At 42.1% G+C, this 144,179-nt stretch overlaps 2 protein-coding genes across 2 annotated transcripts; one reads left to right on the plus strand and one right to left on the minus strand.

The window, feature by feature from the left end:
* The first annotated feature begins 6,242 nt into the window (after positions 1–6,242).
* NSMAF (neutral sphingomyelinase activation associated factor) lies at positions 6,243–76,132 on the plus strand. Its single transcript, XM_063450414.1, has 31 exons — positions 6,243–6,423; positions 31,925–32,014; positions 32,557–32,635; positions 33,562–33,629; positions 33,746–33,782; positions 34,678–34,728; positions 37,837–37,908; positions 40,727–40,774; positions 40,951–41,003; positions 41,343–41,472; positions 45,369–45,440; positions 52,911–53,019; positions 54,708–54,884; positions 55,844–55,923; positions 56,366–56,456; positions 57,495–57,558; positions 57,661–57,712; positions 57,813–57,933; positions 58,176–58,307; positions 60,282–60,324; positions 63,145–63,308; positions 63,720–63,828; positions 67,403–67,461; positions 67,647–67,714; positions 68,989–69,056; positions 69,904–70,027; positions 70,226–70,309; positions 70,835–70,985; positions 71,349–71,451; positions 74,090–74,199; positions 75,880–76,132. Exons 1-31 carry the CDS (start codon positions 6,374–6,376, stop codon positions 75,972–75,974), a joined length of 2,754 nt encoding a protein of 917 aa, XP_063306484.1. The 5' UTR covers positions 6,243–6,373; the 3' UTR covers positions 75,975–76,132.
* A 19,520-nt stretch (positions 76,133–95,652) lies between these two features.
* On the minus strand, positions 95,653–121,780 carry SDCBP (syndecan binding protein). The gene is made up of 9 exons (XM_063451371.1): positions 121,636–121,780; positions 111,492–111,555; positions 104,244–104,322; positions 103,109–103,209; positions 102,349–102,510; positions 100,654–100,829; positions 99,186–99,357; positions 97,798–97,889; positions 95,653–96,879 (listed from the first exon to the last, which is right to left on the minus strand). Exons 2-9 carry the CDS (start codon positions 111,540–111,542, stop codon positions 96,825–96,827), a joined length of 888 nt encoding a protein of 295 aa, XP_063307441.1. The 5' UTR covers positions 111,543–111,555; positions 121,636–121,780; the 3' UTR covers positions 95,653–96,824.
* Positions 121,781–144,179: the final 22,399 nt, after the last annotated feature.

Below are 144,179 nucleotides of genomic sequence, written 5' to 3' on the forward strand. Positions count from 1 at the left end.
CTTAGTAAGTGGCCAAAAATCGTCAGGAGAATAACTCTGTGATTTAGTACTAGCCGGTCCCCTCAATGACTGAGTGTAACAGAAAAACAATAAAATATACTCTTAGAGTCAACCCAATTAGGAAAGACCAAGGGGTATAGGTACAGGATGTTGGTAGTCTCACCAAAAAAGCTCATAAGGTGAGACTTGGCATACAAGAATCGTCGCTCCCTAGTGAGTTTACTTCCTCAAATCTGAGCTTAAGTGCTAGGTAAGCTAAGGTAGCGAAAAGTGATACTATATATTAGCCAAATTCCTAAGTCCCAAAACCCCCAATCAGAGTTAGAGCAATTCTTTCTTGCTAAGAGCTAAAGCAAACAGGATACCTAGACTGCCTGAACTTAAATGTAGACCATGTGGTCGCGGTAAAAGCTCAACGCGCGTTTCGTCGCTGCTGATGCGCCTTTCTCAAGAGCTTATCGGCCTGGTATCGCGCCACAATTTTAAACCCCATAGGCTCCGCCTCCTGATCTCTGACGTCACCGAAATACGTGATTTACGTCAGTCTGGTGGGCGGGGAATAGGTAGATGAGTGGCAGGGACATCCTCACTGCTGGGGAATGGGTATGGTTAACCCTATGAGTCCCTGTTTGTGCAGGAGGATGTTAGTTAGAGTAAATCCTAAGATAGGATATATTGGTAAAGTATATAAAAAATATATATTTCGAATGGAATGAGCTGGTTGTATTATGTACATACAACAAAATGTTTGGAATAGGTAATTCCGAATAAACGATGCAAAAAAATGCAGAGAGTGGATAAAGTAAATCAATAAATAAATGAGCAAAAAACACTTGAATGTTATTGAGGATGTCCCTGCCACTCATCTACCTATTCCCCGCCCACCAGACTGACGTAAATCACGTATTTCGGTGACGTCAGAGATCAGGAGGCGGAGTCTATGGGGTTTAAAATTGTGGCGCGATACCAGTTTCCTTATCACTTTTTCTGTGTCCCTTGACCTCGGCTATTCCTGACTATTCTTTGGTACGTTAGTCCGGCCATTCTAAGGTCCAGGATACGTTACCTATCAGTCCTCTGTGTTACACAATTCTACATGCTGGATCATACTGTAATCCTGACAACTGCCCAGTCTGTGCCGTTTTTAATTTTCTTTTGTCCCTTTTTTCCTCCGCAAGTTCAAATCGGTCAATTAATGTGGTGAGTAGAGACTTACTGGATACTGCACTCACCAAGTAACCCAGGTGCTCTGAAACCAGAGCTGGCCAGACCTCCCTTCCAAGATATGCAGAATAAATAACAGTACAGGCACTCCGTGATAACAAAAAATAGCAGCTTTATTGGGGCAAAAACAGCAACGTTATTGACCCTACTGGGTCTTTTTCAATTAATGTGATGAGGTCAGCCAAGTCCCAATTATGGGCAAACCTACTTATTTGTCTCCTTTTGCGGGGCATTCATATGCAACGTCCTCCGGGGCTTATGTATTCTTAATTGTGGGATGTTGGTATTATTTTGCCTTTTTTTGCTGGATTAGCTTGATAATGAGTAATCTACAAAGTTTACCCTTCTTCTTTGTCTAGCCTCTTTTCGACAGATTTTTGATGTCTTCACTTGTTGACTTTGGATGTCTGTTTATTTTTCTTATGTTTCCTGTTATCGCTTATAGAAAGAGGAGGTGCTTAATATGTACACCAACTATATACATTTTGGTTGTTTCTGATTGGTTGTTTGTTCCTGTGTTTTTCTTTGCTACTATTTGGAGTTGGTACAGGAAGATAAGCAACATACTTGCCTCCTGTCATTACGAAAATTAAGGTTAGATGTACACTAAATCAAGCAGACACTTCAATTAACTGATGCAGGGTGTTTCAAAGTCTTATTGAGGTTCTGCAGCATCCAGGCTTCAGTAGTGTGACGTAGCACCTGCACTGCTGTTCAAAACCGCCAGTGTAGAAATTAAAAGGGGAGGCTTCTGTGGCATTAAGACAGCTGCTCCTATTATCCTTAATTAAAGTTGGTCTATAGCTGTCCAAAGAGTAACCGCAACTGTGTTTTGCCACAGATATTTAATAATCCATGAGCAGATGGCATCGGCCCTAGCAAAACGTCCATAGACATGTACCCGAAAATCTTATCAAGGTCAGAGCATTTGCACACTAGCCTCCTTAAATAGAAAAGAAAGGATTAGTGTTGTTTTACCTATTAAGAATTGGGCAATATCTCATGTTATGTTTCCAGAACTGCTATTATAGCAGGTAAAAAGGAGGTTGTTTGAATAAAACAAATATAAAATCCAAGCATACAGTGCCAAACTGCATTAGACAGAGGCTCAGCTGGTTTTTCAAGCTTGAACTGAACAGCAAAATTAGTAATCTCGACATAGGAGGAGCAAGGGCACACAAGACACTACATCTTGGAATTCCACACAAGGCACTAGAAGTTTTCACTACAGAAAGTGGTTCAAACTGAGGTGCTACAAAGACTGCTTTAAACTGGACACACATGGTGCTTTATTTCAGAGGGCCGCTTCTCCTACTGGACCTTGGGGGACGTTCTTCATGTGGTACCCAGGAAAATCCATGAAGTTTTCACCATTATTGCAGAGACATTGCAAGCAAAATGCACTGCATGAAGAAAATAGATATTTTTCTTCCATGAGTTTTAGAAATCTGAAATGCAAACTCAAATACTGAGAAATATCCATTATAATACAAAATTTGCAATTTGGTGTTTGTTAAATAAATCTCTCTCTGTTGTCTGACTGGGAAATATCTGAGTTATTCAAGAAACGTAATTTTTTAGGATTAAATCTGAATGTCAACACTGAAGATAAAGTAGTGAACCGATGCAGAGCCGGCCTTAGACCTTTAGGCGCCCTGTGTGAAAATTCTTCACAGCCCCTCCCCCCCCCCCCCCAGTCATCCATGTATAGTGTGTGTGTGTGTGTATTAACTGTGTGTGATATGCGTGTATTGGTTGTATGTGATATTTGTGCTAGGTTTATTGTCTGTGTGTGATGGGTATTTAATTCAGATAAAAATATGCATTTAGGCCTATGTGTGAATGCAGGTGTATATTTTTGCAGAGTTATGTGCATACAGTCCCACAGTCAGATGCACACAGTTATACATATACACTGTCAAATCCACTACATGCACACAGACGCAGGCAGATAGTCACATATGCAGGATCAGGCAGAAACACACAGGTACAGGCAGTCACACACATACACAGTTACAGGCAGATAAACACATTCACACACAATTACAGGCAGACAGTCACACACACAGGTACAGACAGTAACATACATACAGCCACACATACAGTCTTACACACACACACTTACATGCAGACAGTCACACACACACACACAGACAGACAGCCACATACAGGCAGACAGTTATACACACAGAGGCAGGCAGCCATACACACAGAGGCAGGCAGTTACACACAAAGATGCAGACAACCACACACACACAGGCAGTCACACACACACAGGCAGACAGTCACACACACACACAGGCAGACAGTCACACACACATACAGGCAGACAGCCACACATACACACACACAGTCACACACGTACGGACAGTCATAAACAATGACACATATACAGTCACACACACAGGCAGACAGTTAAACACACAGACAAACAGCTACACACACCCACAGGCAGACGGCTACATACACACAGACAGCCACACACAGGCAGACAGCCACACACACACAAACACACACGGAGGCAGCCAGTCATACACACACATGAAGACATCCACACACACAGAGGCAGACAGACACACACATACACAAAGGCAGTCACACACAGGCACACAGTCACACACACACACACACACACAGGCAGACAGTCACACACACAGGCAAACAGTCACAGGCAGACAGTCACACACACACAGACACACGCAGGGAGACAGCCAAACACACAGGCAGACAGCCACACACACACACAATGGCAGACAGCCACACACACAGGCAGACAGCTGCACACACACACACAGGCGCAGTCACACACAGGCAGTCATGCATACACACACACACACACACATGCAGACAGTCTCACAAACACACACACACACAGGCAGACAGCCGCACACACACACACACACACACACACACAGGCAGACAGTCACACACACACACACAAAGGCAGGCAGACACACACAGTCACACACACACAGGCAGACAGTCATACACACAGACACACACACACAGTCACACACACAGGCAGACAGTCACACAGACACACACAGACAGACACTCAAACACACAGACAGACAGACACACACACGCAGACAGATAGACAGCCACACACACATAGGCAGACAATCACACATAGTTACCTTTGTTCATTATGGAAGAGTGAAGGCAGTGCAGCTCCTGGAGACTGGTTGTTGGGGAATCAGGGACTCCTTCGTGCTTCCCCTGCTGCTGTTCCCCGACACTTTTAGCTCCGCCTCTGTTGTACAATAAGCTCCGCCCCGCAGCACGGTAAGCTCCTCCCCACCGCAATATTGGGCCGCACAGCACGCACCCCTAAGGCCGGCCCTGAACCTATGCCTATAGTAGCCAAACAGAAAGCATAGTCAAAGGGACGCTATAGGCATCAAAATAACTTTAGTTTAATGAAGCAATTTTGGTGTATAGATCATGCCTCTACAGTCCTATTGCTTAAATATCTGCCATTTAGAAGTTAAATCAGTCTTGTTTCTGTTTATGTAGCACTAGCAACACTTTCCATGCCTGTAACTGTCTTAGCCTGAATGAAAAAAAACTAATTTAATTTTCAATCAGATATTAACCTTCTTTAGAAGTTTTTAGCTTTGGCTATGTAAATCGACCTTTAATTACACACAGGAAGCTCCTGTAGGGCCTAGAAGGCTAGTAACAGAGCAGGAAATAAGAAATTATTAATTAAACAGACTGCAATAAAGGACGTTTAAACATTACATCTCTATTCACAGGAAGTGTTTAAGAAGGCTGTGCAAGTCATATGCAGGGAGATGTGTTTATAAGCAAAGTGAATTAAGTCCTAAATGGCAGTGAATTGAGCAGTGAGACGGCATTGGCATAATATATATATATACCAAAATAGATTCACTAAGCTAAAATTGCTTTGGTGCCTATAGTGCGCCTTTAACTTCGAGGAGTTCCAGTTCATCTTTTTTGACGTTAAAGAAACACTGTAGCATTAGGAAAACAAATGTGCATTTCTAATGCTATAATGCCCTAGTGGCCATTCAGTTATCACATATAGGAAGTAAAAAAGGTATTTCACATACCTTTTCTCCCTCCCAGCGTCAGTCTCTGTGCTACCATCCCACCTCTTTGGTGAAAATATTGATATTGATAATAGCCAATCATGTGCTTTCCCACAATAAAGCATTGTGAGGCTAGTGCGCATGCATGGCAAAACGCAACGTTACACCAATCAGATGGTCTCTCAGACGGTTTTATTCTGCTATTTCCTCAGAAGCGCCTCTAGTGGCTGCCTGAGTAACAGCCATTAGACGCATTTGAACCCTGCGGTGAAAACATTGCTGTTCAGCGGAAAGAAAATGTTTTCACTTGCAGAGTTAAAAGAAAGGGGAGCTAGGCGTGGCACCCAGACCACTTCATTGAGAAGTGGTCTCCCTAAAATCTGACCTGTAGTGAATCCCAAAATTGAGGCTACAATAGCCAAGTTATAAACAAATTGAATAAGCTTTACCATTCTTCAGATTTAAAGCATTACAATTCCTTGTTCTGTGAACAAGTCTGGCATGATTTTAATTTTGAGAAGTATTTAATATTGATCAGGGGTGGGCCAGGTAGCCCCCCTCAAGCTATTCCTGAACTACAACTCACATAATGCTTAGCCAGCCTTACAGCTAGCAAACGTTCATGGGATTTGTTGTTTACTGGGGTCTATCAGTAACATTGCCACCAGAATTAATACTATTCTGAGTGACTGAGTGAGCATCTCACTACTGTGAGGGTTTATAAAATGGAGCCAGTAAAACTATGGCAGATGATAACTGCGCACAAACACAGCAGTGCCAAGAGGCAGCTTTTTAGGCAGCTCTCCCAACAACCAATCGTAGGCCAGCTTTCACATCGGGAAGTCAGAAACAGCCAATCACAAGCTTCCTGTCGTGAAATCGTCCAATCCAATTGCCACCGGGTTACACAGCTGCACCTGGTAACTTGGAGCCAATCGCAGGAGTCCTTTCGTTATAGTGCGTCTCAAGCAGCTGCAGCCAGCTATAGGACAGCTGGGAGCCCTGTCTTCAGTGGAGGCTGCTGTGTGCTGAAAGCTCAGAGTTGCTGGCTCTTCTCTCATCCTCCCTGGGTCTGTCACTGCCTGGGGCTATTCATGGCTTTCTGGAAGAAGGCTCAGTCATTGCAGCAGTCCTCCAAGGCTAGGTGAGTGCCTCTCCCTGTATCTCCCTATCTCCCTTATCACACAGTCATGGGTTTGATGACAGCAGAGTGCAACACTCATAGAATGTGCTCATTGTAACCCTATAAGGGCTGAATCCAAATAGAACACTTCCACTTCCTGCAAGGGCTTTAGAATACATTGTATCACTGTTTGCTCTTCAAGGGTTTAGGAAAACAGGTGCAGTTTATAGGGCTGTGGGTTCCAGGTGTTCTAATAAACCTGCTTATAATATGGGTGGATTTATGGTTTGGTAGAGTTTAGAATTCGGACTAAATTCTGCCTAATCGGTGGAAATACAGTTTGATGCTGAGTAACATAGGGGGTGGTAATCTACAACAACTGGAGTCCTAGAGCTTTGCTATAACTATTAACCAGTTGCTCCTTTTTTTTTTTTTTTTTTTTATTTATTGGTTTAATATTTTGGGTTAACTATGTGTAACTATGGCCTTTTAGAAATGACACGCTGTGCAAAACCATAGATCTAAGTTTATAATGTGCTTGTATTAAACATTCATGAATGTTGCAAATCCTGGGGTATTTGTTTCAAAAGTAAAACATTTGTGAGGGGGGGAGGAAAAACGTTGTTGTTGGCATTTGTACTAGCTTCCAATCTATAGATGAGTTTACAACATCCAGGTATTAAACTAAATTTACATTAGACCGTAGTACACGTGTATTGCTCCTGCTAGTTTTAGAACCAAAGGCGGTTTGTTATTGCATTTTTTTTATATTTTTTTTGACACTCATTAATTTTGTAATGACTGACTGTCAGGAAATAATTTTGGACCTTTTTTTTTTTTATAATGGTTTTGTTATCGAACAATTACAGGAATGTTTCAGTTTTAAAAGATGCAGAGAAAAATTTAAAAAACGTCTTGAGCTGCATTCCTGGATACTTTTTGTTTATAAGCTTGGCTTTTGTTTTGAGTGGGACACTCCAGTCTGGTATTTTGATTTTAGTTATTTTCACCCCTTAAAGGCTAGTTGCACTCTCAGCACACATGAGCTGCCTAATGTTAATTCTGTGCATAGTTTGTCTGCTTCAGGCAGAGCACAAGGGGAAGCTAGCCTTTTCTCCCTCCATTGCAGTTGTTGTTATTATTATTTTTCATGTTTTTTAATAAAAAGTAAACCTGTGCAAAATTTGTCATGGTGACATTACAATTTTAATAGTCGTCACAAAATCCAAAATTTCTACTGAAAGTAGAGCCCTTAGGATATTTAATTTATATATATTTTTTTTACACGTTTCATTTAACCCTTTTGCCACCACATCATATCTGCTATGTTGTGTGTGTGTGTGTGTGTGTTTTACACACACACTTTTTTATTTTTTATTTTCATGGGTAATCCACCTGTCCCTCAAGACAAGTTGGTTCTCCTGACACACAAAATAATTTTAATTAGAAATACTGGTGCCTCTACTTAGCGGGTCTCTCCCTACGTCCTCCTCCCTCATAGTGTGTCTGTGCGTATGCACTCGCTGTGTGTAATATGTGGCGTGCTTGTTGCGGGTATTTTGTGTCAGATTGCTTGTGTATTGCTCACCCACCCCCAATCATATGGGGAAGCACTGTGATTGGATCAGGTCACCACTTCTGATGATGTCAGCAGACTGCTTGTTTTTTTCCTGAGACAAACCACATGCAGATCTACAGCTTCATGCTTGAATACAGTAAGATTTGGCTATATTTATGGAGGCATGAGGGACCCAAGGGGGCTAGATGGTGGTTTTAACACTATAGTGTCAGGAATACATGTTTGTGTTCCTGACCCTATAGTGATCCTTTAAGATTATGATATGAGGGCTTTGTTTTTTTTTTGTAAGTTATGTGATTATTTTTATTTATCTATATTATATATAATATAAACTTTTTATTTATTTTTTCCAAGGGGGGCAGTGAGCACTAGAACTGAGGGAGCCTGATGCCACCCCTGAGATAATGGAAGGACGGCCTTGGCAGCCTTGTGTGGGTGCAAAGCACTGTAATCTCTCCCTCACAGTACGCTGCTCATTAGTGAGTGCAGGACTGTAAGGAAGCGATAACTGTGCTTTGATGGAGCTACAGTAACCCACTTGTATACCTTTTTACCAGGAGTTTGATCGACTGTAGGGTTAAATAATAGACATGCCTTTTACAAATGTCTTTGATTGCTTACTCGGAATGTGAATTTGATGGACTGCACATCGGCAATAGAAATAATATCCGCATCAGTGCTACCAATAATCACTCAATACGTACAAAAATTACGGGAAAATTACTTTACTTCAGGTGGTGCAGACTTTAATACTAAAAGTTAGGACAACGTTTTGATACCGGAGAAACTGACGGAAGCCAAGCACAGAGAGATGGACACAGGTTTCTTCAGGAAGGAAGAGATTCTTTATTGGATCACCGATCGGGACTCAGAGGGACTAGCGTCACCAAAATACAGCAAAGTCTGAGTACTGAATACATAGAGTACATTCCTTATATAGCACTGTAGCTCCTCCCACAATTAACTACACCCACACATACCCTTAACCTATTTAATAAATAGAGTCTAAACTCATCCATCCGGTCTAACCACGTGGCTCATCTGATACAAAGGAGAGGGACGCGTAATTCCAGTTCTTACATTCCTGCACCTGGTCAGTACAGTGATAACAGTATCTTAGCTACGTGTAATTAACTAACTGATACTACAAACACATATACATACATATGCCTTGTGGCAATCTTAGCCTGCTAAACTTGTATTTTACTGGAATTACATCACATTCCCCCCTTTGATGCCTCTGATATTTCACAATTACTTGAGGCATCACTTAACCTTGGTTTGCATATACCTCAGGTTACCATGAACCAGACCAGACTTATCTTATGATGTGAATCTTTTAACACTCATCTTCCTGCATTGGTTCTCCTTGATCTAGAGCCTTATACTTATATATCGCCATTATCTGTGCAGCAGCCTTCCTCTCTGCTATACTTCCTATCAGGCTTTGCACAGACCTAACTACTAAGGGTATAAGACACGGTAGGAGTAGACACAACAGTAAAATCAGTAGGACTCCACCTACCACTGCCTTAAGCCCTCCAAACCACTCATACCAGCTACCAAACCAACTACTTGGATTGTACCCTTTCCATACCTGAGTAGGCACATGCACTAGTTTAACCATATGGCTAGTAAGCTCAGCTATTGCTTGCCCTTCGTCATCTATTTGAAGACAGCAATTGCTCAGGTTAAACTTCCCACATACACCTCCCTCTACTGCCAAAAGGTAATCCAAGGCTAATCTATTTTGGTACACTGCTGTCCTCATCCTGGTATTATGCTTCGCTAGAAGATTGAGTGCTTGTGAGGTCTCATTAGTAATAATCTCAACCACCGCCTGTAATCTTATAATACGGTTGAGCATATAAATTGGGGTTCTATAACCAAAGGTACCATCTTCTGCCCACGTGGCTGGCCCATAATAATCTATGATACGCTGGGGAGGCCATTCATTATCTTCCCAGGTGCCTATCTCTAAGGGTCCCCTTTTCTTCCTATGATTCACATCATACACTTTAACACCTAAAGTCTCACCTGTTTCAATCGGTAACAAGAAGAAGGATGGTTTGAGCATACCCAACACACATGCCCCTTCCCAGTCCTGTGGCAACTCCGAATAGGCTTTCTTACCACAGATCCAGTACAAATTTGCTGGGGCTCTCCAGGTAGATGTGATGGATAAATCAAACCACACATCCTTTAAACTGGCATATCTAGCAAACGGGTTAGATGGTTCTGAGACATTTGAAGCCGACCACCAAGTTGTATTTTTAGTATCATCATCATAAGCTTTTTGCCCTAGACAAGTTAATTCTCCTACAGAAGTATTATACATTATTCCTTTCCTTGCTATGCAAACATAACCTATGATGGAGGTCTTTAATCTCCACTCAGATTTACCTCTAACACTCAAATGATAATCGGCTTGTGTAGATATTAGTTGGTCAACTGCCTCAGAACCGGACATTACCTCCTTTGCTTCCCAAGGCCATTGGTCTCCCATGTTAGTACCTCCACACACATAGCAGTTGGTAACATTAAGACTACCGGCAATACTTTCAGCTAGGTCAATGAACAGGTTTTTAGCGTTATGGGGGATCTTATTATCTATACTCATCTCTTCATAAAAGGAATGGTATACTTGATGAGTCTGGGATAAACAATAATGTCCCAGGATCTAAACCCGTCCCGTATATCTGAAACCCAAATAAATTTCCATACTTATCTAGGAACTTGTCGGGGTTATTAATAAGTATATGGACTGGGTTGCATTCCATAGACTTACAATAAGGGCTAGTCGGCAACTTAGTCACTATCATGTCTTTATCTACTGTCTGTCCCCAAGTCGCCCACCCCACACAAGACCAATATGGACAAAAGTTATAGTCTTTATTTGGGCATCTAGGACTCACATATTTATTTTTACTACTGGGACAAATATATTTATCATTAGACCCATACGTCCTCTCCCATCTAAGATCCCCACATACATTCCACGGTTTTCTACCACTTGATATCGCCTTACATGCATCAAATAGCAGAACACCCGAAGAATGTACGGATTCTAACACCGTCTTATTAATTAGGGTCCCCTGAGGATCTCCATTCCTGAGAGTCAACCAAATTGTACGAGGTTGATACTCTGGACTGAAGCACTTAGGTTCTCCTACTCCTAAATGGCACACACTATAGTCTATATTTAGGTATCTACATCTTGATACCTCTCCTTTACATTCGTATTGTGAATGCCAAATTAGGGTTTGGGAAATATGGTTACCTGTTCTCGTAGTCTTAATGCATACCTCACAGCTAGGAGTGTCGGTACCTCTACCTTCCTGAATATAAAAACACATATAAATAAACACAATCAAAAGCACATCTTTCGCCGTCATCCTCAGTCTTCGTCCGTGCGATGGAACCTCAGCTTCCAGGATGTGAGGGCTGCAGGGAATGGAGTTCTGCTCGTCTTCACAGGTGTCCCTTCGAGACTTTCCTGGCTTATACACTATGTGTTGGTAAGCGGACAGGCTTTATTATGGCCTTCTCACTCACACCTGTAACAATAAAATTTGTAATCCACAATAATTCCTCGTTACTCCGACTGAGTAGTGCGTTTCAACCGGATCTTGCAGGGATTCTCTGGATCTGCTGTAATTTGCCAAGAATCGACTGCTGCTGGTTTAACCCTGGAGTGATGTATCCACGGAGTTACTTCGGCTACTTTTATCGCTGTAGGGGTAGACAAAAGAACAACATAAGGACCTCTCCACTTGGGCCCTAACGGTACATTATTCCACTCTTTAATCCACACTTGGTCTCCTGGATGATAACTATGAACAGGGGGATAAATATTCACAGGTAATCTATCTTGTACCCATTTCTGTACCTCCTCCATAGTCTTACCCAACTCTACAACCTGCTGCCGGGTAATTCCTTCTCCCAACTGACTCAAGTCCCCCCTTAAGTTACCAAGTACGGGAGGTGGTCGCCCATACATGATTTCAAAAGGAGAGAGGCCCATCCTTCTGGTAGGGGTACTGCGGATTCGCAATAAAGCTATGGGTAAGAGAACGTTCCACTTAAGTTGGGTTTCCTGACACATTTTAGCCAACTGGTTCTTTATAGTTCTATTCATTCTCTCTACCTTACCAGAACTCTGGGGTCTATATGCAGTATGAAGCCTCCACTTTATACCAAGCATATGAGTCAGTTGTTGTAGGCACTGATGAACAAAAGCTGGACCATTGTCCGATCCTATAGAACAGGGTAGTCCATATCGGGGTATTATTTCTCGTAGCAGGAATCTTACAACTTCTCCTGCTTTCTCTGTACGAGTAGGACATGCTTCTACCCAGCCTGAATAGGTGCACACAATTACCAACAGGTAACGATGTCCACCCGATTTAGGCATTACTGTAAAGTCTATTTGTAGATCGGACATGGGGAGTCCCCCCATAAACTGGACTCCTGGTGGCTTTACTGGTCCTTGTCTTGCATTATTCTTAGCACACGTTACACATCTGCGTACAATGGCCTGAGTCAAGTTGGACAATCTTGGTATGTAGAAATGTTTCCTGAGAGATTCTTCAGTACTGTCTCTCCCAGAATGTGTCCCGTTGTGATAATTTTGGACAATTTCTACCGCTAGTGATGCTGGTATGACTATTCTTCCATCTTCTAGCTGATACCACTTGTTCTCCAAATACTTTCCCGGTTCAGTCTTTAACCACTCCTCTTCTTGAGCTGTATAAACTGGAGTCCATTGGGACAGTGGAGTTGGTATAAGAGCAGCTATATGCCCCACATACTCCTGTCTTCCTGATTCAGCAGCACGCTTAGCTGCACTATCTGCCATCCGATTTCCCTTGGTTACATCACCATCTCCTCTCAGATGCGCTCGACAATGTATGATACCGACTTCTTTCGGCTCCCACACTGCTTCCAATAGTTGTAGGATTTCAGCTGCGTACTTGATTTCTTTGCCTTCTGAATTCAGTAGTCCTCTTTCTTTATACAAAGCTCCGTGGGCATGAGTGGTTAAAAACGCATACTTAGAGTCCGTATAGATATTTACTCTTAAACCTTCAGCCAATTGTAACGCTCGTGTTAGTGCTATTAATTCTGCCTTTTGTGCTGATGTTCCTTTCGCCAGTGGCCGAGCTTCTATCACCTTGTCTATTGTTGTCACTGCATATCCTGCATAGCGGATCCCTTCTTTCACATAACTACTGCCGTCGGTGTAATATTGAACATCGGGGTTCTGGATGGGAAAATCACGAAGATCTGGTCTACTTGAAAATACTTCATCCATTACTTCCAAACAATCATGTTGACTTTCAGTAGGTTGCGGCAAAAGGGTAGCTGGATTTAAGGTGTTTACAGTCTCTAAATGCACTCTTGGGTTTTCACACAACATTGCTTGATACTTGGTCATACGGCTGTTACTAAACCAATGATTTCCTTTGTAATCCAACAACGTCTGTACTGCATGTGGGACTCGTACATAAAGTTCTTGACCCAGAGTGAGTTTATCGGCTTCAGCTACTAGCAGGGCGGCTGCAGCTACGGCTCTTAGACAAGGTGGAAGTCCGCTGGCCACTGCATCCAGTTGCTTAGACATGTAGGCAACAGGTCTTTGCCATGATCCCAAGTACTGTGTCAATACTCCCACAGCCATTCTTCTTTGCTCGTGTACATATAAGTAGAATGGTCGTGTGTGATCAGGTAGACCTAATGCTGGGGCACTCATCAAAGCCTTCTTCACATCTTCAAATGCCGTTTGCTGTTCTTGGGTCCATAAGAAGGGGTCGTGCTCTGTACCTTTGATGGCTGCGTACAGAGGTTTTGCCAGTATCGCATAGCTGGGAATCCATATCCTACAGAAGCCTGCTGCCCCCAAGAATTCTCGCACTTGTCTTCTATTCTTGGGTATTGGTATTTGGCAGACAGCTTCTTTTCTCTCTGGCCCCATAATCCTTTGACCTTCAGAGATATGGAATCCCAGATACTTGACAGTTGGCAAACACAACTGAGCCTTCTTCCTGGACACCTTGTATCCTGCCTTCCAGAGAATATGTAGTAGATCGTGCGTTGCTTGCTGACATTTTTCTTTTGTAACTGCTGCTATCAACAAGTCATCTACATATTGTAACAATACACATTCTCCTGGGATAGACTCGAAATCCAGTAGATCTTGACTTAGAGCTGAACCAAATAGGGTAGGTGAATTTTTAAACCCTTGGGGCAGTCTTGTCCAAGTCATTTGGCGTTTTGAGCCCGTTACAGCGTTCTCCCATTGGAAAGCGAAAATACATTGGCTTTCTGCGGCAATTCGGAGGCAAAAGAAGGCATCTTTGAGATCTAAGACTGTGAAGTAAGTAGCCCCGCCCGGAATTAAAGCAAGCAGGTTATATGGATTGGGTACAACTGGATGTATGCTAACAACCGCATCATTGACTGCTCTTAAGTCCTGTACAGGTCGATACTCATCTGTACCGGGCTTTTGAACAGGCAGCAATGGGGTGTTCCAGGGGGAAGTACAGAATTTTAGGATACCATACCGTATGAACTTATCCAGATAGGATTGGATGTTCTTCTTAGCCTTCTGCGGAATGTGATATTGTCTTAGGCTCACTGGATAAACCCCATGTTTCAGTTCAATTTTTATTGGTGGAATATTGCGGGCCAGTCCTGGTGGGTTGTTCTCTGCCCAAACTCCTGGTATGTTAAACAATGTCTCATCACTCCTAGGGTTTTGGCTAGTCAACACTGTATAAAGTCGCCACTCTTCTTCCTTTGGTACGGATAAAGTCATAATACCTGAAGGTCCATTAAACTTTAAGGATGTTGTTCCATTTGGTAGGAACGTAATCTGCGCTTGTAATTTTGATAGCATATCACGTCCCAGCAATTGGACTGGACATTCAGGCATATAAAGGAATTGGTGTTTTACTACGTGGCCTCCCAATGTACAGAGTCGACTTTTAAGAACCGGTTTTTCAGCACTTCTTCCAGTTGCTCCTATCACAGTAATAGTCCTTCCAGATGGAGGAGCAACTAGATTAGTCACCACTGAATGTTCAGCACCAGTGTCGATCATGAACGCACTCCTTTTCCCCCCTATTGATACATCGACCATAGGCTCCGCTCGACCAAGGGGGATGGAGCCCGGTCGGTATCAATAGTCCTCCATGACAGTGTCAGCCAATCCTACAAAGTCCCTACCTTCTCTATCGCGGGACCTTTGCGCTGCTGGAATATACCTGTCTTCCCTAACACTTCCTCTGTTCCCATTACTCCCTCTATAACCATTACTCCCTCCGGGGCCTCCTCTACCTCTCGCTCTACCTCTAAAGTTTCCGTAGCCTGCCCTGGGTTGGTCTCTCTCGTACTGCTCTCTTTGCGGACATTCGTTCCTCCAATGCCCTTCTTCCTTGCAATACGCGCATTGATCCCTACTCAAAGGCTCCCTACTCCATCTATTATTGCCTCTATCTGGGCCCCGTTTATCTACGCCTGCGATCGCTACCGCTAGCATATCAGCCTTTTTACGCATCTTGCGCTCTTCCTCTTTCTTACTTTCTGTATCCCTGTTCATATAGACCTTATTTGCTACCTCCATTAGTTGGGTGATGGACATACCTGCAAACCCTTCTAACTTTTGTAGCTTGCGCTTAATATCTCCGTATGCTTGGCTGACAAAGGCGGAGTTAACCATTCGGGAATTGTCTGCGTCTTCCGGATTAAAGGGGGTATACAAGCGGTATGCCTCCAATAATCGGTCATAAAAGACACTGGGCGCTTCATCGCTTTTCTGGATCACCTCAACTGTCTTCGACATGTTAATGGCTTTCTTTCCTCCGGCTTTCATGCCAGCAATTATAGCGTCTCTATAGGCTCTGAGTTGAACCATATCAGCACCATTTACGTTCCAATCGGGATCGGTGTTGGGATAGTGTGTCGCGGCCCATGCTGCTGGATTGGCTTGGTTCAAAGCACGGGCTCTATCCTCTAATGCTTTAATGGCTGCTTGATTTATTCTTGTCCTTTCCTCATTGTTAAATAAAGTCATTAGTAACTGCTGGCAATCAGCCCATGTCGGATTATGCGTCTGTACTATTGAGGTGAACAGATCAGTCATAGCTTGTGGTTTCTCAGTATACGAGGAATTATGGGTCTTCCAGTTTAAAAGATCGGTTGTGGTAAATGGGACATATACGAAGACTGGGTCAGCGTGTGCCATTTGACCTGCGGCATCGATATAAGCTGACCCGGGATTCAGACGAAGAGGCATCTGATAGTGCTTTAATTGTTGGGCACCAGTCAACTGTCGGGTTTGGATGGGGCTACGTAGAGAGGCGTCAGTCATGGGTTCCGGTCGGGGAGAGATAGGGTATGGGGATGTGGGAGGTCGGTTTTGGGAAAAGGTCGTAAATAAAACACTTCGAGCCGAGCTAGATGAAGCTTGACCGGAAGTCTGAAGTGGCGCCAAATCAGGATATTCGTTTCTAATGGGGGTGGATTCTGGTTCCGGAAGGGGAGATTTAGTACGAGGGGGGGTGGATCCTGTACTGGAGGAGGAAGCGGAAGTGGATGAGGGTAATGAGGGGAGGGGTGCAGGACTTCCTGCGTTTGCGTCACTTCTTCTTAACGGAAAGTAAGGGGGCGGCAAAGGGATCTCGGACTCAGGGGGCGTGTCCAAAATGGGCCTAACACCAGTCCTAGTGGACGAGCAAGTCCTAGCTACCATGAGGCGACACTGCTCCTCGTGGCATGTCTGGAGCCATTTTGGCGAGTCATTTACGGCCTGTCTCCAACAGTCAATATAAGGAAACTGGCCGTAAAGTTCAGGCCTACCCGATACAGCCACGTGTAAGCGCTGTACCAGAGTTGGATCCAAACTGCCACGTGGCGGCCATGCCGCAACCAAAGTAGGCCACTCCCTAGTACACAAAGTGACCAAACGTACAGGAGACATCTTTACCCCAAAATCACAAACTTTGAATCCCTTTTTAAAATTCTTAACCATACATCCTAAGGGATCCGGAATCGTTGACTGCGACGCACCCATACTTAACAATGGAACGTCGTCGACAACGAATACTATACACGCGTACTATTCAACAGTCACACCCGTTTCCTCTGGCAACAGCACCACGTGGTACGGTTACCAAGTGAAACGTACACAATAACAATAAACACTCAGGGAATTCCCGTACACACACAGCTGTTACACCAGTCACTATATAATCAATATTATGCCCTTTGGCGTAACTATACAGTCACCCACGCTATAATTCTCTATATACGAATTACCCGTCTATAACACACCCCAGTAACATCGTCTTTTACAAATAGCGGTTACAGTACGGTTAGCATAGGTCAAAGCACAAGTTAAGGTCACAATACAATTATTAGTGGTTATGGTGTTAAACATGCAATGGACGACAATGATTAGTACTTATTATATAATGTCAGTAAATATACAGGGTTATGGTACCGTGCACTATAATACAGCAACACACTATTAACACTCTCGCTAGACGGCTGAGCTCGCGCTATCTAACAAGATATACACTTTACTAAAACAATCGTTAACACATTTACAATTCCCAACTAAACTATTGGCCAGTACCTTGAATGGACTACCTAAAACTATATACACCCGTTTTGGTTAGCCACACTGCCCAATCACCACATATATAGCGAGCTAGAGAACCGAATTTACACAGGCGCCTCTTAGTCGCACTATCAAAAGTCTAGTGGGTTCCAAATTTACACGCCTTCCCACTTAGCCCAGATAGGATGAGAACTAGCGAACCGAATTTACACAGGCGCCGCTTAGTCTCCCGGTCCCTCCGACCTAGCGAACGTAATATACACCCTAGAACGCTAGTCTAGACAAGACACCGGTGTCCGGCTAGGGCTATTTACACCAGGACCCCGCCTGACTAACCAAATCAAACGGTCTGACTAAAGAGCGTTCGATCGAGCGGTGCGCCTTCGCTCCTTCCCTCCGACAGAGGGGGCAGATACACAGATTCAAAACCCCTTTGGGCCTACCGCACAATCGGTATACCCCTAGTGGGTCCTGCCGTCTAAAACAGCAGTTGTCTTACCTCCTCGTTCCTGAACCTGAGTTCACACTCATCGACGGGGACACCCCAGCACTTCTCACGTAGAGGCCGATGATCTCCTGGACAACAGACCAGTGGCGCCGAGACGAAGGGAGGTCCACGCAGAAGTTCAGGGGTGCAGCCGTAGAGAACGTGGGCAAAGATAGACCGTCTCACGCCTCTGCCTCTCAGCTACCGTTGAACGATGAGCTTCCCGGCCAATGCACCAAATGATACCGGAGAAACTGACGGAAGCCAAGCACAGAGAGATGGACACAGGTTTCTTCAGGAAGGAAGAGATTCTTTATTGGATCACCGATCGGGACTCAGAGGGACTAGCGTCACCAAAATACAGCAAAGTCTGAGTACTGAATACATAGAGTACATTCCTTATATAGCACTGTAGCTCCTCCCACAATTAACTACACCCACACATACCCTTAACCTATTTAATAAATAGAGTCTAAACTCATCCATCCGGTCTAACCACGTGGCTCATCTGATACAAAGGAGAGGGACGCGTAATTCCAGTTCTTACATTCCTGCACCTGGTCAGTACAGTGATAACAGTATCTTAGCTACGTGTAATTAACTAACTGATACTACAAACACATATACATACATATGCCTTGTGGCAATCTTAGCCTGCTAAACTTGTATTTTACTGGAATTACATCACAGTTTCAGCTGCGCCGTCAACCTTTGTAAAGTCATACGTTGGATAAAGGTCACACAGTGAAGCCAAAACGTTGTTCTTGTAAATTGGTTATCTTGGTAAAGTGTGCACTACCTGAAGTAATTGTGTGTCTGGATTCTTTGTATATATTGAGTGATTTAGCTGTGTCACCGTACTGGCGTCTCAACCCTGATATCAGCACAGGGATTTCCCAGTTTATACATTAGAGTGCTCTGTAATGTATGAGTGCAGCATGAGATTAGGATCTTCCCTCCTGCTCAGCTCCAGCATGATGTCCCTGCTGTTCACATTGTAATTGATGCTGGGCAAGAGGCACAGCTCAGCCCCCCATCACTGTCTATATGCAGGGAGAGCCAACCAGGGCCTTTTCAGAACCTGGGAGTCTGTCTCTTGCAAGCTTTAAAACCTCTAGTATTTCAAGCCAATTACCCTGCCTGAATGCGATCTCTCAGCCATGGTAATTTAAAGGGCTATGTGCAGTGCTCGCAAGCATAGAACGTGCAGTCCAGAAGGAGTTAAGCATTGCAGAGCCAATTCAATTAAAGTATATTCAATGAAATGGTATTTCTTACATTGGTTATAAATATCCAGAGTTTGCAGGTCTGCAGTGGCCATACAGGTAACCAGGAAGTGCTTCATCCAATTCAAAAGCTTACATTATTTTTCTGTCATATGGTGGCAGTCACTTATGGGTTTTGCTCCTCCCTGTGGACAAGACTTCTAACAAGCATATTTATTAAAAAGGATCCTCCCCCTTAACCTATAAATGGCCGAGACCGCAAAACCTACCCCAGTCTTCTTTCTTGTCCCGATAGGGAAGGACAAGACTTTTTTGTCTGGTGAGGCACACGGGTTGTTCGTCTGGGGGATCCGGTTTGAGAGCTGCCCGGGTGGTAAGCTGAGTGACCCATGCTCCTGTATTTTCGTTACGGAGCAAGCAGAGGATTGTGTCTTTATGCCGAGAATGGTTCCGGCAAAATGCTTCCGGGAGGCGGAGCTCGCTCTGAGCAAGCGCACAGCGGTGGAACGCACGCCCAGGTGGTGTTTGCGTTCCACCTAAGCTTCCGGGTGCTCAAAGACGCATGTGCAAATCAAAAGCTTAAAGGGATATACAAAACCGCGAAAATTTGAATTTTAAATAGAAAAAGGCTGTGCTGGTACCCACTGACTGCATGGATGCAGGTCAGAAGAGGTACGCCGTGTCACCTGCCCCCCCCACTGGGCTCAGAGGTATTTTGAGGTAAGATTAATAAAATCTTTACTTTAAAATACTTTCTGAGAGGGCGGAGCCAACAGCCGACTGAAGCAGACGTGCATCGACAGAGCTCCGCAACTAAAAGCTTGAATATCGCTATTTAATAGACCGAACTAATTAATCTGGGAGACGAATTGGGTCACCTGAAGATGGGCAAGAAGTCTAAGCACCAGGGGGCTGCAAAACCGGCGAGGGCTCACGATATCGGAGCCTTTCTCCTCCGCCCTGCGAAGGCCGCAATGGTTCCCGCGCCAATTCAAGATGGCGACACAGCCTCGGCCTCATCCGGAGACCAGATCCTAGATGAGCTGGACGAATTCCCCGGCACAGGGGGGTTACACAGCACATCCTCGGACGAGGATAATGAATTGCCCTCCACCAAGGGGGACATAAAAGCCCTCCTCTGCAACATCCGCTCCCTCTTCGCGGCGGACATAGCGACACTGCGGGAAGAGATTCACACGGTGGAAGGGCGAGTAAAAAAGACAGAGGCAGACTCGAAAGACCTCAATGCACGGTGCCTACAACTGGAGGCCCAAAACACAGAGCTGCACCGCAATCAGATCCAGCTTACCACCCGCATGGATGCGGAAGAGGACCGACACAGAAGCCGAAACATAAAGATAAGGGGGGTCCCAGAGAGAATAACCCAGGCTGACTTACCTGGATACATCGGGCGACTCCTCTCCTTTATACTCACACCGCAAAAGGCTAAAACGGTCCCGACAGAAGGGGTCTACCGAATCCCGAGAGCCGCCAAAGCCCCAGCGGAGGCACCGAGAGATGTCATCCTCCAATTCCTGACACGATCAGGCCAAGCAACCTTCATGGCAGCGGTGAGGGGGAGGGCATCCCACCTCTTTGAGACAGCCGACCTAACATTTTTTCAGGACCTTTCTAGGCCCACGCTAATATGGAGAAACACCCTGAAACCTTTAACCACCGTTCTACGCCAGAATTCGATCCCATATCGCTGGGCATTCCCCAGAAGCCTGATCCTCACACACAAGGGCGCAACAACACGTGTAACCGACCCCTCGGAAATGGAATCAGTGCTGACAGCGTTAGGCCTGCAACCGCAACGGGAACAAGCCACCTCCGACCAGATGCCGAAACCTTATCACAACTGGGATGTTACAAACATAAGAACATTTCAACCAGCAAACACCACAACTTCGTCTTCCACTGCTTACAAAGCACAACGGGTAAACCGGCAACCGGCGGACACCTGAGAGCCACGGCAAGACACAACACTCCCCTTGTTGAGACTATATTGTTTATTGTTCGGAACACTCGCCTATTAACCTCCGTCCTCAACCGGTTCTGCCCTTTCACCTTGGCTGGCATTGGCACTACTCCGGCCTTACTCAGGAGACGTGCAGACAAGATGCAGAAGCGGCGCAGGAAGTAACCAGACCCGGAGGGAATCATTGACAGTGAGCCTCAGTAGACGATGTGCTTCCAGTTCATTTTCATTTATACTTTTATTTTTTCATTTTCATCCTCAGTTTAATTTTGTACTACCTGAACTTATTGTTTCTATGTCTATATTCCCTCACCCTGCTATTGCCGCCAGGCCCCCCCAATTCACCAGACAAACGAGACCAGCGTGCAACCTTGCCGGCTAAATGTGTTTCCCGGCTTCCGTAGCCACGTTCACACATCCAGTTGCCCAGCAGTTTAAAGAGAGCAGTATAGCACAACTCTCTGGGCTAATGATAGGAGTCGGGGTTCACGTATTAATCCCTCCCTGACATCACTCTTTTAACCCTCCCATAATAACCCCCCCCCCTCACCCATCTATGAACCTACCTATATAGCTCTCTTTAGCCAGATGTAACCTACTTAGCTTAAAGGTCACCGCCCGCTCATATACAAAAGCCCGACCCAGGCAAAACGTCGGGGGGACCCCCTCTGACAAACCTACAGACGAGTCCTTGTACCTTCCAAAGCCCAACACGCTGTCACAGGAGGGTCCCTCAGGTTGACAACCTAACGCCACTTATATCTACTTATTACCATACACACTTGACAAACTGTCACGTTAGCAACCTATAGGAATTCATGCACTCACCCCCGTGCCTTAAAAAGCGACATACGGCTTGTACGTTACGCCTGTAAACGTAAAGCTAACCTGCATTTTTTTTTTGTCCTCTCACAAAAAGAGACACACGTCGGATATCCTTGCTCAGGCAGTTTTGGGATATGCTACGCTGCAGCCTACTCATTATAGCCCAGTGGTACGACTATTTTATTATTCTCATCTTGCTACTCTAGCTATGTACACAATCGTTTACTGCACATTATTAATTTAGTTTATTTTTATTTAAAATGTGAAGTTTTCCCTTACCACTCCTCAAGTTCATATGCCAGATTGACGATGTTAATGACTGTCTACCTAGTAAGCCTTGATAACACCTGTTACCTTCGCATAGCCAGACATAACTTATATTAGCCTATACTAACGCAAACATCTTTACAAAGTTCTGTTAGCGTACTCTAAGTTTCCCGTAAAACTGTGCAGATGCAAAATTGAATAACAGCCTGACCTCCCTGAGACAGACAACCGATGTTGATGTAAGGATATGTTTTTACCTAGCAAACTAGCTTGCACATTACTCGCATGCCATATACCTTAATGTTGACCTAGGTCGTCCTCCCAATGCGACCTTAAATGTTCAAATACAATGATAGTACCTCTACTCACTGACACTCTAGCAGACACCACTCATACAGACGCAACCCACTTCTGATATATACTCTTATGCCTCAAGGTCATGCTTAATCGATACCTTTTCACATGTACACTTCACGAATAAATATTGTTATCCCAAGTGAGTAGAGAATGACAGAGAATTAATCATATTTTAATGTCAGCTAATGTAGCCTATTGAAGTTAATACTGCATGCTGTTAATTACAACCGTTCATACTGTCTCCCAGAGTTGTACGCTAGCGCAGTTAACTAAGCGTAGGTAAACGCTGCTCACTTAACTTACCAAGACAACACATTTTTTAGAGATACCAGACATATGTGAACTACATGTTTTCACCATGATCAATCTCTCTATAAGTAGCTTAACAATGAGCACAATTGGGTTAGCATAACTAATACAACCAGCCTAGTAGCATGTTATTATATCCTTGGTTCTGACGATTATAAACATTATAATATTCGTATACCTACTAACGTTGACGTAAACCTGATAACACACCAATATTTAAGCATGTAACCATCTATTATTATTTTTAATTTCGTTCAACTTGTTGAAGACACGATGTTAAGAAAGCTCATAACAAAAAATGTGTGCAGTTTCCTTGCAGCCCACGTACTTGTTCCTTTTTATTTGAAAAGTGCGCTTGTGAGAGCTGTTGTGGCTGTACAAGCAATGTTGTAAACCTTTATGCACACCAAAAATAAAGAATTACAAAAAAAAAAGATTAATCAGAAGAAAAAAAAAAAAAAATACTTTCTGAAGAAATAATCATTCTGAAAAGAAGCCTCCGTTTTATATTTTTTACAGATATGTCTAGTCCAGCCTATCCTGACATGGAAAAGGAGAAACTGACTACCCCCACGCCTAGCAAGGCTATGGTAAAATCCAAACATATAGTTTGCAGCAAATGTGCAACTCCTCTTCCAGACGGATCTAGGAAGAAAATATGCTGTCAGTGTACTGCAAACTCCTTGGAAAGAGATACGCAAAAGTATATGCAATCTTTCCTAACCTGGTTCCAAGAGAATTTGGCCCAGACCTTGGACACTATTAAAGAATCTAAAAGGGTAGAAGCCCCCATTCAACAGAAGATCAATAAAAGAAGAAGAACTTCTACATCTGAATCATCTTCGGGAGAATGTTCTTCCTCTATGGAATCAGAGGAATCAGGATCCTCATCAAGTGAACCAGTGGGGTTTCCTTCGGAGGCAATCCGAAAATTTATTAAAGAAGTTAATCTTACAATCCTACCTCAGGGATTAGAAAACCCCAAAAGAGGTTTTTCTGTGCAACAAAGCCTGGTTGATATAATGTTTAGGGAATGGAAAAACCCGGAGAAGCGTGCCTTTATTTCCAGACACTTCAAGGATATCTTCAGGCTGGCTAGCGAAGTTATGTGGGAAGATCTCCCAAAAGTTGATGTTCAGGTGGCACAGATTGCTAAAAGAACCACTATCCCTATAGGAGGAGACTGCAGCCTTAAATAATCCTATGGATAAAAGAGCCGAAACCTCGTGTAGGCGGGCTTATCAGACGGCCGGTTTCCAATGCAAAGCTTTACTGGCAGGAGCAGCAGTAGCCAGAGCAAATGGCGTTTGGCTAAATTCAGTCCAGGACAACTTATCTTCTGGCCAGGTTAATGATCTTAGTCACATGTTTCAGAACATGCATTTGGCAAATGAATTCCTTTTGGATATGTCAGTAGAAGTTCTTAAATTGGCATCCAGACAAGATGTACCTTATGGTTAAGGTCTTGGTCGGCAGATACAACATCTAAATCAGTCCTTTGTGAACTACCACTGGAAAAATCTAAATTATTCGGCGCTCCTTTAGAGGAAATCATAAGACAAATGTCAGAAACCAAAAAGGCACTTCCTCAACATAAGAAGTTCTCCTCCTGGAGACCAGGGTACAGAAATTACCAATTTAAAAGTAGATCTTTTCAAGAGAGACCACAATTTTTTTCAAAGGAAGGATAAAAGCCGGAAATTTGAACAAAGAAATTAGGTCAAAAGAACCTTCAGAGACAAAGGGAGACGTTTTTGACGCCAGAAGTGTGGAAGGAAGGCTCCAATATTTTTTTCCGGTATGGGAACAGACCACAAAAGATCCTTGGGTTCTAAGGATTATCCAAAGGGGACACAAGATTATTTTTTTGAAGAAACCAAGAGCAAGGTTTCTACTATCCACATACCAGTCCGCAAAAAGATTTCGGGCTCTATATTATCAGACCATGCTGCTTCTACACAAAAGGGTTATAGAAAAAGTTCCACAAAAACAAGAATTTCGGGGAGTCTATTCAAGACTGTTTCTGGTTCCAAAACCGGACCGCTCATTTCGTCCCATTCTGGATTTAAAGAAGATAAATCCGTTTATCCCCTAATCGCATCGATTTTTTTTTCCCTCTACTACAAAGAGGCGACGTTATGGTAAAAATAGACTTAACCCCTTAAGGACGGTTCAGGACCGTCCAATGTACTTACCCAATCGCCGTCGTTCCCCCGGCGGCGATCGGCGGTGCTCCCGTTGTGGGGAGACTGCCTGCAGCCCAGACAGTCTCCCCATGGCAGATTAGGACCCCTGTGGCCATGTGTCTGCCTGCAGGGGGACTGTCTGTGCTGACAGGCTGTCTCCCTGCCAGTGTAAAATCAGAAAAAAAATTAAAGTGAAAGTTTTGTATGTATGTATGTATGTATATGTGTATATATATGTATATGTGTGTATATATATATATATAATATACTTAATACAATGTTAAACAACAATCTGAACACCAGTCAAGCCATAAGACTTGCTTTTCCCACAGAAATCCCAAAACTGCAGCGATGTTGCAACCGCAAAGGATTCTGGGTGGGCATATGCAAATTAGTTCAACAAAGAATCACATTTTTGCCTCATTCCATTTTAAACATGGATTCCTTTTAATCTGTGTTTGCAGTATACAACTGCTTGGAACACAATTTAGGAAAAGATGCAAAACCAGTGAACCACTCATGGACAGCTGTTTCGTTGTTAATGCAACTCATCAGCATGAGGTTGGTTACTGGTTTGCTTATTGAGGCTTGGTAGTGCTTGGGAAGCAAAATCCAATTAGGTTATGGTGGGGAAAAATTGTGATTGAAAACCCCTATATATAATATACCCCTATATAATATATGTCTATATATCACATATATAATGTCATGCTAAGTGTATTTTTATATTAATATGTACATATATTAATATAAAAATACACTTATAATTAAATTACACACGTGTATATATATAATAACTATATATATTGTGTATATATATATTATTATAAAATACAAATAATAAGTAAATTAAATTACATTTTTTTTAAATAATACAAATTTAAAAAAAATTACATATCTATATGCAATTTTATTCTAACTGTATTTTGATATTAATATATATATATATATATATATATATATATATATTTATATCAAAATACACTTAGAATGAAATTGTATATATATCTATCTATGTATATATAAATAAATAAAAAGAATACGAACTATTCATATGTCCATATACAAAATTACATAAATAATTATATAAATATACACGTAGACTTCAAATATATGAATATCCATATATATTTAAATTCTACGTGCGTATTTATGTAATATTTTTACATAATTAAGTTATATTATTGATTGCAATTTAAGGGACCTGCCTGCCAACCCAGGCCGAAAGTCCAGAGAATTTAATTTGCTATCACTGTATTTTACCCTGTAACGTTCTACGACACCCTAAAACCTGTACATGGGGGTACTGTTTTACTCAGGAGACTTCGCTGAACACAAATATTAGTGATTCAAAACAGTAAAACATATCACAGCGATGATATTGTCAGTGAAAGTGGCTTTTTTTGCATTTTTCACACACAAACAGCACTTTTACTGATGATATAATTGTTGTGATACATTTTCCAGTTTTGAAAAACTAATATTTGTGTTCAGCAAAGTCTCCTGAGTATAAAAGTACCCCCCATTTACAGGTTTTATAGCGTTTATGAAAGTTACAGGGTCAAATATATGGGTCAAATATTTTTACATTGAAAATGGCCAGGTTGGTTACGTTGCCTTTGAGAGCGTATGGTAGCCCAGGAATGAGAATTACCCCCATGATGGCATACCATTTGCAAAAGAAGACAACCCAAGGTATTGCAAATGGGGTATGTCCAGTCTTTTTTAGTAACCACTTAGTCACAAACACTGGCCAAAATTAGCGTTCAATTTAGTTTTTTACTTTTTTCACACACAAACAAATATGAACGCTAACTTTGGCCAGTGTTTGCGACTAAGTGGCTACTAAAAAAGTCTGGACATACCCCATATTGAATACCCTGGGTTGTCTACTTAAAAAAAAAAAATGTACATGTGGGGTGTTATTTAGCGATTTATGACAGATAATAGTGCTACAATGTCACTATTGATACATTTTAAAAATGTATGTTTTGAAACCGCAATATCCTACTTGTACTTATAGCCCTATAACATGCAAAAAAAATAGCAAAAGGCCTGTAAACACTGGGTATTTTTGAACTCAGGACAACATTTTGAATCTATTTAGCAGTTTTTTTCAGTCGCTTTTGTAGATGAGTAAAAGATTTTTCACATAAAAGTCAAACGTGTATTTTTTTCAATTTTATCAAATTTTTTCATTTTTTTAAAATTAAATTACATGAGATTATATAAATAATGGTATGTAAAGAAAGCCCCTTTTGTCCTGAAAAAAAAAATATATAATTTGTATGGGAACAGTAAATGAGAGAGCGGAAAATTACAGCTAAACACAAACACCACAAAAGTATAAAAAGATGCCTGGTCGATAGCCACCACTTCAAGGAAATATTTAAGATTTGCAATAAGAAGAGGAAGTTCCACCATTCATTTCCAGTTCAGGGCTCTGCCGTTCGGTCTGTCATCCGCTCCAAGGATATTTACAGAGATCCTGTCTCCTCTAACAGCTCATTTGAGCGAAAAGGGTATTTCAATTATCCCATATTTAGACGACTGGCTTCTAATGGCACATACAGAAAGACAACTGCACGAGGATCTGCAGGTCACTATAAGGTTTCTTCAGGACCATGGCTGGATCTTGAATCTAAAAAAATCAGTTTGCATTCCAACAAGAGTAATAGAGTTTCTCAGTTTCGAGATCGATTCAGTCTCCATGTCAATATTTCTTCCCAAACGGAAAAGGAGAAAGATCCGGAAAACGATTTCCAACCTCCAAAGGATGAGAAGTTGTTCCTTCAGAGAGGCCATGAGCGTTTTGGGACTTCTTACAGCCACCTTCCCGGCAGTCAAATGGGCAAGATCGGAGGTCAGACCATTACAGTGGAACATCCTGACTTCCTGGTCAAAAAAAAGAGGAAGATCTAGACTAAAGATTCTTGTTATCCCCTCAGGTGAAAACTCAACTAGATTGGTGGAAAACCTCAGAGTGCCTTTCAGGAGGTTTATCTTTTCAGCCAAAGGTCTGGCTGATGGTCACCACAGACGCTTCAAACTCAGGTTGGGGAGCCCACTTAGGCTCCACCATGTTCCAAGGAAAATGGTCATCCAGGGAAGCAGAGGAATCTACAAATTTCAGAGAATTATTGGCAGTTCTGTATGCTCTTCATCACCTCAGACTTTGGTTACTTCAAAGAGCGGTCAAGATCCAGTCAGACAATCGCACAGTAGTCTCTTATATCAATCGGCAGGGAGGAACCAAAGCAAGAAAACTTTACAGTCTTTGTGCAGAAATTATGGAATGGGCACAAAGAAATCTGGAAGACATCGCGGCAGTTTACATAAGAGGCAGCGACAATGTAATAGCCGACGATTTGAACAGGGGGAAGTGGGACCAAAAGGAATGTTCTTTAAACCCAGACATATTCAGGATTTTGACAGAAAAATTCTGAGTACCAGAAGTAGATTTGATGGCAAGAAAATCAAACGAAGGTTTACCACTTCGCCTCTCTATTCAGAACAGATCAACCCAGTTGGATAGACGCTCTATCAATAAAGTGGGATTTTCAACTGGCTTACATCTTTCCACCTCTGCCATTAATCCCAAAGGTCTTCCTCAAGATACGAACAGACAAGGCGAGGATATTGGTGATAATCCCTTATTGGCCAAACAGTCTGGTTTGCGGCACTAAAGAAGATGACTCAACTATTGGGAGATTCCCAGATCAAACCGTCTCATTGTGAACAGGAACCTGCCCTTGAAAGTACTAGAAATTTTCAGGTTGACGGCTTGGCTACTGCAAGGCTGATCCTTCGAAACAAAGGTTTGCAAGATGATAGAATAACAGTCTTACTCCACGCTACTAGAAGATCAACTTCTAGGATATACTTTAGGATTTGGTCCAAGTTTCTTCACTGGTGTAAGGATCACCAGTTCCCGATATTACACCCATCCATAGATAACATTCTCCAGTTTTTGCAAGACTGCTTTGAAGCTGGCCTGGGAGTCTCAACTCTCAAAGTTTAAATATCAGCTTTGAATTTTTTTTCTTCTTAAGGATTTGACAGCCAATGTTTTCATCAGAAGATTTTTTAGGTCCATCAGCCTCAAGAGACCTCCAAAACGATCGGTGTTTCCAACATGGGACTTAGCCCTAGTCCTTCAGGCTCTTAGTACTCACCCGTTTGAACCTTTGGAGGAAGTTCCTTTAAAAAATTTTATCTCAAAGTTTTGTTTTTGGTAGCCATCACGTCAGCCAAAAGAGTGGGAGAACTTCACGCCCTATCCTCCTCAGATGAATTCACCATTTTTCACAAAGACAAGGTGGTTCTTTATCCAAGACCATCTTTTCTACCTAAAGTTTTATCTTCAAAAAATGTGAATCAGCCAATTATATTACCTTCCTTTTTTAGTGAACCGTCATCCCTTCAAGAACGCAGATGGCAAAAGTTGGACGTCAGAAGAGCGGTATGTGTATATTTAAACAGAACAAAGGAATTCAGAGTTTCGGATCATCTGTTTGTAAATTTTCAGGGTCACCTAAAGGGCAAGGTAGCTTCCCGCGGTACCTTATCTCGTTGGCTCATTCAAGCTATCGATTTAGCGTATTCTTCCACAGTCTCCTGCTACAGTCAAGGCCCATTCTACTCGAGCCATGGCTACCTCATGGGCAGAAAGAGCACTTGCATCTCCAGAAGTCATTTGCAAGGCGGCATGCTGGTCGTCTTTCAACACCTTTATCAAGCACTATTGGCTAGACATATTCTCTGCCTCTGAAGCTGGGCGTAAGGTGTTACAAGCCGTTGTGGCATAGGTCCCGCCCAGATGGATTCTTGCTATATCCCATAAGTGACTGCCACCATATGACAGAAAAAACTGAAATTTTTACTCACCGTAAATTCTTTTTTTCTTAATCTGGTGGCAGTATTATTTCCCTCCCTCTTTATTAAAGAATTTTTGCATTGGATGTTTCTTGGTCTGGTTTCTTTACTTGTTACGTACTGGGGTAGGTTTTGCGGTCTCGGCCATTTATAGGTAAAGGGGGAGGATCCTTTTTAATAAATATGCTTGTTAAAAGTCTTGTCCACAGGGAGGAGCAAAACCCATAAGTGACTGCCACCATATTAAGAAAAAAAGAATTTACGGTGAGTAAAAATTTCTGTTTTTTAATTGAGGTTGGGGTTAATGGGATATGTAGTTTGCTACATGGCATTAATGCCTTCTGTCATTCAAGCTATGCAGCTGCTTTCAGTTCATGGACGGTTTTGTGGGAGGAGTTAGAGGATGCTGTTGCAATGAACAACAAAAGTGTTCTGGCACCTTTACAGTGGGCTGTAAAGAATCCTGAAAGGGATGTGAGAAATTGTATAGCTTGCCCAAGCAGAAGAGGAACCATAGTTCCTTCCTGTGATGTCTGTCACTGAGTGGGTGGGTGTATGAGTAATTTGTTTTTGCATCTTGCTGCAGTTGTGTGTTGGAAGCCTAGTACCTCCTTGCTCCTGAAGTTATGCAAGTTGTGATGGTGATTATAATCTGTGTGTGAAGAATTCTATGCATATACTATTCCTGTTACTGTAGTGAATTGTAAAAGCAAAGATTTTCATGGCTATTCTCCAAATTGAAAATTGAGTTGGTGCTATTAAATTCAGTTGAAAATAGAAGTTTTTGAAACTTTATTTTTTTCCCCTCCACTTTAAACAAAACTCCTGGAATAGGCAGTAGCGAACGGGATAACACCGTTTCTCATGAATCGCTGTGTAAACTGATACCATCTGTTTGCACATGCAAGTCAGTGAACAGGAAACTTTTTACTTTTACATTTTATTTCTGTGCAGACAAAAAAAAAAAAAAAAACAGAAATGCAATAGGTAGATTTCATGCCAGCTTTGTTTCCTGGCTGCAAAATAGATTTATCTAGGACTTAAAGGGACATTTTAAGCAAGCAAACCACTGCAGCCTCCAGTGCCATTCCCTTGTTGCCTTGCCTTGGTTTAATATAAAACCATTCTGAAATGCCACCTCTTGGCCACATTACTAATGTGAAATGAACACCTCTGCATTACTAATGTCAATTTCACCCAATCTGCTTGGGGTAGGTTAACCCAGTACTCTGCCAGTGTTGTGCGGGTTGGACAAAATTTAAAAAGTGGGAGGCACGTATACAAACTGTTGTAATTCCTACACCGTTCACCTGATTTGGATGTAAATACCCTCAAATTAAAGCTGAAAGTCTGCAGTTAAAGCACATCTTGTTTGTTTCATTTCATTGTTGGTGTATAGAGCCAAAAAGATTAGAATTGTGTTGATGTCCCAATATTTATGGACCTGACTAGTCCTGTTTAAGTTGGAAAACTGATGATGCTTTAAGATTACTATTTAGGAACACACACGACTGCAGGATCCTCCATATTGTGCATGTGCAAATAGATCGAGCGAGGGTTTAGGGTGTGAGCACCTGGAAGATCCTGTTTGTGTCAAACTTGCACCAATAACCTGCTACCACAACATTGGACTATAATTATGATGCTTGACTGTCCCATTACCAGATTGCAGATAAAAGTTCATTTAATACCCAAAAAGCATTTTAAATATTTTCTCCATGTATTTTAAATTCATGTAATATTCAATATCTACTTTTTAAATTTTTTTTTTATTTACATTTTTTTTATTTTGTTTTGTATTTCCATAGATTTTCTTTGTTGTTTCTGGACCAAGAAGAATATTTTTTTGAGCAGCACTTAGCCTGTCATATATCCAAAGAAAATGATCATTCTGAAAGGTAAAACTTCACAACATTCTTATAAAATAATTTTTTTTTTTTTTATGTATGTGAAAGGGTGAACTATTTACAGAATATTGTAATGGTAAGTGAAGTGTCATTACCAATCAAAACTCATAATTGTGAGAATGGTTACTGTAACAAGCCAGCCCTCAAACACCCAAAAATGCAAGTCAATCAGTTGTGCCTGAAAGGGAGATTTCATTTTTTTATTTTTTTTTTTAACCTCTTCACCACTAAGCACTTTGATTTTAAAAAGTGTTAGTGTAACATTTATTTGAAAATTAATTCATATATACTATAAATGTCTGCTGTATAAAAGTTAATAATGGGATCTGTTCACACATACCAGAATGATATACTTCTTATTGGTGTAGCCTGTACCTGGTGAAGCTGCTTTAGAACAAGGCAAGAAAACTTTATATTGGTAATGCAATAATGTTGTTGGTGCATTAACAATAGAATAATGTGTTTAAAATACTTTGGGGAAATTCTGTGTGGGTTTTATTTTCACATTTTTTTATTTTTTTTTAATGTTTTAGGAAAATCCGCGGCTCACTTAAAGTATGTTCAAAATCCCTTATTTTTGAACCTGATGATATAAATAAACCTATATACAAGGTACGTTATTGCATTACAAAAAACTGTTTGGTCCATCGCTTATCAATCAGAAATTCCCAACCCTGGCTTCCAGTTGTACAAGCCTACACCTGGAGAATTCAAAGTCACATGTCCCTTTTTACAAAATGGCTTTTTGGTTACACAATCTAACTTTTCATGCAGTAATATACTGTGGTACAGGGAAAATGTACACCCCTAATCAAAAAAAGCACCTTGAAAGACCTCCCCCTGTACTCCAGCTGAGTACATCTGAGTCCCAAACGCAGTAGTGATTATAAGTGGGAATATAGCTCCCAATTCCCCAAACATGAGCCTAGAGTTCATGAAGGGGTAAGATGATCTGTTTAATCCAGGCTCAATGGCATGCTTTTATGCAGTACAAGGACACAGAAAACACGCCCATGACACTCCCACACAAAACAGGGTAATGCCTCCCCTGTGCCTGTGAGATAATTGAGTCAGGAATTGTACAAACTCAATTGCCTCCAGGCACAAAAAAAAACACATACAATTTACAAACACCCCAAAAGTACCTTCAAAACACATGAAAACCACACAAACGTTACATCCCTTAATAGCCCCGATCTTGGTGACCAACATATCCAAAAATCACCCATATCGGTTCAGGGGTTCGAGATTTCCATGGAGGTCAATTATTTGACAGACCGCGCACATGGTCCTATGCCCAAAACCGTTCCATGAAAACCGGGCATAGGTAACATAAAAACAAAGTTTAACCCCTTTAGGACCAAACTTCTGGAATAAAAGGGCATCATGACATGTCACACAACATGACATGTCCTTAAGGGGTTAAATGGATTCCCAAACTGAGGTAGAGAATGGTTCCTGAGAAGGTAAAATAGGGGATTTGTCACAATGTTGTTGGATGTTAGAAAAATATATCTTTAGGTTTCGTAATGTTACAGATTGCCCTGCGGGACTGCACAAGAATTGATGAAGTGGAAGATGGAAACACAGAATTATTATTCTCAAGGTATGACTCATTATACTTTTTATAACATTTTACCATGTTTATTCTTAGATCCTACACTTCTTTAGTTGACATGTAACTTTTTTTATTTTTATTTTTTTCTCCCCCTTTTTTCTTAGCCACTCACACAGGCGATTCTCTGTGCTATTTACTCAGGTAGGATCCTCCAGTTTCTCTGCACATTTAAACGTAACAAATGACACATATTTTAATGTTATGTTGCCAAGAAGGAATATCGACAACAGTCTCTGGAACACATTGTCTGAACATAGGTTTTTCTTAACAGTAATGTGTTTTCAGTGGCTATTTGAAGGTTTTGGGTTTTTTATTTGTTCTGTTTTTGTACAATACTTATTGGGTTATAGTGTTCTGAACAACACAATTTACAGGACTAGTGTCTAAGATGAACTTGAAACATAGTAGCATTTTGCTTAGTCCATTGCATGTTTTCTCTGTTTTATTATTGATGGACTATTAATTACCTGCTAGACCTTATAACAGTCTTGTGTGTGTGTGTTAAAGTTAAATGAACCCAGCAGGAGATAAGAACTTCTAACATAAACACACTGTGCTGTCAAACTAGAACAGATTATGTATTATCTCACACTTCTAAGGATGCTTGATTGTTGCTTCGAATTATGTAGAAATTTGATTATCCAGTATGAACTCTGCTACCCCATAAAAAAATATTACCTGTAGTCCACTCCAATTCTCTGTTTGCACTGAACTGAGACTTTAATGAGCATCGTTTTGTGAATTAAATCGAGACTGCGCTGAAACTGTGTACTGTGAATTTACAGTAGTACACTGTCCTATGGGGTGTGAAGTGAATTTTACTGCAGTATTGTGTAACATGAGAACTTCCAAGACAGCTTGCATCCCAGTAAAGTTTTGCTGATCCTCTGCTTGCTTCAACACTGTGCAAGAGATAGCTTTACATGTGAAAATAAGTTAACCTTTTCTGACACGTGAATTACATTTTAGGAGCTAGATCTATTGGTTTTACCTGTAACATGTTTGTGATGTATAAATTTTATTTATTATTGATCAGGTTTACCTCATTAAAGAGCAGAACACAGTAGCACCTTACCGAATTGAACGTGTAAGTAATGGTTTGCAATATTAATGATCTTCGTCTTTTTGCCCCTATCTCTCCCGCTCCAGTTAAGATTAGACCTTGTTCATGCAGCAATAAATTTTGCCAAAGTCAATTTATAGAATTGGTTATAGTGCCTGGAGTTCTCCGGTGCTGTCTCACCATTTAGTGTTAAACTGTTTTCAAGCCGTTTAACACTAAGGATCCCTGACTACCCATAGCCCAGCCCCTCTGGATGTTTGGCTAAGGTAAAGATTACATATTTCCTTCTAGCAATACTAATTGATACCAGCAATGGGTGCTGTAATAGGCTGAAAGTGGTCAGCTGATACACAGCCCATCATCTCCACCCATTGCTGTTCAGGCTAATGCTTCCTTATTAGCCCAAGAAGCACAGAAGAGATGGGCTGCTGGGGATTTAAAGCCTTAACTAGTTGGCCTTAAATTTGAAATGCAATTTGGGAAAACAAGTGGATTTCCCAAATATTGGATTCTGCTGGCTGGTGCTTTTGAGAGTTAGTGCTTGCTCATCTCCTGTTGTGTCTGTGTGGGCTAGGAGGAGGAAGTGACAGCCTCTAACTTCCTCCCAGCACTCCATGCAAATAAGGTTAAAGTTCCGTAGTGCATGACCAGGACCCTGAAGGGACATGTCCATCCCATGGGCCTTCTCACCCTGCGGTTCCCAACCTGGGAGTTGTGCCTGCACCGGCATTACTGATTTTCATTTAGAAAAAAAAAAAAAAATACACTTGGGGTAAGCTTGGGAACTGCTGATCTAGCATATCTTTAACGGGTTACTCCAACCCTTTTTCACTATTTTATTTAATAGTTTAGTTTTGAACATTTTGTGTATTGCTCCCCTTACCCTTATTTTTTAATTTGGAGCATTTCTACACCCTGCCAATCCTTGTGCTGCAACTTTCCTTTCAATAGTCCAGTTAAAGCTTCTCTATAGAAAATATTTGATTGGGCCGTGCTCGTAAGCGCACTCTGAGGGGAGGGAGGAAATGGGAAGTGGACAAAGGGAGGGCATAAACATAAATAAAACTGCTGCATGTTAGAGACCTGTAGGGTTGCTGGGTGGGAACAAATGGGGTTTGGGTGGAGGGTGAGGACATATAAGCTTTCCCTTGAAGGCTTGTTCCCAGCACTGCCTGCAAGGCTAGAAGCTGATTACATATGTTGCTATGATGCAGCACGTACTAACAACCGGTGTAATTTTTGTACAAAATTAACGTAACTAGTCCCCATACTGGAGATATCTCTGCATGTGCAGCATATCAAGCTGAAACACTGCACATGGAGATTCCTTCCATTATGACCACTTTCAGAAGCATAAGCGGTCATGGAGGTTGGAGTAGACCTTTAATCTCTCCAAAGAGATCCCATAGAATAGCAAAGCATGTGAAATTCACCTTTCTGTAGCGCTTATTCATTATGTACCGCATTGAAATCCAAATGGAAAAATTTAAGCTAACATAGCCGATCTTGATAAATTCTCCAACTCTGCTTTAGACACAGCCTAACTAGTTCAGCCTGGATTTTTAATGGGCTTCAATTCAGTACAGTTTTGAGTAATAAAGGGTTTAGTTCTAACCTACCGATTGATATAGAAGTTTACTTTAAATCTTTTGCAAATCCAAGAAGCAAAATTAATTTTTATTTTGTGATTTATAAATAAATTATAAAGTTTAACAGCTTTACTGCAATTACTCATTTCAAATGTAACTTGATTAAGAAAGCAATTATTATTTTTTTTACATTTTATTTTTTCCCTCTACACCTGATTTGTATCTCCTGATGTATATTTGTAACTAGCATGATGGAAATATATGTACTTATAACTTCCCTTTTTTTTTTTTTTCTTAAACCACAAATTTTAAGATTTAGAAAAAAAAGTCTGGCTTGTGAAGCACAAGATTTCAACATCAGAATTTCCTATGACAAAATGAAACTGTTAAAAAGCGTCTCCATTTTCTATCTAGCCCCGTGACTTCCATATATTGTGCTTCCTGGGGACATCTATTTAACCCCTTAAGGACCAAACTTCTGGAATAAAAGGGAATCATGACGTGTCAGACATGTCATGTGTCCTTAAGGGGTTAAACTAAAAACAAAAAGGCATGGTTGATACCAATATAAGAAGCTGAAGTATTTTGAAAATGTAGTTGACTGCTTACCTTAAGAGCTCTTATTTTAAAAATCTATTAATTTAGTTTAGTTATTGCGTCAGAAATACAAATGTGTTTTTCCCAATGCCATATTGCCCTAGGAGTTGTGTAGGTGACCGGCCCTCCACCTATCATTTATTTTTTTTTTTTTCTCCCGGTCAGCGCAGGTCTCCGTGGCTGGTCCTACCTCCTTGGCTGAGATTATCGAAACTGATAGCCAGAGCCAAATCAAGGCATTGTAATAGTAGAGCATTGGGAAAATGCCATGCTATGCCAATCAGTCTCTCTGATACCATCTGGTACAAATGGCAGGAATATGTGCTCTTATTTGCTGGAAGCGGAATAATTATGCTTCCAGTTTGGATTGATTTTATTTATTTTTATTTTTTTTAAACCTGAAATTAGAAATTTACTGTAAATTTCTAACATCTCCCTTTAGTAAATAACCATGTAATACTTTCAAAACGTGATCTTCTTAAAGAGGAAGGGATCAACCTTGCTTTCCATTCAATGGCAATATTTTTTGCTAGAGAAAAGACACATCTATGCACTAAATTATTCTTATGTTGTTTGGCTCTATGTACACTCAACACACACAATGTTGTCTTAAATTAATGTAACTGCAGCTAGAAAGCTAGAATAACACATCGGGGTTTTCACGAGGCTCCAAATTTTGTTGAATTAAATTTTTTTTATTGTAAAATTTTAAGCTAAAATAGCCAACCTGCGACTATAGCGAAGTTGGAGAATTTTTCTTGAGTAATTTTTTCAAAAGAGATTTTAATTTACAACTTGAATCTGTTATGTCCCTGCTTTAAATAAATCTATTGCTAGGCACTTCTTTGCATTGATCGACGAGTGTACTGCTATAACTGACAACTGGAATTTACAGTACAACTGTCTTAATATTTTATTTTCATTTTTCTCCTCAACCACTTTTTAGGGTGAAAACCGTTTTATCTTTCAGCTGGAGGAATCTAGGAAGCTTGATGATGTTGTTCAAACTTTGCATCAGGTATAACATTGTAAAATAATGTGGGTTGTGAGACACGCCAGACTAATGTTAAGATATTATGCATAAGTCTTTAAACAGGGATGGGGAATTCCTATCGCCCACTGCCCAGGCAATGCAGTTCTGGTCAGGAAGATTGTTGTGCCTTTAGCTCTGCCGTGGACAGTTGGCAGGGCTGCAATGGGGCAGGGTTGTCTCTGGGCAGGGAACGTTTGGTCTGACATTCTGGAGGATGCACACCACAGTAGTCATTCCAGCACTCACTAATGAGAGCACAGCTGCCGGGATTTCTAGTATGTGTTGACTTAGTGAGTGATGCTGGGAATGTGGGGAGCAATTACTGTGGTCTGCATCGATTGTACCACATAGGATCACGGCACCCCTCGTTGCAGAAAACTGTGCAGGCTAATCAAAATGTGCACACACAGCCAGCACACTCTCTAACACCAAAAAGGTTACTCACTCCAGGAGCCAAACTGGAAGCAATACTGAATTAGAGAATTTTCAGTTTGGCTATTATTGAGCTCAGTTTGAAATTCACATTGAATATATGTTGAATTCCCACTTCTGAGAATAATCCTGTATATGTGGAGCGAGGGGTGTCAGTGTGAGGCATTTGGGCTCCATTTGTGAGTAGCCTTGTTGAAGAGAAACCTTGACATTGTCCAAGTGGAAGGTACTTGGGACTGTACATGACTGATGCAAATACTTCAGTTAAAGGATCACTCTACACCCCAAAAGAACTTCAGCTTACTGAAGTTCTTTATGGGTGAGTAGTATCCCAGTTTAACCCCAGTGTTTAAAGATGTGCAGATTTCTATGAGATTCTATGAATTAATTAGGAACACCCCATAGCTGTTAAACAGTCAGGGAGGTTTGATGCCATTAGCTCCCTTGAGCTAACAAAAGTGGCAGGCACACTATACTTGAGTTATTATTTATTTCCGTAGCTTATTACAATATGGGGGATTTAACCATAAATGGGACAATTACAAGAAAACTAAAAGGAATAGTAGGTTAACGAGGACCCTGCTCAAATGAGCTTAGTCTATAGGAGGTGAGGTGTAAAACACAATAGGACAGGAAATAGCAATCAAATAAGATGAGTGAAGCAGAGCTGGTGGAGAGAGTAGAGTGCTGCCTTTTAAGAGAAAGCATGGGACAGGTATGTGAGGTAGAGGTTACTCTCGGAGGCCATAAGCTTTCCTAAAGCTTTCCTAAAGAGATGGGGTTTAAGGCACTTCTTAAATGATTGAAGAGAGGGTTACAGTAATCCATGCGGGAAATTACTAGAGCACGGACAAGCTCCTTAGCAGCATCTTGTGTAAGAAAGGGGCGAATGCGGGCTATGTTTGTAAGCTAGAATCTACTGGATGTGAGGCTCAGAGGTGAAGCCAGAATAAAGTATGACACCAAGACAGTGCGCTTGCAAGGATGGACTGATGTTGATACCACTAACTTGAAGGGAGAGCGAAAGAGGAGGATCAGTATTAGGAGAAGGAAAGACGAGGAATGGCAAGCAGAGACACGTTAGATCACGGCAGGGGAGAGGTATATCTGGGTGTCATAGGCACACAGGTGGTAGTGGAATGCAAATGAGCCTTGGGGGACTACAACTGAGACAGGACAAAGGGAGGAGGTATCATTCGAAAAGGAGACCATGAATGAGCGTTGGAATAGATAAGCGGAAAACCACGAGAGGACAGTCAGAGACAGTGATTTAAGGATTCGTATTTTTATGGTGGACAGACCCAGTTAAATGCAACCCATACAAGACTACCCTCTTAACTTTGGAGACTAAATGTGTAATTTTTGTTCTGAAGTGGAAGTATTCCTACCAATTCTGGTTGGGAGCACTGTTACCAGAATCTCTTGTTGTGTGCTTCACAGGTGACTTCTAAAATCCCAGAATATTATGATGTACATGCATCTCACTGTGTATTTAGATTTGGGGCTACATTTTACTTTAAAAGCCTATCTGCCATTCTGGACATCAGTGAGGTTGCATAGAGCTGCACCTTACAGGCTTCCAAAGGTGGTCTTTAAGCTTTCATACTGGCTGTATTTAAGTGTTTATCAACTTAGAGTAAACTTTTGAATTTTTAAGTGGTTTACTTTTGCATTTTCTTTAAAGGCTAGATGCTGTCTAGATTTGTGCAATGACTATATTTCTGATTCTTTTAATTATTACCCCCTGCAAAATATTATGCTGATATGTTCCAGTGTCGTTCCCCCCACCCCTCCCCCATTTGTATGATCAATGTGTATTGTTCTCACCTACTTTAACCCTGTTTCAAAAGGGGCTTTCAGTGTAGTGGTTATGGTGTAAAGAGCCTATGGGCACTGTCACTTATAGGTTGACCAGCCCCCACTTCTAGAACCATAATTGGGGAAGATATGACTTATCTTAACCCTTAGTGACACTAAAAATCTTAATACAATGGAGAATCTGTAGTTGGACATGCAACTTGTTCTTTTTTTAATTCCCAATTGCAGTGTATTGAAAAAAGAATTGCAGAGTTTAGACTCTTAAATATTAATCAATTTACTGAAGGTAAAACTGTAAAATGTAACACCAGGATTTCAGTAAAGCATAAATACATAACTTGGTTTGTACTCAATACATTGGGAATGTGGTCTCCTTTTCCTGATCATCTGTGTTTGGCCTAAGATACCCTGGTCAGTGTTTGACTAATCCACTGGTTGAATAACTCTGAAAATAAGGAGGAAAAATGATTTTAAGAAGTGGTATTGTAAATTTGTATTCAACATGAGTTGCTTCTACCTTGGTACTAATATATAAACTTGATATCATTTCCAGCTTCAAAGAGCGTCTTACCTAGACAAGCTTGGAGATCAGACTGCTATGGTAAGCTATAAATGTCATTGATGCCTAAAGCATTGGGTGCTAAGCTGTAAAATCGCCTGATTCATTTCTGCTCTCTTGCATATCCTCTCGAAGTGTAATATGTATATTTAGGCTGTATTAGAAGCAGTAAAGTTGTGTATAAAAAAAAAGATAAAAATGTTTGTTTTTCATATTAGATAACTGCAATTCTCCAGTCACGTTTAGCCAGAACATCATTTGATAAGAATAGGTAAGTACATGTGACCACTTATTGGCCATTATGTGAATGGAAAATGGTGGGAGTAAAATTGAAAAAGTGAACTTAAAAATTGGTTAATTGCTCAAAAAAAGCCCTTTTTTTATTGCTCCATTGGCACAGCTCCTGTTGTCTACTTTTGTGTGTTTGCTTTTTTTTTTTTTTTGGTTTTGTTTTACTTTCCTTATTTCGTTTTTATTTTTTATTTTTTTCCTCCCATTTTCTCTCGCTTGGCTGATTTGACATGCATGGTAAATGTTTACACGTTTATAAAACTGGGATGGAACATTGGCTGGGGTGTTGAAAGCAACATTGTATAACCATGTCTTGCAGCTTTCAAAGTGTGTCTGAAACTTCAAACATGGAATGTGAAGCAGAAATGGTGACACCGCTTGTCAGTAATCCTGGGCATGTGTGCATTACTGATAAATGCCTATACTTCCAGCCATTAAATGGTTACCCGGTAAGTAAGCAATATTTATGAGGGTGGTGTCTTTTGTTTAGTTTGTGATCTTTGTGTGTAGATTTTAGGTGTGAAAGTCACTTCAGTGCGGTGTTAGTGATTGCCTCCTTTTTCACATTTCCCTCTTCAGGTATAAATAAATAAAAATGCTTGGCAAAGCACTATAACAATGTGGCATATTATTCATATTATTCGGCTGTTTTCTGCAAGCAAGACTAGTTTTTCTTGTAAAACAGAATAGCAGAATTGCTTGCAAATGTAATAGATTTTTCAGTAAATGATAAAATAATCAATGGTATAGACAGCATGCATCAATGCTGCAAGCAGTGTGACGGGAGAACCCAATGCCACTTTCTTACTGGTTACTGGCATAGTAACTATAGCACATCAGTTGTATTCACTTCAATATTTTCCTCTGGCAACACATCTGATCGCTACATTCAGGTGGGAATGCTTTGTCAATGAAGTCTGTGTCTCAATGTCATGAGGTAAGTGTGCTTTGCATTAGGATCCCCAGATGGGTCTGTCTGGTAGTTGTTGGGACATAATGTCAGGTAGACATTTGTATTCTTTTCAGTTGGCACTGGAGAAGTGTTAAACTGACACTATAGTCACCAAAACAACTTTAGCTCAATGAAGTAGTTTTGGTATATAGATCATGCCTCTGCAGTCTCACTGCTCAATTCTCTGCTATTTAGGAGTTAAATCACTGTTTATGCAGCCCTAGCCACACCTCCCTGCATGTGACTCACACAGCCTTCCTAAACACTTCCTGTAAAGAATCTTCTAATGCTTATACTTCCTTTATTGCAAATTCTGTTTCACTTATATTTTCGTATACCCTGCTTTAATAGCTTGCCTCCTGCATGTACTTAAAGGGACACTCCAGGCACCCAGACCACTTCTGCCCATTGGAGTGGTCTGGGTGCCAACTCCCACTACTCCTAACCCTGCAAGTGTAATTATTGCAGTTTTTATAAACTGCAATAATTACCTTGCAGGGTTAACTCCACCTCTAGTGGCTGTCTATTAGACAGCCACTAGAGGTCACTTCCTGGGTTCTAGCACAGGAAACCTGTGCTAGAGCGTCGCTGGACGTCCTCACGCTGTGTGAGGACCTCCAGCGTCGCTCAAATCCCCATAGGAAAGCATTGAAATTCGTTTTCAATGCTTTCCTATGGGGAGACGTAATGCGCATGCAGTCTCTCCCACCGGCTGACTGAAAAACAGGGAGGAGCGTCGCGGAGGAGGAGACAGCGGTGAGGGACATCGCCGCTGCCTCAGGTAAGTGACTGAAGGGGTTTTCACCCCTTCAGTAACCAGGGATTGGGGGGTGGGAGGGAGAGGGACCCTCCAGTGCCAGGAAAACGGATAGTTTTCCTGGCACTGGAGTTTCCCTTTAAAGTAAAATTTACAGAGCAGGAGAAACAAACTTTTAAAGTACCGTATATACTCGAGTATAAGCCGACCCGAATATAAGCCGAGGCCCCTAATTTTATCCCAAAAAACTGGGAAAACTTATTGACTCGAGTATAAGACTAGGGTGGGAAATGCAGCAGCTACTGGTAAATTTCTAAATAAAATTAGATCCTAAAAAAAATATATTAATTGAATATTTATTTACAGTGTGTGTATGAGTGCAGCGTGTGTGTATGAGTGCAGCGTGTGTGTATGAGTGCAGCGTGTGTGTATGAGTGCAGCGTGTGTGTATGAGTGCAGCGTGTGTGTATGAGTGCAGCGTGTGTGTATGAGTGCAGCGTGTGTGTATGAGTGCAGCGTGTGTGCATGAGTGCAGCGTGTGTGTGTGCATGAATGCAGCGTGTGTGTGTGCATGAATGCAGTGTGTGTGTGTGTGAATGCAGTGTGTGCAGGGCCGGTGCAAGGATATTTGCCGCCGTAGGCAAAAAAAATGTTGACGCCCCCTCCCCCCCCCATATGTCCTGACTTCCCCTCCTCCTCCCTCAGTGGTCCTTACCTCCCCACCCCCGTGTTCCTTCACCCCCCCCCCCCCAGTGGTCCTGACTCACCCCTCCCCTAGTGGTCCTTACCCTCCCCTCCCCTAGTGGTCCTTACCCTCCCCTCCCCTAGTGGTCCTTACCCTCCCCTCCCCTAGTGGTCCTTACCCTCCCCTCCCCTAGTGGTCCTTACCCTCCCCTCCCCTAGTGGTCCTTACCCTCCCCTCCCCTAGTGGTCCTTACTTCCCCCTCCCCTCCCATAGTGGTCCTTATCCCACCCCCTCCCTCTCATAGTGGTCCTTATCCCACCCCCTCCCTCTCATAGTGGTCCTTATCCCCCCCCATCCCTCCCATAGTGGTCCATATACCCCCCCCCCTCCCTCCCATAGTGGTCCTTATCCCACCCCTCCCATAGTGGTCCTTATACCCCCCCTCCCTCCCATAGTGGTCCTTATACCCCCCTCCCTCCAATAGTGGTCCTTATCCCCCCCCCCTCCCTCCCATAGTGGTCCTTATCCCCCCCTCCCTCCCTCCCATAGTGGTCCTTATACCCCCCTCCCTCCAATAGTGGTCCTTATCCCCCCCTCCCTCCCATAGTGGTCCTTATCCCCCCCTCCCTCCCATAGTGGTCCTTATCCCCCCCTCCCTCCCATAGTGGTCCTTATCCCCCCCTCCCTCCCATAGTGGTCCTTATCCCCCCCCTCCCTCCCATAGCGGTCCTTATCCCCCCCTCCCTCCCATAGTGGTCCTTATACCCCCCCTCCCTCCCATAGCGGTCCTTATCCCCCCCTCCCTCCCATAGTGGTCCTTATCCCCCCCCCCCTCCCTCCCATAGCGGTCCTTATACCCCCCCTCCCTCCCATAGCGGTCCTTATACCCCCCCTCCCTCCCATAGCGGTCCTTATACCCCCCTTCCCTCCCATAGTGGTCCTTATACCCCCCCTCCCTCCCATAGTGGTCCTTATACCCCTTTTTTTTTTGTTATTATTATTATTATTATTTTTATTATTTCTTATTTTATTTATATATATATTTTTTTCGTCCCCCCTCCCTGCTTGATATATGGCAGGGAGGGGGGCTCTCCTTCCCTGGTGGTCCAGTGGTAGTTCAGTGGGGGGGAGAGGGGGGCTGGCAGAGCTGTAACTTACCTGTTCTGCAGCTCCTGTCAGCTCTCTCCTCCTCTGCGCCGTCCGTGCAGCTCCTTCTATCAGCTCACACTGTAAGTCTCGCGAGAGCCGCGGCTCTCGCGAGACTTACACTGGGAGCTGACCGAGGTGCTGAACGGACGGCGCGGAGGAGGAGAGAGCTGACAGGAGCTGCAGGAAAGGTAAGTACAGCTCTGCCAGCACCCCTCTCCCCCAGTCTGTATTATGGCAATGCAAATTGCCATAATACAGACTATGACTCGAGTATAAGCCGAGTTGGGGTTTTTCAGCCCAAAAAATGGGCTGAAAAACTCTGCTTATACTCGAGTATATACGGTAAGTTACATCTGTTGGGAAAATTAATCAATCTTGTTTTCATGCAGGCTGTGTCCGTTACAGACAAGAGAGGTGTGACTAGGGCTGCATAAACCGAAACACAAATGGTTATAACTCCTAAACAGTAGTAAATTGAGCAGTGAAACTACAGAGGCATGATCTATACACAGAAACTGCTTCATTAAGCTTAAGTTGTTTTCGTGACTATAGTATCACTTTAATAGTTTTAATTGATTTTGGAGATGTTAAATGCTTAGCACTATTCAAAGTGGTAATAAAAGAATGTATGTGTGTTATTATATATTTGTGTGTACATAGATGCATATTAAATAATCTGCATTTACTTGGCAATTTGGGGAGTGTTATTATGAAGATAAAAGCATTTCCACTTAAACTAAATAATTTCTCTCAAACTGCTTAACATGCATTTATGGAATGTTTGAATTCTGTATTTTTGTAGAAACCTGTGGTTTACATTAGTCTTCCAGATATCCGTCGAATATATAAGAGAAGACATATGTTGATGCCTGTGGTAAGACCTTATTTTAATGTCTTATAGTATTTAAAATTGTGTGTGATTCTGAAAGAGTATTATTTTATAGCAATAGTTTTTCCAAATATTTGAGACTTCAGTTTTGTACAGAGACCCTACAATTCTGAATTTGTCTTCCCATTGCATGAACTTTGTCCTGTATTAGAACCCCAGCTGTTATAAAATTTACCCATGATGCCTTACCAGCGTTAAGGAATTGTAGTTCTGCCGCAGCAATTTTGTTTTTGTATTTATTGTATTCACAATATGGTCGATTACAAGCATTCAAATTACAAGCATTGTAATTGCTTGTCGATTACAAGCATTCAAAGTATAGACGCTGCATGTCATTTTCATTTGAGACCTTTAGTTTGTAGATTGTGTGGATTGCTTTTCTTCTTTTTTTTTTTTTTTGAATTTGAAGTTTATTGGTTTTCAAGATATCATAAAATGGGGGGGGGAGTAGGGTAGGTACAGAAGAAAAAAGGGGAAGGGGTGGGGGGGGGGGTAAGCAGTCACAATACAAATTTACATTTCATTTCCATTTCGGCTATACAATCCAATTCCATCAAAGTTATAGTGTTACATAGAAGTCATTGCTAACCCTGCTTATCAATTACGACTTAACAGGCTAATGGGTGGAATACAGTTAGTACACATTGCTATTGCTTTGAACCCTCTCGTTGGCTATCAATTTTTGGTGGCTATCAGTTCTTGGTGCTTCTCCCGTGGGCAAGCTCGACCCTTCATATATTCCTGTCATCCCCTCTTTTTCTTTCTCCCACCATTGCTATTTATCCAAACCACGTCTGTTACTCATCTTGTATATAAAGACATGTCTGATTTCGTAACGTACACTCGTCCTATGTATGTTATGAGGGAGATGTTATTGTGCTGTCCCCGGAGCTTGCGGTACCGGGGAGTCTGCGCTTTTTCGTCTCCAGGAGCTCCACAGCTCCCATGTTTCCTCATAACATCGTGTATGAGAGAGTATTGTCTTGTATTGTGTTTCATAGATTTGTTGTTTATCTATGTCTTGTAGGAGATGTTGGATGCTAGGGACAGTGGAGGACTTCCAAGACTTTGCTATTACTCTTTGAGCCGTCAGTAGGATGTGGTATATTAGCTTTTTTGGTGCGGCAGGTAAGTCAGGTGGGGTGTCTAGTAGGAGAAATGCCAGGGGGTCTAGATCGAGGGCAACGTCTGTGGTTTCAGCTATGATCTGTCGTACAGTCTTCCAATACCTCTCCAGTTTGGGGCATCTCCACCAGATATGCATCACTGAGCCAAGGTCTTGTGCGCATCTCCAGCAGGTCGGGGGTGTGAGTAGGTACAATTTGTGCAGTCGGGTTGGTACCATGTACCACCTATACACAGTTTTGTAATATTGTTCTATAAGCGGGGCAGATTTGACTGTTTTCCGCACCGAGGATGTTGTATGCTTCCATGTGTCCTCTGATATACTAGTGTGCAGGTCAGAGCTCCAGTGTTGTGCTTGTGTGGAGTCGTGAAACGACTGGTATGGTTGGATAAGTTTGTAGTTTTCAGATAGTGGTTTGAATGTAAGCGGGGGTATACCAGAGATCCCTATTTTTTCCCACATCGAGAGTTTCTCTGTCTGTCTAAGGTTGCGTGTTTGTTCTTTCCTACGTCCATGTAGGAAGGATTGGAGCTGTATGTAGGAGTATTGAGATGTTTGTGGTATATCGTAAAGTTTGCACAGTTTCGGGAAGGGCAGTAGCTTGCCTGCCGCGTGTAGATGCGAGAGGTGCGTAGCTCCCCTTACTTGCCATGGTGTTGCATGGAATGTTGGGATACAATAGGTGATGGCTTCTACAGGGGTTGCCATAGACAGGGGGTGGTTCGATTCGAAACAATTCCTATGTGTTTCCCAGGTGTGTAGTGCTAAGCCAAGTTGTGTAGGCAGGGTCGGGATGCCTGGTCTAGTGGACTTATGCAGCCACAGTAGGTTAGCAATCTGGAACGGAGCTATAGCTTGGTTTTCCATTTGTATCCACTGGGGTTGATTCTTACTAGTGAGATGCGTGAGCAAGGAAGTCAATATCGCTGCTTGGTAATATGATTTAACATGGGGGAACGCCATCCCCCCCTTCCTCACAGGGGCCATCAGCACTTTTTGCGAGATTCTCGCTTTACCCATACCCCAAGTGAAGTGCAACAACGTTTTTTGTACGTCTTTGAAGTAGGAGTTTGGTGCTCGCCAAGGAAGGTTCCTGAATAAGTACTGAAGTTTTGGCAATATGGTCATTTTTATTGCTATTATGCGCTCTGTCCATGATAGGAAGAGGCGACCCCAGCCTCTGAGGATCTCTGCACACTCCCTCCAGACTCTATTGTAGTTGGAGGGAAACATTTCATTCGGGTTTTTGGTGAATACCAGGCCTAGATATTTTATGTTCCCAGTTCTCCATTCAAATGGGTATTTCTCCTGGAGGCCAGCTAGTGTTTGTGGGTCTAGGCGGAGGCTCATAGCTTGTGTTTTGGTGGTGTTGAGGGAGTAATAGGACAGCTCTCCGTATTCGGTAATGAGCTGCATAATGTTGTGTAAGGATTTGTCAGGGTTGGTTATATATAGCAAAATATCATCAGCGAAAGCGCTAATTTTTATGTGTTTCCCATGCCAGTCTACTCCTTCGATCCCCTTATGCGTTCGAATAGCTGTAAGGAGTGGTTCCAAGGCCAGCACATAGAGCAGGGGGGACAGAGGGCACCCCTGTCTCGTGCCGTTCGAGATCTTAAAGGGTTGGGACAAGAACCCAGCTTGTAACACCTGGGCCGTGGGGTTTGAGTACAGGGCAAACATCTGGGTAATAAATTGTTGTGGGAATCCGAACCTCTCCAACACTTGCCTGAGGAAGGGCCAACCCAGGCGGTCAAAGGCTTTTTCCGCATCCAAAGCCAGCAGCAGACCCCCTGGGCCCGACCCCCTCATCTTTTCCAGTACGAGGGACAGTTTCCTAGAGTTATCTGTTCCCTGTCTCCCCAGGACAAACCCCGTTTGGTCGTCGTGTATTAGAGTCGGGAGGATTTTGCTCAATCTGGTGGCCAGGATTTTAGCATAGATCTTAGCATCTGTGTTTAATAAGGAAATGGGTCGAAAGTTTTTACATTGGTCTGGGGGTTTCCCTGGTTTGGGCAAGGTAACAATCGTAGCCAGCAGCATCTCGGGAGGGAGCTGCCCTGTGTCCGCCGCTGCGCGAAAGGTCCGCACCAGCCACGGGCCAATTAACTCTGCGAATGATTTGTAATATGCGTTGGGTAACCCATCTGCCCCCGGAGATTTCCCCGCAGGCAGATGCTTGATAGTGTCCAGGACTTCCTCTAACGTAATGGGTTCGAGAAGGGCTGTGAGGTGTGCGTCGTCAAGTTGTGGGAGGGGGAGCTTCTGTAAGTACGAGCGAATCGAGGATTCGTTCAGTGGGGGGATGTTAGGTTGGTCTTTTAGGTTATATAAATTCGAATAATAATTCGCAAATGTTTGCGAGATGTCTAGGGGGTTTTGTACCTTTTTGCCGTCAGTGGTGTGCAGGTCAGATATTTTAGACGCTGCCAGTCTTGCCCTCAACCTATTTGCAAGGTATTTAGTGGCTTTACCACTGTGGTGGTAAGAGGTTGCTTGCATTTTTTGCAGAAAGTAGGCAGTTTTTGTGGCGTTTAGTTCAGTCAGTCGGTCCGTCAGGGTCTGTACCTGATTAGCCAGTGCACTGGAAGGGTTAGTTTTGTTTTTGGCAGTCGCTATAGCCAACAGTTTCTGGCATTCTACCTGTGATTCCTGTCTACGTTTTTTTAGGTGTGATGCGCGTCCGATAAAGAGTCCTCTCACCACAGCCTTGTGTGCTAACCACACAGTTGAGTCTGACACCTCTCCCCCGGAATTTGTTCGGAAATAATCCTCTAATTCCTTTTTTACTTGGGACAGGAATGTGTGATCTTGTAACAATGTTTCATTTAACCGCCAAGTCCCTTTCCCTTTAAACTGGAAGGAGTCAGAGAGCTCTAGGTATACCGGGCTGTGGTCCGACCACGTTATCTCACCAATGTGACATTTCGAAACCTGTGCTAATGTCGCTTGGTCTACATAGAATGTATCTATGCGAGTGTAGGTATTGTGTACCTTGGAATGGAAGGTATAATCTCTTTCCCCAGGGTGGAGGACCCTCCAGCTGTCGTATAAGTTGTGCAGTGTAAGGTGGGCAGTTAACGATTTACCCAAGGCTACCAAGTGTCCCCTTCTCACACTTCGGTGTATCGCTGACGTGTCTTCCTCAGGAGAGGTAATAAAATTGAAGTCACCACAGAGGACTAACCCTCCTATTTTTATTTTTTCAATTTGGTGCAGGAGGCGCCGGAGAAATGCCTCTGTTCCCGTGTTAGGGAAGTATGCTGAGACAAGCGTGTATGGGGCGTTATTGAAAAGGCCTATCAGGATAATAAATCTGCCTTGCGGATCAACCAATTTCCCCTGTTCAACAAACGCCACATCTTTGTGGATTAGGATAGACGTCCCTTTGGACTTATTCTCTGAGACTGCATGGTATTGAACCGGGAAAAGTTTGGTATATATTTCAGGGGTTTTGGTATTTTTGAAATGAGTCTCCTGGATACAGGCAACATCAATCCCCTTTGTCCTAAGCTCTTGTAGCAAAAGTCGTCGTTTGCCTGGGGTGTTCAACCCTTTTACGTTATAGGTCAATAATTTCATATTGGTTTAATAATACTATGTAGTACCAAATGCTAGGGTGGACTCTATCGAACTGGAGTGGTGCCCTGTGCGTGGTGGTTATTGTCAAGTTCTGGTATTGTTTGTGGAAATAAATTTCTTGGGTAGGTAACATGTGATCTGCATACCTATGGATGGGGTGGGAGGGGTAGGAGGGGTAAGGGGGGGGTAGGACAATTCGTGGGTGGTGTACCCAGTATGACTCCCAAGTGCAGAGTCGCGTTCCGCCGCCTAGCCAGTAGGTGCGGTTGGTGGGGGGGATGTCGGTGAACCCGTCTAACATGTCGGATATTCACCTAGGAACCTCAGAGCAATTGTAACATCAACATCAATCAGTTCTTAAATATCTAAACAACTAATAACAGCGCTAATACAGTTATGGTTCCCTTTCCTTAAACATCATGTGAGCTATTTCAGGCAACATGCCGGTCTGTCTCAGCCACTGCTGCTCAATCTGAACCCCGTTTGGTTAACCATGCGTAAGGGGCAGAGTCATAGTCTAACCAGCAGTGTATGGTACCTAGTTATAGGGCTATACGTGATACAACCAGTAGTAAAACAAAGTTCATGTGTCACCATAAGGCGAAGTGTCTTTGGCAATGTCTAGTTGTTCAGCTCGACATGCAACTGCGGAGTTTAAAGTGAGTGTGTGGCATAGTTACGTGTATCTTGGGTGCTTCATTGGGTCGACCACTCCGGCGACATTCTCGGGACTTTCGCTGCTTTAGGTGGGCCAGTGGATGGAAGTGGGAGCCCCCAGTCGCGTAGCTTGTGGATTCCTTGGGTCGCATCTGTAATCAGGTGGATCGCCTCTTGGTGGGATATTAGGAGTTTAGCCGGGTAACCCCAGCGGTACTTCACATTTTGGTCCCTCAGGATCGTGGTGATGGGCGCCAGCGACTTCCGAAACTGTAAGGTAGCGGCTGAGAGGTCTGCAAAGATTTTAATAGACTTGTAGTCTTCTGGCATGTCAGCGGTTCTGCTTGCTCTCACGATCTTCTCCTTAGCATGGAAGAAATGTATCCGCGCTATGACATCTCTCTCCGCCGTCGGCGGCAGGTGCTTTGGCCTTCTCAGTCTATGAGCTCTATCTATGATCAATTGGTCAGGGTGGATTTCTGGGACGAGTGCCTGAAACAGGTCGGCCAAATAGTTGTGTAAGTCCGCATTTTGTATCGATTCCGGTATACCCCGGAATCTGAGGTTATTCCTCCGTGCTCTGTCTTCTATGTCTGCCAATTTTATTCTGTGCTCTTCCAGGATATTATCCATCTCCTGGATTTTATCAGCCAGGCTGTTGTGGGCTACAGCATACTCGTCCATTTTGGTTTCTATCTGTGCTGTGCGGGACCCAATTTCTTGAACTTCTTTGCGGAGTTCTAGTGTGAGCTCCTGGAGCTGTTTTTTCATATTTTTCTGTATGTTTGCAGTGAATTCCGCCATCATTTCGCGGATTCCTCCCATCGTCAGTGGTTGTTCCTCTGATGTGCGCGAGGGTGAGGGGGAAGATTCCCGCGTTTCCTGATCGCCGCCATCTTGGGTAGGCTCCTGATCCTCTCTCCGCTTGGAGGCCGCGGTTTTTGTGAGGAAGAATGCCGCCCGATCGGTCTTTCCAGTTTTGGATTTTTGTCTCTGGGACATGGCTGACCTGTTCACTGAGCAGTAGGTAAGGCTTTAACTCGTGTTTTCGCTCGGTATACCGATTATTTATTGCTCTTTTGGTTCCTTGTGGTCGGAGCTCTCTCTACATGCGTCTGTTCAGCTCCGGTAGCAGGCCACGCCCCCCGCTTTTCTTCTTTAATACATGTGCTTTTGATTTGTGGCATAAATTTAGATGCGTTACAAATTAAAATAAACCAGAAATCTAAAATAAATTAAATAATTGGCCTTATAAGCACTTCCTCATTTTGGAAAGCAAAGCGAATTATACTTTTTAAGGTTAGATTAGCAATGTCTAAACTGCTGCTCTGTAGCTGTTCTTCAAAACCATTAGCTGTCGTGGACCTTAGGATAGTGGGAGTAGTTGTGTGATAGTTGTTCAGAATTGGTTTGTTGGCCCCTGCATTAATGATTAGATGGTGTTTAGTGAGATGATCAGATACCGATTGTCTAAGCTAGTTCTTAAATGGTTTCAAGGAGGACTATTAAGAATATTAAACCATTCACTACCACAATTGCATGTGCTAATTTTTTACTTTTAATGCAAAATTAACTTTAGCCCTTTAAGTGCTATTCCTTTTTTTTTTTTTTTTTCCAACAATTGAAGATCACCATAGCCAAGATATAAATGGATAATTCTTTCACTATACATGGATTATACATTGTCCCTATACATGGCAGGCCTCTCTTCCCTCTTGCACCGTGTTAGCAAGTTTTGTATTAGAAACTCCCCCACCCCCCATCTTCTTCGTCATGCATTATAGTAATCGGGGCATGCTTGTTCATCTTACAGAACATTAATTATTTGCAGGTTTGTATTTTCTCTTCCATGCTACTTTTTATATAGGTATTTTGCCCATATACATTTTTGCTTCTATTTTTATTATGAGATTTGTTTCTACAAAGCAGACCTTTTTTTTTTTTTTTTTTTTTTTAATGTATAGAATGCCTATATGTTCCTATTTTTACATTTGTTGTAGTGCTACGATGGTACTCCCTTGCTTAATTACACTTCCATGATTTTCAGGGTTCAAACGTATGCTTTTATTTAAAAATTTCATTATTTTTAGGGACTGGAGGTGTTTTGCACAGAAAACGACTTGTGCTCAGATATTTACCTTAAATTTTACAATCCGAAAGATCGTGATGGACTCTACTACTACATTGCAGCTTATCTAGGTTTGAGAATCTTTATAATCTTTCTTGCATAATGTCCTTGAACCTTAATGTGTACCGATCTACACCTAATGTTTGTTTTCAATAAAACTGTTACTTCATCTACAGAGCTGTGTTTTATAATATATTTTTCAAGAAAATGTATATAATTGTTCAATTGACAATGCTCTGTTGGTAAACTTACTTGCAAACCATTTAAATCCATGAGTTGTGGCATTTTTCCTGTGCTGTCAAGTAATTCATTAGTAGATAGAAAAAAAAAAAAAAGAGAGCACACTCTATAAAAGATGAATCTTTATATATATTTTAGTGTGAATTTTATAATCTATACATACATAATAGATATAAGGGATCTACAGAAACAAATACAGTGCGATTAGTGAAAAGACTGGAATAAAAGTCATTTAAGCTAAAGCCTAACCACCCCTATGTAATGTCAAATAACATTTAAGGAAAAAAAAAAAAAAGCTATGAAACAGAACAAGTTGAGAGGGTGGACACAAAACACATTTCAGCTATAAAGGGACACTATAGTCACCAGAACAACTACAGCTTATTGCATTTGTTCAGGTAAGTAGAATCATTCCCTTCAGGCGTTTTGCTGTAAACCCTGTCTTTTCAAAGAAAATGCTGTTTACATTACAGCCTAGTGATAACTCCACTGACCACTCCTCAGATGGCGACTAGAGCCGATTCCTTGGGCAGTGCTGCAGAATGAGTAGCACTGCCATTCTGTGTACCACCCTCTGCATGCAGACACTGAACTTTCCTCATAGAGATGCATTGATTCAATTCATCTCTTAGGAAATGATGATTGGCCAGGGCTGTGTTTGGCTGGCTCTGCACTTGATCTCCTCCTTGACAGTCTCAGCCACTCCTATGAGAAGAATTGTGATTGGCTCATACCACAATTTCTGATGTCAGCAGACCGGGGTAGAGCCAGCATCTTCAGACTGGAATACAAGTAAGATTTTACTATATTTAGGGAGGCAAAGGGGGGCCCTATAGTGTTCCTTTAAGTCTCTTAAGGAAGAACCGAAAGTAAATGAACCAACACCACATTATATACCCTTTTAATAGGTAGCCAAAAGTTGCCCTGCTGTAATCCACTATTTCTATTAATTAGTAGTCCTCTACATTGGCGGTCACATGACCATAAATGAGAATATCTTCTAGCCAAAATTAAAATGGAAAAACTAAATAAGCACTCCTAAGTGATTAGCTTAAGGGGAACTGCGGCTCTATGACATATAATTTAGTTTAGGTTGTTTGATTTTACATAGGGGAGGGTTAGGCTTTGGCTTTAATTACTTATATTCCAGTCTTTTCACTAATTGTATTTATATCTGTGTATCCCTTATACCTATTGTGTGTGTGTGTATGTGTATATATATATATATATATGTATATATGTATAATGTGTATATATATGATATATTTTAGCATGAATTTAATACAGATTTATATTTTCTAGTGTGTGGTCCTCTCTGTTTCTGTGTACTATTGAGGTATTGGGGTTATGAGAGCGCACTATTTCCTCGTTTTATTCTAATGAGCCATTTTTTGGTTTGACAGTGTATGACACCGTGTGCCCTCAATGTAATTGCTTGTATTAATTCTATAGTACAAATGTCATGGAAAGCGATTACTTTGGATTGTATAGATATTTGATTATTTCTCTCCCCCCACAGAGAATCATTTGGCCGAGCAAACAGCAGACTGTTATATGCTACAGTGGCAGATGGGACACATTTCAAATTACCAATATCTCCTGCACCTCAATAACCTGGCAGATAGAAGCTGTAATGATCTTTCTCAGTACCCTGTATTTCCATGGGTCCTATCAGATTACACTAGTTCTGAACTTGGTAAGTTGGAAACAATTGTATAAAACTAGTTTTTGGTTTTGATATTTTCTTATGTTTACAAACTGCACTATGAAAAGATTTCCAGATGATGTATAATTTTGCAAGTTTATACAATTTTCAAATATCTGGTGCAATTTATTAGTTGTATATGTTGCATTCTGTAATAATCTAGGCTAGGGGTGAACCATTGATCTACAAATGTTATATAAATAGGAATTGACTGGTCTAAAACACTTTAGTCTTGTGCCCTCTCTCCCTGTTTTGATTGAGCACAGACATAGGCTGTATCATTAAATGTTGCTTCATTGTCTTTTGCCTCAAAGCATGCACTCTACATTAAAGAAACTCTAAGGGTATGGTGGCAGGAGGACACTATCCCCCTTCTCCCACACTTCCCATCCCACACCCCATGAATAGTCAAATCATTTTAGAACAGTTAGGCCTTACATGAGGCCTGCTTGGCACCGCTCCTTGCATATTAGAGAGATTTAAGCTTTGTCTAGTTTAAGCATGGTTGAGTCTGAGAGCTCTGAGACTCTGCCAATGGGCTGACTCTTCACTGTAGGGTTTAGCTCTCATGAGGTAATGGGTGGGGCTGGGGGGAGGACAATAGTCCACCCGCCCATTATCATCATTTACTATTACTAGCCGCTACTTCTGGCTGTATAGAACAGAAGAGGAAGATGAACCCAGGTAATACGTCAAACCATACTAAACTTGGAGAGTGCCACAATGGCAGTGTGTGCCCTAAAACAGCTGCATCATGGTTAAACCGCAGACTTGTCCAAAAGAAAAAATATAAATGAATTGCACAATGTACATTTTCAGAGTTCATTACAACTTTTCAGTGCCATCATTTTAGCTTAGAGTTTTTTTATTTTTGTTTGTTGTGTGTGTGTTTTGTTTGTTTTTACATTGTTTTTTTTTTTTCTCACTCACCCTTTTCTCTTATATTTAAGATCTAAATACTGCTGATACATTCCGAGATCTTAGTAAACCAATTGGAGCACTGAACAAAGAGAGGCTGGAGCGATTAACGGTATGTATAAATTATTATTCATAAGCTAGAAACAACAAATTGTGTGAATGTTTGAAGGGACAGTCTAAGTTGTATAGACGCCCTTCCCCATTTTTCTATTGTGCATTATATTATAGATAATGCATTCACACCTTGCAGTAAAATTAAAATATGCCTTTCCACAAAGCTGCTGCTCTTGCACAAGCAATTGTCATGAGCAGATCTATCCTTCTTAGGCCAGGCAAATGACCTTCACCACTCAAAATCCTGTCATTCTGGTCAAGATTTGTCTCCTCCTTTCATAAACCTCTGTCCAGCAGTGATTTGTAGGACATGAGTCAGGAAGGAAGGATGTGCACAGCGCTTGCACATGTCATGACCTGGATCAGTTTGGAAGGAAGAAAAGTAATTTTTTTTTTTTTTTATTATTTTGTTAGTCAGAACTACATGTTTTATATTACAGATGCGTTACCATGAAATGCCAGAGCCAAAATTTATGTATGGAAGCCACTACTCTTCACCAGGCTATGTCCTGTTCTATTTGGTCAGAGTTGGTAAGATTAACTGATTAAGATTAACTTTTAATTCTTCTGGACATTATTTTATTTTTTGGTAAATAAGCTATAGTTTCAACTTTTATATACCGGTTACAATGAACCCTCTAATGTCCCTTACTGTGTTTACTGGGACTCCTACATGGGGGATGTAGTGTGTGTTTTTATAGTGTATTTGAGGCAGGCAGCGAGGGAGAACTCTCCCCTGCTCAGTTCACTTGCGCGCACCGCAGTGATGCCGGAGCCGGAATATGATGTCACTCTGGCCCCGGCATCACAAGAGGCACGCAAGGCAGCTGAGCAGGAAGATCACTGCCCCCTCGCTGCTCAGCCCAGCAGCCCCACTGGACCCCAGGGTCTGCAAGGCAGCCACTCAGTCCAGCAGCCACACTGGACAACAGGGACTACATGGCAGCCACTCAGTCCAGCAGCCCCACTGGACCCTAGGGAAATAGACTCCATGCCAGCACTCCCAAAGGTAGGGAGGCTGCGTGGAGTGAAATTTAAAACCATAAATGTCTGTTAAGGAGTTTGTATGTGTTTGTCAGGTAGTGTGTGTCTGTGTATGTCAAGGTGTGTATGCCTGTGTGTTAATTTGTTTGCTGTACATATACCACATACATACATACACAATCATATGTGCATACACCCCAACACAACATGCAAACACACTCCTGCAAACACAAACATTAAATACAAAACCCCCTGGATTAAAATTTAAAATTTATATACAAACACTAATACTACACACAATGTACATCCGCATTTAAAAGCTAGCATTACATACAAGCACACCCCTGCACGCAAATGCAAACATTACATGCAAACACACCCTTGTATCAAAACGCTAACATTATATACAAACACCTGCTCCTGAGTACTACTATCTGCGCTACGGTGCCAACATTTAAGGGTGCCACGTTGTTGGCGCGTTATGTCTAAGGGATCTATGGTAAAAATGTATTGGGAACCAATGGTTTAAGCAATATTAAGTGTGAATTGTTTCTAAACTTCCACCCCATACATTTCTTCTTTCAGCTCCAGAACACATGCTTTGCATACAGAATGGGAAGTTTGATCATGCTGATAGGATGTTTAACAGGTTGGTATAAACAAAAAAATTGACAATATATAAAGTTAATCTGCTTCAGTTGATTAAAGAAAACTGCTGTTTATATTTTTTATACTTCTTTTCCACATTTAGTATTGCAGAAACATGGAAAAACTGCCTGGAAGGAGTTACAGATTTTAAGGAGGTAATGCATTTTTATGGATGTACACCGATGTCTGTCTGCCTGTCTACCTGTCTCTATATGTATGTAGTTTGTGCATTTACCTGAAATCTCAATGTTCTAGTTAATTCCAGAGTTTTATGGGAATGATTGGAGCTTCTTGCTTAACAGTTTGAACCTTGAGTTAGGAAAACGTCAAGGAGGGAAACTGGTGAATGATGTGGAGCTTCCGCCATGGGCATACGGTAAGAGATTTAACAGTAGAAAATATCATTAATGTGAGAGTGCACCAATCTATATGGTTTGCCAAGCGGTCTTTACCTAGAACTGCTGTTCCTAGCATCTTTGCTCCATAACTACTTTTACTAAGCTATAGTGGTCCTGGGGCTTGGTGGCAAGTGTCCTTAGTGTAGGTATAATCAAATAGTTTATCTCCTATTTTCTTCTAATGTTGCCAACCGTTTTTTTTTTTTTGTTGTTTTTTTAGATCCTGAAGATTTTTTAAGGAAAAACAGAGATGCATTAGAAAGCTCATATGTTTCTGACCATCTCCATGAATGGATTGACTTGATATTTGGTTATAAACAGAGGGGTAGCGATGCTGTGGATTCTCATAATGGTAAGACCGATGTTGTTGTCCATATATAAGTAGAAGACAAATGAGCAGATACATAGATTGATATAAATTCATTTTTTTTTTTTTTTTTTTTTTTAAATGTTGTCCTTTAATTTTTGACGAGCATGTGAGCATTTTTGTTACTATCCCCGTATTTTTTTTTTTTTCTTTTTTTCTTTGCACAATAAAAGTGGAATGAAAATTACTGGTGCAAATAATCTCCTTTAAAAAGAACCCTGAAAAAACTCAGTGCAAGGTATAAGACTTTGTCACTCTGTGCATCAACAGAACTGTGCATTTGATAGATTTATGACTCATTAATATGCATATTTTCTTTTTGCGTACAGCTGCAGTAGTTGAGGGATATTCAAGTTGATGGGATGAATAGGCTCCTAAATAATATTGAAAACGCTTGCAATCCCTGCTGCCTCCTTGTTCTTGAAGCTGTAGTGGGGCAGGCACGGGCTGTTTCTGGGGGTTAGCCAGTTGTGACCATACCGCCTGTGAGATGGATGTTTACTGCAGCTTGCAGAGGAATTTCAGTGCTCTATGCACTCCTAATTTTTTATTTAATTTTTTTTGAGGATACGTGGTCCATTAACTTAAAGAGCCCTCAGGTACTGCCGCTGATAGTAAGGAAAAAAGTATTTTGCATGCTGAAATCTTTTTATAGTTATTGCACAAAAAAATTAGCCACACCCCCTCATGCCAGAAAGACATCCTTATGTGTGTGCGCACACAGTCTATGCTCCAACAGCACTGCGTGAGCCGATTTTAATTCACAGCCTGGCTGCAGACAGTCAGAGAAACTAGAAACCTGTAGTGATATCCTTACTATATGCCTTCCTGAGTGTCCCTCCTTCTAATCCTGGTTGCTTTGTAGTGGCATTCTTTCATGTGGGCTTTATACTCTATAAGTTGTGTTGGGTTGTTTAGATTTTAATTTTTTTCTTACTAGAGATTGATTCTGATTGTGTAGTAAACAAGCATACATTTTGGTGCATTCTCATCTTTACAATACAGAAAGATATGTATTAATAAACAAAGAGCAACATGTATGCTTATTGGTATTATTATTTTTATTTTTTATATAGCGCCATCAGATTCTGTAGCGCTGTACAATGGGTGGACTGACAGACATGTAATTGTAACCAGACAACTGGACGACAGAAACAGAGGGGTGGAGGGCCCTGTTCAATGAGCTTACATTCTAGAGGGAGTGGGGTGTAGTGACACAAAGGGTAAAAGTAGGGGTACGAAGCAGGTTGATAGAAAAGTATTCACTGAGGGCTTAGTAGGTAATTTTTGACAGTTGCACGTGAAACGTTCTAAGTACAATAGGTGCTAATTAGCCATATTCTCACACAGCTCATATATTCTCAATTGACCAGTGTAGCCTTCCTTTAAAGATTGATATTCTCAGTGTAGGGAAATCATCTTCACAGATGGCGTTTATTTGGCCAGGTCAGCTCAGACAAGGTTGTAGCTTGCAGATAAACCTGCTACAGATCACTTTTTCTCTGCAATAGTGCTTTCTCTGATTACTAATTAGAAATACTAATATTATTGTCTGTCACCACAATCTTTTGCCGGTATGTACATGATAAAAAAAATTGGGGGGGTTTGTGGGGTTTTTTTTTTTGTCTGTGTTTTGTTTTTTTGTTTTTTGGGGGTGGACACTACAAAGTGGCTTCTACTCAACATTTGTGTTATATGCAAACCTATATTAAGCAAAATTGTAGACTGATTCTCTCAGAACATCCACTTCAACCAGACGCTGGTTTGTTTACTCATCCAATCTGAAATGATGGGTAGAGCAGTAAAATATTGTTCATGTATAGGTTTTTTTAAAGTACATTAAGAGGATGACCAATTTTAATTCATTTATTCTATATATACAGACATGAGCATTTTCCTTTTTGTCTTGCTTTGTTTTTCATATGTTGGTGATAATCCTTGTTTGTTTTTTCTTCTTAGTGTTTCATCCAGTAACGTATGAAGGTGAAATTGACTTTAACAGGTATGCAATCTTAACTTTTTTAGTTTTATTTAAACTTCTTTATTTGTTTTTCCATACAAAAGACACATCCGGGGCACTGAACACCATAAATACAAAAAAGACGACAAAAAAAAAAACACTCTACGACAGTCAAATTTACAGCATTTATATGCAACCTTCTCATTCAAAGGTCTGCAGTTGCGCATTTACCTTATACTCGAGTATAAGCAGAGTTTTTCAGCACATTTTTTGTGCTGAAAAAACGGAACTCTGCTTATACTCGAGTCAATAGTCTGTATTATGGCAATTTGCATTGCCATAATACAGACTGGGGGCTGTGAGAGAGCGTTACTTACCTGTCCTGCAGCTCCTGTCAGCTCCCTCCTCCTCCGCGCCGTCCGTTCAGCACCTCGGTCAGCTCCCAGTGTAAGTCTCGCGAGAGCCACGGCTCTCGCGAGACTTACAGTGTGAGCTGACAGAAGAGCTGACCGGACGGCACAGAGGAGGAGGAAGCTGACAGGAGCTGCAGGACAGGTAAGTTACAGCTCTGCCAGCCCCCTCTCCCACCCACTAAACTACCAATGCTGGACCACCAGGGAGTAATAGCCCCCTCCCTGGCCATCTAGCAAGCAGGGAGGGGGGACGAAAATAATAATACAAATATTAATAATAATAATGAAAAATTATTAAAAAAAAATAATACAAAATAATAATAATTAAAAAAAAGTTAATATAACAAAAAAATTAGTATTAAAATAATAAAATAAATTATAAAAATGCCCACCCCCACCAAGCCTCTGCAAACACTGCACTCATACACACACTGCACTCATACACACACTGCACTCATACACACACTGCACTCATACGCACACACACTGCACTCATACGCACACACACTGCACTCATACGCACACACACACTGCACTCATACGCACACACACACTGCACTCATACGCACACACACACTGCACTCATACGCACACACACACTGCACTCATACGCACGCACACACTGCACTCATACGCACGCACACACTGCACTCATACGCACGCACACACTGCACTCATACGCACGCACACACTGCACTCATACGCACGCACACACTGCACTCATACGCACGCACACACTGCACTCATACGCACGCACACACTGCACTCATACGCACGCACACACTGCACTCATACGCACGCACACACTGCACTCATACGCACGCACACACTGCACTCATACGCACGCACACACTGCACTCATACGCACGCACACACTGCACTCATACGCACGCACACACTGCACTCATACGCACGCACACACTGCACTCATACGCACGCACACACTGCACTCATACGCACGCACACACACACACACACGCACGCACACTGCACTCATACATACACACACACACACACACACACACACACTGCACTCATACACACACACACACACACACACACACACACACACACACACACACACACACTGCACTCATACATACACACACACACACACACACACTGCACTCATACATACACACACACACACACACACACACACACTGCACTCATACATACACACACACACACACACACACACACACACACTGCACTCATACATACACACACACACACACACACACTGCACTCATACATACACACACACACACACACACACACACACACACTGCACTCATACATACACACACACACACACACACACACACACACACACTGCACTCATACATACACACACACACACACACACACACACACACACACTGCACTCATACACACACACGCACACACACACTGCACTCATACACACACACGCACACACACACTGCACTCATACACACACACGCACACACACACTGCACTCATACACACACACGCACACACACACTGCACTCATACACACACACGCACACACACACTGCACTCATACACACACACGCACACACACACTGCACTCATACACACACACGCACACACACACTGCACTCATACACACACACGCACACACACACTGCACTCATACACACACACGCACACACACACTGCACTCATACACACACACGCACACACACGCACTGCACTCATACACACACACACACGCACACACGCACTGCACTCATACACACACACACACTGCACTCATACACACACACACACGCACACACACACTGCACTCATACACACACACACACACACACACACACACACTGCACTCATACACACACACACACACACACACACACACACACACTGCACTCATACACACACACACACACACACACACACTGCACTCATACACACACACACACACTGCACTCATACACACACACACACACACTGCACTCATGTATACACACACACACACACACACACACACACACACACACACACTGCACTCATGTATACACACACACACACACACACACACACACACACTGCACTCATGTATACACACACACACACACACTGTAAATAAATATTCAATTAATATAATTTTTTTAGGATCTAATTTTATTTAGAGATTTACCAGTAGCTGCTGCATTTCCCACCCTAGTCTTATACTCGAGTCAATAAGTTTTCCCAGTTTTTTGGGGTAAAATTAGGGGCCTCGGCTTATATTCGGGTTGGCTTATACTCGAGTATATACGGTACCTTAAAAACAAAAACAAAAAAACCTTAATGTTTTACATGTCTGTAAAATAATAATGATAATAATAATCTGTTTAAACAGTACTTCTAATACCTAACCTGTAACCGTTTTTGTGTTGTGTGAATTTTAAATTGCAATGCATTATTTAAAGTAACCTTTATCAATGTATTTTGTTTTAAGAATTGAGGATCCTGATCATAAAATCGCTTTGTTAACACAAATTTTGGAGTTTGGTCAAACACCAAAGCAGCTGTTTAGTAAACCTCATCCAAAGAGAATTTTTGCCAAGTCAAGAAGTGTTTCCCGTTCATCCAGTCAGAATATCTCTTTAGTTGAATCTCCAGGTAAACATACATTGCTGACTCTGAATGATCTATACTGTGATTTTTATCTAGCTCTTAACCCATATTGCAAACGGTTATTCTTTGCTGCCATGTTTGGTCATGTCTTGTTGTAAGCAAACCGGTCTAAAATAACTGAATGATCTATGAAACTATTAACTGTCAAAATGGCCATCTTTTCCAAATGAAGATATGGAGTGGAGGTGTGGAGCAGCACCGGGCAGACTTCAGCGAAGAAGTCAAAATAGTTTTACTCCTGGCACCATAACCACTACCGTGCCAAAGTTCCTTGTAAGACCATGTCAGTCCAGTTAAAGCCTTATCTGCGATGTAATGTTGCACCGTAATTTCTTGATAGCCTTAATGTGTGTGCGCATGTATTTTCTTGAAGTGCTATACTGCTTTTCCTTGTAGCTTCTATTAATGAAGAGTGCTTTGAGGATCTCACAGAAGAAAGCAAATCCCTTGCATGGAACAACATCACAAAGTTTCAGAAAGAAAACGGGCAGAAGTTGCACAAAGAGTATGTATTTGTATTAATGTTCCTTGAACTGGCACGGTTAGTCCTATAATGTTGCATGAACACAGATCTAATTTTATCTAACCAAGTTAAAGGCACACTGTAGGCACCCAGACCACTTCGGCTAATTGAAGTGGTCTGGGTGCTGTGACCCTTTTTCACTTAATGCTGCAATGTAAAACATTGCATTTCCAGAGAACTGCAATGTTTACATTGCAGCTCTAAGTCTACCCTCTGTGGCTGTCTCACAGACAGCCACTAGAGGGCTTCCTAAATCTAAATGGACTTTTGGTCCGTTATCTGACACTGGACGTCCTCACCGACCTAAAGTGTCAGTTTTTTAACATAGGAAAGCATTGAATAATGCTTTCTTATGGGGAGGTCTAATGCGTGCACAGCCATTACTGCGCATGTTCATTAGGTTCTCCCCTGTCGGCTGAGAGACATCGGCGCTGGTTTCATGTGAGTGGCTGAAAGGGGGGGGGGGAGAGATGAGGAAGGGTGGCACTACAGGAGCCTATAGTGCCAGGAAAACGGGTTTGTTTTCCTGGCACTAGAGGATCCCTTTAGGATCATAAAAGCTGTATCTAGCCAAAATGGCTGGTTCTTAAAGTGGCACTGTCATGCCAAACTTTCCCTCTCCCAGGATCTGTTCTTTATTTCTTCCTGTCTGTAATGTGCCAGTTTTCTTTAAAACATAAGACAAAGTGTTCTCGCGATGCCTCACCTTTCCTCCGTGTTCTCGCGATGCCTCCTTTCCGTATTCCCGAATGCCGGCAAAACTACTAAATTTTTTACATTTCTACCAAACAGAATGAGAGCAGTTAGTCCATTCGTGTTAGGATGAAATTCTGGACTTTTGTTCGGTTTGATCCTTCTCTTCTTCTTACTTCATTTCTCACTCTCTCTGGTCCCTGACGAAGGAGTTGCTTACTCTGAAACGCGCGTTGGATCATCTTTTGGGGGGGATTCCCGAGTCACAGCACTTTGACACTGCACTAAGCACCGCTCACGATGCACTGAGGGAATCCTCCTTTTCCTCTTCACATTTTTGGTTATGATTTCTCACTAACTTTCGTTACTATTTCCTTGAATGATTTTCTCTGGAGTCCAACTCTATATGACAGGCTAACAGCATTTAGCTTAATGACCTAGTGCAGAACACCCATGAAGGTGTTTATTAGCAGAAGCAAGGGAAATAGAAACTGCATAGGAGATTATTTACTTTCGTCAGATTTTGACTTTGTCAGTTTTTACCCTGATCCTACTGTATCTCTCTCTGTCTATTTAGACACTTCCTATCACTGTTTATTTCCTGGCTATATTTAAGATTGGGTCTAACATCCTTCAAGACTGGACACTGAGTACATATTGAATGTTATATCTTGCAATTGACTTGTCACACAGGGACTTTTGAAGCAATTACGCTGTTTAGGGGACCTCCACCTATAACTCCCTTGGTAATAGCACTTACAACAATGGATTCGCTTTACATACCAAGGGTAGACATTATAGGTAATTAGAGGAATCGGAGAGCTTGCTTATCGATACATAGTTGCTACTGTATCTCTTTTTCTTTAACAGGTTAATAAAGTCTTTATGTTTTCAGTGGATCTAGAGATACTTTTTATGCACAGTATCGATTATATTTAGCATTGCTCTGCAATTTATCCCCTTTTATCTACTATTCTTTCCTGTCTACTGGGCTCCAGATTCTAAGATTTATTTGGCTCAACATCTATGTGTACCTACATCTGTATTTTTACCAGCTTGCTTGGTAGTTTTCCCCCTTTTTCTCTTAAGGGGATAACATCCGAGTATCTTGTGTGTTTTTCTACTCTTACAACTAAAGGGTTCATGCCCAACTGGGTGGAGCTGGTACCACCCATTCTGACCATTTTTTCCTAATCATAGATTTAACGTTTAGTTAATCTTCGACTAAGGAGAAAATATATTTCCTCTTTTTTATATTTTCTCACTCTCTCTTACCTGCCGCTCTGGTGAAAACTAGGCACATGGGCCAACGCCAAATGTCGGGTTTATGGGCATACAAGACCCGTCCCTGCCCGTTGGAGACGGAGGCCTGGGGCCTAACCAGAGAAGCAGACGTACAGACAAGTTTCCATAAACACGGGCGACCAGCCACGTTACATAGATAGAACATAAGAGTTTACGGGTAGAATGGCACCATAAAATTGTAAATACACCGCAAACACAGGGTTCATAGACAAAGCGAAACAAGGGTGTACCTAGGACAGGGACATCTGGCACAGAGGTCAACACCAAAAATTAAAACTGCATAAATATGACTGTAACATTGTGCCATGTCAACTGTATACCTCTGTATTTATCAAGTGCTTTATCCTTAAATAAAGTATTTAAAAAAAAAAAATTCTTAGTATTAGTAATCTGCCCCTACTCGCTATATTGCGAGTAGGGGTATGTCTAATAAACAGTGAGCAGCCTGTGGCTAAATAAAATTAGATGTAGTGCAGTCAAGAGGAGGGGTAAAAAAACAAAAACTGGATTCAGCCATGACCGTGCCGCTTTAATATGGTACGGTCAGTTCCCCTGGATGTTTCTAACCCACTTTGTCAAGCTATTTAGTAAATGTTTTTGTGGTATGAAATACTTAAATGTTGAAATCCACATGATTTTCATATTTATTTCTTGTTTTTTTCTGGCACTGAACATAGTCCTTGGAAAAGTAACAGAAGCAATGTATTTGTTCTTCTCACTTGTATTGTGGCGATGCCTGAACTGAACTGTAGTGTGACATCGCTTACTAAACCTTCATTATACATTTTTAAAGAAAATAGAGCATCGTATGAAAAGTGTTGGCATAAACTAGTAGGTGATTTTCAGGGTTTTATTGAAGGGTGTAATTTCCAAAGAATGTAATATAAATGTAATATTCTGTTTTAACTTGTGATGTAAATGTTTACTTTCCTTAAATCATCCCTAGATACATTGAATACATGATATGTCTGATATTCAATGTAAAATATCCAATATACACACCTCAGTTCCTTCGCCGTCTTGTCTTCCGCTTCATGGGTGTTACTGTTAGATTTCTAGTAACACTCCGGCCTGCCTTTCACTCCTCCAAGACACTTCTGTTATGTGCCATGCTTAGAGATGCTTTCCCGAGCAGAGCAAACCTGTCCCATGATACAGACACCGTGGCTTCATTGCCAGCATAACAAAGTCTTAGAGTGACGTTGGTCACTCCCTTCATATACTCCCTAGCTGGCACTGCAATGGCAGCTTCAAGTAGGACGTTATCATACCAACCACTGCACATATGCTGTGGTCGCTATGTGTGGAGGCTGGAAGGACTGCCCATGGGAGATCCTTTCTGCTCTCCCTTCAATTATCCAGTCAATTCTTTGGCATGAGTCTAGGCGTGTTTGGTTTTTTGTATTAATGTTTTTTTTCAAAATCTATACGCTTACTAGTAATGTTTAGATAACATTTTATGCCACTTCAAAAGAGCATTACATAGGACACATGAGCGGTACCATGTAACACTGTGCTGTTATCTAAATTTATGTTTTTTTTATTTATATTTAAACAGGACGATTACTAGCATTAGTGTGTCTTCAAATGGAGCTTCAGTGTTTACAACATCTCAAGGTTAGTCTGATACTCCATTATATTTAAGTTTTGTTTTTGTTTTTTTACATTTTATTGATTTTCATTGGGAAATAGTCTGATTGTCATCCTACCTTGTCCACATTACTTGCACGTGGAAATTTTGGACAGTTTGTGTGTTTTTGTTTGGCATAGATTGATCTTATTTCTATAACAATATGTTGCAGACTCCACTTTGAAAATGTTCTCTACAAGTCAAATGGCTCTTCAAAGAAGTATTTCATTCTCAAACATGGTAAGAATTATTGAAGTAAAGTAGAAAAAGTGGAGCGCTTCAATAACACAAGTGTATAATAATACCTGGCAAATAAGTGACTTGTGAAATTAGTTCAATAAAGTGCTTTATAAGTGTTTAAAAACCAAAGTGCCTACTAGAACACAACAGTTTAAAAATCAACCATTCCAATGGGTGAACTGATCACACACAAAATGTTGTTTGCTTAATTAACAAACGTGTTTGGCAATGGGAAAAGTTAATATTTTCAGGTGTTCTTGTAATTCGCAGAGAACCTCAAAAATAGAAATTGAATACATTATAGTGCAGACAATCTGTATTTAGAAATGAGATATAGTATGGAATATTGATAAATTTCCAACTTGTATCCCCTCGATAATGAAAGCCTGTAGAGCCTTTAACACCTGGGAACTCCCTCCTTTCAGAGACCTTCTTGTTTCACTTTGTTGTGGGTATAAAAACTAGGAGCGAAGCAAAAAGTGTAATACATCTTAAATATAATATAAAAAAAAAAAAAGTTAATACTCCCCTATAGGGACTCTCCAGTGCCAGGAAAACAAACCCATTTTCCTGGCACTACAGGATCCTGCAGTGCCTCCATCCCATGTCGCTGAAGGGGTTGACAGCCACTGAGGGCAGACTTAGAGCTGCAATGTAAGCAATAGGGGCACAGCACCCAGACCACTTCAATTAGTCTGGGTGCCTGGAGTGTCCCTTTAATGAAAAGCCTTTCCCATAGGCTCTATTTGTTGAGCAGACACCAATTCCCAGGGTGCTGTCACCCTTTAACAGACACACTGGAACTCTTTTATACAGAGAATTCTCTATCAATTAGACGTCAAATCACTTTGTTTAAAAACGCACGAGAAGGGAAGTTAAAAATATATGTAAACGGTGATTTAATTTGGGTAGGACCATGGAAATCAGGCACATATGAAAGTGCCTGAATATGGTTTGACTCTCTACTGTAGGACATGCTTATCTCTTTTTTTTTTTTTTTTTTTTTTTATTTATTTTTTTTGTATGACTTTTGTAGACATTATGACAAATTTAAAGTTCCCTGTTGCTGTTCCCCAGCTTAAATCTTATTTCAGCTAAAAGACATTCACAAGTGTCATTTGAGAATTTACTTATTACTTAACATGTCAGTGCTTTCTTTTTCCAGATTACAGTGATTTTTTTTTTTTTGACTATTTACTACACACTTCGTAAAGTGGAAATTTGTATGCGTTTACGTTTATAGTGTTGTAATTATACTCCCTTTTTATCACTAGGCGTTGTCATCCTGTATTATTTTGCCTGGAGATAAAACTGTTCTGTGTTCCTCCTGGGATAACAATGTGTAAGTATGAAACCCTATGGGTGGTTTAATGTAAACTTATCAGATAAACATGCCTGTATGCATTCCCTGAACTCTTCACCGTGGTTTGTAGAGACGACTACCAGAAGTCTATGCTACTTAATGCATAATGATTTCACAAACCCAAATAAAACTCTGTGCTAGCCAGAGAATTTTCAGCAAGGTCCGAGGCAGTGACTGAACATAAGGAAAGACCGTGATGGAGGCGTATTACTGGATCCTAGAGTGGCCAGGCTTAACTTGAAGTAGGAACTAGGAAAACACTGGGCTAAATTATATTTTATTTTTATTTATTTTTTTGGGGGGGGGGGCCAGAAAGGAACACAAGAAATAAACAAAACGGTGTCACCGGACAAAATACAGGCTGTTAAAGCAGCAAACTTATTAAAACAGACCAAAGTCAGGATTATGGACTGGAACAGATCGACTACCTTGTTTGCATACCGGATCTGGATTGTTCATCGAACAATTCAGATCTGATACACAAATAGAGGAGATCGAGAATTGTCAAAGGATAAGCCTGGTCACAAAAAAATAAAACCAGATCAGGACAAAAATATCATTAGGATTCTGGAACCACAAAAGGACCCAGAACAGCCAGAAGTCCTCTTTAAATTAAGAGGCCCTGTACCTGATTGACTATTGCTTGCTGGCAGCCAACAATCAAGTCAGAAAGGTAGCACTTGTGATATCCACAGCTGTCCCACCAAAAACAAGCAACCAAAAAATTAAGTGGTGAAGGAATATATCCGATAACCATCTGGAATCACCCCAGAATATTGGTATTCTTGTATGTATATCTATTATTGATTTTATTCCCTCTTTGCAGATATTTTTATTCTGTGGCATTTGGAAGAAAACAAGACACCTTAATGGGGCATGATGATGCTGTTAGTAAAATCCACTGGAGTAATAATCGACTTTGCACGGCTTCTTGGGATTCTACTGTGAAGGTGAGTGTGTGTGGACATTACAATAACTAAGAAAATGTAAGCATAACTCTCTTAGTCTCCTTTAAGTCGACTTTAAATAGAATACAAAACCGAAAAACTGTCATTTAGTTTTAACGTCTACAGCTATTTTTAGGGTTGACCATTATTTAATCCTTTTTCTACTTTCGTTATCTAACAATATTATTTTTCATTGTTTAGTTGTGGAATTGTGATCCTGAGAGTGTGTGCGGAACAAGAAAAAACAGTTTTGAATTAATGGGTGAATTTGAGCATGACGCAGGTGTAAGTTTTTTTTTCTTACTTTTTTTGTGTGATTTTGTGTGATTTTTTTTTTTTTTTTTTGTTTTGTTTTTAATAATAACAGTTCTGATTATTTTTGCCTTGCACCAGTAAGTCTTTCCATATTTTGAAATATTCTGACTTTTTTTTTTGCTCAGTCCAGTGCTAAATTCTGTGTATGTGTATATGGTATAAAATTAATTTAACCACATAGATTACAATACACTTACATGTGATTTTATTCAGCAGCCATTTTTACAACCAGAAACTTATGACAATCCAGAATTAATAAGAGTCTTATAACCGGTATTCCCAAGTGTTTACTTTTTTTTTTTTTTGCGAGTCCTCTGTTTACAAGATGAGCCAGCAGATTTTTATAGAATTTGCTTTTCCATTACTCCAATCCATGCCAATAAAGAACAGCTGAATTAAAAAAAAAAAATTACAATGGCAACCACTACATTAGCTTGCTTCCACATGAAATGGAGACTGTCTCCTGTGCTTAGATTTCCACTTTTTCTTTCTTAGGTGAACACTATTCATGTGAATTCAGAAGGTTCTCTGTTAGTGTCTGGTACTAAAGAAGGCATTATGAGTATTTGGGACTTGGCTACAGCCACTCTTTTGCATCAGCTTCCATGCCACAGAGGAACAATTTATGATGTCGCATTCAGTCCTGGTAGGTACAGTCTTCATAATTTGCATTTTTTTTTGTGTGCAGGTAGACGTACCCTGTATGTTTTATTTTGGTTGACACAATGGTAGATTGTCCACCATTTCAAACCTACAAAATTGTGTCATCTGTGAGTCCCAGATATTGCAAGACTCCTCATGAGTGTGTCTGGCAATACTCCTCCAGAGACTACTGTGTTTTCTATGCGCCATTGTTGGTATATAAGGAAAAGCCTAGTACGTGTGCAAAGACAACCTCAGTGATGAAAAAACAGAATCCCAGACACACCTCAGTCACTAAAAACACACCAAAAGAATTAATACATTTGGAATCTTTTGAAGTAGATTTTTCTTGGTTTGTTTGTTACAGATGGTAGACATGTGCTTTCCTCTGGAGAAGATGAGTGTTTAAAAGTAATCGACGTTCAGACTGGGATGCGAATATCCTCTTTACCCACTGGCGAAGTGCAAAGGTAAAATGGAAAAAACATGATGATGAATTCCTTGGACAATTGCTCTCTAAATGGGTTAAACTTGTTCATAATGCACTTTACACTGTTCACAAAACATTGGTCCCTTTTCTTTTTGGCACATTGATCTTAAAGCAAGCTGTAATGGTTATCATGCTTGGAGTGTCCCTTTAAACCATTCTGTTGAACAAAAGCTATATTAAAAATGTAAAAGTAGCAATCTTCTTAAATAGTTTTTACTTTGTCAATTTTTCTTTTATTGAGGCATTGTGGGGTTGAATACAGAATACAAAAAGGAAGAGGTGCATCAGTAGTTGGGTACACAGTATAGTTGAGGTGGTTTGACATGCACTTTTGAGTTTAGTTGCCGCTTTTTTACTTTTTGTGAAAAATAAGCGAAACCATCACATCTTGGCAGCTAACGTAACAGTACTATGATTTGTTTATTGTGGGTTAGACGTGTGTGGTTATAACCTGGCAGGGTTAAACTAGCTAGAATGAGGTGCTCTGTGGGCTACCAGGAGTAAGATCTAGCAGGTGGGCATGTGCCCGCAGCTTGTGCTATGCTTGGGACTACTGTGTCAGCAAGGATGGACCTTGCTATATGAGGGGCGATGTATGGAGAAATCATATGTTACGTTTCTGAGCGGTGGCTAAAGATTGTCGAGCCTGGTGTGGCGTTTGATCCCCAAAGTGCAATGACCCTGGTAAGGCCACGGCTATATGTAGATGTATTGGCTCTCGCTTCTCTTGGGGGGGGGGGGGGGGGTTGTGTGTGAAAGGGGTTAGCATTGGGCTAGTCCCCTAATGAGCGCCATTATCTTTTGGGCCTCAGTAGGCAGGCCCCAATTTTCCGGTGGTACACTGCAGGGTGGACCACGAGATGTGGTGGTAGAATGACTGTTCTGTGCCCTCAAACAAGTAGGGCGTCTTGGTCTGCAGGGCTGTTAGTAAAGCTTTCTTGTCTTGTGCGAGGGAGCAGCAGACTAGTACATCGCTCACTGCTGATATGGGAGCTCTAGGGGATTTTGGTAGGCGGAATACCCCATCAATCCCCCAATCAATCATCAACTTTTTGGCCTGTGTCGGTGGTAAGAGCGAGGCCACCATGCGTCTCAAGTAATGTGGCAGTTCTTCTGTTACGGTCTCAGGGACACTGCATGTTTTTAAATTCTTGCGGTGGGTGTAGTCGTCTAGAGCAGCGAGGAGCACGGTTTGCTCTTGTTGCACTTTTTGCACAGAGTTGAGGGATTCTCTCATACTCTGCCTTTGTTGTCTGGCTTTGAGGATGTCCTCCTCCGTGGCCTGGACCCTGTCAGTGACAGCCTGCAGCTTGGCTTGGATCACTGCTATGTCTGCCATCAGCGTCCGTCGAAAGTCAGCCAGGAGGGCTTTAAATGTCCTGCTTGGTGGCCAGAGCTGCTACGGTTGTGGCTGGCTGCTCAGGGGCCTTTGGTGTGGGCTGAGTTGTGGTTGGCATGGGGTGCTGAGGGTTAACTGAGGCCTCATGGCTCTCCTGGGTCACCAGTTTGTGGTAGGCCTGTCGCTGGAGTAGGGCCCCTATATTGTGGGGTGCCTGTTTGGGGCTTTTGTGAGCACCAACCCATTGTGGAGAGCTGATCCGGTGTGGAGTGGTAAGTGGACTCAGTCTCCGGTGTGCTAAAGTGCATGGCAGGTCCCAGCAGCTCCGTCCGTTCAAGGCGTCAAGAGAGATGATAGGCCCCTTCCTCTGTCGATTTGGCACATATTTCAAAATGAAAGGCATGTACTGGTGCTTGAAGACTGCCCCATGCAATCTCTTGGGTGGAGGCAGCCCGTTGGGTGCATTAGCCAGCGGCAGATTTAAACAGCGGAGCTGATTAAAATAGTGTCTGCTCTGTTCTGAGGTTACCCCCCTCCCCCCCTTTAAATTGTTGGGGGGGGGTTGGAGTGGGTTTACCAGTAATAATTTGCAAAAATTAGGAGAAACAGAAAAATGGTCGACACGTGTTTGGTTTTAATTGCTGATTTTAGATGTACATGTAAATTGTTCAAAATAGTCTTATCTGTCATGATATTTCCTGTAATATTGTGGTTCACCCACATAAATTCTATCTGGTAAAACTTACAGTAAATTATAGCAACATAAAAGCCTTCCAATCCAATTTCATGAAAAGGTTTAAAAGTCTTTCTATGTTTTGTTTTTAAATGTATTTGTGGAATCGGATATAGCAGTCTCGTGAGTAATACAATGTCCTAGTTTCCATTTTTTATATTTAGGTGCAATTAACAAAATAAAACCCATAAAGATGGCTTGCAAGCATATAATAAATTTACGCAAAATGAATAATAAAGGAAATGAAGATAAATGATTCTTGAACTTGAAATGTATCCAGACGAGAAGTGATGTGGAATGTGTTTTTAAACTGCAAATTTGTCAAAGGCAGGATGTCCCAGTAATAATCATAAGGGGTGGAACAAGGATTCTGCTTTGCCATGGACATAGGTTTTTGTGTGTGTTTTTATGATGAGAAATTGAACAGGATTTTTTACATGTTGGCAAAAGAAAATTGTATTCTAATGGTATTAATAAAAACTGATTAATTTGCATACCTCTAGAATTTCTCAAAAATGAAGCCATAAATATATTTTCATTTTGTAGATGTTTCCGCTGGAATGGGCAAACTGTTCTTTCTGGAAACGATTCAGGTGACATGTTGGTTTGGGACCTACTGGAAGGACAGATACTTGAAAGAATGCAAGGACACTCCGGTAAATAAACAAATATTTGTACTAAGTCTGTTTCATAGCAAGTCAGCATAAACCTAACTTTTTTTATAAAATGGCAACTGTTTCCGAATCTTATTGCATAATCCCTTTTCACCATGATTAAAAAAATTTACCTTGAGAATTAAATAAAATATTGAAATTGCACACAGTATGGTAAAAAGAAACAAAACCCCCCGCAAAGTTCTATCTCAAGTTGGAGTTTAAATATGGAATCTTTTCAAAGTTTTTGAATATTTACAGATCTGCCATTACTCAAAAAAAGTCGTGTATTTCTTTATTTTTCCACAATTCTTGTTTAAGTAACTTAACAAAATAGTGTGCATATGTTTGTTATGCAGTCTTGACTTCTGAAGGCCAATTGGAAGAAGTACTTTCTCACAAAATGACAATAGAAGCCTCTTTCATCCTAATGGATGGAAGCAAGGCCGCTATTGTGTGATGTTAATAGATTCCATTTTGTAGTCTCACGATAGATGGTAGTTCCTGGCAGATGAAATTGCCAAGAGCTGAAAACCTGGACAAAGAAAAAGATGGTACTGAGGAACAAGCAGTTCCTTTCCATTGGCTCTGGATTGGCCATCCTTCATTCGATGGAGCTGCCCAGCATTTCCCCAGCCATTACCAGTGATGGCTGTAGGGAAGAAGTATTTCTAGGGAGGATCTTGCAGTAGTGCCAGGAGCTGAAGAGGACCTAATACAAAGGACCGCTTCGGGTAAGTATATCCTACCTTTTCATGCCTCCCACCTTGCCACCGGACCCCCAGAGGTGTTGTTACAGTCTGCGGGTTTTGCAATTTATGATTGTAACAGAGCCTCTAGAATCTAGAACTGAATAATGGCCAAATACAACTAAACACCAAACATTAACAGAAATGTCAACAATCCGTCTGTAAATTTAGTTCAACCAAATTTACACAATTTAGTTGGTCTGATTTTTGCAGGCAGATTTTGGCCAGTTCTATCAATGCGTCATGTTCATGCCACAGTAAAGGAGGTTAAAAGGATCCTATAGTGCCAGGAAAACAAACCCATTTTCCTGGCACTTTAGGGTTAATAGGTCTCCTCCTTCATCCACTTACCTGAATCCAGCGCTTATGCCCCTCTGCGCTGGGTCAGGCTCCTCCCCCGGGAGAGACTAAATGCACATGCGTGGCAATAGCCGCATGCATTAGACCTCCCCGTAGGAAAGCATTATTCAATGCTTTCCTATGGGGAAAATCTGACGCTGGAGGTCCGTGAGGACGTCCAGCGTCAGATAACAGACCAAAAGTTTGCTTGGATTCCGGAAGCCCTCTAGTGGCTGTCTTAGACAGTCACATGTTTACATTGCAGCTCTACGTGCAAAACGGTCACTGCACCCAGACCACTTCAATTAGCTGAAGTGATCTGGGTGCCCTAGTGTCCCTTTAAAGATGCACCAGATGTGCTGTAATATTTACAAAATTTACATGTTAAACTCAGATCGTTTAAACTTTAAATATTAGAGATGGGTCCCTTTTGTGATTTTTGGCCCATTACCATAACTTCTCTATATATGTCTCGTTAGATTTTGTAAGTTCTGCAAGTTGAATGTGTTTTACAGCTTTATGTATTTGAGTTTGACCTCATTCTGATTGTTCTTTGTATAATTTTTTTTTTTCTTTTCTTTTTTTTCCTCCCTAGATGCTGTAACAAGTATGTGGATAAATGAAACTTGCAACAGTATGATTACTGGATCAGCGGACAGACAAATTTTATTTTGGAAATTACAATATTGAACTCTTTGTACTAAAACGTACATAATTGAAACTTGAAGCTGTTTTTAAACTTTTTTTTATTTTATTTATCTGATAATGTGCAGTGTTTTCTATGTATATTACTCAAAGAACAGTGCCTTCTGTATTTTTTAACCTGTGTTCATTTTTAAATACTTCTTATAAAACCGCCTGTTTCTCTCTTTATATATAAATTCATGTGTAATTAAATATTTTTTTTACAATAAATACAGTTTTATAGTAAATTCCTGCACAACACTTTAATCTAATGTTTAATGGCTAGGTAAAAGTTTGTGGGGTGGGGTTTGTTTGATAAATCACTGACTATTGTAGAAGTGTACATTAGTCAGTTAGGAAGAAGAGATCTGTCTATCCCAACTCTTAAGCATGTTTGACAGCTAAGCTGGTAGACCTCTTTTGGCAAGCACTTTTGGGCAGTGTTTAAAGGGACACTTTGGGCACTATAACCATTTCATCTAAATGAACTGGAAATAGTGCCTGGAGTACTTTTGCAGTGTCCCACCATTGAGTGTTAAACCATTTATAATTTAACACTACTGGATGTGTGGCTAAGGCAGAAATCGTACACTTCCATCGTACGCTTGGCTGGGGTCTCTTGTTGCTTCCCGCCCTGGAACAGGGTCCTGGGTACAGCTCCAAGTGATTTAAGCTGTCCTGCAGAAACGACAGACTGTGTGAAGGGTGTAAAGGAACTGGTTTATTATGGTCAAGTTGACTGCTTTTATACACAACCCCTAGCATATGGGGTCTCCATTCAATACAAGCCCCTCCCACAAATCTCTGTGCCTGGGAGATAATTGCATTAAAGACCAGTAAGCAAATACTCTCCCAGAAACAGAGAGGCAAACACAAAAATACAAAACCTAAAAATACCCCAAACATCATAAAAATATATAATAACCCCACAAATAATACATCCCCCAAATAGCCCTGATCTGAGTGCCCAAGTTCTCCAAATAGTGCTCAGATCCATGCAGTGTAGGGGAAACCCTACCGTGTTAAAGTTCTGACTGGCCGCCCACAAGGTCCCATGCGCGAAATAGTTCCAGGGCGTTTGGTGCTTTGGCCGGTCAACTTTCGGAGAACTCCTGCGTATGAGATATAGGGTGCTGTGCCTGGCTCTTAGGTAGCGTTTGTGCCCCTTGATCTCAGGCACCTTCCCTCCAAAAATCACTCTCCTGGCGGGTTGCAAAGTCGTTCAAAACCCCTGACCAAGTTGTCTGGGAATCGCACAGTCACCTCAGGCTGAAAACCGTTCCATTCGTGACGAAGTATCGATGAGGTGACCAGGGACACATGAAGTCCTCATGCCGAGTTCCATAACGATCGCGGCTAAGTACCACTGAGGACAATTTGCGAGTTTCTTCATGCGAACAGCTGCCAGGGAGCTGGTGTTTGGTTCCATTTGAATGAAGGGAAAGTGGCAAACCAGGGGCACCTAGGGAAAGCTGCTAATGGCGTCTGGGCAGGGTTAACTCCCGAACAGGTCTTTGTATATGGCCCATAGTCCTTGGCAGGAGGCTAGCTAGCAGGCTCCTCCAGGAGCTCATGGCATAGGCATGTTTGCCACAAACACCTCTTGTGATTTCCCAGATGTTTGTCCAAGTCATCCTGCACCCATTATAGGTGCAGGGTGTGTATTGTTTGTTAAATGTCTTGTGCTGTCCTGCCCAGCTGATGTTCTCTACTAACTAGGTGGATTTGGTTATGGGCTTGAAATAAGTAGAGGGTGTACGCCTTAATGAATTTATTGAGGTAGGTGTAGTCTCATATGAAGTGGGATATGTAAAAACAGCATACAGCAGACTATAGTGTAGTATATAATAAGAACATAATAAATAGAATGGCACTTAGTTTGTAGAGCAAAGGTAGCTCTGTCAGAATGCGCTTGGGCGGTACAATCCCCGCCTAGGGATATTCTGTGTCTTCTTGTACTGGGATTGTATCGCCCAAGCGCATTCAAGAAAGAGCTAGGTCTGAGAGCCACAAGTGCCCTTGTAAAGGCAGTAGTTTGAGGCAAAATAGTGCAGTCCTACACTAAGCAGGTATCGACACCTTTGCCTAAGAATTTTGCCTTTACATAGAAACCTAGAATGTGACGGCAGATAAGAACATGCCTCCCATCTAGTCTGCCCAATTTTCTAAATACTTTCATTAGTCCCTGGCATTATCGTATAGTTATGCCTATCCCAACACATGCTTAAACTCCTTTACTCTGTTAACATCTACCACTTCAGCTGGAAGGCTATTCCATGCATCCACTACCCTCTCAGTAAAGTAATTCTTCCTGATATTATTTGTAAACCTTTGCCCCTCTAATTTAAGACGATGTCCTCTTGTTGTGGTAGTTTTTCTTCTTTTAAATATAGTCTCCTCCTTTACTGTGTTTATTACCTCTATGTATTTAAATGTTTCCATCATATTCCCCCTGTCTTTCCTCCAAGCTATACATGTTAAGTTCCTTTAACCTTTCCTTGTAAATTTTATCCTGCAATCCATGAACCAGTTTAGTAGCCCTTCTCTGAACTCTCTCCAAAGTATATATCAATATCCTTCTAGAGATACGGTCTCCAGTACTGCGTATAATACTCAAAGTGAGATCTCACCAGTGTTCTGTACATACCTTTTGAATTGACTCTCCCTATACCACCAAGTATTCTGCTAGCATTTACTGCTGCTCATTGTCTGCCTACCTTTAAGTCATCAGAAATAATATCCCCTAAATCACTTTCCTCAGATGTTGAGGTTCGGACTCTATCAAATATTCTGTACTCTGCCCTTGGGTTTTTACGTCCACGATGCATTATCTTGCACTTATCCACGTGGATGTAGTGTGTGTACAGTGATGTGGTGTTTGTGTGTACTAGATGCAATGTGTTTAGTGAATGCAGTGTCTGTAGTGGATCTAGTGTGTGTATTAGACACAGTGTCTCTGTATAGTGGATGCAGAGTGTTTGAATGTGTGGTGGATGTAGTGTGTGTACTGTGAATATAGGATGTTTGTGTAGTTGATGCTGTGTGTATAGTTAATGCACAGTGTATGTTATTGTAGCGAATGCAGTGTGTCAGTGTAGTTGATGCAGAGTGTGTTAGTGCAGGGAATGTTGTGCAAATGGAGCATTTTCCCCTCCCCCCACATTAAATGTAATGTTATTCCCCCTCCCTGCTTATTACCTGGTTCAGGGAGGGGGAGATTCCATCCCTGGTGGCATTGTGGGGCCCCCTGTATTCGCAGAGGGGACCCAGCAGACTGCAGCAGTAGTTTACAGCTCTTCCCTCTCTCACTCCCGCGAGCGTGGCGTGCGTGCTGCGTGGAGCGTTGCCATGGTAACCCATGGCAATGATCTGATGGCCGCGGGTCTTGCGGGAGGTGGAGAGAGGGAAGAGCTGTAAAGTACTGCTGCAGTCTGCTGGGCCCCCTCTGCAAATACAGGAAACCGGGGGGGGCCAGCGGCTGCACATTTATATATAGAGATCATCGCTTAATATATAGGCAGAGAGTGAATGTGGGGCCCGGGACTGCTGGGCCCATTGTGATAACCCACTCATATATGAAACAAGCCATCCAGACACACAAAGGCTCTTTATTAGTTTGCAACTGCAAAGTCCCAGCACCTTTATAATAAAGAACACAATGTACTGGGCACTGGTCAGTTTCCAAACAAAGAATATATACTGTAAATGATGTAATCCATACATAAATATAAAATACAGAAATTACACCTACATTTTCTATGGTTACATCCAATTACTAAACTGAAACTTATCTCTTACATATGCTATCTAATAGTGGGCGTTCCTGACATTCCACACATGCACCCTGGTCCAAGATAGTTGCACAGTCGTTTTAACCATGTGAGTACTGAACTTTACTTAAACATCCTGTAGCTTCTACCACACCGTGACAACCATCATGGTTGTCACCCTCTGATGGCAGCCCTGTCCAGCACACTCACCTATCCATTAAAAAAGCAACTTCAATGTTAACAGATTTTATTAGTTTTTTTTTTTAAAACACATAATCTAGGCGTGGGAGTCTATTTAACTCCTTGGTTTTGCACCCCTCCCTGTCACAGGTGCCTCATCCCAGGGCCCTATTTAGCTTTCTACTGCATAGAGCCCCAGTTGGATTTTTTTCCCCCAAGCAAGTGAGTTAATCTCATAATAGCAGACATTAGGCTGTTCGAGTAGGACCTGCCAAAGATGGGGTACATTGACGTTGTGGCAGGCTTATGCAATGTATGATCATATAATGTAACTAAACCCCTATTATTTTTGCCTAGATTAGGGGTTTAAAAAAAAAAAAAAAAAAAGACACCACCAGTGTGATACCGGAGAAACTGACGGAAGCCAAGCACAGAGAGATGGACACAGGTTTCTTCAGGAAGGAAGAGATTCTTTATTGGATCACCGATCGGGACTCAGAGGGACTAATGTCACCAAAATACAGCAAGTTCTGAGCCCCGGACAATAGTGCAGGCTCCTTATATAGGCACATAACTCCTCCCATATTAAGCTCCACCCGCACATTCTCTTGACCAATCAATACAAATAAGAGTTAACTTCCTGCTTGACCGCATGGCCTGTCCAGCACAATGGAGGAGGGGAATACTACATCCTGTATTCTTGCACATGCTCCGTACACTACTGATCGTATCTTGCCTCGTGCAACCAACTGATCGATACGTCAGCATATGCACGTACACATGCCACGTGGTAATCTCGGCCTACTAAATTTATTTTTACTGAGATTCCACCACATTCCCCCCTTTGATGCCTCTTGATATTTCACAATTACTTGAGGCATCACTTAACCTTGGTTTGCATACACCGCAAGTTACCTTGAACCAGACCAGACTTATCTTATGATGTGAATCTTCAACACTCATCTTCCTGCATTGGTTCTCCCTGATCTAGAGCCTTATATTTATAAATTGCCATTATCTGTGCAGCAGCCTTCCTCTCTGCTATATTTTCTATCAGGCTTTGCACAGACCTAACTACTAAGGGTATAAGACACGGCAGGAGTAGACACAACATTAAAATCAGTAGGACTCCACCTACCACTGCCTTAAGCCCTCCAAACCACTCATACCAGCTACCAAACCAACTACTTGGATTATACCCTTTCCATACCTGAGTAGGCACATGCGCTAGTTTAACCATATGGCTAGTAAGCTCAGCTATTGCTTGCCCTTCGTCATCTATTTGAAGACAGCAATTGCTCAGGTTAAACTTCCCACATACACCTCCCTCTACTGCCAGAAGGTAATCCAAGGTTAATCTATTTTGGTACACTGCTGTCCTCATCCTGGTATTGTGCTTCGCTAGAAGATTGAGCGCTTGTGATGTCTCGTTAGTAATGATCTCAACCACTGCCTGTAATCTTATAATACGGTTGAGCATATAAATTGGGGTTCTATAACCAAAGGTACCATCCTCTGCCCACGTGGCTGGCCCATAATAATCTATAATACGCTGGGGAGGCCATTCATTATCTTCCCAGGCGCCTATCTCTATGGGTCCCCTTTTCTTCCTATGATTCACATCATACACTTTAACACCTAAAGTCTCACCTGTTTCAATAGGTAACAAGAAGAAGGATGGTTTGAGCATACCCAACACACATGCCCCTTCCCAGTCCTGTGGCAACTCCGAATAGGCTTTTTTTACCACAGATCCAGTACAAATTTGCTGGGGCTCTCCAGGTAGATGTGATGGATAGGTCAAACCACACATCCTTTAAATTGGCGTATCTAGCAAACGGGTTAGATGGTTCTGAGACATTTGAAGCCGACCACCAAGTTGTATTCTTTGTATCATCATCATAAGCTTTTTGCCCTAGACAAGTTAATTCTCCTACAGAAGTATTATACATCATTCCTTTCCTTGCTAGGCAAACATAACCTATGATGGAGGTCTTTAATCTCCACTCAGATTTACCTCTAACACTCATATGATAATCGGCTTGTGTAGATATTAATTGGTCAACTGCCTCAGAACCGGACATTACCTCCTTTGCTTCCCAAGGCCATTGGTCTCCCATGTTAGTACCTCCACACACATAGCAGTTGGTAACATTAAGACTACCGGCAATACTTTCAGCTAAATCAATAAACAGGTTTTTAGCATTATGGGGGATCTTATTATCTATGCTCATCTCTTCATAAAAGGAATGGTATACTTGATGAGTCTGGGAGGATACCGTATCAGTCTCTATCCCTATAAACAATACTGTCCCAGGATCTAAACCCGTCCCATATATTTGAAACCCAAATAAATTACCATATTTATCTAAGAACTTGTCGGGGTTATTTATAAGTATATGGACTGGATTGCATTCCATAGACTTACAATATGGACTGGTAGGCAACTTAGTCACAATCATGTCCTTGTCTACTGTCTGTCCCCAAGTTGCCCACCCCACACAAGACCAATATGGGCAAAAGTTATAATCTCTATTTGGGCATCTAGGACTCACATATTTATTTTTACTACTGGGACAAATATATTTATCGTTAGACCCATACGTCCTCTCCCATCTAAGATCCCCACATACATTCCACAGCTTTCTACCACTTGATATCGCCTTACACGCATCAAATAGCAAAACACCCGAAGAATGTACGGATTCTAATACCGTCTTATTAATTAGGGTCCCCTGAGGATCTCCATTCCTGAGAGTCAACCAAATTGTACGAGGTTGATACTCTGGACTGAAGCACTTAGGTTCTCCTACTCCTAAATGGCACACACTATATTCTATATTTAGGTATCTACATCTTGATACATCTCCTTTACACTCGTATTGTGAATGCCAAATTAGGGTTTGGGAAATATGGTTACCTGTTCTTGTAGTCTTAATGCATACCTCACAGCTAGGAGTGTCGGTACCTCTACCTTCCTGGATATAAAAATACACATATAAAAACATTAAGAATACATCTTTCGTCGTCATCCTCAGTCTTCGTCCGTGCGAAGGCACCTCAGCTTCCAGGATGTAAGGGCTGCAGGGAATGGAGTTCTGCTCGTCTTCACAGGGGTCCCTTCGGGACTTTTCCTGGCTTATATACTATACGTCGGTGAGCGGACAGGCTTTATTATGGCCTTCTCACTCACTTACCAAATCTCTGAAACAATAAAATTTGTAATCCACAAGGTTCCTCGTCACTCCGACTGAGTCGTGCGCTTTAACCGGATCTTGCAGGGATTCTCTGGATCTGCTGTAACTTGCCAAGAATCGACTGCTGCTGGTTTAACCCTGGAGTGATGTATCCACGGAGTCACTTCGGCTACTTTTATCGCTGTAGGGGTAGACAAAAGAACAACATAAGGACCTCTCCACTTGGGCCCTAACGGTACATTATTCCACTCTTTAATCCACACTTGGTCTCCTGGGTGGTAACTACGAACTGGGGGATAAATATTCACAGGTAATCTATCTTGTACCCATTTCTGTACCTCCTCCATAGTCTTACCCAACTCTACAACCTGCTGCCGGGTAATTCCTTCTCCCAACTGACTCAAATCCCCCCTTAAGTTACCAAGTACGGGAGGTGGTCGCCCATACATGATTTCAAAAGGAGAGAGGCCCATCCTTCTGGTAGGTGTACTGCGGATTCGCAATGAGCTATGGGCAAGAGAACGTTCCACTTAAGTTGGGTTTCCTGACACATTTTAGCCAACTGATTCTTAATAGTTCTATTCATTCTCTCTACCTTACCAGAACTCTGGGGTCTATATGCTGTATGAAGCCTCCACTTTATACCAAGCATATGAGTCAGTTGTTGTAGGCACTGATGAACAAAAGCTGGACCATTGTCCGATCCTATAGAGCAGGGTAGTCCATATCGGGGTATTATTTCTCGTAGCAGGAATCTCACAACTTCCCCTGCTTTCTCTGTACGAGTAGGACATGCTTCTACCCAGCCTGAATAGGTACACACAACTACCAGCAGGTAGCGATGTCCACCAGATTTAGGCATCACTGTATAGTCAATTTGTAAATCGGACATGGGGAGTCCCCCCATAAACTGGACTCCTGGTGGCTTTACTGGTCCTTGCCTTGCATTATTCTTAGCACACGTTACACATCTTCGTACAATGGCCTGAGTCAAGTTGGACAATCTTGGTATGTAGAAATGTTTTCTGAGAGATTCTTCTGTGCTGTCTCTCCCAGAATGTGTCCCGTTGTGATAGTTTTGGACAATTTCTACCGCTAGTGATGCTGGAATGACTATTCTTCCATCTTCTAACTGATACCATTTGTTCTCCAAATACTTTCCAGGTTCAGTCTTTAACCACTCCTCTTCTTGAGCTGTATAAACTGGAGTCCATTGAGACAGTGGAGTTGGTATAAGAGCAGCTATATGCCTTACATACTCCTGTCTTCCCGATTCAGCGGCACGCTTAGCTGTACTGTCTGCCATCCGATTTCCTTTGGTTACATCACCATCTCCTCTCAGATGCGCTCGACAATGTATAATACCGACTTCTTTCGGCTCCCACACTGCTTCCAATAGTTGTAGGATTTCAGCTGCGTACTTGATTTCTTTGCCTTCTGAATTCAATAGTCCTCTTTCTTTATACAAAGCTCCGTGGGCATGAGTAGTTAAAAACGCATACTTGGAGTCCGTGTAGATGTTCACTCTTAAACCTTCAGCCAATTGTAACGCTCGTGTCAGTGCTATCAATTCTGCCTTTTGTGCTGATGTTCCTTTTGCCAGTGGCCGAGCTTCTATCACCTTGTCTATCGTTGTTACTGCATATCCTGCATAACGAATCCCTTCTTTCACATAACTACTGCCGTCGGTGTAATATTGAACATCGGGGTTCTGGATGGGAAAATCACGAAGATCTACTTGAAAATACTTCATCCATTACTTCCAAACAATCATGTTGACTTTCAGTAGGTTGTGGCAAAAGGGTAGCTGGATTTAAGGTATTTACAGTCTCTAAATGCACTCTTGGGTTTTCACACAACATTGCTTGATACTTGGTCATACGGCTGTTACTAAACCAATGATTTCCTTTGTAATCCAACAACGTCTGTACTGCATGTGGGACTCGTACATAAAGTTCTTGACCCAGAGTGAGTTTATCGGCTTCAGCTACTAGCAGGGCGGCTGCAGCTACGGCTCTTAGACACGGTGGAAGTCCGCTGGCCACTGCATCCAGTTGCTTAGACATGTAGGCAACAGGTCTTTGCCATGATCCCAAGTACTGTGTCAATACTCCCACAGCCATTCTTCTTTGTTCGTGTACATACAGGTAGAATGGTCGTGTGTGATCAGGTAGACCTAATGCTGGGGCACTCATCAAAGCCTTCTTCACATCTTCAAATGCCGTTTGCTGTTCTTGAGTCCATAAGAAGGGGTCGTGCTCTGTACCCTTGATAGCTGCATACAGAGGTTTTGCCAGTATCGCGTAGCTGGGAATCCATATCCTACAGAAGCCTGCTGCCCCCAAGAATTCTCGCACTTGTCTTCTATTCTTGGGTATCGGTATTTGGCACACAGCTTCTTTTCTCTCTGGCCCCATAATTCTTTGACCTTCAGAGATATGGAATCCCAGATATTTGACAGTTGGCAAACACAACTGAGCCTTCTTTCTAGACACCTTGTATCCTGCCTTCCAGAGAATGTGTAGATCGTGCGTTGCTTGCTGACATATTTCCTTTGTAACTGCTGCTATCAACAAGTCATCTACATATTGTAACAATACACACTCTCCTGGGATGGACTCAAAATCCAATAAATCTTGACTTAGAGCTGAACCAAATAGGGTAGGTGAATTTTTAAACCCTTGGGGCAGTCTTGTCCAGGTCATTTGGCGTTTTGAGCCCGTTACAGCGTTTTCCCATTGGAAAGCGAAGATACATTGACTTTCTGCGGCAATTCGGAGGCAAAAGAAGGCATCTTTGAGGTCTAGGACTGTAAAGTAAGTAGCCCCGCCCGGAATTAAAGCAAGCAGGTTATATGGATTGGGCACAACTGGATGTATACTAACAACCGCATCATTGACTGCTCTCAAGTCCTGCACAGGTCGATACTCATCTGTACCGGGCTTTTGAACAGGCAGCAATGGGGTGTTCCAGGGGGAAGTACAGAATTTTAGGATACCATACCGTATGAACTTATCCAGATAAGATTGGATGTTCTTCTTAGCCTTCTGCGGGATGTGATATTGTCTTAGGCTTACTGGATAAACCCCAAGTTTTAGTTTGATTTTAATAGGTGGAATATTGCGGGCCAGTCCTGGTGGGTTGTTCTCTGCCCAAACTCCTGGTATGTTGAATAAGGATTCATCACTCCTAGGGTTTTGGATAGTCAACGCTGTATAAAGTCGCCACTCTTCTTCCTTTGGTACGGATAATGTCATAATACCTGAAGGTCCATTAAACTTTAAGGATGTTGTTCCATTTGGTAGGAACGTAATCTGCGCTTGTAACTTAGATAGCATATCACGTCCCAGCAATTGGACTGGACATTCAGGCATATAAAGGAATTGATGTTTTACTACGTGGCCTCCCAATGTACAGAGTCGACTTTTAAGAACCGGTTTTGCAGCACTTCTTCCAGTTGCTCCTATTACAGTAATAGTTCTTCCAGATGGAGGAGCAACTAGGTCAGTCACCACCGAATGTTCAGCACCAGTGTCGATCATGAACGCACTCCTTTTTCCCCCTATTGATACATCGACCATAGGCTCCGCTCGACCAAGGGGGATGGAGCCCGGTCGGTATCAATAGTCCTCCATGACCGTGTCAGCCAATCCTACAAAGTCCCTACCTTCTCTATCGCGGGACCTTTGCGCTGCTGGATAGTACCTATCTTCCCTTACACTTCCTCTGTTCCCATTACTCCCTCTATTACCATTGCTCCCTCCGGGGCCTCCTCTACCTCTCGCTCTGCCTCTAAAGTTTCCGTAACCTGCCCTAGGTAGGTCTCTCTCGTACTGCTCTCTTTGCGGACACTCGTTTCTCCAATGCCCCTCTTCCTTGCAATACGCGCACTGATTCCTACTCAAAGGCTCCCTATTCCATCTACTATCGCCTCTATCTGGGCCCCGTCTATCTACGCCTGCGATCGCTACCTCTAGCATATCTGCCTTCTTACGCATCTTGCGCTCTTCCTCTTTCTTAGTCTCTGTTTCCCTGTTCATGTATACTTTATTTGCTACCTCCATTAGTTGGGTGATAGACATACCTGCAAACCCTTCTAACTTCTGTAGCTTGCGCTTAATATCTCCGTAAGCTTGGTAGACAAAGGCGGAGTTTACCATTCGGGAATTATCTGCGTCTTCCGGATTAAAGGGGGTATACAAGCGGTATGCCTCCAATAATCGGTCATAAAAGACACTGGGCGCTTCATCACTTTTCTGAATCACCTCAACTGTCTTCGACATATTAATAGCTTTCTTTCCTCCGGCTTTCATGCCAGCAATTATAGCGTCTCTATAGGCTTTAAGTTGGACCATATCTGCGCCATTAACATTCCAGTCGGGATCGGTGTTAGGATAATGTGTTGCGGCCCATGCTGCCGGATTGGCTTGATTTAAAGCACGGGCTCTATCCTCTAGCGCTTTAATGGCCGCTTGGTTAATCCTTGTCCTTTCCTCATTATTAAACAAAGTCATTAATAACTGCTGGCAATCAGCCCATGTCGGATTATGTGTCTGAACTATCGAGGTGAACAGATCGGTCATAGCTTGTGGTTTCTCAGTGTACGAGGAATTGTGGGTCTTCCAATTCAAGAGATCGGTAGTAGTGAACGGGACATATACAAAGACTGGGTCAGCATGTGCCATTTGACCTGCGGCATCGAGATAGGCTGACCCGGGATTCAGACGAAGAGGCATCTGATAATGTCTAAGTTGTTGGGTACCGGTCAGTTGTCGGGTTAGTATAGGGCTACGTGGAGGGGCGTCAGTTATGGGTTCCAGTCGGGGGGAAATAGGGCATGAGGATGTGGGAGCTTGATTTTGGGAAAAGTTAGTAAATAGAATACTCCCAGCCGAGCTAGAAGAAGCTTGACCGGAAGTTTGAAGTGGCGCCAAATCAGGATATTTAGATCTAACGGGGGATGGTTCTGGTTCCGGAAGGGGAGGTTTAATACGAGGGGGGTGGATTCTGTACTGGAGGAGGAAGCGGAAGTGGATGAGGGAAATGAGGGGAGGGGTATAGAACTTCCTGCACTTGCGTCACCTCTTCCTGTAGGGAAGTAAGGGGGCGGCAAAGGGATCTCGGACTCAGGGGGCGTGTCCAAAATGGGCCTAACCACAGTCCTAGTGGACAAACAAGTCCTGGCCACCATGAGGCGACATTGCTCCTCGTGGCATATCTGAATCCATTTTGGCGAGTCGTTTACGGCCTGTCTCCAACAATCAATATATGGAAACTGTCCGTAAAGTTCAGGCCTACCTGACACAGCCACGTGTACACGCTGTATCAGGGTTGGATCCAAACTACCACGTGGCGGCCATGCCGCAACCAAAGTAGGCCACTCCCTAGTGCACAAAGTGACCAAACGTACAGGAGACATTTTAACCCCAAAATCACATGTTTTGAATCCCTTTTTAAAATTCTTTACCATACAACCTAAGGGATCCGGAATCGTTGACTCCGACGCGCCCATACTTATCAATGGAACGTCGTTGACAACGAATACTATGCACGCGTACTATTTAACAGTCACACCCGTTTCCTCTGGCAACAGCACCACGTGGTACGGTTACCAAGTGAAACGTACACAATAACACAATAAACACTCAGGGAATTCCCGTACACACACAGCTGTTACACCAGTCACTAGATAATCAATACTATGCCCTTTGGCGAAACTATACAGTCACCCACGCTATAATTCTCTATATATGAATTACCCGTCTATAACACACCCCAGTAACATCGTCTTTTACAAATAGCGGTTACAGTACGGTTAGCATAGGTCAAAGTACAATTTAAGGTCACAATACAATTATTAGTGGTTATGGTGTTAAACATGCAGTAGACGACAATGATTAGTACTTATATACAGTGTCAGTAAATATACAGGGTTATGGTACCGTGCACAATGATACAGCAACACACTATTAACACTCTCGCTAGACGGCTGAGCTCGCGCTATCTAACAAGATATACACTTTACTAACAATCTTTAACACATTTACAATCCCAACTAAACTATTGGCCAGTACCTTGAATGGACTACCTAAAACTATATACACCCGTTTTGGTTAGCCACACTGCCCAAGCACCACATATAGCGAACTAGAGGACCGAATTTACACAGACGCCTCTTAGTCGATTACTCTATCAAAAATCTAGTGGGTTCCAAATTTACATGCCTTCCCACTTAGCCAAGATAGGTTGAGAGCTAGCGAACCGAATTTACACAGGCGCCGCTTAGTCTCCCGGTCCTCCGACCTAGCGAACGTAATATACACCCTAGAACGCTAGTCTAGACAAGACACCGGTGTCCGGCTAGGGCTATTTACACAGGACCCCGCCTGACTAACCAAATCAAACGGTCTTACTAAAGAGCGTTCGATTGAGCGGTGCGCCTTCGCTCCTTCCCTCCGACAGAGGGGGCAGATTCCATACACAATTCAAACCCCTTATGGGCCTACCGCACAATCGGTATACCCCTAGTGGGTCTGCCGTCTAAAACAGCAGTTGTCTTACCTCCTCGTTCCTGAACCTGAGTTCACACTCATCGACGGGGACACCCCAGCACTTCTTACGTAGAGGCCGATGATCTCCTGGACAACAGACCAGTGGCGCCGAGACGAAGGGAGGTAGAAGTTCAGGGGTGCAGCCGTAGAGAACGTGGGCAAAGATAGACCGTCTCACGCCTCTGCCTCTCAGCTACCGTTGAACGATGAGCTTCCCGGCCAATGCACCAAATGATACCGGAGAAACTGACGGAAGCCAAGCACAGAGAGATGGACACAGGTTTCTTCAGGAAGGAAGAGATTCTTTATTGGATCACCGATCGGGACTCAGAGGGACTAATGTCACCAAAACACAGCAAGTTCTGAGCCCCGGACAATAGTGCAGGCTCCTTATATAGGCACATAACTCCTCCCATATTAAGCTCCACCCGCACATTCTCTTGACCAATCAATACAAATAAGAGTTAACTTCCTGCTTGACCGCATGGCCTGTCCAGCACAATGGAGGAGGGGAATACTACATCCTGTATTCTTGCACATGCTCCGTACACTACTGATCGTATCTTGCCTCGTGCAACCAACTGATCGATACGTCAGCATATGCACGTACACATGCCACGTGGTAATCTCGGCCTACTAAATTTATTTTTACCGAGATTCCACCACAAGTGATGTACAGGTGATACTCGAGATAGACTAACCCTCGGGGGCCTTAGGTTAGGAGGGGGTTGGTCTATCTCTTGGGGTCGCTTCTATCTTGAATTACACGTCTGTGAGGGTTATCCTCTGCAAGGTTGTCCCTGACACACTCTTGCTAGTTCCCCTAGGGGTTACTAGTTTCCTTCACCATTTGACAGGTGATTCTCGAAAACATTAGAATATTGTGCAAAAGTTAATTTATTTCAATAATGCAACGTAAAAGGGGAAACATGAGAGATGCAATACATGCAAAGCAAGATAGTTCAAGCCATGATTATGGCATGAAAACCCCAAATCCACAATCTCAGTAAATTAGAATATTACATGCAATCAATAAAACAAGGAGTATACATAGAACAATATCGGACCTCTGAAAAGTATAAGCATGCATATGGACTCAGTACTTGGTTTGCTTTGCGCCCCTTTTGCAGTAATTACTGCCTCAATGTGGCGTGGCATGGAAGCTATTAGCCTGTGGCACTGCTGAGGTGTTATGGAAGACCAGGATGCTTCAATAGCGGCTTTCAGCTCTTCTGCATTGTTCGGTCTCATGTCTCTCATCTTTTTCTTGGCAATGCCCCATAGATTCTCTATGGGGTTCAGGTCAGGCGAGTTTGCTGGCCTATCAAGCACAGTAATCCCATGGTCATTGAACCAGGCCTTGGTGCTTTTGGCAGTGTGGGCAGGTGCCAAGTCCTGCAGGAAAAGTCAGCATCCCCATAAAGCTCGTCTGCGAAAGGAAGCATGAAGTGCTCCAAAATCTCCTGGTAGACAGCTGTGTTGACCCTGGACTTAATGAAGCACAGTGGACCAACACCAGCAGATGACATGGCTCCCCAAATCAACACAGACTGTGGAAACTTCACACTGGACTTCAAGCATATTGCAGTGTGTGTCTCTCCATTCTTCCTCCAGACTCTGGGTCCTTGGTATATATATATATATATATATATATATATATATATATATATATATATATATATAGGATCTATGCTGTGTGTAGGAGGGTGAGATGTGAAAATCTATCTTAATGTCTCTCCTTCCCTTCTTCTTACCTTTTACCAAGGAGTGTGGACATAATGCTGCTGCAAGCCCTGGTGATCCTGTGGTGGCGTGTTCACTTTAGCCTGCAGCTCCTCTGGCTGCAGGCTGACTCTCCTAAGATAACACGCGGCATTGCTTCAACCAGCCTGCTAGCGGGAGGAACACAAAGTTTTGGTGTCTAGATCATGCTCCTGCTGTCTCACTGCTCAATCCTCTGCCATTGAGGAGTTAACCACTCTTCTGTTAATAGCTTGCTAGACCCTGCAGGAGCCTCCTGTATGTAATTAACGGGACACTGTAGGCACTGTGTCTGCTTCATCTCATTAAACTGGTTATAGTGTCTGGAGTCCCCTGGTACCATTATTTCTTTCAGCATTAAACAGTTTTTAATGTTTAAATGCTAAACAAGAGTCCCCGGCACTCCATCCCCTCTGTGCTGCTTTGTCTAATAAGGAAGTATTAGCCTGAGCAGCAATGGGCAGCTTTGATTGGCTGAGAGTGTCAGCTGACTGCTTTTAAGCTGTCAGAGCTCCAACTGACGGTATGAATGGGTATGAAAACAATGAAGTGTATAATCTCTGCCTTAGCTACACATAGAGAAGGGGCTGGACTGTGGGTGGCCAGGGACTCTTTTTGTGGCATACTGCACAAACATGGTGCAACACTGAATGGAGGGACAGTGTCAGGGCACTCCAGGCACTATAACCAATTCAAAGAGATGAAATGATTATAGTGACTACAGTGTCCCTTTAATGACCAATTTATATAGCAAGAGATTAAAAGTTTTAACCCCTTGGTGAACAGACTGTTTTTCAATTTTCTTACCGTTAAGGACCAGTGCTCTTTTTACATTTCTGCGGTGTTTGTGTTTAGCTGTAATTTTTCTCCTACTCATTTACTGTACCCACACATATTATATCTAGTTTTTCTCGCTATTAAATGGTCTTTCTAAAGATACTATTATTTTCTTCATATCATATAATTTACTATGCCCTCTCTCCTGCCCTCATATGCTCCCCGCCCTGTTGAGCCATCACAGAGAAAATTATAGTCCGATAAAAGTGAAAACCAATAAAAACAATGGTTAGCACGAATGAGGGTGGCGTGTGTTCAACCAGGTATAACATGTGATTTGTATAGACTCTTTGGCAGCCTGGGATGTTCTCGGCTAGTTGGGGCCTTTTATGTAGGGTCTCCCCCTCCCCTTTCTAAATTGACAGAAATACAAAACAAAAATAGTCCTGAAACCAGTGGTCGGAAGGTGGGTTTTTGGTATGTAGAGACCCTAATTAGGTTAACATGGTTTACTCTGTGTAGGGTCCTGGGTTCTGTCCTGGGCTACATCCTGTATACCGGGGGCTGGGACAGTCTGATATGCAGTTCTCAAAGGGAGCAATGTCGTACAAGGCAGCTTCAACGCTTGGAAAAGTTTCTCTGGGCCCTCCCCCGCTGACAGCACCATCTCTGAGTCTTCTTGGGGCACCACCAAAGTCCCTGACGCCCCCCACTGGTACCTTATGCCATGCTCCCTTAGGATCTTGGTGATCGTCATGAATCTTCGCTGCTCTAGCAGCACTGTAAACGGTAGGTCATCAAAGACCTTAATCTGGCAATTCTGCACAGTGACAGTGGGATGATTTCTGGAGCGTGTCAGGAGAAGTCTTGACAGAAATGGCCCGAGTTACTACTATAGTGTCCTGAGGTGCATCAGGAGGGGCAGTAGGGGCCTTTCGAATTCTGAATGCCGATAATATTAGCGTCGTTCCACTGTCACCCCGCACTCCCAGTGCTTCGGCTACTTTATGAGCGAAGTTCAGCAGGGTCTCCGGACTTACGGTTTCCGGCACACCTCGAAGCCTTATGTTTCTACGGCGGTGCTGAGCCTCAAGTGCTGCGACTGTTCGGGTAAGTCGCTGGACCTGAAGGGTGATGGCATCTGTTTGCCTTTGGGTGTCAGCCAGCAGTCCCTCTCGGGATTCCACTTCGTCAAACTGTGGGTCAGGCTGCTTATTTCCGCCTGCACCCCTGCTAGGTCTGCCTTCCAGACAGTACGAAGATCTATAAGCAGTTTCTCCTAAGTAATGTCTCCTTTAGTGGATGGGGATATATCAGCATCAAAGTCTGTCCTCTGGTGAACACTACTGGGTGCCTGCGAGGCCACAGATCCTTCCTCCCCATCTGATGTACTCGAGCCTCGTGTTCTGCCTGGGGCTATCTTGGGCAGGGCAGAGGCATGTGGTCTGTCGAAGGATCTGCGGATATCTGGCAGATAAGAACTCTCCAGTTGGGCTAGTTTTCTGTGCTTGCGCCCCATCTTTCTTTGCGGGGTCCTGGCTGTAATGTGTATTGCTTTTATATTCACTTTTTACGTGGCTTTTAGGCTATTATGCAGTCTGTGGATCTTGAGCTCTTCACAAACACGTCTGGTCAGTTGCTCAGCTTGGGTAGTCATTTTTTTAAAGTTATTTTTCGCTCACATTGTACTTTAGGCATTGATTCTCAATTCCTGTTATGTCTTACTGACAAAGAACACCCCAATATGTGTTCAGCAACATCTCCCGAGTACAACAGTGCCCCCAATGGACAGTTTTTTTGGGATTTTTTGCAAACTTACAAGGGTCAAATGTAGGGCTTTTCCATGTTTGCACATTGAAATTTGCCAGATTGGTTTGCTGGGTCTATGTTGCCATTGAGACCGTATGGCAGCCCTGGAATGAAAATTAACCCCATCATGGCACACCATTTGTAAAATTACACAACCCACGGTATTCAAAATGGGGTATGTCCAATCTTACGTAGTAGCCACAAACGCTTGCCAAAGTTAGCGTTCATATTTTTTAACGTTTTTTTTTTTTTTTTACACAAAAACTGCAGTTTTACTGGTGATTTAATTGTCGTGATAAGTTTTACAGTTTTTAACACTCATATTTGTGTTCAGTGAAGTCTCCCAAATATAAAAATACCCATGTATAGGTTTTATGGTGTTTTGGGAAGTTACAGGGTCAATATAGAGCTTGCCCAATTCAGTTTGAAGGGTCTGTGTTGCCTTTTGAGACCATATGGTTGCCCAGGAATGTGAAAAAAACGCATCATGGCATTTTCAAATGTAGATAACCAAGGGTATTTCAAATGGGGTATATCCAGTCTTTTGTAGTAGCCACTTAGTCACAAACATTGGCCAAAGTTAGTGTTTTTATTTATTTATTTTTTAATATATATATAAAAAATACACAAGATCCAGTGCACTCACCTATCCACTAAACAGCAACTTCAATGTTGACAGATTTTATTAGTTTTGCCTAGATTAGGTATTTAAAAAAAAAACAAAAAACTAATAACATCTGTCAACATTGAAGTTGCTGTTTAGTGGATAGGTGAGTGCACTGGATCTTGTGTATTGTATAAATTGGCCCCGAGCAAAACCCCATTTATTATTGGGAGTCTAGCCAACTCCTTTGTTTTGCACCATTCCCGGTCACTGGTGCCTCATGATACCGATGCTTGGGCTACCCCGCCTGGCTCTTAGGTGGCATTCGTGCCCCATGGTCTCTGGCACCTTCCCTACAAAAAGCGCTCTCCTGGCGGGTTGCAAAGTCGATCAAAACCCCGTGCCAAGTTGTCTGGGAACCACACAGCTCACCTGATGCTGAAAACAGTTCCATTCGCGACTTAAGTACCGCTGAGGTGACCGGGGATCTACAAAGTCCTCATGCCGGATTTAGTTCCATAACGATCGCGGCTAAGTACTGCTGAGGACAATTTGTGAGTTTCTTCATACGAACAGCCACCAGGGAGCTGGTGTTCGGTTTCATTTGAGTGAAGGAAAAGTGCCAAACCAGGGGCACCCAGGGAAAGCTGCTAATGGCTGCTGACCGGCCCCTGTTCAATGATACTGATGCTTGGGCTACCCGATCAGCAAATTGCCGCAAAACCCAATTTTCTTCTCACGGAACACCAATTCGGAAACGCTGCTCTAGACAAATCTTCAGAAAAGGCTAACAGTGTTTGTAATTTGATATCCTGTCAATCAGATTTTTCAAAAATTAGGAATATTTAAGGATGCCAGAATATTAGATATTGATCATCGTATGCATCTGTGCTGATAGTTTTATGCAGGCTAGGAATTTGCAATGTTGTTCAAGATCACATTTACTTACAAGAAAATAACGTGTTAGGGTAAATTTGTCACATTTTTAAGTTTCCCCTTTGTATACTTGTGTAAATAGGCACATGTAAGCAGACATACCATGTATCTGAATATAATTTTATTTTGATACGTAGGCTGTATGCCTTAAAAGATTTCAGTGATACATAAGAAAAGTGTGGTAGCACATATGTTTTGTACATAAACCAAACCACTGAATGTATTACAGTAAGGCAGACATTTTTCCTTTAATAGTATTATTTTGAAAATGTACTTTATCTAAGAGGCAAAAAAAAATACCCCACAGATTTTTGGAGTCAAAAGTCTCAAATCTGTTATGCAAAATAAATTGGAGGAATTTGCAATAATTCTTATATCTGGCTATGTGCAGCAACGTAACAGCATTCGTTTACAAAAAGATAACTAATGGACAGATTAAAAAATTAAACAGACATTATTCAAGGTAGTAATATTAACGGACTTAAATCATGGAGGGGAAGCTGTAAATAATTGTGCTTCGATCTGGAATAGACCATGCACATCACTGGAGAAACTTGGTCTACAACTAATGGTTGTTGCCAACACATGACCTTGTGTACGACATATTGTTGACATTCAGAGTTTGCTAGAATCTTCTTCATACCTACGTTCTGCTAGGACAGTGATGGCTAACCGTGCTTGTAGAGCATCATGGAAAGCCCAACATTAGCCATCAGTGTGCTGAAGAACTTAAATCGCAGCAATTAGCACATTCTAGGAGTTATTCGTTACATGCATTTTTACAGGATCAATACATATGAAAATAGCTATCTTGTACAGGTAATAGAAAATTACAGCATTTTCAGGCACACTTCTCTAACTGTAAAATTAGTAATCAACCATCTAAAGCAATAGTGCATTTATAATCTTATTATAGGAGTAAACAGATACTGGTACAAGTAACATGGCTGATAACTAAATCAGAGTTTTCAGGAGATTTTCATGTTTGTGAAACAAACACTCATTCAGCGCTTGCAAGACTAGAAATAACAGCTATTAAACATATGATCGAAATGCGGTAGTCTACCTATAGAAAAAAAGAGTAATAGTAGCACATACATATATTTAGAGCTGACTTGGAATAGGCCCTGAAGTTTTATATAATGCAACTGTTAACATGCAGTATAAAAAGAAAAAATATTGGTCTTGTAAGATATCCTAGATGGCTGCTGAATAAAATATGTCCAAGCTCAGTAGAGATTCTGCTTTCAGGCAAAATGTGACGATATCCTTTAAACCTCAGGAACACTGTGGTCCATCAAGTTCTTAATAACATTTGAAGCCATTCTAATGGAGAAGAAATGAATATTCAGTTAAGACAACTTCAATACCGGCTACATATATACTATACAACAGACCGTGAATGTGACAGCTACAACAATAAAAATGGAAAAAGAAAAACATGAGATGAATAGCTAGCACATATATTCAGTGAAAAACAAAAATAGTGTATAAAATTGTCATTTTATTTGTAGAAGATATTTAAAAATGTACAGCATCTGATTTTAGGAGGAGCAGTTTAGATTACTCTCGCTCTCTCAAAATAAATATATACTCTCTAGATCTATATCGGAGCAGAACCACACACTACCATAAAAAGCAGGATATTTGCCCATTTTAACTTACTTTTATGCATTTGTAATAAACATATTGAAGTTCTGGAAAAGGTAGCCACAAAAAACAAAAACATAAGGCAAGTATAAAATCTATATGGTAAGAAGGCGGCAAGTTAAATGTATATGCCTGGCTAAAAGAGACGAGGGGGCAAGGGAGAGAGACGAGGGGGCAAGGGAGAGAGACGAGGGGGCAAGGGAGAGAGACGAGGGGGCAAGGGAGAGAGACGAGGGGGCAAGGGAGAGAGACGAGGGGGCAAGGGAGAGAGACGAGGGGGCAAGGGAGAGAGACGAGGGGGCAAGGGAGAGAGACGAGGGGGCAAGGGAGAGAGACGAGGGGGCAAGGGAGAGAGACTAGGGGGCAAGGGAGAGAGACAAGGGGGCAAGGTAGAGAGACTAGGGGGCAAGGGAGAGAGACTAGGGGGCAAGGGAGAGAGACTAGGGGGCAAGGGAGAGAGACAGGGGGGGAAGGTATAGACGAGGACATTCCAACAGGGCAATCATTTTCCATTACAGTCCATTTCCTGTGGTGAAGACGATATGTATCTGTAAAACCCATTTAAAGTTATGTAACTAAATGTCCATTACGCACCTTTTTACCATATGCTCATAGATATAGGATGGCATTACGGTGAGCGTCACTACATTCAAAGATGTTCCAAGTATGTCAGCAATCTGGGAATCCTGTGAAACAGTTTTTATTTTTAAAAAAAGTATGCCATATTTTGGCAAATCTGCCACACACAAGAAAAAAAAAATCTTTATAGAAAACAAATTTCACCATCTGGAATAAACTTACAAAAACCTCATCACCAGGGCTCCATACTTGAAATAAACAAATATCAAAATAAACATATTGGAATAAAAATACCACTCACAGACTCTAAATTTGCATATATGAAATTATGTACTGAATGTGTTGAGAAAGACTTCCTATGTAAAATAAAGTGTTGGTAAAATGTTATTTGTTCCAAGTTGCTAAACTTGTGTGTAAAAACAGTCTAGTACTTTTTGATCCTATATTATTTAGTACACGTTCAGTAAGAAACACACTTTTTAAAACACAAGTTGCGTATTTGAAGGGAAAAAAATAATAATAAATGTTTTCTAAATGTATGTATTTAAGCAAGGAGCCATGCCTAAGACGATAATCTGATAGTCACAGAAACAGGCAAATAAAGAGTTGGTGTTTAATATCTGTGGACAATTTGACCTAATTTGCCTGGTATAACTTCTGGGGTTGAGCTGGAAATTCAATACCCAGGAAAGTGAGATTGTCGTTGCCCCACTGAAAAGCATACTCCGCTTTTAATTTAGCAAGCAATGCGGCATCCAGATGGAGGTGCATTGCTTTTGTTTTATAGTTACGTTTAATTTGTAATACGAGCAGACGCTGTACGTCTAGAATAGCGTTAAAGCGTGGCAGGGACACGGCAGAGTCTGTGAAGGTCAGCATGCTGTCATCGGCAAACATTGTAAATTTGTATTCAGTGTCTCCTAATTTAAGTCCTTGTATATGGGGATCGGCACATAGGAGATTAGCCAAGGGCTCTAAAGCTAAAATGTTCAACAGGGGGGGATAAGGGACAATTCTGCTGTGTCCCATTTGTAATGAGGAACTCAGAGGACAAGAACCGACTGTTGGCTACCTTGGCCGACGGGTTTGAATATAAAGCCGACACTAAAGCCATAAATTTCTCAAAGACAGCTGTGAGGAAGCTGTACGTAATTATTTTAATAAGAATCAACTATCTGCATATCATAGTGCATAAGAGTGCAACACATTCCATTTCATAGGAAGCTCATAAGACTACCAACGTGAGAAAGTGTTCTATAATGTAAAACAGTCTTTACTCATCATGAAATATTGCTTTTTTTCGTAATGCAAAATTCTCTTAGATTGCATGCTACACTCTCTAAATTGTAACATGTTAACGGTTTCAGAGGTTCAGTAGGAATTGGTTAAGAAAATAAAAATACCTTTAGCCCAATCACATTCTGGCCATTGATTTCACACAGGTTATGTTCTGTGAGGAGACCATTTCTTGCTGCAGAGCTATCCTTAACGATTGATGTTATTTTTCCATTCTTGAAAATGAAGCCAACATGTCCTGCACTGCCTTTGTGCATGGTTATGGTGCGTTCAAAAGGCCTTGAATAAGGTGAAAGAGGTCATCCAGAGAACAAAGTGGAAAATATACTTTTATTTTATATAAAATTAATTATTCTACTCGGATTTCTAAAGTAAACACAATAATCCATGTATATATGATAGCGAGGGCCCACAGGGATAATTTACACATTAAGAAATTCAGACAATTCAGCTTCCAGCATGTATAATTGAAACCATTTCAAACAGATAAATGCACTAATGAAACCTACATATTATGAATATTATGAATTATGCTACATCAGAGTTGTTGTAAAAGTTTATTTATAAAAGATTCCACATATCCCGCAGAAATGTACACAATGTGGCACCATTACAGGTTCAGTGATTTGAAGTAATCATAATGCCTGGAGTACATATGTGCAATGTTTCGCTAATAAACGCTAGGCAATAATGCAAACCTTGGCAAAACGGTTTGCTCCATTATTGGGAAATGGGCCCAGGGTACACCCAGCATCATAACCACTATCCAGGCTGTAGAATGTTACAATGCTTGTAGTAATCCTTTAAAAGTCTAAAGTAGTGGTCTTAAAGTCAATTTTTCTGGGAGCCCGTGCAGTTGTCATCTCTCTTGGGGGCTGCCAATCTGTACACCCGATGAACACACATACGCACAACTCTATACTCCTATTCATTCATTTCATTCAGACGCACACAAAACCTTACTCTTACACACACAGCTACACATATCCCTGCAGCATTTGTATCATGGCAGAGATCTCAATGGAGGTGGTTTACCTGCACTGCATGAGTCAGCCAACTTAATCACTAAAGCTCCAGCAACCCCAAACCAAAGAAATAAGTGTGTGATCAATGCCCTGATATGGACAAGGCCACCAACAAAGAGGACATAATGAAGTATGTCTTGGGCTTAGACATACTTCTCTATTATGGGATAGCTTGACCTGCATTAAACTATTTAGGAAGGCTGGTGCTTAGAGACTACTGGTTTAAAAGAAGTGTAGCATGTATTATACATGTTTACAAGTAGCACAACAAAGCTGGGAAAGATTTCCTTCAACATGCTAAGCCCAATTAAATGTAGAAACAGGAAACCAAGCTGTTTCCTGTACCTGGTTTCTATTATTCAATAATATATTCAGTAAAATTTGGAGTTCACCAACTCACAGATCATTTATTTGAAAAGTTTGTAATAGTTGAGTGTTTAATCAACGTTTAGCAATGTACTGTGAAACAAACACACTCCTCTTTCGTACCTAGGAAATCCTGGTTTTCATCAGTTATCGCTAAATGAAGAATATACATACAAAATAATACCTGTCTCGAACCACCATAGAAATTTTTTCTCCAGCAGCCTGCTTCAGAAATTTATGGGATTTGTCAGAACTCCAACCAGCACAGTTTTCACCATTTATTTGCAAAACCTGATCGCCAAATTTCAGGCCAACCAAGGATGATGGAGAGTTGGCTTGTACAAGTTGTACAAAAATACCCTAAATGGATTCAAAAATAATAAATAAAATAAAAAAACTGGTAATATATTAAGCATTAAAGTTAAGCCATTTAAAAATCGGAAATGTTTGTTTATTTATAGATTTGTATTCTGACACACACAAAAGAAACATACTAAAAACAAAAAACAAATAAGTGAGTAAGGCAATCAGGGGTTAACGTTAATCTTGACTGACACGTCCATGACTTTACACAACTTTAAATCGTGAACATTTGAATGTGGTACACAAGTGCCACATAATTAACATCTTAAAAAAAGAAGTGAATTCTAAATTGGTCTCAAACATTTGCGCACCATAAAATATATGATGGAATCAAGCCTTATATAAATGCCAAAAGCAAATTATTACAGTGGTTCTGGTGTCTAGAGCCTATCCCTGCAAGCTGAGCAGTTTGAACGTTCCCTTACGGAGAAACAACGTGCTTAAATTGGTACCCAAGTCCAACTCTAGTGGCTGTCACCCAGGGGGGCGGGAGGGAATAATCTAAATTATTAGTATAAGATGTGTTTGTGCTCCTAACACTTTGGTGTTAGTTTAAACAAAATGTTAACACAAGTTATAGGTGATTTTAAATGTTTTGTTTAAAGGATCACTAAAGTGTCAGGAAAACAAACTCGTTTTCCTGACACTAGGTCATCCTTGGGGGACCCTCACCCTCAGGGTCCCCCTCCCGCTGGGCTGAATGGGTTAAAACCACTTCAGCAGCTTAGCTTAATCCAGCGCCGTTTCTCTGAAATTGCTATGTTTACATGTGAAGGGTTAAAACCTGAGGGATCTGGCACCCAGACCACTTCATTGAGCTAAAGTGGTATGGGTGACTATAGTGTCCCTTTAATGGTGCAACTTCTGAAAAAAAATGACAATTCCCCTTTAGTTTTCTGCATAAAACGTTTTGACAGAACATTACATATGGGCATAAGTCTCAATATGACACTTTAAACATGCAAGACAACTTGTAATGCAGAGACGCCTTAATGAGGACACAGACATAAAATATGTTGATTACTTGTCTTACACTATGCAAATAGACTACATTATAAAATGTACTAAAAATGATCCTTATAGTGCAGAACTTTTAGAATGTCATAATGGAGAAAATTGCTAGGTATCCTAGTGTTATGCATCCATGCAGTTGTCAAACACAATGAAAGAAGACGAAAGGTACGTATAAAAAGCTACACTCTGATTGAACCCAAGTCTTAATTACCTCATTACAAACATTTTGGGCAGTTGTATATCTTAACCACAAGGTATTTTAGTGGCGGCTATGAAATAGACCTTTCCTACAATATGAATTATATCACAGTAAGTAAAGTGTAGCCTGGTGTCTGTGTTGGTAAATATTTCTGGGTATTGCAATAGAAGATCAAGACATTATGATGGTAAGTGTCCTGCATGACTAATCTCTAACCTGTAAAGATTGGAGTGCACATCCAGCAGTCAGGATTTGTGTGTGATTAAAAACGTATTGCCCAGTCTATTATTTTTGATTGCTTACATTATCGACTGACTTAAGGCGAAGCCCAATCTTCCCATCCTGGTCTTTGCACAATATTAGTTCACGAACTCCCTGTCTTATTTCTGCTCTGCGAATTCCAACATCACATCCACTCACAGGAGCCACCATGTTATTATAGGTTGAGGGTCTTGCAACTTGTTGCTAAGAGAGGAAAAAATAAATACGTACATTAAAAAAAAAACAAAAAAAAAAAAAAACCTGATTGTCAACAATATTGAAGAATGTTCTAGTGTGATACTAAACACAAAGTCCTTAATTTGCCAGGTGATCATTATAAAAAAAATATCATGAAAACAAAAACTTTTTTTTTTTTTTAAATCCAGATGCGCACACAACTCCTATCCCACAGACACACATCAGTACTCATTTTCAAACTGAACCCATGCTCTAGTACTCACACCCTGTCTAGGGCATGATGTCCTGTTACAAAGAAATTAGAGCTGACATGATATAAAAACAACTGAAATAGAACATATAAACAAGGAGGAAGCAAGCACATTAATTTTGAAAACGCCACAATTTTATCATCATTCTGACAAAGCATCAAATAGTGATCTGCATTTATGCTGTATTACTTTTTGCCCAAACAATATTTGTTAAGAAAGTAGACCAGCAAATCACATTCATAACTAGACAGATTACATTTTTCACTTTCATTTGAAAGTTTTATTTTACCTTTCTTATAGTACACAGTGAGATTAATAAAAAAAAAAAAATGAATAAAAAAAAAAAGACATACCCCAGCAGAGGGAACCAGTGCCATATTTTTGTGTATTTCATCTTCAGTCAGATTTATTCCCATGTACTGAGCAAGCTCTGGATACAATTTAGGATACAATCCTGTTCAAGGGAAAAATAATGCTCATCTTAAGAAATACATTAAAATAAAAATAGGAAATACATTTGTTAAATATTTTTAGAATGACATTTAGTTTCTCTAGCAGATTAAGAGTTACATTTTTCAAAAAAATAAAAAAAGGTGCTCAAGAAAGAGTCTTGCTCTGAGAAATGTGAGTACGTTACTTTATTTATTTTACTCCACATTTACAAATATTTATTTCACCATTGGAGTATTCTTTTTGTATCTATTCCTACAGATGTTCTATATACTGCACTCCATTTGAGCCATCTGGGACGCCTATACCAACTTATATCCTTAGACGGGAATTGTTCCATCCATGCGCTGAGCTCTGATATAGCTCAATTAAATGTGAGTGTAATCACACATCACGTACTTACTGTATTGCACTATTATTGTTTCTTCTGTTTTACTTTAAGTCCAATACTTGTATAATTTCAAAAGACCTGTGTACGTATTAAGTTTTGTACATAATCTTTGGGCACGGTTACTTTCCTTTTCTTCTTGATACTCTACTATCCACAAGGTCTGGGAATCCTTGCACTAGTTACTGCAGCCCAGTTGCACCCTCTACTATACTGTAGTTATCGCCTATTACCTTTTCTTTTTACTGTCACGTAACAGCCAATGAAAGGCAGACAAGTCCAGAAAATGAAGGAGCATATGTGGCAGTATTTGTAAGAAGCAATTCTGGACAAAGATCCAAGGTGAAGTAGTCACCAAGGAAGCCAGCTATTTTTTGTAAACAGGTTTGCTTAAAGAATCACTAAAGTCACCAAACTCTGAAAAATAGCAATGCTTAAATTGCAGGATTAAGGCCACGTTTAGTGGCGGTAATACTGTACATGACAGTGAACATTATTTTAAAAGGATGGCCTGGAAATTTTTATATGAAATATCCTTTAATCTAGACCTAAAACTAGTGCAATTTGAAAAAAATTAAATGGCATGGCCATTACTTCTGTGACGGCATGTCAAACATATCTTTTCCTGATAAAACAATGAAACAAAATACCTCCTGGTTGAGGTGCAGATGCAGAGGCTTCTGACAAAATAGCTGGATTAGCATGGTTTGATGAAAAAGCTGTCTGCGCCTGAAATAAAATGCATAAACATTAGGTCAGCAAAAAACAAGTGTTGTGCTATAGTACAAGACACAATCTTCTTAAAAGGAACACTATGGCAATACAAACATGTATTCCTAATGTTATAGTCTTCTGCTAACTATTTAGGTGTTTGGGCATTACTACTGGGTCCCCCATGGTAATTTACTGTAAATAAATAACTACACTGTAAAACTTACAAACAAAATCCAGCGCCAGATGAAACTGCTGGCAATCACCTCCTCCTGACGTCACAGAGAATAGAGAAGCCATAGAGAAGCCTGTGATTGGACCATTTCGCCTGCTTGAGCGCATGAACAGAATTAACATTAGGCAGCCCAGACTTCTGGGCTTCCAAAGTCACATGTGCCAGGGGTGCAACTAGCCCTTGTAACACAAGTGCCAAGATCTTTATTGCGGATTGTCAAGCTAAAACAGTGCACATATTGACTCCTTCCACCATAGCCACTACAAATCACTGAAGTGGTTGTAGTAATCCTTTAAGATTACTCAACACAAATTACATTCTGAAAGGGAAAACCCAAGAAGGCATGCAATGCAGTTAAACAGTAGTAAACAAGTAGTGAAAAAAAAATATTACATTTAGGAGGCATACCTTGTTTTTCTTAGTAATAAATGTACTTTTATTCAAACAAATTAAAGAAATTCAAATATCTTTTATTAAAAAAATAAAATAAAATAAATAGATGTGTATTATATTAGGTATTGCAGAGGCTTGTCGTCATCAGATCATATCCCACAAATGACTGTCCAGCAAGGACTGGGGTATTAAGTAGCCTTCCCTACAATTTAGTAAAGTGCAGATTTTAAAATAAATGATTCATGAAGCACTTTACTCAGATTTCAAATCCGCTTTGCCCTCTTCCAAATGATCACTCAAAGGGTTCACTTTGAGTTGACTGAGCTTGCCAGATAAACTGCAAGAGAAATAGATAATGGACTAAACTGATGAGAAGAAGTTAGAAAGCTAATTTTTTACTACTTTACCTACTGTCCAGATTGGAAGAATTACGAATGCTGCAAACTGTGACAGAACCTTTCACTCTTATGATTGTATTCTTTCACTAGGTGTTGATAGATTTGTATATACTGATCAGCCACAACATTAAAACCACTAACAGGTAAAGTGAAGAATATTGATTATATTGTTACAATGGAACCTGTAGGGGTGGGATATATTAGGCAGCAAGTGAACAGTCCATTTCATGTGTTCGAAGCAGGAAACATTGACAATCAGAAAAACCTGAGTGACTTTAACATGGGTTAAGTAGTGATGGCTAATTGACTGGGTCAGAGCATCTCCAAAACTGCAAGTCTTGTGGTGTGTTCCCAGCATGCAATGGCTAGGTGGTGCAAGGAAGAACAACCAGTGAACCAGCATAAGGGTCACCCCAATTGATGCAGATGGGAATCAAATGCTAGCCCCTCTGGTTTTTGATCACACGGAAGAGCTACTGTAGCTCAAATTGATGAAAAATGTAACCCTGGCCATGATATAAAGGAATCAGAGCACACAGTGGAATTTAGTTTGCTTCATCTGGGGCTGTGTACTGCAGACCGGTACCCATGAGGACCCCCGTCCCCCACCTTGTCCACCGCCAAAAGCGCCTTCAATGGCAGCAGGAGAGTCAAATCTGGGCCAAAGAGCAACGGAAGAGGATTGAATGGACTGATGAATCCGGTTTTCATTTAGCCGGGTGTGTGTGCGCTGGGGAAGAAATGGCAGCAGGATGCACTATGGGGCGAAAGCAGGTCAGCGGAGGCAGTACGATGCTCTGGGCAGTTTTTTTTGCTGGTAAACCTTGGGTTGCGACATTCATGTGGATGTTACTTTAACACGTACCACCTACCTAGAGACTGTTGCAGACCATGTAAACCCTTCATGACAATGCTGCTCCTTGATGGCAGTGGCCTCTTTCAGCAGGATAATGCACCCTGCCACACTGCAAAAAATATTCAGGAATGGTTTGAGGAACATGACAGAGTTCAAGGTGTTGCCTTGGCCTCCATATTCCCCAGATCTCAATCCAATTGAGCATCTGTGGGATGTGCTTGGACAATAAATGCAATCCATGGCCCCACCTCGCAACTTGCAGTACTTAAAAGAATCTGTTGCCAATGTCTTGGTGCCAGATACCACAGAACCCATTCAGAAGTAATGTGGAGTCCATGTCTCGAAGCACAAGAGCTGTTTTGGAAGCATGAGGGGGACCTACATTACAGTAGGCATGTGGTTTTAATGTTGTAGCTGATCAGTGTACATGTCTAACAAAAGAACATAATTACCTTAGTGAAATCAAATTCCTGTTGAACAAACATGATAAAATATTGATGGAACTGATGGCAATGAGGCTGCAAACATTTTTCTTCTGCATACCTAGCTACTGGAATCATTAAGGTTCATCAATCTATTAACCTAGCATGAACTGCATTAGCTGTATTCATTACGTCAAGATTATTTTGAAATTAATGTTTTGCTAAATCTACCAGGTTTTTAAAATTGTCGAATTGAGAAAAATGATCAATAAATAAACCTCAAATTGCTGATCAATGACAAATGCTCAGGAGATAAAATGATACGCAAGATGCTGGCTTTATTAAATATTGTCAAACTGGATCTCAAAACTGTCCTGGTTAGATTTCTCCATTTCCTACATTCTCCTACTTTCACATTACTGACACTGTTTAACTACCCGTGTCCGCATTTAACAATTTGAAGAAAATAAAAAAAACTTACCTGGAAATCAGTGCTGGATGAAGGTCCTGGCCTTGATCTCCCTACCCCATCGTATGTCAGCGGGAGGTGTAACACGGTCCAATCACAGGTTTTTCAGAGAGAAATCTGTGTTTGTACCGTTTCGCTGGATCACAGCCAGCAAGGGGAGGGAGAGCGCGAGTGGAAGGGCAAAAAGAAATGAAGGGAGAGCTGTATAAAGTGATGGGGGGGGGCAGGCAGAAGGCGACTACACCTGTCACTAGCGTGCTATGAGTGCTGACGACAAAAGTAAAAACATGCACAGATCTGACACTAGGAAGCCCAGTTCAAAGTTCCCGACACCCTAAGTTACTCGTGACAGGTGTGTAACTAGTCCCTAGCACACAAACATCAATATCTTTGTATGTGTAACATTTCAAGCTAGGCAACTTGCAAAAGCTGCATACCTGCTTCCTTGGCAAGCTCCCCTCCCCAGCACAGAGAAGCCTTTGTGCTGTACCACACATGAGGGAGGGGGGTTACAGCTCATTGAGAAGGATGGAAAGTCTGTAGCAGCACATTATGCCTGCTACTTCCGTTCGTTCTGTGGAACTAACAGATGCAGAAGAAAACCTACCTGGCTGCCTGATAGAAATCTCTTTTATAAGAGGTAAAAAAAAATAATGACAGACTCCAGACACATAAATCACTTCAGTAAGCTGAAATGCAGTGTTCCTTTAATCCCACATCTTTAACTTAAATGGACACTATAGGGATAAAGTAGTTTAATAAAGTAGTTTGGGTGTATAGATCATGCTCAAACAGTCTCAATGCTCACCTCTCTGCCATTTAGGAGTTAAATCACTTGTTTCTGTTTATACAGCCATAGCCATACCTCCTTTCACACAGTCTGCATTAAAAATGGTTTAACTTTCAATCAGATGTTAAAGGGATGCTGTCACTACTGATCCCTCTGCCTCCCCCTTCCCCACACTCCTCCTCCCCATGTAAATAAAGTGTTAAAAACCATTTACTTGTCTGATCCCAGCGCCAATGTCCCTCAGTGCTGGGTCGAAGCTCCGCCCCCTGCTCCGTCCCGCGACGTCTAATGCCACGCACATTAGACCTCCCCATAGGAAAGCATTGAATCAATACTTTCCTATTGGGAAAAATATGAAGCTGGAGGTCCTCAGGCAGAGCGGTGGATGTCCAGCGTTAGATAACAGACCAAAAGTCAATTTGGATTCCAGAAGCCATATACTGGCTGTCTGGTAGGCAGCCACTGAGGGCAGACTTAGTGCTGCAATGTAAACACTGCAATGTTTAACATTGCAGCACTAAGTACAAAAGGGACACTGCATCCAGACCACTTCAATTAGCTGAATTGGTCTGGGTGCCTACAGTGTTCCTTTAACCTGCTTTAAATGTTTTTATCTCCTGCTCTGTAAATTGAACGTTTGTAGGGTACAATAGGCTGTTAACAGAGCAGGATAAAATAAATTCTAAATTAAACAGAAGGTACAATAAAGGAAATAACTTACAGTGGTGATGGTGCGCAAAAAAAAAAAAATATATATATATATATATATAAATTCGTATTCACTATGGACCTCTTATAGAGAGTGAAAGTAACCCTGTGTACATAAAATGAGGTGTTTACAGAATGGAAATATAAATAATTGAAAAACAAACAGTGGTTGTGGTGAAACAAAGCACAATCTGTAGGTATACTTGCAAACTTGGAAATCACTCTGACACCTATTAAGGAGACAAAAACAGAAAAAGAGCTCCTAGTGCAGCATAGTAATTAACTTATAAATATATAGAATAAAGCAAACAGAGGTGCCTTTTAGGTGTTACACTCACAAGATTGGAGTGGTAAAAGCACCACTCGTTGCTATAGCACTCAGGGAGGATCAGCCCCTAGAGTGCGTGGGATCCGTGGAAAGGAAGCTTGCAATCCGGATCTCAGGTAAGTATACTTTATTAATTTAAATTTAAAAACAGCAAAACTTGTTGTGGAGGTAGTTAGTCCGCTCACCAGCCTCAGGAAACCGCAAAGAAAGTTCCATATACTCATGTAATGTAAAAAAAATCTTCCGGCTGCTATCCTGGCTGCTGTTGCTGACTGTCTCCAAATCACTTCCTGGTTCCGGGTCCGTAATGCATTTCGCCCCACCCACAGGGCTTTGTCAAACGGCTGATGCTTCCTCCCACTGTCCTGTGTCTTATATACACACCAGTCCATGTTACCCACCATTTTAAAATCAATACAACCTTTCTCATCAACATTTCAAAGTCCAAAATAAGTCTCTTATTAGTAGCACTGCTGATCCCAGTGCTAACTGATAGAAATGGGGTCTCAGATATTAAAAAGAGAAAAAAAATATATATATATATATAGGTTTTTTTTTTTTTTTTTTAAACTTGGAACAAAAATGGGTTATATTGCCTAAACCGAGTTTTTCACGTATTTCTGTGGGCAATAAGAAACTCTACAAAAACTTATTTTATTCAATTAGCATTATGAATTTAAGTAGATATATACATTTAAAATTCTAAATAAAAAAAGACAATTTCTTTTCTTAAAATGGCAGCACACATTCTCATAATACCACTAAAAATCCATCTAAAAACCGGATTAGGGAACAAAAAGGTTTAGGCAATATACCCCATTTTATCAAGTTTTAAGTATTTTCAAAAGTAGTTGTTTCTTTTTCTTTTTTTTTTTCTAAACAAATGAGCTGCCATGAAATAAGTTTCAAAGTGGTAAATACCCCCATTTATGTAGGGGTGTATATGTTTTTTGTTCCCTAATCCGGTTTTTAGATGGATTTTTAGTGGTATTATGAGAATGTGTGCTGCCATTTTAAGAAAAGAAATTGTCTTTTTTTATTTAGAATTTTAAATGTATATATCTACTTAAATTCATAATGCTAATTGAATAAAATACGTTTTTGTAGAGTTTCTTATTGCCCACAGAAATATGTGAAAAACTCTGTTTAGGCAATATAACCCATTTTTGTTCCAAGTTTAAAAAACAAAAAAACAAAAACAAAAAAAAAAACCTATATATATATATTTTTTTCTCTTTTTAATATCTGAGACCCCATTTCTATCAGTTAGCACTGGGATCAGCAGTGCTACTAATAAGTGGGAGGAAGCATCAGCCGTTTGACAAAGCCCTGTGGGTGGGGCGAAATGCATTACGGACCCGGAACCAGGAAGTGATTTGGAGACAGTCAGCAACAGCAGCCAGGATAGCAGCCGGAAGATTTTTTTTACATTACATGAGTATATGGAACTTTCTTTGCGGTTTCCTGAGGCTGGTGAGCGGACTAACTACCTCCACAACAAGTTTTGCTGTTTTTAAATTTAAATTAATAAAGTATACTTACCTGAGATCCGGATTGCAAGCTTCCTTTCCACGGATCCCACGCACTCTAGGGGCTGATCCTCCCTGAGTGCTATAGCAACGAGTGGTGCTTTTACCACTCCAATCTTGTGAGTGTAACACCTAAAAGGCACCTCTGTTTGCTTTATTCTATATATTTATAAGTTAATTACTATGCTGCCCTAGGAGCTCTTTTTCTGTTTTTGTCTCCTTAATAGGTGTCAGAGTGATTTCCAAGTTTGCAAGTATACCTACAGATTGTGCTTTGTTTCACCACAACCACTGTTTGTTTTTCAATTATTTATATTTCCATTCTGTAAACACCTCATTTTATGTACACAGGGTTACTTTCACTCTCTATAAGAGGCCCATAGTGAATACGAATTTATATATATATATATATATATTTTTTTTTTTTTTTTTGCGCACCATCACCACTAAGTTATTTTATGTTCAAATCGTTTTACCAGGATTTGTTTTTGTTGGTTGCTGCATGTACTAAGATCCTTCTCTCATTTGCGCCATCCTATTTATAATCGTTTTTTCTTTTGACAATAAAGGAAATGTAAACATTAGATCTATCTTTACAGAAAATGTTTAGGAAGACTGCGCAAGTCACATGCAAGGAGGTGTGACTAGGGCTACTTAAAACATCTATTAAATGGAAGAGAATTGAGCAATGAGGCTGCAGTGGCATGATCTATACACCAAAATCACTCCTTTAAGTTAAAGTTGTTTTGGTGCCTATAGTGCCCCTTCATGCTTTCCAAACATGAGTAATTGGCCTAATAAACTAGAGAAATATCACCTTGCAATAAGTTCATCATTTATGTATTTCTAGTGGTATGTAATAAAATCAGTTCTGATAACTTAAACAAAACTGAAAAGGTATTATTCTAAATATGATCTCTTCATCTGGTTGCCAGAATCAAAGATATAACAACCAGCACGAATGAGTTTTTGTTTAAATATGACAATTTAAATAGAATCTTACTAAATAGCGATTTAAATCAAAATCCACCCTGGTACAGACAATTGAAGAAAGCATACCTGGATAACTTTGTCGACTTTGAGGTCTTCAAGTGATGGGTACAAAGACATTGTTGCAATGTTCCTAAATATAAAGAAGACATATTTGGTAAGAAAATTAATGTAGATTTAGTGGCTGTTATTGAGACATGGTATAATGAGAAAGATGACTGGGATAAAGCAATAACAGGATACTCCTTATATAGAAAAGACAGAGAAGCCAAAAAAAGGGGGGAGGGGTGGCCCTGTATGTGAAGGATAGCAAAAAAATCTAGCGAGGCGAACAAAGTCCGTTTGGGTTACATTCGAATTTGGAAATCACACAGTAACTCGTGTAGGTGTGATTTACAGACACCCTGGACAAATAGAAGAGTTAGATAATCTACTAGTTGAGTAGATAGCTAAAATTACAATGAAGGGCGAAGGTATTATCATGGGTGACTTTAATCCTCCAGATGTGAACTGGAAAACCAAAACAGCTGCTTGTGCCAAGAGCACACATATTCTAAACTCTACTGGGATTATCGCTAAAACAAGTCGTTGGGGAACCAACTCGTAAGGAGGCCATACTAGATTTTGTGTTAACAAAAGGAGATTTAGTATCAGAGATTACTGTAGGTGAAAGTTTAGGATCTAGTGATGACCAGTCAGTGTGGTTTTATATAACAACAGTGACTGAGTCACACCACACAACAGCAAAAGTTTTATATTTGAGAAAAACAGACTTTTTTTCTAAATTAGAATATTCGTAAAAGAGTCCTTGTCAGACTGGAGCAGTTTAAATGGAGTCCAGGAGAAATGGGATTATCTAAAAGTTGCACTGCTGAAAGCAACAGAAGATTCCATTAGGCTTGTCAGGAAGAGCAGAAAAATTAAGAAACCACTGTGGTACTCTACAGAAGTGGCCAAAATAGTAAAAAAAAAACAAAACAAAAAAAAAACACAAAAGTTAGCATTTAGTAATTATAAAAAAAACTCAGAGCGAGGAAGAAAGACAGATCTATAAGATTAGGCAGAAAGAGGCTAAGCAAGTTATAAGACCCTCCAAAGCACACACAGAAGACGGAATAGCACAGTCAGTAGAAAAGGGGGAAATAACATTGTGTAGATAAATAAATGAGAAAAGAAAAGTAAAACAAGGATTAGTTAGATTAAAATAAAAGAAGGAAGGTATGTAGAAGAGGATAAAGGTCTAGCTGACTGCCTCAATTAAAGGACCACTACAGTGCAAGGAAAACATACTTGTTTTCCTGGCACTATAGGGTCTCTAGGCCCCCCCACCCTCAGGGCCCCCCTCCCGCCGGGCTCTAGGGGGTGGAAGGGTTTAAATTTACCTCTTTTTCCAGCACCGGGCGGGGGACTCTCCTTCTCGTCATCAGCTGAATGTTCATGCGCGGCAGGAGCCGCGCGCGCATTCAGCCAGTCCATAGGAAAGTATTCTCAATGCTTTCCTATGAACGCTGGCGTCTTCACTGAAAATCACAGTGAGAAGCGCAGAAGCGGCTGTCAATGAGACAGCCACTAGAGGCTGGATTAACCCCAACGTAAAAAAAAAGCAGTTTTATAGAAGAAAGGGTTAATCCTAGCTGGACCTGGCACCCAGACCACTTCATTAAGCTGAAGTGGTCTGGGTGCCTATAGTGGTCCTTTAATATTTTTATTCAGTATTTACAGATGAAAAATGGAGAGGGACTTCAGTTAACCCCTTAAGTCCGGCGGACGTATATTTACGTCCTGTTAAAAGCGGCTCTAAACGCTGCAGGACGTAAATATACGCCCGCCGTTTTTTTTTTACTTACCCGGTCGCCGGCGGTCCCACGCCGGCGATCGCGGTTGGGGGGACTCCCAGGGAGCCCCCCCGCGGCAGATCTTCCTCCTCCGGTCCCTCCCGGTCATGTGAGAGTGAGGTCCTTGCGAGGACCTCACAATCACATGGCCGGGATAGCTGGCTCAGGCATTGCCAGCAGGGGGACCAACTGTAATGACAGTTAGTCCCCCTGCTGGCTGAAATCAAATTAAAATAAGTGTAAAAAAAAAAAAAAAAAAAAAAAAAAAAAAAAAATTATATATATATATATATATATATATATATATATATATATATATATATATATATATATATATATATATATATATATATATATATATATATATATATATATATATACACACACACATATATTAATTCTACACATATATTTATGTAATAATTTTACATAATTAGGTATCCTATGTAATTACAATTAGCGGGACCTGCCTGACAACCCATGCCGAAAGTATAGGGAATTTAATTTGCTAGCACTATATTTAACCCTATAACTTTCCAAGACACCATAAAACCTGTACATGGGGGGTACTGTTTTACTCGGGAGACTTCGCTGAACACAAATATTAGTGTTTCAAAACAGTAAAATGTATTACAACGATGATATCGCCAGTAAAAGTGACGGTTTTTGCATTTTTCACGCACAAACAGCACTTACACGGACGATATTACTGCTGCAATACTTTTTACTGTTTTGAAACACAAATATTTGTGTTCAGCGAAGTCTCCCGAGTACAACAGTACCCCTCATGTACAGGTTTTATGGTGTTTTCAAAAATTACAGCGTCAAATATAAGGCTTGTGTTTCATTTTTTTCACATTAAAATTCGCCAGATTGCTTACGTTGCCTTTATGACCCTATGGTAGCCCAAGAATGAAAATTACCCCTATGATGGCATACTATTTGCAATAGTAGACAACCCAAGGTATTGCAAATGGGGTATGTCCAGTCTTTTTTAGTAGCCACTTAGTCACAAACACTGGACAAAATTGGCGTTTTTTGCATTTTTCACACACAAACAAATACTAACGCTAACTTTGGCCAGTGTTTGTGACCAAATGGCTACTAAAAAAGACTGGACATACCCCATTTGCAATACCTTGGGTCGTCTACTATTGCAAATGGTATGCCATTATGGGTGTAAATTTATTTCCTGGGCTACTATACAGTCTCAAAGGCAACGTAACCAATCTGACGAATTTCAATTTCAAATGTAACACGCTATATTTGACCCTGTAACTTCCCAAAACACCATAAAACCTGTACATAGGGGGTACTGTTTTACACGTGAGACTTTGCTGAATACAAATATGTGTATTTTATTGCAGTAAAAGCAAACAGTATTATGACATTGACAGTTAAAATGTCATGTAGAACTAAAAAAAATAAAAAAAAAATCTTATTTTCTCCCATGTTTTTCATATTAAATTATGTTTCATAGCTAAATATTTGATATTAAATGAAAGCCCTGTTTCCCCTGAATAAAATGATATATAATAAGGGGGGGTGCATTTAATATGAAAGAGGTGAATTACGGTTTGACAGACATATAGCGCAAATGCCAGGTTTTGTTTACATTTTGTTTCGTTCACAACTTGTACATTTGGCTGCGGTGTTAAGGGGTTAAGAAAAAGGATAAATGGGTCATTTGTGAGTTTACAGAGGAAGAGGTTCTATTTCAACTGTCAAAAGTAAGGAAAATAAGTCGATCGGGCCTGATGCGATACACCCAAAGTTATTAAAGGATAACTATAGTGTCAGGAAGACAGCCACTAGAGGTTGGATTAACCCTGTAGTCAACAGAGTATATTCGAAGCAAGGTATTTGGACCCATTCTCTTCAATATTTTTATTTGTGATATTGCAAAAGGTCTTGATGGTAAGGTATGCCTATTTGCTGAGGATTCTAAAATTTGCAATAGGGTTGATGTTCCAGGAGGGATAAGCCAAATGGCAAATTATTTAGATAAATTAGAAAAATGGTCAGAGCTGTGGCAACTCACAATTAATGTGGATAAGTGCAAGATAATGCATCTTGGGTGTAAAAACCCAAGGGCAGAGTACAGAATATTTGATAACCTACTAACCTCAACATCTTATGAAAGGGATTTAGGAATAATTATTTCAGATGACAAAGGTAGGAAGACAATGTAATAGAGCAGAAGGAAATGGTTGTATAGGGACAGGCCTTAGCAGTAGAAAGAGAGAAGTGCTCATGCCATTGTACAGAACACTGGTGAGACATCACTTAGAGTATTGTACGCAGTACTGGAGACCGTATCTCCAGAAGGATATTGATACTTTAGAGTTCAGAGAAGGGCTACTAAACTGGTTCATGGATTGCAGGATAAAACTTACCAGGAAAGGATAAAAGATCTTAACATGTATAGCTTGGAGGAAAGACGAGACAGGGGGGATATGATCGAAACATTTAAAGGGACACTATAGTCACCAGAACAACTACAGCTTATTGGATTTGTTCTGGTGAGTATAATAATTACCTTCAGACTTTTTGCTGTAAACACTATCTTTTCAGAGAAAATGCAGTGTTTACATTACAGCCTAGTGATAACTTCACTGGCCACTCATCAGATGGCTGTTAGAGATCCTTCCTGGGTCATGGCTGCCTAGAATGCATCTAAACATTTAGTGTCTCCTCCCTCTGCAGGCAGACACTGAACTTTCCTCATAGAGATTCAATTCATCTCTATGAGGAGATGCTGATTGAACAGAGGTGTGTTTGAATCATGCTGGCTCTGCCCCTGATCTGCCTCTGTCAGTCTCAGCCAATCCTATGGGGATGCACTGTGATTGGATCAGGCTACCACTTCTGATGATGTCAGCAGACGGCTTGCTTTTCCGAGTCAAACAGCATGCAGAGTTACAGCTTCAGGCTTGAATACAGTAAGATTTTGCAATATTTATGGAGGCACGAGGGGCCCAGATGGTGGTGTTAACAGTATAGGGTCAGGAATACATCTTTGTGTACCTGACCCTATAATGATCCTTTAACCCCTTAAGGACCAAACTTCTGGAATAAAAGGGAATCATGACATGTCACACATGTCATGTGTCCTTAAGGGGTTAAACACATAAAGGGAATCAACACAGCAAAGGATGACACTATTTTTAAAAGTAGAAAAACTACAACAAGAGGACATGGTCGTACATTAGAGGGGCAAAAGGTTTAAAAATAATTTCATGAAGTATTACTTTACAGAGAGGATAGGGAATGCATGGAATAGCCTTCCAGCTGAAGTGGTAGAGGTTAACACAGTGAGGAAGTTTAAACATGCGTGGGATAGGCATAAGGCTATTCTAGACTTAAGAGAAGGCCAGGGACCAATTAAAAGTATTTCGAAAATTGGGCAGACTAGATGGGCCGAATGGTTCTTATCTGCCGTCACATTCTATTTTTCTAAATGATCCATGATATACACTGGACATATATTTGTTTGTACTCTTGCAGCACTCTGTCTGCTCTTTGATGCATTTAAACTAATCTGGTAAATTTTTAAATGAATGTTTAACGAATGTGAAACACTAGTTTCTTTTTTTTCTTCAAAAGAGAATATTACACAAGGCATTAGAGCACAAGGTTAAGCCATCCTCCTGACCACTCAGATGACAAGTCATATGATACAGATTAAGGAGTAGTTTAAATCAATTTCATCATAAATAGGCAGAACATTTCTTCACAACAAAGCTCTCTAGGGAATATAAATTCTCCTCTCCCCCTCCCCCCCCCCCCCAAAAAAAATACTCTTTTTTTCCCCTACTAAAAATATGTAGATGAGAAGCAAATAAAACATATTAATCTGTCCTACTGTAGAACTACATATTTGAAGGCACACTATAGTGTTAGGAATACAAACATGTATTCTTAACACTATAGTTCTGGCATAAGTGTTTAGGTTTCCAGCAAAAGTAGCAAAGTCCCCTGACTGTGACATCGCTGCTGGTGATCCTGTGGCCAGGTAGGGGTGAGATTACATACCTGAACCTGTCCCTCGTTGGTGCCGCCATCTTAATTGCGGTGCTCCTCTTCAGCTCCTGACGCTTCAGAGCCAGGAGCTGATGTCATTGCTATACTCTCTCTCATGCACAAGAATACAGCATTTAGGCCTATTGCAGATCCACAGGCCTCAATGTCTCTGTAGTTCTCTTGACTCAGTTGGAACTTCAGTGAAATTCCAACATTGTTATGAGTATTTCATTAAGACACTATCTTTATTAAATACTCATTTTTTTAATATGGAGGTGATAGTGCCGCTTTAACACTAACCAGAAACGGACTTTTATGAAAACACAATTTTGGGTTGAAGTAACCTTTTACGTTTCTGTGGTCTCTAAACACTGCTACCAGTTTAATGTCAAACAGTGGTTCAACACATCAGGTTACATGGAATCCCATAGATTATACCCCAATATTATCAGTTTCATCTAACCCGGGTGGGAATGACTGACTTAGTGCCAGAGTTACAACAGCTTCTGCAAGTACTTTTAAGTACAATACCATAGTTCTGCTTCATGTTAAGGACTCGCACCACTTCCTCTTGGAAGTAGATGACAGGGTAGGGGGATGGTTAGATCAGTTATATGTAAATGTTTTAATTTTCGATAACGCAATTAGCTAAGTTTAAAACAAGTAAACATTCTCACACTCAAAGTTCTGAGGCTGTACTTGCTAAAGAATCAAATCACAGCAACTACATGCATTGTAGTTATTGTGATGGAGAGCAAGAGAGCACCTGTACGAGGTCCATCCCACTCAGGTAGGGAGGGGATTGAAAACATTTATATATTGAAGTAAACAGATACCTTTGCTAGCATAATGTTGATATGAAATCTTATTGACTTCCGTTTACACTAAAGTTATGTGCATATTGACATTTAAAATTGAAAGAAGCCTTGTTGTGGGGGGCACCTGCCTAGATAAGGACAGGGAAGCTAAAACATTAACAATACAAGTTTGCATTCCTTTAAAAGGAACACTAAAGAGTTAGGAATACAAACATGTACTTCTATCGCTAAAGTGTTCCCTACCTATATGTGCCCCTCTCTTCAAAGACTTTGAAGGGAAACTGTTACCACTTACCTGCAGCTATCTCCTTACCGGTCTGCCAGTACTCCACAGCACTTTGTTGATTTGCCCTGCTTGGGAACACTTCCCTAAGCAGTGCAAACCTCCACCTCGATGATGCGGACACACTGGCTTTGTTGCCAGCATGTAGACATTTGAACGGCCCGATGTCACTCTATTCCTATATTTCCTAGCCACCCATAGTAACTACAACGCATGAGATATGGTTGCTATGGGTGGAGAGCAAAGGGACCTCCTGTGGTAGGTCTCTTCTGGTCTCCAGGTCTCTCAATTCCTCACTGATATAAAGATGGCAGAACCACCTATTTTTTAAATAGGATTTTCTGCCAATCTATACATTTGTTAGCACAAAGTATAGATAGAATTTTAAGTTCTTTTAAAAGAGCTAAAGTAACTATGGAAATTACAGGTTCTCTTTAAAAGATGAGTTTTACTTACCTCTACTCCCTCACAGTGCTGCTTCCCATGTCTGGCCCCACTTCTTTGCCTGAGATTATTGTGACCCACAATTCAATGAAGCGGTGTAACTGCGCAGACAACAGCGCGGTTACCCCGCTTCCTTAAATTGGGGAACTATGATCTCAGCCAAGAAAGTGGGGTCCACCACAGAAAGGCTGCGTGGGAAAAAAAGGTAAGTAAAAGATATGTTTTGGCTTTTTTTGTATCCCTGCAATGATGTAGAGCTCCTTTAACATTTAAGTGGAAGAGGGACGTGAGCAAAGCCCTGAACCCCCTCTATTCCTGTTCGACTAGCTCGTCTGTTAGTCCACGTATTGTACAGCGCTGCTGAGTTTGTTGGTGCTTTATAAATAATAATAAAAATAGAAGCAGTGCAAAGTTTGTGCAGAATGGGATTTGCTGCACCTGTGCTCCCACACTGACACCCCTCAAACCGGTCCTGCTCCCACACTGACACCCCTCAAACCGGCCCTGCTCCCACACTGACACCCCTCAAACCGGCCCTGCTCCCACACTGACACCCCTCAAACCGGCCCTGCTCCCACACTGACACCCCTCAAACCGGCCCTGCTCCCACACTGACACCCCTAAAACCGGCCCTGCCCCCACACTGACACCCCTCAAACCGGCCCTGCCCCCACACTGACACCCCTCAAACCGGCCCTGCCCCCACACTGACACCCCTCAAACCGGCCCTGCCCCCACACTGACACCCCTCAAACCGGCCCTGCCCCCACACTGACACCCCTCAAACCGGTCCTGCTCCCACACTGACACCCCTCAAACCGGTCCTGCTCCCACACTGACACCCCTCAAACCGGTCCTGCTCCCACACTGACACCCCTCAAACCGGTCCTGCTCCCACACTGACACCTCTCAAACCGGTCCTGCTCCCACACTGACACCCCTCAAACCGGTCCTGCTCCCACACTGACACCCCTCAAACCGGTCCTGCTCCCACACTGACACCCCTCAAACCGGTCCTGCTCCCACACTGACACCCCTCAAACCGGCCCTGCTCCCACACTGACACCCCTCAAACCGGCCCTGCTCCCACACTGACACCCCTCAAACCGGCCCTGCTCCCACACTGACACCCCTCAAACCGGCCCTGCCCCCACACTGACACCCCTCAAACCGGCCCTGCCCCCACACTGACCCCTCAAACCGGCCCTGCCCCCACACTGACACCCCTCAAACCGGCCCTGCCCCCACACTGACACCCCTCAAACCGGCCCTGCCCCCACACTGACACCCCTCAAACCGGCCCTGCCCCCACACTGACACCCCTCAAACCTGACCCCCCCCCTCAAACCGGTCCTGCTCCCACACTGACACCCCTCAAACCGGTCCTGCTCCCACACTGACACCCCTCAAACCGGTCCTGCTCCCACACTGACACCCCTCAAACCGGTCCTGCTCCCACACTGACACCTCTCAAACCGGTCCTGCTCCCACACTGACACCCCTCAAACCGGTCCTGCTCCCACACTGACACCCCTCAAACCGGTCCTGCTCCCACACTGACACCCCTCAAACCTGCCCTGCTCCCACACTGACACCCCTCAAACCTGCCCTGCTCCCACACTGACACCCCTCAAACCTGTCCTGCTCCCACACTGACACCCCTCAAACCTGTCCTGCTCCCACACTGACACCCCTCAAACCTGTCCTGCTCCCACACTGACACCCCTCAAACCTGTCCTGCTCCCACACTGACACCCCTCAAACCTGTCCTGCTCCCACACTGACACCCCTCAAACCTGTCCTGCTCCCACACTGACACCCCTCAAACCTGCCCTGCTCCCACACTGACACCCCTCAAACCTGCCCTGCTCCCACACTGACACCCCTCAAACCTGTCCTGCTCCCACACTGACACCCCTCAAACCTGTCCTGCTCCCACACTGACACCCCTCAAACCTGCCCTGCTCCCACACTGACACCCCTCAAACCTGCCCTGCTCCCACACTGACACCCCTCAAACCTGCCCTGCTCCCACACTGACACCCCTCAAACCTGCCCTGCTCCCACACTGACACCCCTCAAACCTGCCCTGCTCCCACACTGACACCCCTCAAACCGGCCCTGCTCCCACACTGACACCCCTCAAACCGGCCCTGCTCCCACACTGACACCCCTCAAACCGGCCCTGCTCCCACACTGACACCCCTCAAACCGGTCCTGCTCCCACACTGACACCCCTCAAACCTGTCCTGCTCCCACACCGACACCCCTCAAACCTGTCCTGCTCCCACACCGACACCCCTCAAACCTGCCCTGCTCCCACACCGACACCCCTCAAACCTGCCCTGCTCCCACACTGACACCCCTCAAACCTGCCCTGCTCCCACACCGACACCCCTCAAACCTGCCCTGCTCCCACACTGACACCTCTCAAACCTGCCCTGCAGGAAGGACTGGCAGACCCAGGGCTCTCTATAGCAGCCTCAGACCAGGAAGCAGAGACAGGAAGAAAACAACAGCCCCCTAATGGAGGAGCAGACACAGAGCTCACTGTGAGGGGGGGGGGGGCTGCACATTCACTCATTGCTTTACAGGAATAGGCCCTTTCCCCACGTCCTGTATGTTGCTAATCATACGGTGGGGTATTCGCTTAAAAAAACGCATATTTTAACACAGTCCCTAAAGTAAAAAATAAATTATAATAAAAAAAAACTTGTGTCACACGGACAATGCGAGCTCATTTACCTGTGAGCGGAAGGATAGAGAGAGAGAGAGTGAGTGAGTGAGGCGGCTCACGGGGCTCTTCTTACCTGTGAGCGGAGGAAGACCAGGAGCAACTCAAACCGAGAGCAGTTACCGTTAGCAGCAAGAACCTGAGCACTGCTGGGAAAGTAATTACGTCACACGTCGACGGCCAACCTTGGGAGGCAAGACAAAGACCAGAAAGGAGAAGGGGGGGAGAGGAGGAGGAGTCAGGGAGGAAGGGGGCCAAGATAGCTTGGTGACGTCAGTGGAACGCTCATGGGGGGGGCTCGTGACCGCTCCTTGAGACAGTGGTGATGTGAGGCGGCGGTCAGTGTGGGGCGGTCAGTGTGGGGTGGGGTGGGGTGGGGTGGGGTGGGGTGGGGTGGGGGAGACAGCGAGGAGCTGTGTGAGGCTGGATTTCACACATTGCTTCATAGAGCTGTGTTGCCATTCCTATCTGGGTTATGCAATACATTTGTGATTTCCAGTGAATTTAAGTTTTTGGCGATATGATTCTATTTCCCTAAATTCAGAATAGCACTATATTTTTAGTTTACCTGCTTTGTGTGAAAATTCCAAGATCTTACTAAGTTAGGGGGGAAGGTATGTTTTGAGTAAAGACATGGTGGAAAGACATTCCAGTGCCAACCAAAGAAACCATAAGACAGAATAGTTTTCAGAGAAAAGCAAGTATTTACATTACTGACTAGTAACACTTCTAGGTGCAGTCACCCAGACAGACACGAGGTGATTCCTATCTCAATGCTGTACTGTGTTTAGCGTCTACACCAGGGGGTAGTCAACCTTTTAATACTTACTGTAACGGACCGTTTCAGCAGACAAGGGGTTAAAATCGTTTAGGTGATAATCCCCTTTTAGAGACAGGCACAGCTACTGTAGAATCACCAAAACTCACGAATTGAATACAAGTGAATGCACCAAACTCCCGAACTCCATACAAGGGAATAAGGTAGCACTCCAAACTCCCGATCTGGAACCACACGAATAGCTGCTAACAGACAAACAGGAAAAGCTCCCAAGCGGCTTACACTCCTGGCAATCAGTCTCTATCAGCATACAGTGAATCCCCCCAATAACGAGACGCCGTGTTGAGGGTCAAGCAGTGGTCTGTTTATTGAGGGCTACCTGCCCCTGTATTTATGCAGGTCTCCCACCTGGTGGACACTCCCCTAGGGGACCAGATGGAAGACTGTAACTACGGACAGACAAGTAGCATTTCAGGACATACAGTCACAACACTTCCCCACAATGCATCTTGGCTTCCTCTCCTCTGCCCTGGAGATAATTGAGAAGTAATTCAATTATCTCCCAGGACAAAGGCAAAACTCCATTACACACGTGGGGACACAAACAGCAAACACTTTAAAATACATAAAGTCACCTTTTACACATAAAACATAGACATGTCACATATTCCCAGATAGCTTAGGTCTGAGTGCACATTATTAGGTGAATGGCACTCAGACCACACGAATACAGTTTAATCGCCATGGAGCCAAAGTCTTTAATTCCATGAACAGGCTTCATGGCATGGCTATCTGGGTTAAAACATTCACATAAAATTAACTACCGAAGTTCCAGGTGTTTGCTAAATTGTCCCGAATAGGAACCAGGGGGCTGGAGGCTCAGCGGTGCCTGCACGTAAAAGTGTCCTCTTTTAGTGCATGAAAGCCGGGCAGAAAAGCGCTGGCTGCCCGGGGAGCTCCAGAACACCGCCATTGTGTGGCGGCTAGGTGTAACCCCGACCACCCAGTAACAGTCAATTAAGCTGCGGTTAACCGCAGCTACAGGGTGGTCAATTGCCGGCACACGCTCGTTAAGACGCGGTTAACCGCGACTTCAGGGAGGTCCATTGGAGGCACACGCCAGCTTCTGGGTGGCCAATTAACGACGCCGGCCGGCTTTCCACGGCTCTGGGGGGGGGCTGAAACAAAGGCTGTTTGTTCGGTAGATAAAATCTACCCAACGGCTGTGCAGAAAGGGAGGAATAAACCTTTCTGCACAGTAAAATTAACTGTTTAACTGCCGCTCCATAATCCAAAGGCAGCAGGTGGGCAACCAAGCTCGTCAAATGCAATGTGGCGAGATTGCTCTCGTCACACTTACCACCCACTTTTGTATCTTTGTTGATGATAAAATTTCCTTACCGCCCACCAGTGCCGCAGTAACTAATTTTATAGCGCTATAAAATTAGTTACTGCGGCACTGGTGGGCGGTAAGGACATTTTATCATCAACAAAGATACAAAAGTGAGTGGTAAGTATTAAAAGGTTGACTACCCCATTTTGTGTGTGTGTGGGGGGGGGGGGGGCAATGTGTGAGGTGGGCAGTCTCTGTGTTTGTGAGGGGGCAGTCTCTGTGTGTGTATTTGTGGGGGGGGCAATGTGTGTGTGTGTGTTTGTGTGTGTGTAAAGGGTGCATTAGGGTTTATGCTGTGTGTAGGAGGGTGAGATGTGAAAATCTATCTTAATATCTTCCCCTCCCTTTTTCTTACCTTTTACCAGGGAGGGTGGACATAATGCTGCAAGCCCTGGTGATACTGTGGTGGTATGTTCATTTTGGCCTGCAGAACCTCTGGTTGAAGGCTGACTCTCCTAACCTCTCCTATGGTAACACGTGGCAATGCTTCATCCAGCCTGCTAGCGGGGGGAACACAGAGCCTCCCAGGTCCTTCCCTCACTCTGCTGGAACTTAGTGCTTTGATCTCATCACCAGCCCAAGAAGGCTCACAGCAAGGCTGGCTCTGCATGGGCCAGCAGGGGATATGAAAGGTTCTCCCCTGCCTGCCTTGGTCCACGGCCATCGAGGCCCACTGGACGTTTTCTGCAGAACCCACCACCGCCCACTTGAAATCTCAAACCGCCCACTAGTGGGCGGTAGGGACCAGGTTAACTACCCCTGGTCTACACTTTCTGTATGGAGGCGCTGAAACTTCCCCATAGAGCATCTCTTTGAGGAGATGCTGATTTGTGCTGTGCAATGTTTTCCGCGCATGCGCAATAGCCTCCCAATACTTTCCTAGGGAAGCATTGGATGTTCTCAGACCATCAAGGTCGATTATCTGAGCCATGGAGGCAGGGCCATACACAGAAAAGGAGAATAAAAACACCTTTTCAGCTCAATCACATCGGGACCGGGGACCTAAATTTCCATACCAGGACTACAGTGTCAGCACAGAAGAAAAAACTAAAGGAAGAAAAAAAAACTGAAGAAAAAAAAAAGGAAACACCACACCAGATATTATAAAGTGAAAAAAAAGTGAAAAAATATACCTTTTGGAATACTGAATAACCTCAAAAAGGAATAAAAACATAGTGCAATGTAGTACAGATAAAAAAATTCAAATATAAACAAGCTGGTGTTTGTAATACACTCACGTTTTCGAGAGCTAACTAAGAGCCTGATTTTGCACGAACGGTATACTCACTGTCTAAGGATCTATGTAGACCTGTATGAGTTGAAGGTTAGTCAAAGATTACAAATCAGTAAGCTCCTTTTGGATCACTTGTCTAAGCGAGCCACTTTTCAGACACCGAGTCACAGTCGGTGAGGTTTACTACAGAGTCGTAGGACCAGCAAAGAGCAATGCCTCAGATCCACAAAGCATCTTTATATAAAGCATCTTAATAAAGACATTGTCAGGAGCAGGCAGATGGTATGTGTAACGGAGCTCCCTGTACCCCTGGCTGGGTACCTCCGCCAAGGACTGCTTCCTAGCTGGAACAGGGGACCACAGCACTTCTGCCCACAGTCGCCGTGGCTTGACCCGGGTCCTGGAACCGCTCCCTCCTGGAGCCGAATGGGGAATTCGCTCTAGACACCCCCAGGCAGTGGACAACACTCAGTCCTGGGAGCTCTAGTCTTTACAAGGACTTTCCCCGTAGAATCCTCCACATTGGAACAGTGATTAAAGAATAGCCCTTTCCCCTTCCAGTAACCAGACGAGACATAGTTCTGGGAGTACAAACTGGAATACTGTATTGGCAGCCAAAACTGGCCTTATATGCAAGTCTCCATGCAAGGGGCACTCCCTCCTGGACCTGAGAGTAGACTACAGTAAAAACATTTACACGATTACATTGGCTCTCAGGTCCAGGACACTCCCATACAAAACAAGATAATCCCTCCCCTGTGCCTGGGAGATTATTGAGTCAAGCACTGTATTAAACTCAATTATCTCCAGGCACAAAAAAAACACACATTTCACAAATACCCCAAAAGTACCTTAAAAATACATAAAACCTCACAAACGTTACATCCCCTGATAGCCCCGATCTGGGTGACCAACATATCCAAAAATCACCCAGATCGATTCAGGGGTTCAGGAATTTCTTGGATGTCATAATTTGACCGACCGCACGCATGGTCCCATATCCAAAACAGTTCCAGAGAATCAGGGCTTGCGGTCATTCTAGTTTGATAGTTTTAAAACAGAACAAACTACCAAACATAGTCAATGTTCTTACACTGGAGCTTGATCCCCTTGTTCGTGGGAACGTTTCCACCGAACAGTGTCTTCCTAAGTGTTATAAAACCGAACACAGGCGATCATGGAAGTCCAGAGGTGTTTGGGAGTTTGTGTCCGAAAATAGTTCCATGAACTCGACAACCAAACAACGCTGCCTGTGTTCATGCGAACAAGATGGCCGCCACTTCATGGTCGTCCATAGGAATTGCGGCCACCCAGACGAACATTTAGAACACTGCGGTGGAAATTGCTACAAAGTATCAATTAGGCTTAACAAGCTCCAGCATGGTCTCCGGTTCGTTCCACTATTCGGTTCACGAACCATATAGTCCAAATACATGAACAGAGACTTTTACATCACATTTTACAAGGTCCATAGTCTGTGGGCAGGAGGCTGGCAAGCAGACTCCTCCAGGACAGGTCTGGATTTAACGTCTGGGACCAGTCACCTGTGTTCATGTGGCATTGGCTTTACATCCTTCGATTACTATTAGTGTGTTACATTACAGAACAATATAAATAGTTTATTAATCTTTATAGAGAATTTTGTTTGTTACGGGATTTTGAAGGTTTAAAACCTTGTCTAGACTATTTGTACGCATTTATTGGCATTCCAGCCATGTTTGTTCAGGAAGTGGATTATTTTTGGGTACACTTAGATTGTTTCACGCAATGAATTAGGAAATGATGGCCTGAAGTATGTTTAGACTTACTTTGTCTAAAGATATTTTGTAAAATGAACTAGATGACTAAAATGGACAGTCCCACCTAGAATGGGTCTAGGAAAGCCCAAAGGAGGAGCGTATTGTGAGAATATTTATGGGGTGATAAATATTATTAAAAAAAAATTCATGAAAATTATCAAAAATGTATTTAATAATTTTTATTATATCAAAAATTGTTATCTTGGGACTGTTCCCCGATTAATGATTTAAAGCTGAGAATTACCCACGATTTTAATTCTCTTAGATCCTCAAGGAAGTTTCACCAGAAGATTTTTACTTCACACAGTACTCACAAATTCATTATAAAAAATTATTGTGACAATAATAAAAAAATATAAATATGAGATAGGAGTGGTGATGTTGGACTAGCCAATGTCAGAACCCCAAAGTAGGTTACAAGAGGTAACACGGGGGCTTAACCCCACAACAAGTAAATAACTACCAACGGAAAGAGTGGGATCGAAAAAAAACACTCACTCAAAAGTGAATGGGATTCAATCTCACTCTAGAAGATTACCTCCTAAAGTAAACGTAACAGAGAAAATGGTAATAACCTTTATTAAACTAAAATTAAGCAAAGAAAATATATATAATAGGTATAAAGCTTACCCTGGATAGAAACACCATAGAAAGTTGTGTTAGTGAAAATCACATAAAGGTGAGGAATTAAAAACCTGTGAATATGTTCCTTAACCCCTTAAGGACCAAACTTCTGGAATAAAAGGGAATCATGACATGTCACACATGTCATGTGCCCTTAAGGGGTTAATCTCATAGAAAATTATATATATATCGTATGTGCACATACGTATAAAGTCCGCTAAAATAGTAGTAAGGCCTCTAAAGAGGACCAAGTAAGACTATAGGGACATCCGATTTGTGGACCAATATATAAGAGAAACGGAACATAAGTACAGACTGCTCCATACAAAAGATGAAAATTAAATAAACCAAGTCGCGCTAAAACTGTAAAATCCGTAAGTAATATATATAGCTGGGATCGTGGTACCTAGCGATAGTAGAAATGCCGATATGGTACTGGAGTTAAACTGTGGTCATTATAAATGGTGTCTCAATAGAGTATATCAAGATAGCTCATTGGTGGAAAATAAATTCACGAAAAAAAGCAAACAGGTGTAGAGCCATGTAGCCGACCCTGCTGTACAGACTCTCTGGGAGGCTATAAGTCTCGTTTGGCAATATAAACTATTGGGGAAATCCAATAGTGATATATCCCCTAGTGTGAGACTAAAAGATACATAAAATCCACAGCGGTATATTACAGCAGTACATTAAATCAAAAAAGCCCCCTCCGAAATTAGTAACTTTAGAGGAAAGGAGACAATATCCTAGAAAACCCTGGGCTTACTATCTAGCCCACAGGCAGGCCATAGATACTAAACTGCTGCTTCAAGGCAGCCTAGCAGATCCCTATAAGCTTATGTAAGCACATACTTGGAAAAAATAAATAATGAAAGCGGACATCCGTCAAACCCAGGTAAAAAGTAGAAAAGAAATGCTTAGTTAAAGTAAATGCATCAGCAAAATGCTCGACGCACGTTTCAGCGTTTACATACGCCTTTGTCAAGAGCTGGAAGTTAACTGAGCTAGGAGCTGGTTATAAAGCAGTCTCAGCATGCCCCCTGAATCATCAGAAGCCAATCAGTAAATACTGATCGTCAGTGAGTTAATCAACATCACTATCATTTTTAACTCCTCCAGTGCCATTGCACTCTTCAAATGAACTGCAACCATAATAATGTTGTCTTTCATTCTGTAAAGGAGGAGAAAGTTATGTTAAGTCATTTGTAACCCAATGGCTACATAAATATCAGTAAATGTAGTGTTCAAGGCGTAAACATAGTATGATAAAAAAGAAAAAAAACCTACATCTTAAATGTTCGTATATCGGGCACTGTGTATCACCCACCCGACAATAAAAGTGGGCCAATCATATCGTTAGAAGGTATTAGATACAATAATCAGTACAGCAAAACACTTAGCAATCGGTATAGATGGGAGCTAAGCGGTATATATTATACAATGTACTGTAACCCAAATGTAGTGAAGAGGTCAACCCAGATATTAAGACAAGTATTAGGATTGCACTGTCTAATGTGCTACTGACAGTATACAGCTCCTAGAGTCAGTTTAACAAACAAGTTATTATTTACCAAAAAATTGTGTACTTATAATCACTTTTAGTAAATTTTGCCGGAAAAATTATATACAAAAAAACAGGAAAATATATTCAGAGAAATATATACAGAAAATTATATACATAGATTACAAGGGGGTGACTCATATTTCAAATAAAAGGAGAAAAAGAAAAACCTTCATTAAGGCCACCGGGATTTTAAAGTATTTAATTTATAAATCCACCTGCATTCTTTTTGACGCAGGATTTTGTCAAAATCACCCCGCCTTTGTTGTCGTTGAACCAACTCCAGTCCACAGAGACGTATGTCCCTTGAGGACCCTCCATGTCTTTCCTTAAGATGCCTGGAGATTGGAGTCTCCAAGCGATTTTTAGTGGATCTAACGTGTTCCTTGATACGTTCTTTAAAGGGACGGAAAGTTTTCCCTACATACATCAAACTGCAACTGCAGGTAAGGAGATAAACTACCCCTGCAGAATTACAGTTGAAAAAATGGTTTATATGGATAGATTGTGTACCTTTGCTATTCCTCACTTCCTTAGAATTCCTAAGGATACATTTACAGGCCACACATTTTCCACACACATAGGTCCTTGTTGGAATTCTCCGTCCCAGCCAAGTTGTTTTGGAGTTTTGTTGGACCGTAAAGTGACTAGGGACCAAAATATCACGGAGGTTCTTACCCCTCCATGCTGCTATGGACTTCTTTCAGGTGAGTATCTTTGAGAAGGATTGGCCAGAATTTCTGCAAGGCATCTTTAGCCTCATCACAACCTGTGTCAGGTTACCAATCATCCTTATAGTTTTATTTATCAGGTTTTTTGGTTTGGCTTGGTCTGACAACAGGTCTGTCCTATTGGTTGTAAGTGCTCTTTTATAGGCCCTTTTAAGGCACTTGTTAGGGTAACCCTTCTCCTTAAATTGCTGTCTCAGGGCTGTTGCTTTAATTTTAAAATCCTGTATATCAGTACAATTGCGTCGCAATCTAAGGTACTGTCCAGTTGGAATACCCTGTTTCAAAGATCTCGGGTGCTAACTGTCCCATTTAAAGAGGGAATTTGACGCAGAAGGTTTCCTAAAAAGAGTGGTCCTAAGGGAGCCATCCTTACAAATGGAAATTGTTAAATGCAGAAAATTGAGGGTTGAGCCCCCAAATTCTGCAGTAAATCTCAAATTATCCTCATTGATATTGAGGGTGGAGACAAACCTATTGAATTCGTCCATACTGCCATGCCACACTATTAGGACATCATCAATATATCTATATCAAGATGAAATCTTGGATAAGAAAGGAGACAAAATTTCAGAGGTCCTGATATGTTCCTCCCACGAACCTAGGTGGAGGTTGGCATACGATGGCGCACACGCCGTGCCCATTTTTGTACCTCTCACCTGGTGGTAAAATTTATTCCGAAACAAAAAATAATTGTGTGACAAAATTAAACCCAACAATTTAACAGTAAAGTCAGTATGTGCCTCGTAGTTCGAACCCCTTTTGTCCAGGAAATATTTAACATGCTCGATACCCCTCTTATGTGGAATGGAGGAGTATAGTGCCTCGACATCGAGGCTACACAAGTTGGCTCTGGGTTTAATATGGAGACTCGAAAGGGAAGAAAGTGCCTGTTTTGTATCCCTGATGTACGAGGGTAGTAACTCAACAAATGGTCTAAGGATCTGGTCAATATAGAGGCTGCCATTTTGCGTCAGATTACCAACCCCCGACACAATTGGACGGCCTAGTGGATCCTGTAGGTTTTTGTGGACTTTTGGCAAGCAGTAGAAGGTTGCTATCCTAGGACATCGGTTGAGGATAAAGGTGTATTCCTCATCGTATAGCAACCCTCCACTGCGGTCTTTGTCCAAAATATTCTTATAGCTGTTAAGGAAAGCATTGGTAGGGTCAGAGTCCAAGATGGTATATGTATCATCATTACTTAGTACTCTTAAAACCATTTGTTCATAGTTTTATCCATAACCACCACATTGCCACCCTTGTCTGCCGGTTTGATAATGAGATTAGTGTTATCTCTAAGGGATTTCAAAGCCGTCTGTTCCTTCCTGGAGAGATCATCAACAGGAAAGGAGTCAAGATTATTAGTATCAATGCTGTCAATCTCACTTTTTACTGTCTCCAAGAACAAGTCAATATTTCTAAATGTTGAAAAATTAGGGGTAAAACGGCTTCTAGGTTTAAGTTCTGTATATCTTATAAGAGGTTGTGTCTCATTTTCATCAAGGAGAGACATCAAGGCATTAAAACCTTCGATGTCGCTACTAGAGAGGCCCATAGACCTTGCCTTATTTTCTTTATTTAATTCATGAAATTTATGTAACGCCAGTTTCCGTACAAACAAATGAAGATCTTTTACCCAAGTAAATCTGTCAAAGGCAGGGGTCGGAACAAAAGAAAAGCCTTTTTCTAACACTTTAAGATGGAACTCATCCAACTGATAGGCAGACAAATTGATGATTTGTAACTTTGGAGTACTAATGAGATGTGGATCAGGTTCAGGTTCTCCCCCCTCTTCTCCCTTCCCTCCCACCCCGAGTTCTGGATTGGTATCGCGTTTGATAGTTTGGGAATTCCTCCTGATGGTCCTTCTCTAAAAAATCAACTACTTTCTTTAGGATACCCCATGGGTTAGGGACAGAGGGGGTCGGGGTTTGTAAATTAGGGGGTGTTGTACCAGAGTCAGTGTCTGAGCAATCGTATTCTGACGTTATGTAATTCTCAGAATTGCGTCTCAGATGGCGAGCTGAAAAGTTATACACATTACCCGTTTGGTAGTCCCTAGAATCTCTGATAAATTTTGGGTGTTTCCTGGTGTAACATGTGTGACAATAATCAGTGAATATTTAGGTATAACATAAGTATACAATATGGCAGTGTGTTTAACACAATACAGAAAGCTAAAAGCAACCAGTTGTCAACAAGATTTATGATAGGACACTGCTTAGAAACCAAATTCACAGAGAAGACAAAACTTCACAGAACACAGCAGTGCAGCTTAAAGCAATAAAAACTTTGGCTGACAGTCAAATCACACTGAATTAACTCTTCCACTGCTGGCTACAATCCTCATAGGCAAGATCATTCACCATTCATAGGAACACCCAATAAGAATAATTCTAACCAGATTTTACATTTGCAGAATTTTTACTTTCCTAATTAAGATTATCTATTTTTTTTTTATCAGAACAAGTCAATAGCTCTGGGTAAAAATTTGGAATGCTAACATTTGGCAAATTTACCATTAATATATTGTTATCTTTATTCCACCTGCTGGAATTGAATTTTTATAACCATATATTCCTTAGCTAATTATGATTTCTAATAATTGATATCTGACCAATATTTATCCAGATATGTATTCCTGCTATTAGTAAAAATTTATTAATTTAATTTAATTAAATAAAACCAGCATAATTACCAGTGAGGTTGTTGATTTTCTATCAGATGTGTAAATGTGTCCCAGGAATTTCGAAAGCAAGTATGATGAGAATTGTGGAAAATAGAAAGGTTTTCAGAGTACTGAAGTTGCGTTAGTTGGAAATAAAATACTAAGAATTAGGTGTGTCCAAGAGAGTATTGAGAGTCTGGAAGTGGGAGCCTTGAGTCCAGTCCAAGAGTCAGAATTAGTGTTGTCGCGAACCCGAAATTTTCGGTTCGCGAACGGCGAACGCGAACTTCCGCAAATGTTCGCGAACCGGCGAACCGCGCGAACCGCCATTGACTTCAATGGGCAGGCGAATTTTAAAAACAACAGGGACTCTTTCTGGCCACAATAGTGATGGAAAAGTTGTTTCAAGGGGACTAACACCTGGACTGTGGCATGCCAGAGGGGGATCCATGGCAAAACTCCCATGGAAAATTGCACAGTTGATGCAGAGTCTGCTTTTAATCCATAAAGGGCAGAAATCACCTAACATTGACACCTGTCCTCAAAGCCCAGCCCTGATACACACTGACACAGAGCAGAATAGAGACTGTTCCCCCTACATAGGGTCACTTGGCAGATATGGATTGACACCTGTCCTCAAAACCCCTGATACACACTGACACAGAGCAGAATAGGGACTGTTCCCCCTACATAGGGTCACTTGGCAGATATGGATTGACACCTGTCCTCAAAACCCCTGATACACACTGACACAGAGCAGAATAGAGACTGTTCCCTGTCCACAGAGACCATGATACACACTGACACAGAGCAGAATAGGGACTGTTACCCCTACATAGGGTCACTTGGCAGATATGGATTGGCACCTGTCCTCAAAACCCCTGATACACACTGACACAGAGCAGAATAGGGACTGTTCCCTGTCCACAGAGTCCATGATACACACTGACACAGAGCAGAATAGAGACTGTTCCCCGTCCACAGAGACCATGATACACACTGACACAGAGCAGAATAGGGACTGTTCCCTGTCCACAGAGACCATGATACACACTGACACAGAGCAGAATAGAGACTGTTCCCCGTCCACAGAGACCATGATACACACTGACACAGAGCAGAATAGAGACTGTTCCCCCTACATAGGGTCACTTGGCAGGTATGGATTGACACCTGTCCTCAAAGCCCCTGATACACACTGGGGGGAGCTACTGTCCTCCCCAACCCCTGCGCGGTGGGTGGGGGCCATAAATCACAATGGGGTGACCTATTGTCCTCCCCCCTCGGCCCCCACCCCTGTGCGGTGGGTGGGGGGCATTAATCACAATGGGGGGGCCTACTTTCCTCCCCCCCGGCCCCCATCCCTGCGCGGTGGGTGGGGGGCATAAATCACAATGGGACGGACCTACTGATAGGAGTGGAGTATTGTTCATATCAGTTTAATACCTTCCGCGTCTCCTATCAGTGGACGTGTAAATGGCAGAGATTTTTAATTGTTGAATCACCTCCCCTTTTTAGGCCAAGGTGGGAAGATGCTTAGACCACTGGTATATTGGTGCCATCTTGGAGGATTTTAATTTTTGGTTTGTTTTTTGAAGCCACAGTGCTGCACCGGTGGGCCTAAAAATTAGGCATGTACACATGCCTGAAAAATTTGGTATTGTTGCAGCCGCTGCTGTAGCAGCGGCCAGAAAAATTGATGTTTGTTTCACAGGCAGAAAGTGCCCTAAAACATGGCGGCTTGAACCCTAGTTGGTGGCGTATAAGTCACGCAAGTCAAACGTCATTCAGAGCTAAAATACAGCATCGTGTGGACCATTTTTAGCCCAAGGCAGCTGATCTCATCAGGCTTTTTTTAAGCGAATGTATCGCCCAGTGTCAGTCCCTTCGGGATCCATCCCTCATTCATCTTAATAAAGGTGAGGTAATCTAGACTTTTTTGACCTAGGCGACTTCTCTTCTCAGTGACAATACCTCCTGCTGCACTGAAGGTCCTTTCTGACAGGACACTTGAAGCGGGGCAGGCCAGAAGTTCTATCGCAAATTGGGATAGCTCAGGCCACAGGTCAAGCCTGCACACCCAGTAGTCAAGGGGTTCATCGCTCCTCAGAGTGTCGATATCTGCAGTTAAGGCGAGGTAGTCTGCTACCTGTCGGTCGAGTCGCTCTCTGAGGGTGGATCCCGAAGGGCTGTGGCGATGCATAGGACTTAAAAAGGTCCGCATGTCCTCCATCAACAACACGTCTTTAAAGCATCCTGTCCTTGCCGGCGTGGTCGTGGGAGGAGGAGGAGGAGGATGACTTCCACCTCTCCCCCTGTTAGATTCCCGTTGTGCTGTGACATCACCCTTATACGCTGTGTAAAGCATACTTTTTAATTTATTTTGCAAATGCTGCATCCTTTCCGACTTGTTGTAATTCGGTAACATTTCCGCCACTTTCTGCTTATACCGGGGGTCTAGTAGCGCGGACACCCAGTACAGGTCGTTCTCCTTCAGCCTTTTTATACGAGGGTCCCTCAACAGGCAGGACAGCATGAAAGACCCCATTTGCACAAGGTTGGATGCCGAGCTACTCATTTCCCGTTCCTCCTCCTCACTGATGTCATTGAAGGTATGTTCTTCCCCCCAGCCACGTACAACACCACGGGTACCAGATAGGTGACAACGAGCACCCTGGGATGCCTGTTGTGTTTGGTCTTGCTCCTCCTCCTCAAAGCTACAATCCTCTCTGACTCCTCTTCCTCACAATCCTCTTCCAGCGTTGCCGCAGGTCCAGCAAGCGATGCTGATAAGGCTGTTTCTGGTGGTGATGGTGACCACAACTCTTCCTCTTCCTCTTCACGCTCATCTACAGCCTGATCCAGCACTCTTCGCAGGGCACGCTCCATGAAGAAAACAAATGGTATGATGTCGCTGATGGTGTCTTCGTTGCGACTGACTAGGTTTGTCACCTCCTCAAAAGGACGCATGAGCCTACAGGCATTGAGCATGAGCGTCCAGTAACGTGGCAAAACAATTCCCAGCTCCCATACAAATATTCATTAACAGCTTTTTCTTGTTGGAGCAGGCGGTCGAACATTAGGAGTGTTGAATTCCAACGTGTAGGGCTGTCGCAAATCAAGCGCCTCACTGGCATGTTGTTTCGCCGCTGGATATCGGCAAAGTGAGCCATGGCCGCGTAGGAACGCCTGAAATGGCCACACACCTTCCTGGCCTGCTTCAGGACGTCCTGTAAGCCTGTGTACTTATGCACAAAGCGTTGTACGATCAGATTACACACATGTGCCATGCACGGCACATGTGTCATCTTGCCCAACTTCAATGCCGCTATCAAATTTTTTCCGTTGTCACACACCACTTTGCCGATATCCAGTTGCTGCGGAGTCAGCCACTTTTCCACCTGTGCGTTCAGGGCGGACAGGAGTGCTTGTCCGGTGTGACTCTCTGCTTTCAAGCAAGTCAAACCCAAGACGGCATGACACTGCCGTATCCGGGATGTGGAATAGTACCTGGGGAGCTGGGGGGGGTGCCGTTGATGTGGAGCAAGAAGCAGCGGCACAAGAGGACTCAGCCGAGGAGGTTATGGAAGAGGATGGAGTAGGAGGAGTAGAGGAGGTGGCAGCAGGACTGCCTGCAATTCGTGGCGGTGTCACCAACTCCTCTGCAATGCCACGCATTCCTTGCTTGTCAGCCGTCAGCAGGTTTACCCAATGCGCAGTGTAGGTGATATACCTGCCCTGACCATGCTTTGCAGACCAGGTATCAGTGGTCAGATGGACCCTTGCCCCAACACTGTGTGCCAGACATGCCATGACTTCCTTTTGCACAATCGAGTACAAGTTGGGGATTGCCTTTTGTGAAAAGAAATTCCGGCCGGGTACCTTCCACTGCGGTGTCCCAATAGCTACAAATTTTTTGAACGCCTCAGACTCAACCAGATTGTATGGTAAAAGCTGGCGGGCTAATAGTTCGGACAAGCCAGCTGTCAGACGCTGGGCAAGGGGGTGACTTGGTGACATTGGCTTCTTACGCTCAAACATGTCCTTGACAGACACATGACTGTGGGCAGATGAGCGGGAACTGCTCAAGGCGGGACAATGAGTGGCGGATGGTTGAGAGGGGGCAAGGAGGACAGCAGTGGTTGACGTGGCTGAAGATGCTGGACCAGGAGGAGGATGGCGGCTTAGAGTAGGCGTGCTGCTTGTACTCATGTGTTGACCCCATAGGCGTTTGTGATGTGAGATCATGTGCCTACGCAAAGCAGTTGTACCTAGGTGGGTGTTGGACCTCCCACGACTCAGTTTCCTTTGGCACAGGTTGCAAATGGCATCGCTGTTGTCAGAGGCAGACACACACAAAAAATGCCACACTACTGAGCTCTGCAATGACGGCATTCTGGTGGTGGACACAGCATGCGTTGATTGGCGTGCTGTCGGGCTGACCCCGGGTGCCGATGCATGCTGTCTGACTGTGCCACTAGCTCCTTGCGACGACCCCCCCCCTGCTTCCAACTCGTCTCCTCCTCCTCTCTGTCTCCCCATCTGAACTTTCGCCCTGTTCTTCTTGCCGAGCGGGCACCCACGTGACATCCATGGACGCATCGTCATCATCAACCGCTTCGCTTGTATCTGACAACTCAGAAAAGGAAGCAGCAGCGGGTACAACATCATCATCATCACACCGTACCTCCATGTGTTTAATGCTGCCTGCCTGAGACATATCCCTGTTATCTACATCCTCTAGCAATAATGGTTGCGCATCACTCATTTCTTCAAACGGGTGTGTGAATAACTCCTCTGACATACCAAGTAAAGCGGCTGTGGTGCTAGTTTTGGTGGTGGCGGCAGGCGGGTGAGTGCTATCTTGAGAGTTGCCTGAAGCTAAGCTGGAGGAGGATGGTGCGTCAAGGTTCCGAGCGGAGGCTGTACAAGATTGGGTGTCCTGTGTTAGCCAGTCAACTATGTCCTCAGAACTTTTCAAGTTCAGGGTACGTGGCTTCTGAAAACTGGGCATTATTCTAGGGCAAAAGAGAATCACAGCACCACGACCACGACGGCCCCTGCGGGGTGGCCTGCCTCTGCCTGTCATTTTTTTGGGGATTAGTGGTACTATGCGTGCAAGCTACTGTGAGACCAGATATGATTGGCAATGTGAACTGTAACAGTTCTGCAGAGCACACACTGTAGGCCTAAGACACCCGCTTGAAGACAAGTAACTGCTATTCAATCTATAACAGTGAAAAATAAATTTTGGTTTTAAAAGCACGCTATAGAGACACCAGATATGATTGGCAATGTGCACTGGAACAGTTCTGCAGAGCACACACTGTAGGCCTGAGACACCCGCTTGAAGACAAGTAACTGCTATTCAATCTATAACAGTGAAAAATAAATTTTGGTTTTAAAAGCACGCTATAGAGACACCAAATATGATTGGCAACTGTCAAAGCACGCTGGAACAGGTCTACAGAGCACACGCTGAAGTAGGCCTGACACCCAGACGCTTGCAGACAACTAACTGATCTTCTATTACAGTGAAAAAAAATGATTTCTTTAAAATCTAAAGCTTAAGCTATTGTTAAAACAGATATGAGTGGTGGCACTGACTGTGCAAATGGGCAAGGCATCCAACCTGACACAGAAGCTGGCAGGCAGGCAACTGCTCTTCTATTACAGTGAAAACAAATTATTTATTTTAAATCTAAAGCTTAACCAATTGTTAAAACAGATATGAGTGGTGGCACTGGGCAAGTGGGCACAGTATCCAATGTGAACCTCACACAGAAGCTGGCAGGCAGGCAACTGCTCTTCTATTACAGTGAAAAAAAATATTTATTTAAAATCTAAAGCTTAACCAATTGTTAAAACAGATATGAGTGGTGGCACTGACTGTGCAAATGGGCAAGGCATCCAACCTGACACAGAAGCTGGCAGGCAGGCAACTGCTCTTCTATTACAGTGAAAAAAATTTATTTATTTTAAATGTAAAGCTTAACCTATTGTTAAAACAGATATGAGTGGTGGCACTGACTGTGCAAATGGGCAAGGCATCCAACCTGACACAGAAGCTGGCAGGCAGGCAACTGCTCTTCTATTACAGTGAAAACAAATTATTTATTTAAAATCTAAAGCTTAACCAATTGTTAAAACAGATATGAGTGGTGGCACTGACTGTGCAAATGGGCAAGGCATCCAACCTGACACAGAAGCTGGCAGGCAGGCAACTGCTCTTCTATTACAGTGAAAACAAATTATTTATTTTAAATCTAAAGCTTAACCAATTGTTAAAACAGATATGAGTGGTGGCACTGGGCAAGTGGGCACAGTATCCAATGTGAACCTCACACAGAAGCTGGCAGGCAGGCAACTGCTCTTCTATTACAGTGAAAAAAAATATTTATTTTAAATGTAAAGCTTAACCTATTGTTAAAACAGATATGAGTGGTGGCACTGGGCAAGTAGGCACAGTATCCAATGTGAACCTCACACAGAAGCTGGCAGGCAGGCACCTGCAATTACATTACACAGGAAAAAAAAAAAAAACAGCCTGATGTTATAGCCCTAAAAACGGTGCTGTCCTTACAGCAGAGATCAGATGAGTCCTTCAGGATTGTAGTGGACACTGAATACCCTAGCCTAGCTATCAATTTCCCTATCTAATCATCAGCAGCTAAACTTTCACTCCTCTTACTAAGCATGCATCTTCCGAATGAATCGAAAATGGATGCTGGGAGGGAGGTTGGAGGGTGTGGAAGGGAGGGAGTGCTGCTGATTGGCTGGAATGTGTCTGCTGACCGAGAGGCACAGGGTCAAAGTTTGCCCAATGATGACGAATAGGGGGCGGATCGAACTGCGCATGTGTCCACCCGCCGTGGCGAACGCGAACACGCTAAGTTCGCCGGGAACTGTTCGCCGGCGGACAGTTCGGTACATCACTAGTCAGAATATGTAAGTCCCCGAGAGTTTGAGAGTGTTTTAGAGTCAGAATGTGTCCTATCTTCCCTTTGTCCTTACGTTTTAAAAGGGAAAATTCTCTGCCCGTCACTAGTCGATAGGACCAATAGAGAACTGTAGGTGTGTCTTCCCTACAGACTACTATCTAGTTTTTGGTCAGTAGATGGCGCTATTACATCACCGAAAATTCTTGTCAGGGGTCCATTTACCTTTTTGTATAATGGGTTAACTGTATTTGGTGATGCATTTGACGTAATTTAGTTATCTCTTATAGCTACAATATATGAAAGAACCTGTTATCTTCAAATACTTTTTCCCAGTCTTACTGTCTGGGATACACCTTTAAATATAGCTTTCTGACATGTCTAAACTCTTTTTCACCTCTTTCTTACAATGCAACTTTGTAAGATTCCGTTTGTTCTTTTTTTTTTTTTAAAGTAAAATTAATTATTTAGTGTCATTTGGTGTCTGTCTGGTTTTCTTGTGTGAAACTGTATTTAAGATTATTTATACTCCACTAACATTAGTAAATAATATGATATTTCTTCATTGATATTTATCAATAAATAATCTATATTATTAACATAATACTAATTATATATGATTAATATAAGTATAGCAAGTTATAAGTGAAAAGTGTGTATATATAGCATTCAACCCCCCTTTTGCTGCAAACATCATGTCTTATCTCTAATATTTACATAAGTCGCATTCCTTAGCTCAGACTTGAATGAACAGAGTGATAGAGAGAAAACACTTGTCTGTTTTAGCCTTGTAATACAAAATGGAGTCACCTCTGTTCTCAGGGTGACTGGCAGTAGACATGTGTAATTAGTTTCGGTCAGAATGTGAATTCGGACGAATTTCAGGCAATTCGGACATAAGGGTACTTCCGAATGTCCGAATTGCCAAATTGCCGAGGTTCCGAAGTGCTGAAGTGCCGAAGTTCCGAAGTGTCAAAGTGCCGAAGTTCCAAAGCGCAGTATTGCCTAAGTACTAATATACTTACCCAGTGAAAGAAGAAGAATGTTACATTGTATACAATTTTAAATAAAAAGTATACAAACATAGCCAGAATTCAGCTGTAAGCATTTGCAACACTTACAACAATCAAGTAACATACATTCATATAAAATGTAAGTTACTTGGCCAGTCAGTGTAATGACAGGAATGAATAAGTAGATAACTCCCTAATTCCCACGGTATTAGGGAGCTATCTACTAAAAGGCTGAAAGACCTAAATTGGTCTTTCAGCCAAATTTACTAATACTAAGTAAAGATTACTTAGTATTAGTAAATTATGCCCCTACTCGCTATACCGCGAGTAGGGGCAAGTCTATTAAACAGTGAGCAGCCTGTGGCTGCTCACTGTTAAAAAAAAAGGTCCCCCATTCCCGAGCCCAACCCGTGCTTTTAAACTAAAGGGGGGACCAATTGCCGCCCCCACCCCTGAGTGGTGGGTGGGGGCCCTAATGTAAAATAATGGGGGGGGGACCAAAGTCCCGAAATTCCAAAGTGCCGAAGTTCCAAAGTGCTGAAGTGCCGAAATTCAGAATTTGCCGATTTCCGAAGTGTCGAACTGCCGAAGTGCTGAAGTGCCGAAGTTCCGAAGTCACGAATTGCGAAAATCCCGAATTTCGGAATGCCGAACCGAACCGAACCAAAAATTTTCCCCATGCACATGCCTAACTGGCAGTATACACTTTTAATTTCTATCTTACAACAAAATGTCTGCCGATATAAATATACTGACAGTATTAGCCTGGTGTGAATTAACACCAGACTGACAGCCTCCCTGACTGACTCCATTTAGAGTCACATTCCATGGCTCCACGGCTGAAGTACGACCTAGTGTTCTCAGCACCATAGAACAAGTGCATCTAATAATGTATACACACACACAAGGAGGGAAACGGCTGGTATCTAAATGGAATATACAAAAATAATATAGTGCAATACTGTTCTGAAATCACAATCTGCGCAAATTATAATGCACTCACAAGATCTTGTATGATTCGGGCTTCTAAGGTGCCTCCCCTGATGGTATGGGGGGCTTGGGAAACTTCCCCTGGATTCTTCCACTCAAATACAGGACACCGGGTGGATGTTGAAAAAAAGCAGCTTTTTAGTAAGATAATAAAAGCAAATAAATTAATACAGCGGTCGGTCCTACGTGTTTCGTCCCTTTAACAGAGTATGGGACTTCCTCAGGGACCACAAAATGAAAACAATAAAAACAATGTAACCAAAAAAAGCAGCCTAACAACCTCCCACCCACAAGTCCTTTAAATAGGGCTATTGCCCAAGAGTCCACCTTCATCACATGGGCTGTTTCCTTTTCCATCATTGGTCCAATGCAGACCAGCACCATCTGTTTGGAATCACCTCTTTACTTGATCTCTTTCACCAGCTGGTCCTTATAACTTCAGCAATCACCCGGTCCGGCTCCATGATCACACACTTTCTTGCGTTCCAACAACCGGAAGTGCCTTGCGAACCGGCAATCTTTCCGAAACCGGAAGTCATATGCGTGTCATTCAGCTGACGTTTGCATTCCACTTACGATCTCTATTCACTAACCACAAAAAATAGATGTAAGAGAAGCAAAGAAGAGAGAGGACAAGACCAAAGGACATACAAACAAACACATTAGCAAATAATGCAAAAGATATACATACATACACATGCATACATATACATAAACGTGCCGATCCAATGTGTGAACTATACATATATCAGGGGGTGAAGGTCCCATTGGGAATAAATTGAAGTTAAAATTGATTATATATACAGTTATAAGGTCTCCATTAATTCTTCCGAGAGTGACCAAATATTCTGATACTTGAATAGGTATTTATTTCTGTCGTAGATGGAATAATCGTGAACTTCCAATTTCTGGCTAACGTTAGTTTGGTTGCTAATAAGATATTCATGAAAATATATATTTGGTTGTAATATTTATCGAAAATCACGTATTGCAGGTAACTAGAAATCACTATCCCGATATCTCTTTCTATGGTGAGCGATAAATTAGCATCCACTAAACTACAAGGAGTTGTCCCATAGGCTTACAGGCTCTACTCATAAACATTAGAATACCTGGGCTAAATGTTCTGGACTAGGCATGTGCAATAACCTGGTTCATCCATAAATTCTTATTATTATTGGCATTAAATGAAGTGATTAGTTTGAATTAAAATCCTTTTCCTGGCTAATCATGGCAGCATTTAACATATGGGTTTAGCTCCTCCCTCTAACCCTCAGGACAGGAAACACAAACAATCAAACAATTAAGCCTACCTTCCCCTAGTATATAAGGTACCCCAGTATCCTCCACACCTCAGTCTTTTCCTGTCCTCCTAGCCCTAGGACAGTTTATTTATTTATTTTTTCAGTTTTGTCTGGATATTTTTTTTTTTTGCTCACCTGACCATGTTTGATATGGTCTTGTCCCTGGGGAGGTCAGCCTCCCTCCTCAGGAAGCCCAGGCACATGTAGCCCATTCTCCACGGAGTTGGGAACCAGCCTGGGTGGTTAGTTCCACAGGCTGTGGGAATCCTCTGGCGTCCTGTGTGTGATGCAGACCTCGATCAGACCATCAGCATGAAGGTAAGACGCTCGCGCATGCGCAATGCGTCCGACCGGACTCAGAGTGAATTTTACCCATATCCAAAATGGCGGTTTCGCGATCTCGCGACCAAGTGCGCATGTGCGATCCTTTAAAGGGGCAGAGAAAAATTGGGAAATTTGAAATGGCGGTATTTAGACTAAAAAACGCTCGTTTTCGTTCCCTTCAAAGATACAGTGCTCTAGTAGGCTGTTATTAAAGCTCTGCAGGTAAGTGAATTACTTTTTTTTTTACAAAGCTTCATAATTTGGGGCTGAGAATACATTATTTTTTTTTTAATGTTCTTAGCCCTACAGTCAGTATGGATCCATCATCCCCTTCTGCAAAATCAACGAGATCTGCAATAGGTCATAGGTGAGCAACATTTTTTTAATTTTATTTTTTAATTTTCTTCACGTTACTAAAAAGAGTGCATAGAGGGTACAGTCTTATGACTTCTGTATCTTACAGCCCTCGTGACCGGTCCTGTCCCAGATTCCCATCGAGGAGAAGGGAGAAACCGGCAGCCTGCCCTGGATGTGGAGAAAGGCCTATGGATAACTGCAGGCTCTGCAGAAGATGCTTAGCCATGGTCGCAGGAGAATCTGATCGCCAGAAGTCACTGCAAGCCTCTACCTTCTCAGCCAAAGATATGGCTTACTGGATTAAACAAGCGGTGGTGGAGGGAATTGCTGAATCTCACAAGAATAAGAGATCAAGAGGTGACACCTTCGGCATTGATTCAGATCAGTCTGAAGATGAATACAGACAGCCTTCAGCTTACCTGGTACCTTATATACTAGGGGAAGGTAGGCTTAATTGTTTGATTGTTTGTGTTTCCTGTCCTGAGGGTTAGAGGGAGGAGCTAAACCCATATGTTAAATGCTGCCATGAATAATAGCCAGGAAAAGAAAATTACGGTAAGTATCAATAAATTTTCTCTATTTTTATCGACACTTGAACAATCAATTCATCTGAAATATAAAGACAAATAGATTAATTTGGCTATGAGATAAAAGGAAATGGATTCAGATTAATAGATTTATTTACAGACAAACCACATTTTTGAACTTGTATAGTCTGAGCTGTACCCAACCTCCAAGTTATAATATGTCTCACTTCTTCGCCTGTGTGCTAGTCTCTGCCATTTTAAGTCTGCTGATGCTAGGATGTTTTTTTTCTTGTTATTTTGTTATGGATTAGTTACCATGTCACTGTACATGAGTATGTGCCTCTGAGCATTTGCCATGCTGTAGTGTTTGCATTGCGCT

This window comes from Pelobates fuscus, chromosome 4 (assembly GCF_036172605.1).
Source record: "Pelobates fuscus isolate aPelFus1 chromosome 4, aPelFus1.pri, whole genome shotgun sequence".
Lineage (NCBI taxonomy): Eukaryota > Metazoa > Chordata > Amphibia > Anura > Pelobatidae > Pelobates > Pelobates fuscus.

Excerpts from the sequence above, each read along its gene's own strand:
- SDCBP (XM_063451371.1), bottom strand. The coding sequence starts at position 111,542 with ATGTCTTTGTACCCATCACTTGAAGACCTCAAAGTCGACAAAGTTATC. Across the intron at positions 100,830-102,348 it reads GCCTTAAGTCAGTCGATAAT|GGTATTTTTGTACAACTTGT; the intron begins GTAAGCAATCAA and ends GAATCCATTTAG. Across the intron at positions 96,880-97,797 it reads TATGAGCATATGGTAAAAAG|AATGGCTTCAAATGTTATTA; the intron begins GTGCGTAATGGA and ends CTTCTCCATTAG.
- NSMAF (XM_063450414.1), top strand. The coding sequence starts at position 6,374 with ATGGCTTTCTGGAAGAAGGCTCAGTCATTGCAGCAGTCCTCCAAGGCT. Across the intron at positions 69,057-69,903 it reads TCCTCCTGGGATAACAATGT|ATATTTTTATTCTGTGGCAT; the intron begins GTAAGTATGAAA and ends CCCTCTTTGCAG. Across the intron at positions 74,200-75,879 it reads AAGAATGCAAGGACACTCCG|ATGCTGTAACAAGTATGTGG; the intron begins GTAAATAAACAA and ends TTTCCTCCCTAG.